The 144,179-nt window shown below is 45.8% G+C and overlaps 3 protein-coding genes across 3 annotated transcripts in view; 2 read left to right on the top strand and 1 right to left on the bottom strand.

The window, feature by feature from the left end:
* Positions 1 to 6,926, top strand: part of LOC119383174 (uncharacterized) — a 71,827-nt gene extending 64,901 nt beyond the window's left edge. The window contains exon 23 of the mRNA XM_037651204.2: positions 2,941 to 6,926. Coding sequence (XP_037507132.1) covers positions 2,941 to 2,969 — 29 coding nt within the window. The 3' untranslated portion in view covers positions 2,970 to 6,926. The remainder of the gene's footprint in view (positions 1 to 2,940) is intronic.
* Positions 6,918 to 9,274, bottom strand: LOC119383175 (piggyBac transposable element-derived protein 4-like). The gene is made up of 2 exons (XM_037651205.2): positions 9,018 to 9,274; positions 6,918 to 8,806 (listed from the first exon to the last, which is right to left on the bottom strand). The coding sequence occupies exons 1-2, from the start codon at positions 9,163 to 9,165 to the stop codon at positions 7,035 to 7,037; spliced, it is 1,920 nt and encodes a 639-aa protein (XP_037507133.1). The 5' UTR covers positions 9,166 to 9,274; the 3' UTR covers positions 6,918 to 7,034.
* A 56,382-nt stretch (positions 9,275 to 65,656) lies between these two features.
* Positions 65,657 to 137,183, top strand: LOC125757165 (uncharacterized). Its single transcript, XM_049412438.1, has 3 exons — positions 65,657 to 66,043; positions 133,642 to 133,804; positions 136,668 to 137,183. Exons 2-3 carry the CDS (start codon positions 133,644 to 133,646, stop codon positions 136,870 to 136,872), a joined length of 366 nt encoding a protein of 121 aa, XP_049268395.1. The 5' UTR covers positions 65,657 to 66,043; positions 133,642 to 133,643; the 3' UTR covers positions 136,873 to 137,183.
* The last annotated feature ends 6,996 nt before the right edge of the window (positions 137,184 to 144,179 follow it).

Raw genomic sequence — 144,179 nt, 5'->3', positions numbered from 1 at the left:
CTTTCACCACAAAGGATCGTAACTGATCCTTATTCCCACTTTTGTTTATAGGTGGTTTCATATTTTTAAAAATAATTTTTAAGCCGACTGTTGCTTACTGCTTTTGCCATGTGTCTTTTAAAATTCCTCACTTGCTTACGTCATGGGGCCTGGGATTGTAATTTCAATGAAGTAACTTATAACTTGTCACGTAGTCAAACTAAATTCTTGGATTCACCAGGGTATCCTGATGGCAAGATCTACATGTGCATATTACTTACGCTGTTTATGGATGCTTCTTGAGTTTGAGTAGAGGTTCTGTTTAGTAACACACATGCGAGTGGCAAGAAGTATTTTTTAAGAAAGGCAAGTAAAAATAAATATGAAAAAAAAGAGCAAGGCCTTTTCAATCTTTTGGTTCTTTGCCAGCGAGTTCAAAGTGCACTTACTGGCAAAATAGCTCGGTTATGAAGAAACGCTTCATAATCCTTGATGTCACACTGGCAGATCTTAGCATGAAGTTTTAAAAGCTATTTTAATTCATTTGTGATTCTGATTTTGAACCCGTCGCTGCAAAATTAACGAGCATATTGTTTATGTAAAATACATTATGAACTTAGTGTTCCTTTAAAGTCAAAAAGAGAATTACAAATGTAGGCACAACTCCTTCTTTTTGGAGACCTGAAAGATAGCCCTGTTGTGTTTTACTTTGTACAAAACTGGTGAATGAGTTGCAGAAGTTTGAAACAGCATGATTTTTTTTTTTGGCTTGTGCATGCTTGTGATGTGCGTATGCAATGCCGTTAACTCACGTCAGTTCATGCTGCCAAGGATACCTACAAGAAATTTACACCTAAGTTCCACTCAGTCTTCCAATAAATATGCAACACATTTTAACCATGATTATTTTTATTATTGCGCATTGTCCTGAACCAGTATTTTAGTGTGTGCCCCTGTATGTGCGGTAAATATTGTAAGTCTCAGAATGATATAAATGTGGCTGCGTCCACGTCGTTAAGCCATAGTTGTGCTCGTCTATTATGCAAGGTTGCTCAGACACCAGGCATGAGTGTGCTTAGGCCACTGATGCCTGCTCAATGTAGGACTTACAAATCGTGGCACGAAGGTTACCTGCAGGGAAAAAAAATATATATATGATTGCAATGGTACTGTGTTCAACTCAAGAGCTTATTATTAAAATCTCATGAATGATTGTAGTGTACACACAGTTCAACTATAGCTGAACAGGCATTTACTCTGTTTAGCTGCGCATTTTATTTTTGTGTCGTGTGTATCTTGTGCTGCAGTTCAAAATTGTGCTAAGCAAATTCTCAAATCTGTTCTGAGCTTCCTCTCAACGACAGCTTTTGGCCGCACTTCCCTCTATTAGAAGGTGAAAGAATTTTAGTTAGGCAAAGTTGTTAGTTGAAATAAGTGGCTTGGAAGTGAATTACAGTAGACCCTTGTTAAATGGAACCTGAAGGGACCAGGAAAATTTGTTCTGTTTAACAGGAGTTCCATTTACTGAGAGATCAACAGAGGTGCAGAATTGAAGTATGAAACCAATTCTATTAGAGGCAGTTGTTCCTTTGAAGCAGCAGTTCCATTTAAGAGATTTCTATTTATCGAGAGTCTACTGCAATATGTTCTGGACCAGAAAAAAATTTCATGGTTGCTTGAACTTGCAGGAACTTTGGATTATCCGAGTTTGAATTGCTGTGAGTTGGCTGTAGCATTTATGAGGGCTTGTATGCACGTCAAGCGTATGTCATAGCTTTAAGTGTTGCACTGGTTTGCATAAAAAGCATGAACTTCTCTTGTGGCTTTTTACCAGTCCCAACTCTGGAAATGATGCAAGGAGCTGGTTTATTTTTCGGAATGAACCTTGTTTTCATGAAGCAACAAATGTTTCCTTGCCAAATGAGCACTAGTTTATGCCTGCAAACTTTTCCCAGAGGTCGTGAGGTCATTGTGTCACAGATTTGGGTTTATTTTAATGAGGTTCAACTCAATCTACATAGTGCAGTCCAGGAAAGCCCCATTACAAGTTGCAGTTGAAATTCTGCGATGTACAGTGCACATGGAAGGAAACGCGACATCAAAAACTTTAGGACAGCTAGTATGCTATGTAGTAATTGCTCAAGACAATGACCTGTTTTTACATGTCTTGCCATCAAAGATGATGTTGGCACTGATGCAAGTGTAGATAGAGCCAATATTAAACCAATGTGACACAAACTAAAGATGGGAAGGCAAAAGAGTGTGCATTACTTAGCCCTAAATTGATACATCCAGGCTAATGGTTATATTGCTTCTTTTGTTCGAAGCAAAGCCGAAGCTACTGGTAATTAGTAAAGAATAATTTCGAAGCGACTTATGTAGTAGTAGGTTGCAAGTTTCAAGCAGTAGAATATGCTATGTTTTAAAACTTGTGATACTTAGCCCATATAAGCCGATATAACATGTTTTTAAACTCTTTAAAAAGATCAATTGTGGGGCAGGTAATCTGTCTACGTAACCTAAAATGTGGCATTACGACAGTGTGGATTTCTTTTTGATAAGGTGGTTTCACGGCATATTGGATGCATGCTGCAGTGAATTACCTTTTCAGGTGGGTTACATACGGTAAAATACGTCTGCTATTAATTCGTTTCGATTACTTCAAAGCTATGCAAATTTTTCAGTTCATGTTGAAGCCAATTCAAATACTACTGTAATATTCATTCGAGCATTTGAAGCACTCGAATATTCGCGCACGTCTAGACACATTTCATTCTGTGAGCACAGTATGCACATATGGATGAACAAAGCACGCCTATGCATGGAACTTATTTTTCAGTTCTCAACTAAATAGTTCCTTTTGTTTTTGTTTTTATATTATTCATTGTGTTTCAGTTTGTTTTGGCAAGACACAGGCAGCAACCTGCATGCCTGTCCTGCATTTTCTATTTGCTTTTTCAGCGCACGTGACCTACCAGGAAAACACATAGAAATGTGTTTCTTTGTGACTCCCTTTGCCTTGCCTTCCTGCATAAACACAGCACACGCACATATGCAGTCGCGGGAGTCGCACTCGATTTCCACGCCCGTCCACACGCCATCTCCGCATCTCTCATCGTATCAGCTTGCATTTAGCCAATGTGAGGGAGGGGGTTACGGCATTTCAGTATTGGGGGGCTTTTTTTTTGTCCATTATTGCTTCGGTTTGTTTTGTTCGCCCAATGTTATTTTGTGCTTGCCTGTTCCTCATTTACGTTGCATTCTGCGTGCAACAGATTCCCACCTCGAGAATGTATTAGCAAAAGGAGCATTCATCGCACACATGTGTTGCTACTGCACTACTTTTTCATTTGTGCATCATCCTGCCATAAATGTTTTCTTGCATTGCGTCCCTCCTATGACGTCGATCCACCTTGAAATGATACTGTCTGTAGTAGTGTGGTTACATTCCTTCCGGTATCACTCTCCTGCTGTCTCTGTTTTGTTTCGTTTGTTATTTTTCTCTGCAGCCTAAATGCCAGCCCGTCTTGTTCCTTTCTCGTGTCACATATCCGCATTGTGTGGTTTGGTTGCCTATTGCGGGTGCCTTTGTCAATGCATTTAGAGGGATCACAGCCTTACCCGATGAGCATTTTACATTCTTGGCACACAACCCCATTATTTTATTTTACTCGTTTAATGGCTGATGCAAGTTGATTATCACAGCCTTATGTTATCGTTATTATTTCTTTCTTTTATAGCGAATTTTAAATCCATGTCACCATTCAGGTCTAAGTGCACCTACAGGTGTGCACTCGATACGAGGTGAAACGCAGTTTAACTTTCAGTACTTTCTTTAATGCTCAAGAACTCGAAGGTCAGACCAGAGGTGACAGAATAAAGCCAATTTGCTCACTGCTCAGTGTACTTAAAATGCAGTTTCTTCCGTGTTGTTCTGTACGTTTCTTTTCATTTCTTTTTTTCGTGTTTTTGTTTATTGTGTTGCAGCAGCAACTTGTCATCTGTTATGCTTTCTTTTTTTGTTAATCATTACAGTTGTGCATTTCACATGGAGTCATATTTTTTTTTCATGGCTGGTCGCTGCCTTAGTACTTAACAGGCATTTTTAGCTACTTACTTTCCTGTACCCACAGCATTATACGGCATTTTAAAGCTAACGCTTTCTGCATGGAATATATTATGTACGCTGACGCTTTCATTATTGTATTCTGAATGGCCTGTGCCATTTGATGTGCAATTGCAGAGTAGAGGGTCGTAATTTCTTTTCCCTAGCGTACTGTGGGGCCTGTGCAAAGTTGCTATACGTACCAATACACTGCTCAGACAACAGCGTCACTTTTTATATAGATACATATGTCCACGTACTTCATGCATGTTTTTGCAAACGAGAACGGGTGAAAATCAGAGTGTGCTACTTAATAATTAAGTCCTTTGTTTTAATCGCATGTTTACACTTTTATGTTTGTAGTGTTTTTTTATGTTTGTACCAAGAGCAGCTAGGCCTTGTGCTTTTTTTTTTATTGTTGTTTTTGCATGTGTTCATGACTGCAGCAGTTCGTCAACAAATTTGGTGCATCTTTAAAATGTTTTGTTCCTATTTAGGTAAGCTTCTGTCCTACAGTAATAATAATCACCATTTAAACTTAAGAACAATTCTTTTTGTTTACCTTAGGCAGATTAACCATACTTCCGTAATAATGTGTGCCCCATGAGCTTTATAAGTAACATGTTGTATTCAATAAGACAATGACATTTTTTTTCTATATCAAATTAACACTATGTTAAATATAAGCTTAAAAGCTATTCATCAGCTATGAAGATTTCTGTTGTACCCCCTGTACACCCAGAAAGCAGCAAAAAGCAGCAAGATTAACGTATAGAACGAAAAGTCAAGTAATTGACGCAAGTGTATACAAACAAGTTGGCCGTTGCACTAATATTAAAATCGAGACATTCAAGAATTAAATCAGAATTAGTAATAATGTAGAGTTAAGTTACTGATTCATGAAACATAACATGGCTACTGTGATACAGAACATAAGTGCTTGTACATTGGCATAGGAGTACATTTTCTTATGGTGATAAACTTGGGCAATATGTATAAACAGTTCCAAGCAACAAAGATACATAATCTGAAACTGCAGTGCATAGCAACAGCTCAAGAGTAATACGTACAGTATGCACACCAATGCATTCATTTATATGAAAATGCATGTCAGCATTTTCAAATGTGGACCTTTTGGATTTGGTGGTTCTGTTTTAAAGAGGTGTGTAGGGTACGTTTTGGGTGCACTTTCAGGTACAGGCCGTTTCACACTTGGGGGAAAACTCCCATCGTATTGCAATGCACTCTGAGTTACCCTTAAATGTGAAACAGCCTGTACATGAAACTATTCCGAACGTCCCTTGCCCCCTTCTTTTGTTTTTATGGTGTCTTATAGCCTGTGGGTGGATTTGCAACATTTCAAACCCTATAATTCTATTTTTCTGTCTACCTTTGGGACTATGTATTACTAATGCAAGGAATATTTAATGTCTAGAAAATATGCATACGGTGGAAAATTCTTTCCTGCCGTTTCATCGCGGAATTCTTTGAGGCTCTTTCAGTAATGACTGAAACATGAAACTTTTTCTGGAGCTTGGGATTCCCAAATGTTATTTAGACTTTTTTATTTTTAATCTGACAGCCATTATTTGGTTGTAGACAGTTAATGTCAGGTTGTCTGTGTTGCTGTTGTGAGCAGCGATATTCTACAGGGGCAACTATTATTATTGTAGGACAGGATGCTTCCCAGAAGGTGCAAGTCATTTTTGAATGAGCAGCAGCTTTTTGACTGTTTTGACAGTAAGTATGGCAGGGAGAGCTAGGCAGCAGAACGTTTAATGCACCTAGGAGGAAGAAAAGGGATTAAAATGTTAATTGTTCTACTGATGATCCTCTTCACAGTATCATAAAACAGTATACAATATTATTCAGAAACTATGCTCAATGTATAAGGTGCTTTCATAGTTGTCCTTGGTGAATCAGGAGAATAAGCAACATGCTTGTGATGTACTGTGTACTTCTTAAAAGATGGCCTCACAGTGTTGCTATAGGACGCACTGCACCATGAACTCATGCAAGCGTGTCCCGCTAAAGTTTTGTTTTCCTGTAGCAGCACCTTCGCAAACCTTAGCTGTGTCTTCTGAGTTCTTGTTTTGTTGTCACTAAGTGTTTGCATTTGTTTTGTGCCTTCATTTCGCTTGTTTTAACGAGCTGTATATTATTATTTTTTTTGCTCAGGCTTGGTTGTGCTGGTTTACAATGGCATTTTGTAAGAATAGGGCAGTGACATACCAAGCAATCGTTTCACTTTTAATGTTATCATCGGTATAAGTGAAAAGGGACGGCATGGTACTTCTTGCGTTTGCTAATCGTTATTCATAATTTCTTGAATGCGACTTTTTAAATTGCATGCTTGCTGTCTTAGGTGAAGTACATTTTCAAAATCACCCTCACAAGTGCATTAGCATTGTAAGTATTGGGGTATTTATATCATTATTGTGAAATTTTAACCATGAGACCTGCCAGTAAGTATACAGTTATAGATTGCTGCCTAGATTTGTTACTGTAGTAATGCAAAATTATTGTGCCTCTCTTAGATTTACCAAATCCATCCAAACACACAGAACGTATCAGAATATATATGTGTATATATTTTCACTATGGTTACCTGTGATATCAGCATTGATTAGATGCTCATGTCAGTATGCATGTTCATTTTGACACGCAGCTAATGAAATTTGAGCTTTCAATTGCATATTAAGTTGCAGCACTTGTACTGGGTCCTTGTTACTTGGTTAACCCTTTGTTGGACACAACGAGGGAACAAAAGTTATCATGTTTAAAACATTTTTAGTGAGCTATTTATCACTTCTTGATCCCAAGAAAACAAATCTGAAAGTCGAGAAGTGTTTTATTGCAAAGAAAAAAGTGGGACCTATATGTCCCACTGTCCACTTAGGTCACTTCGATAAAGTGGGACTCATATGTCCCGCTGTCCACTTGAGGCAGTTCACACTTTCTTGTGAAATGGTGCGAAGCAAGTTGCACACAGCGGAACATTGCACACTTTGCACATATACCTCGTGCGGACTTCTCTTTTGCTGGTTGAGCGGCACCGCCGTCGCGTGCCTGTGAAGCTTGGGTGGTGAGTGTTTCCGGAGAACCGACTCTCATCCGGAACACCAGTCATCGCGCGACCGTTGCTCTTGCCTCGCTTATTCTTGAAGGCAGTGATGGTCCTCCGAGGCTTGCGGAAGCTCCTTTGTGCGATGAGTTGTCTGCCAAGCTTGAGGCGGAAGTGAAGGTATCCAACATTCTCGATGGAGTTGGCTTGTATAAATGCGTTGACAATCGCCGCATCAAGAATGAAGTAGAAAATTCTACTCCACCATCGCTTAGACCGCCGGTCTGCAGGGTAGGCATTCCTCTTTTGATCGAACTTGTCGACGCCACCCATCCATGCATTATAATCTTTGACCACCTGAGGGCACTCCACTGATATTTTTTTGCCATTCGGCAGCGTCCTTTGAACATCGACGCGACATTCTGGTTCGTGGTAATTGGACATCAGGTGGACATTCTTTGTGTCCCTCCACTGGTAGGCAATGACGTCCCGCTTTCTTCGCCACAAGTATGAACCCCTGTCCATCTTGTTGTCAGTTTTCACCTCAGGCGGAAGGTCTTTCTTGTTTGTACGGAAAGTTCCGCAGGCAAAAATGCCTATGTCCCGCAATTCTTGCAAAAGTTTTGTTGATGAAAAAAAATTATCGAAAAACAACTGAGAACCAGTGGGCACGACACCATCTGCTAGTGAGAGAACAATATGCTCACCTAATGTGCGGTCAAGTGGTTTTTGAGCGTTTTTCCCCTCGTAGAGTTGAAACTGGAGCAGGTAGCCCGTTTCGGAGTCTGCGAGGGACCATACCTTGTAGCCCCTCTTTATCTTGGGCTTCATAGGCATGTATTGCTTCAAGCTTGAGCGTCCTTTGAACAAAATCATGCTTTCATCAACTGCAACATGTGTCGATGGGCTGTACTCCGTCTGAAACTTTTTGTTCATCATGTTGATCAAAGGACGCACTTTATATGCGCGATCAAAATCTTTGTCACCATAGCCTGGCATTTTGTCGTTGTCGTTCAGATGAAGACAATTGCATATCATCTGAAACCGCTTGTATGTCATCACTTTGGCAATTTCATTCACGTAGAAAAAGCTATCGGAAGACCAGTACATTTGAAGTTGATGCATGCGGTTGACGCTCATAAGGATCAGCATCCCAATGTAAGCTTCAAGCTCATCGCGTGTCAGCGGCACCCATCCCTTTCGCTGTGTCTGTTCAGCATAGAGATTTGTCTGTTCTAGAATATGGTCCAACACCTCATTATCGAAATACAAGGAGAACGCGTCAAGGGCAGTGATTGTCGGACTGAGTCTTTGGGAGATCGTGAAGCTGTGATTCGTAGGCGTAGGCATACAAACAGTCGACGTATCCCACTGAGGTCCTTCTGAATCATTTTCAGTGTCGGCTTTCGAAACAGCACTTTTCCTTTTTTTCTTTCTTTTGCCTGCATATGGTGGACGCCGTCTTTTCTTCAGCATGCTCGACGAAGCGGGGGGAGCGTTTTCAACATCACTCTCGTTCTCGCTGGACTCATCGGGTGGTAGATCCCAAACTTCATCTTCACTGCTTTCGAACTCTTCATCATCACTGTTGTTAGAGTTCTCTGGCAAGCTCCAGAATAATTCAAGTGCTTCTTCAGCAGTGAGACGTTTCTTGTTATCTTAATAAAAAAAGAAAAGAAGCAATCAGTATGGACCGAGCTGCCCCCACGCTATTGCTGCGCAACGCTAAGCCTAACGTGGAACAGGTGATTCCCACTACTATTCGTAAAACAGGTTCCGTTTATCTATGCACTGCTAAACATCACAAAATATACCTGCTAGTTGTTTGTAAGTGGTTACTGAAGTGCAAGAAAGACAAGATTTACTCACCAGACATTTTTTTCTTGCTTGAAAGAACCTCACAAAAACACCGAAAAACTGCAACGCGCAAGTGAAAAAACAAAAACTGCTTCTTGCCTTGTTGCGTGCTTCCACCTAGTGGAAACGCCACGAAATTGCATACAGAATGTTCTAGCATACTCAATAGATGGCGCTAGTGGCTTGTATGTGATTGCATGAGCTCTCTCAAAGAGCTAGGGCGCCGAGAGCGTGGAATAATAAGTGGGACGTATATGTCCCGCTGTCCAACAAAGGGTTAAACGTCTTTTTTTTTTAATGTGGAGGTATCTTGTGCAAAATAACCAGGTCATGCAGGTCAAGAAACGGGCACAACAAAGCACTGACCAGGGTGTAGTACCAAGTCTAAGAGAACAGATTTCTAAATTTTAATCCTAACAGTAGCAGTAGATGAGACAGAAAAAAAGAAACTGGAAGAGTGTATCCCCCCCTCCCACCACCCTATCACAAGCACACGATCACGCACATCTTTCTTACGTATCTAGCACGTACTTGAAGCAAAGCCTGGAATTTAAAGCACCTTTTACATCCCCCATTACTGCAACATGCCACATTCTAAACTGGCCTACTTTTGATATTCTAGCTGTTCTACACAGGTTTAATAAACTAAAGCGGTTTTCACGCACTCGCATAATGGCTGAAAATATTTTGAAGCTCTAAATGTCTTACACAAAGAGCTGCTGTTGTGCTCTTAAAATTAATTTTGTTAAATGCAGCGATAGTGTCATTAGCTTCATCGTCAAAGACAGTGGTGCATGCAGGCATAAAATGTCTTCCTTTACGCATGGAAACAGCGTTACCCATGACTGTTGCCAGTATTCTTGTGATATGTTTGCTTGTGTATGTCTCTGCCCTCAACCTTCACGTCACTGCACCTTTTATATCTTTTAAGCGCCGAAGACCCGGTCACAATTTTGGATGTGTGGCTACTAACAAAGAGGTTACCTGTTTGTCTTTGCACTTTGTTTTACTTTCGAAATTGCGATGAGGACTTGTCATGACACATTTTGAAAAATGCCATCGAGTCTCTTGCCAAAGGAGGTTATGACATCCTAACATGCAACCTCGAGTTGTTATGGTTTTTAATCAACAACTAAAGCTAATGTTTCTGCAATATCTTGTGTGGCACAAGTAGGTGCTATGCCTCGCATAGTTTTCTCCTAAGATGCATTTAAATAAAAAGATGGCAGCTTTGGTTACTTGTGAGTGCAAAGGTATCTATTATTGGTTTCAGTGTAGTTCCACAGTGTGGTAACTATTGAGATGTAAGCCATAAAGGGACTTTCTAAAAAAAATTGATGGAAGTAATTGTTCGATGTTTTTAATAATTTGAGTGTAACAAAGTGCAGCTCCTGTAGCCAGAGTGAGAGTTTTCTGTTGGCTGTGACTGTGTGAGTGACTAATGTGATTAATAAAAATCCATCCATTTTTACATGTCTGTGTGAACATAATTATATTCAGCATTTGTGGGACTGATTTCCAGGGTTAGTTATCCTGTAATAAAGTCAACTAAAGCTTTATTACAGAATAGCTGGATTTACACCTTGGCTGGATCTAAGATTGAAGCATTGCTCCAATCCGTTTGCAGATAGTAAAAAGCTTTCAATCGTTCATTGAAATCTGGGGATAAAAGAGAAGCATGTAAAGCATGACTTAGTGTTCGCAAGGTCCATTGAACAGAGAAACCTTATCCATGATGCTGCAAGCATGCACACAATAATGCTGAAGTCCTAAAAATCTGTGTTCATCAATTGGACAGGATAGGTATTAACTGTAATCTCATGGTAAGTATTAGGGCCAGTTGTACTTTCGCTCCATAATTCAAGTGCTACACAACAGCTTGGCCTAGAAAAAAAAATAAAGAAAGAAGGCTACTTTACAGCGATAGCTCTTGAAGACTTAAACAGGCTTGTAAAGCCAAATTGCCATGGTGTAAAACTGTGCATGGACAATCACGCCTTTTTTTATGTATCATTTCATGTAATGTTTGGGTCTTGCCAGCTGCAACAGCTTTGCCTTGAAGAAGAGAAGATTCATACCACTTCTTACAACATATTGACCATGGTGAAAGACCTTTTATCATTAACAGCCACTCATATTTTTGTTGTATTACATTTTCATTTTATGTAATATTTCGGTCTTGCCAGTTACGATTTGATTATTTCATACATAAGGCCACAATTTCGCTTTCATAATGGCACTGGGAAATCGAAGCATCGTTCGATGACATCGTTGGCAAATAAAAACAAGTGGCGCCATCTTGTAGTGGACGACCTAGCAGATAGTACCGCAGTGAAAAGTTATGGATATCCTGCACATTTCATAAGTCGGTATCTTCACGATAAGTTTGGCGAGGAGTGAGCAAGAGTGACAGCTGAGGTATAACATGGTTTATGGAAGTACTAATGAAGCTCTTGCACAAAGATGTTGTGACAGGTTATCATTAGGTTATTGTTCACCTCCATCCGGGAACTTTCCAGAGATAATTGTCATAGATGTCATAGATCCCGTACAAAAATGTATGTAGTCTATAGAATGTCTAAAAATTGGTTTAGACTGTCTATAGACTGTCTAAATTTATTTTTGGAAGGGATGACACCACAAGTACGTAAACGGCGGATGGGCATATTTAATGCAACTTCTCACTCATCCAGACGTTTTCCTGTGGCCTCCGAAATGCCATCTAACCATCTTGTGTATGGGCAGCGCCTTGTTTTGTCTTCCACATTGGGTAACATTGATCTTGAAGCTCACATGACATGGCCATTAAAGTTTTAGTTTCGGGACATTAGCTTTGAAAGAAAATTCAGGATTTCTCTGATGACCTATACATGTATGTGTTTGGTGGTCCATAGGATTCTCAAAATTTTCGCCAGTAGCTAAGCTCGAAAAAATGTGGACTTTAACAGTGGAACTGTTCATGCTCAGCTTACCCTCGTATAGCGTTCATGATGACATCATGAACGCTCGTATAGCGTTCATGATGTCATCATCATCAACCGGCGCGCGATGTCTTCGTCCTCTTCTTCACCATCTGCTTCCCTGAACACGTGCGCCTGGCGCGCGCTCTCCCGCTGCGCCGATTTGTCCGGTGTAGGATGCAATAACTCGGATGGCGCAACAGGCGTCGCGCATATCGCACAATAAGGTACGAAGCGTGTCGTTTGCGAGATATATATAATTTATGAATGAAACTCGACCTCAAGCACTGTGTTGGTCGTAGAGTGTGAGAAAGAGAAAAAGGTCATTCTGGTCACAACTTCTCCTGGTGATCGCTTCCGCGATGCGATTGACAAAAAGCGAATCAGCGCGAAAATATGTAGCTAGTTTTTTTTTTTTTCTGTGCGTCGTCTGCAACGCGCTCAAGAAACAGGAAATTCAGTGAGTGACACGTATGTAACGACATAGGATAATGTGGTGCAAAGTACGCAGAAAGATCGAAACGATGCAGCGGAGAGAAATAAAACGATCGGTATGGAGGAGGCGCTCTAGGAGAATCTACAAGCCAGTTTTCCGTTCCACTTTCGAAAATGAAGGCTTGTGCCGACAGTTTATGCGTCCCGCCTACATACGTCAGAGTCAGTCACTCTTGCGATTTATGAATGGCGATGTAGGAGCACGTCGCGCACAACCCTATCGGAAATTCTCATATAACACCGGTCTCCTATCCAATAATCTCGTATGAACACATATGAATCATGTGTGCCCTCGTATGATCATACTAGATGACACGTGTCAAATGAGAAATGAAAATTAGAACCTCGCATTGATGCTGACACGGAGCGATGCCTTGTGTGGGAGGGTATCTGCGTAGGCGAGGGAACGTAATTGCATGTCTGTTGTTCGGAACCGCGAATTGGACTGCGATTAGAAGCAGCTATGCATTGTACTTGCATGGAGGAACAAATAGTTCTGTTGAAACCGTTGAAAATGGTAGCCAACTTAAGGGAATAGTCGAAGGCTTCGAGAAAGCGATTGTTTTTGCGCAATATGATTGATTCATCTGAAGGTGTACATTTCTTTCAAATTGGACGTTGCGATGGCGTTTGTTTGCTTGCGCTATTCCCGTAGAGAAATGAGCCTTTCGACCCGCGCATCGTGTTATAAGAGAGCTCTAACATTTGAAGATTGGCAATGAATACGACCCCTAACTTCCGTTGCGTGTACCCGTGGCGTTTTAATATTGCGTTTGTATCGTCGGTGTATGCTCAGGCTCCGGCCACCGGTATCGGACAATGAAAACTTACAAAAGAGTGAAAGAAGCCTATTCGCTTTTAACATTGGAGCCGTTAAGCTTTTCTTCAGGCCGTGCGAAGTCACCAGAAAACTATCATCATCAAGATCGTACTTCATCCTCTGCTCGATCCCCGAACACGTGCGCCCGTCTGCTATCTTCCTCTTCGTTCTCTTCTTCATCGTCTGCTTCGCTCCCAAAACACCTGCGCAGATTAGTCCGGCGTGGGATGCAATAACTATGATGCGCGAGAGAACGAGTAAGAGAGGGAGGAAGACAGACGTGGAAAGAAAGGAATAGACAGAGAAGTAAAGAGATATACATAAAGAGACAGAAAGGGAAAAAAGGAAAAGAAACACGAAAAAAGAGAAAAAAAAACAGAGATCAAGAGAGAAATAGATGGAGAGGCAGAAAGAAGTAGAGATAGAGAAAGAAAAAATGAAGAGAACGGGAACGTGAAGGAAGATCACGTAACACGAGTCACGTGACATGTTCCCGCCTAAAATCTCGTACCACTAGTCAAGTGACATGTTCCCGTCAAACCCATGTCGTTTAAAGGGACACTAAAAGAAACAATGAATCAGTTTAGATTGATAAATTGTAATCTGAGAACTCTAATGTCGTTAATCTAGCCATCATAGGTTTATTAATATAGGCGAAAATGAAGTTCAAATTTTCATTTTTAAATTTCGCGCCGAAATCCGCGCGTGACGTCACATATTTCAAAGTGTACTTATCGAATTTTGGCGCCATTGGCCGAACGAAATTTCCTCAAACTTGGTATGTTAAGTCTATGGCCCCCTCAGAGGACAATGTACTTCAATTTTTACCGATTAGGAACTACGTAGGCCCTAGTAGGCGCCGTCAAAATATCTAATGTCACGGCGATTGATGCGGAAACCTCAAGGTGGCGTCGCCACCCACATTTTCTTTTTTGCGCGTTTTCTCGCTTACTTAGCGTCTTCTCGCAGCAAGTGTGGTGTTTTTGGTATCGTGAAAAAGCAATTTACTAATACGAGAAAAATCGTTTTGCTCTTTAGTGTCCCTTTAAGCGGAGCAGGGACACGGGCTTGGGAGGGCAGCTTCTTCCTCGGGAGTCCGAGCACCAGCTCCGCGGTTGGTTCCAGCCTTGCACCAGTAGTGCAAGCTGCGCCAATTATTTTTTTAATACATTTTCGCAAGGTCTATCACCTGCACCCAAACAGTCATCGTAATAATCATCAGCCTGTCTTGTGTCCACTGCAGCTCGAAGGTCTCTCCCAATGATCTGAAGGCGAACCCGTCGAGCGATCTGATTCTATTTCATGCCTCCGGATTTCTTAATTTCGTCGCTCCACCTAACCCTTGGCCGTCCCCGTCGGCGCTTCCCATCTCGTGGTATCCATTCCAGTGTTCGGTTTGTTGTCTGTCCGTCTGGCCAGCACAGTAGTACTTTAAAGGCTCACACCTTTCGGCCTATTGCCGATCATGTGGGTGCAAACCGTTTTAAATGCGGAGCATTTCTTAGTCGCACCTACGGCGTCGGCCGCCGTCCACACCCCCAATGCGCATGCTCGGCTCGTCTCGTGCCGGCAGCAGGCCTCTCCCTTTCTCCCTCCCTCCTCTCCGTCCCTTCCTCCTCTCGATCGAAGCGGCGGAGCGCTCGTTCGGAACTCAGTCAAGGGCGTCTTTACTTGGCTTTCGCTTGACTTGACGCTTTGCTTGACTCGAGTAGATGCGATGGAAGCAACAGTACTTTCAATCAGCATCCCACCACTCGTTGAAGGAAACGTTACCCCACCCTCACCGTCGTCGGCGTCAACAACAGCAAGCAACGCAGAAGACAAGGCTGCGAAGACACGAGCATACGACGCTGAACGCCAGCGTTTCAAGCGAGCTGCGGACCCGGAACTTCGTACGAGAAGCTGCTGCGAGACGGCAACGACGGGCTGCGGATCCTTCACTCGGGGAACGAGAAGCAGCTGCGAAACGGCAACGACGGGCTGTGGATCTTGAACGTCGTGCTCGAGATGCAGCAACCGTTCGTGAACGTCGAGCAGCGGATCCATCACTCGGGCAGCGCGACGCTTCTGCGAAACCCAATTACGCAACATTCACTCGATACCCCCACGACGCATTTATTTTCACTAACACTGTTATTATGCTTAAATAAAAAGAAAAAAGGGTGCGCGAACTCGCTGAAGCGTTCTTTATGAGAATTGAGGGTAATGATTGTATATCTGAACCGTCTGTTTGTCTACTAGATTGCGAAGTACGCAAGCTCAACCATTTCTTTGGCGTCACCTAAATTTTCTGCGCACGCATGTGCTGGTTTTCGTCGTGTTCTCTCTTTTTTTTTTAATTGCGATAGCAATTATATGGACAGTCTCGGCTGATTTTTGCCGTCGCCGCCGTCATGCTGCGTATATGTATAAGTATGTATATATACATCGATATCCCAAAGAAAAATAAATCAGAAAAATGCTTTCGAAGCGCGGAATCGAACCAGCGACCTCTGAATTCGCAGCGCGGTGCGCTAAGCACTACTCCATAAAGCGTACATCCCTCAGGTAGCTAACGGCGAGCGTTATATACACACCCTTTACCGTTTGCAGTCCTCCGAGACGGAGGCGCTTATAAGCGTTTTTTTCATTACCAGCGAGATGGCGCTAGGAGCGCGACGGGCGCACTTAAAGGCGTCGGCCAGCTCTCTCGCTTCTTCTTATATTTGCGCAAGAAGAACCTTGCCCTTCCGCTGTCTGCTCGCGCGGGCGCTCGAACAAGCTACCGCAGTGTTCATTATTCTCAGCAGATGGAGCTACGTGGTAGCTCTCACCGCGCGTCGCGTACGTGTAGCTAAAAGCGTTTCAGATGTCGTGCACGTAACGTAGGTGTACTTTTTTTTCATTAAACTTCAGTTGTTAGACAGCGCTCGTACTGTGTCCTATTCCTGTGTTCCATATTGTTTGCGCTGACTTCTTTTACAATGTGTATCAATTCCAATTCGCCCACCTCTCTCCCTTACTGTCCTTCTCGTAGCATTACCTGCCTAGGTTCATTTTTTCCCTTTTAATATCTAATAGGATATCGCTACCCCTGTTATCCGATCCACTCCGCTGTCGCATCTCTTAGGGTTAGGCCTATCATTTTTTGTTCCACTGCACGCTGTGTAGTCCTTAGCTTCTTTTCGAGTCTCTTCGTTATTCTCCAGGTCTCTGCTCCATATGTTATAACCGGCAAAATGCAACGGCTTTATATTTTCCGCTTTAGCGACAGCGGTAAGTTATACCGGTCATGAGCTGAGAACGCCTACCGTATGCGCACGAACCCATACTTAATCTTCGGTGTATTTCCTTTAAGATGAGTACGCTCCACTGTTAGTATTTGGCCTAGATAGACATACTGTTCTACTGACTCATGGGTCCGGTTGTCGATTACAAATTGTCGCTCTTTCGCGGACCACCTACCGTTATCTTTGTCTTCTGCATATTTATCCTCAACCCTACTTTGATGCTTTCTCGGTTTAATTCTTCAGTCGTTCTCTTTTAACACGAAAGTGTTTTATGCAGGGGTCCACCACGGCTCCACTGACCTATTTCCGTCACGAATATGACGTTGTAAAATATAAAGACTAACAGTGGGCAAAGAAAAAAAAGCAGAAGAAAAAGTTCCGTCACCGGGAATCGAACTTACGACCCCTCGCTCCGCAGCGCGAAACGATTCGGCCACAAACGGCACGTTCTTCTCAATGCTAACGGCGAACTATTTATATACACCATTTGCCGGTGGCGGTACTCGGAGATCGGTGTTACAGCGTGTTTTCGTTATCGCTAGCGAGATGGTGCGAAGGGCTCGAAGAGCGCGCTTTAAAAGTCGCTGCCGTTGCGACAATATCTCGTGATCGCGGTGGTTCGTACGTCTTGCGTTGAGAGCACGAAGGTCACTTGGCGCACTGCAGCGGCCGCTTTTGCGAATGGAGTGCGGTGCTCACGCAGAAATAAGTTACAAATGTGACAGTTCGCTGTCATTCTATGTATGTTCGTTCCGTGCGTCCTTTCTGTTTGAGCAGCGCGTTGCAAGTTTCGAGCTGCTTTGCCGTTCTTCGCGTGACATTACAATTTGTTGCTGTAGCATTCATTCCTTCGCCCTTGGGGTGAAAGAATGCACAACAAACGCTCAACTACGTTTCACTATCGTGTTATATCGATTCCTATGACAAAGGGATCAGCCATGTTTTAACGCGATAGCGTTAAAGAGCTCATATCGCAGAAATTCCGCCGTCGGCGTCGGCGCCGTTGGTTGTGAGCGAAAAATCATCATCTTGTCCGTGACCGAAAAATCGAAAAAGCTGCAAATAAAATAAATAATAAAAATGTTGGGTCCGAGTGAGAATCGAACCCAGGCCGTCTGCGTGGCAATCAGGTGTTCTACCACAGTGTATGAAAATACTTTGTGAGGCAATAAAGAAAAAACACAGCCACGCCTCTGCTTGGAGCTGCACTGAAAGTAACTTTGATGCTTCCCAAAAATACGCGTCTTGTATACAGGTGTCACAGTACGAGACGTAATATCGCAGTAATATTGCGTGGTACAACGGTACATTGCCATCGGGCGTCACACCATGTCAATATCATAACGACTTTATGGTTTAAAGACAGCCACCCACTACAAAAGGTACACACATTACTGCGCGTATTCCCTTAAGACCACGTAGTGCGTGCATCGCAACTTCGAAACAGTTTCTCGCGCATAATTGCTCCTGGTTTAAAGCATGCTACCCATTACATAAGGCACACACCTTAGTGCGCGCATTCTGTTAAACACTCGTAGTGTTCGAAGTGCGCACTAGGGGCAGGATATCGCTATCGCGTTCAGCTCTTAAAGGCGAAGCTTAAGCGTCCCCCATTTTTTTTTTCTTTTTGCTATTCGTCGCCATCATTGCTTAAAGGGACAGACAACTGCCCAGAATATGAAATGAGTTGACTCCACTGATGTAAAGATTCTCCGTTGCATTTACTCAAACCAACCCTGTTTTTTTCGTGAGAGATGGATTTATATTTTTATTTCTTAATTGAAAGTCGCGAAAAATGACCTGTGGCGCCTCTAGCGGCAAAAACATGAATCATCCGATGAAGACGGCCACGTGACCGTTGATTGCTGTACGCAGTCGAAGATTTTTTTGTTAGTATTGAAATATTGTTCGTTTCTTTATATTAAAAAGTATTACTCCATAATAATGTACTTATAGGCCTGCGTTAGTAGTATGCATTAAAGTGGCGCTGCCTTCGCGTGACGTAATGATCCCATTCTCGTCAGCGCGTCTTGAGCAACTTCTCAGCCTGCTCATGCAACCGTGCACGCAGTTTCCAGGTCGCTAAGATTTTGGAGCGACATAGTTTTGCTACCTACACTTCGACTCAGAAATGACGCGCGCTGCTACTCAGTGCGGCCGTTTATATGCACAGTTACGTTTTCGATTACTTGGCTTGGCTCGTGTATCGGGAGAGTAACGACGCCGGGACAAGCCATCCATGACACAGGCGCAGGCAACCTTGGGCGCAGGCGCACACAACGCTGTACAAATACCGGGAAGGTGTATAAAGCCACACATCTCATTGTAACAGCTTGCTATTTTCAAAATGGTTGGAAAGCTCAAAATAAAGGTGGTTAAGCATAGTTACAGTAACTCCTGCGAAAGGAGAACAACGCAGCTTTCCCAAGGGCTAGCGGCATCGCTATCAATTCTCAGCGTTGTGAGCAAGCCTCCATGCGCGTTTGGAGCCTTTCAGATTGAAAAATACTGCTTATAAAACAACTACGTGGTTTTCGGATAAACCACTGCAGCTACAAACGCTACGAAGGATGAGCTTCCTGTCGCGCCGTAAAAAACTGGGTCGAGAAAAATCAGTTGTCGGTCCCTTTAAGAGTACGATGTCGTCTGTAAACGATACATTGCCAGGATATTCTCCGTTAATCTTTGTTTCTTCCCAGTCTAGTCGTTTGAATACTTCTATACAAGTATTGAATAGCAGCTAGCGGAGAGATTGTATCTCCTTGACGGGCCCCTATCTCGATCGAGATTTTCCTGCTCTTCTTAAGGACGAGCAGAGTAGCTGTGGAATCTCTGTATATATTGGCTGCGGTATTCAAATATGTTTCAAGCACTCCTTGTCGATGCAATGACTCCAGAACCGCTGGCATCTCTATCGAGTCGAATGCCTTTCCGTAACCTATGGATGCTTAATTCTTGTCTTGGGGCTTTGCCTCCAATTTCAAGTGCTGCTTCATAAGTGACCTTACTTCCGGTTTCATCCATACTCTCAATATCACCATTTTCTTCTCGTGGAAAAACTAAGGTGTTAACCAGGCATATTTTAATTTTCAGGTTGACATCTTTTGGCTTTCGTGATCTTTGAAAGTCAGTCTTTTCTAATACTATTGCTTTCGTTGCATTTCTTCTGTAGAGCTACCAACTGGGCCTGGTGCTAGAACAACGAGGAAGAAATGCTCTAATGTTGTACTCGGAAAAGTGGCATTGGGGCTGGGAGTCTTGCGTTCAGAACTCTGCTGTTGCCCTTTCATATGGAAAAAAATAATTAGAGACGGTTTGGCTTCGCGAAGCAACGTAGCATTGTGCGAAGGCACGTTTAGAAGCTGTGAGCAGCGTCTAACACTGTTGAAATCTTCAAGAAAGTACCAGCGTCAGATCGCTTGCGTGTGACGTTTCTATTGACGGTTTCTGAAACTTCGCGAGAAACGCTGTTTGCTGCAGATGTGTCCGCTTTCGAGTAATGTGAAAGTGGTAATCCGAGAATGCCGTTCCTGTAAACTCAGCTCTAGTGAGTTCCTTATTTTGCAGTTAACCGAATAATGCGGGATGACCCTCGTAGCGATGCGTCCTCGACAACAACTCGACAACAACGCGCGCACTGCGAATACGCTCCGCGTTACGGCAGGACTGTTTGGGTAAGTTAACGGGGTTTACTAAACGTACGTTTTACCAAGACCCAAAAAAGTTAAGAGGCGTATGATGGGAAGCGTACACACACGAAGCGCTTCCTGTGTGGGTCACTCCTGTTCCGTTCTGTTTTAACTGGCTTTTTGTGGAGAGGAGAGTAAGAAATGAACAACTAAAAAAAAACATATAGCACACTGAAACAAGTTGAAATAACATGGTAATGTGCAGTTCGCTTGCAGGAGTCCACATTGCAATAAAGCCTCCTCACGCACACATTTCTAGTTCTGCCCACAGTATATGGACTAACACATCACTCCGTATATATCAATGCATAGCTGTTCATCACAAGCGCCTATCTAGTCCGGTGTCCACTAAGAAGTCTTTCAGGAAGATATTCGCCTTTTTCTAAAGGTGCATTTTAGACCACGGTCCAAGTAATTTCTGTAATGTGAGTGGGCGTCTGTCCAAGCTTGCTATTTTTTCTTCTCTAATTTTTCTCTTTCGTTTGCGTACTGCTGTATGTATCTCTTCTTGTATACGCCCAAAAAGTACGTTTAGTGGTACGCTCCATGTAGTAGCGCAGAGTTATCTTTGCGATACAGCGCTGGTCTAAGTCCGCTTGATATAAGCTCCATGTTGCAGCATAACCAGTAGAACACCCTGGGCAAGTTAACAAAGTTCACTAAGCCAACTTTTTTGGACCAAACATTCAGATACATACGATGAGAAGGGTGCACACTCGAAGCGCTTCATTTATGGGTCATCCTTGTTGTATGTCCCTCCTTGCGCCCAAAAAGCATGTTTAATACCTTCCATGTTGTTTTATAGCGTCTATAGAAGTAGTTAAAGCTGACAGGAAATAAGCATGGCCAGCAGGGATACGGAATTAAAGAAGCTGTCTTGTTTGGATGTCAGCACATCGTGCTTTTACTCGTCTGCGTTTTTCGTACGACGGTGAACGAGCCCATTTTTAAGCGTTATCAATATAAGTCGGCCGGCCGTCTACTTTGTCATCAGGCGGCATGAAGAAGTCAAAGAGTGAAACACTGGGTAAAGAAACGAACGCGGTGTAAAACACGCCAAAGGTGCGAAAACATATCTCGAGTGTACTACGGAAACAATGACATTCTTACTTAAAGAAGATGATGCTTGCAATATATGTGGCCGAAAAGGAATGAAACAATAATAAATTCAACATTGCTTGCGCTGCTGGGGAAAATGACGGCGTTTTCCTTTCTCTCTCTCCCTCTCTTTTTCGCCTGTAAAGGAGGAGTGTGCACCAGTGGCGCACTGGCAAGCTGGCTTCGCCACAGTAAGCGTTTCACTAGGGAGAAGCTCGCCTGTGCGGTACTCTTACTGCGAAGCACTTTATGGGAAGTAAACTGTCGTTTCGGAAGTAGTATTTAGATTGGCATGAAACAAAGATAAAACAGTTTCCTAATTAAAATAAAAAAGGGACTCTTGGGATGTGAAGTATGAAATAAACACTGTAATATAACAGTAAATATAGGCGAAATGTACTACACTACGACAATAATTACCTTCGTACGCAGTTCGATCAGGATAATTACCTTTTAAAAATGGTGTAGTTTGTATTTAGCCTAGCCTGTTTGTAGCCTAACCCGCATAATAATAGCATTAGATAATGTTAGCTAACTTGTCGAATGTTGGCTATCGACTCTTGGAACACTGCGATAAAATAATATAGTTTTACAACTGTGCCTATGCCTCACATTATTAATGTATCGCGCCCTGTAACAGTTTCCTTATGGATATCGGCCGCATTTTCTTTCTGCGTACGCATGTAGGCGCATGCAGAAAGAGGGCGGCTCGCTTTGCTCTAAGTGTGCGTACGTCCGCACTTCCACTCCCCTTCTTTCTGCCCTCCTTCTTCTGTCTTTCTGGTCCCGTTCCTCATCTTCCATGGCGGGGCGGTTCACCTGGTGGCGTGCAGTGATGGCGACCCTGGAGCGACTGGACCCCGAAGTGCTTCGCCAGGAGGCGCTACAGCGGGAGCGCGAGGAACAGGACTCCAGCCCCGAGCAGCCGCTGCCGCTGTACCAGCAGCGGGAGAACTACCTCACGTGATCTGCTCTACGTTGAAAACAATCTTCGAACAGGGGAGTCGCTGCGGCGACGCCCATTTTCAAGGATTTTCTATATTTTCGGGGCACCATCTTCTCCTGAACCTCTGCACTGCTGTACTCTGTGACGCGTATAGGGAACCAAGTGAACCAGTCTACACAACACGAACGAGGGTCCAAATGTGACGCGTCGTGTTGAGTTTACGCTGGTTGGCGTCAGTTTATCGAAGCCATGAGAGCCGCCGCATGCCTGGTCCGTCCGTGACAAAGTGTCCACGCGGGAATCAGTATAGTGAATTGTTCGCGTTTAATGAGACAGCGTCCATAGCAAGGCACTCCCCACACCTTTAGCGCCTCGCACTTTCTTCTCCTCTCTTTGTTTGCTTGTTGAAGGAGGAGTACTGTTGAATTTTTTGCAGATACCAGTCCACGTCGCAGTGAATTTAGTTTGCGGGAGTGCAAACGTTTTTGTTGAAGACAAGCAGTGAAGAAACACAGAAAAAAGTAAAGTATAGTCTGGATAACGAGAAGAAGATCTTGGTGGGGTGCTGGGGCCCGCAATTGTAACTGTAACTCGAATGGTCCGCCCTCATTATCTATTTGCGTGAAATGTGGGTTTCTAGCCCGGGTACCTGAATGTGATTGCCACGCGCAAAGGTGTAATATATACGGTAAACGCAGGCAAAGTGCGCTCATGCGGCTCTTACTCCTACTATTGTTTCGTCTTGCCTGCTGCAGCGCTTTCAAAGTTTCAGTGTCATTTCTACAGAACAGCAGAGGCCGTTCGCGTATGAACAATCAGCGACGAATGTTTGCGGCACTTGATCCGGAGTCGCGATCGAGCGAATTCTTGATTTCATTGCGGCGTACAGTACTTAACTTGGAGCACCAAATGCACTCTGGGTGGTCATGCAAGTTCGGTGCTCTAGTACAAGAATGTACCTGTGATGGAGCGGGCACGCGATGCGCGGTACCTGTGCCGTCAGGAAAACAGAAAAAAAATAAGAGGTTTCGTTTTTCGCGTTCCTCGTGTTTGTATACTCTACAGATGCATTTATCGTTTTTAGGCTTGACAAACACTTCGCTTGTTTCTAGCGTCGGTGACTTCTTCCGAAAGTTTGCTTCCGAGGAAGCATGGCGTTTGTTCCGCTTGTCCGTTATATGACTGTGTACGGGTTTCTTGTACACCTACCGAAAAACGGGTCGTGGTTAGGTCAGGGGCCGCCAGTGGGGGCCAAGGGGGGGGGGGGGACGTCCCCAAAGTTTTCGCCGCCTGCCCCTCTTTGCCCTCCCTAGTAAAAAAAAATTCTGGCCCTGGGGTAGGTCACAACGTTTTACAGCTCATTCATTTATTTATGATCGATTTAAGAAAGTTGGCAACAAGCACGATATGTCTCCGGCTTCTCCACTACTGCACGCGTCGTTAAATGAAAGAAAAATGAATGGTTGGGTATACGTATGCATGGGGGCCCCCACGATTCCATCTCAGTATTCACTGAACGTCGTGCCATCTGCCGAGAAGCAGTAACCACGGGAGGTATTAAACTGCAACCTTGTATTATTTGCGTTTTACTGCGCATGCCCGCGCGCGCGTGTGTGTGCGGAGGGGGGGGGGGGTGTATTCTTTTCAAAGGAACGCGAAAAATTACGCGCTTTGTGAAATTGTGTTCGCGTTTACGTTAGCTCAAAGTACTGTACGTTTGACGATATCGCTTGCATAGGACAACGAACACCAGCGGTGAGCGCCGAGTAGGATGTGTTTACTGCTCGCAGACGCTGATAAAAATATGGTTTGCATTGGTTCTGGAGCTCTCTAAGTGTATATCACGCTGTAAGGCGCTCGTGATGCAACCACGGGTTAGTTTAATGTCGTTAAAACATCGCAAGGAAGCGCTCGCGGGAATGCGGCGTGTGCATATTTGTTGACGTTTCTAGTTGCCGCACGAGTACTGCAGAAATCATCTTAGAAATGTTAGTTTGAAACGGCAGATCTACAGTGACGTACCCGCTGCAGTTATTCCTGCAGTAGTAGCCATAGGACATCGGTCGCGGGTTCACGCCTGGCTGCTGCATACCCGTTTCTAATAGAGTGAAATACATTAAAAAGTGTACTTAAATACATGTGCACGCAAAAGAAAAAAATCGACAGGTGGCCAAACTGGTCGACGTCAAGTGCAGGCCTGGAGAAGTACGGCAGGTATTTGCGCGTTAAGTGATAATCAAGAAAAGAACTTTATGCGACCTTAATGGTCCATTTAAGTCTCTGTAATGGCGCTAGCCACTAGTGTTTGGTGAACTTTTGATTCACTTGGGTGGGCTTTAGAGTAAAAGAAGTCTGTTCTGTAGTGGATATGTGCCATCTTGATGGCACATACTCTCAAGAAAACAGCCTGAACTTTCAATGAACTCATTCAGTTAATTTAAGCGCACTCGACCCGTTGAGCGGCGCTTAACTCTGCGTGGCCTTTGCAATCAACCCGGCAGAGTGCCGTCGTGCTGCCGAAGCTGATCGCGGAGGCCACGTAGAAAGTAGCGCGTGTTTAGGATCTGCTCCGCCAGGTGTCGCAACGATCCCACCTGTTTACAAGAAAACCGCCTGCTCTTGTAATGAACTCATTCACATAATTTTCATTTATGATCCATACAGGTATTTGTTCCCTATATTGAATGAACTTATTCTCCGATATCTCACGTATCCTATAGAACTCTTAACTTGAACTCTTACCTGCGTTTTACACATGTTTTGATATTTTACTGGGTTTCGACCCATTCGAGCCAATGCTGAACTTCAAGTTGGCTGGGTGCGAATTCCGGTGTGCTCTATCCTTGCAAAAGATAATGTCGCTAGGTGTTAGCGCCATAAAAAAAGAATGACATTTTTCGCCGTGGAGAGACACCGCGAGGAGCAGTCACGTATACGTACCTATGACGTTAATTCCAGAACTATGTGTGTGTACGTCGATGCGATTGCGGAGGCGGCATGCGGTTTGCGGTGACACATACCAAAGAACTTTCAAGAAGTCCGCAGCGTCGCTGAAGTGCTTTTCTAACGCCCTTTCACGAAAGTTGAAAAGGAAAGGTGTTAAGCAACATTGTACGTAAAGAACTAAATAGGTGAAAGCAGGCTAACGTTCCAAGCCCGCTCTTTGTGTATGGGTCCTGAATTCTCGCATGTTGATCGTTCGTTATTCACGGTTTTGCATCGTTCTCTTATTACGAAACTACCTGATGCGTGGTGCCATTAAAATGGAAGCTTTAGACGGCATGTTGAGCAGCGCTTTCGTCTTGCCTGTATATATACGTATGTTCGTCCCACCTGCGTACGTATTCCTTTCTTAGTGAAAAAGAAAATAAATACTAGTGGAGATGTCGGAGATGCTGGGGTGGTTCCCGTTTTTTATAACTGGGCTTTGTATGTGAATGCGCTGGGTGGCAGCGGCTGAGTTTTCCAGGCAGTCTTCGGCGCACAAACCGTGGAATCACTGGTGGATACGCGCGGATTCAGGTATTCTCGCGTTGCACGCCAACGGGGCAAACAACTGAACGCCGTATGGCCGGCGTCGGAATTAAATTCTTTAATCCGCCGGTAGGAAAGCACGCCGCACAGTCTACCAGTACTTCGTACTAACACGTGAGATCTGCGTAACACGTGAGGTGGGCGTATTACGTTGAGAGACGCGAATACGGCGCTAGGGATTAGCGAGAAAACAGCGTGAAACATAATTCTAGTTGGGATTAGCTAGATTACGAAGTGAAGCTTTGCGGATCCATGGAATGTGGAGAAGTATAAGTAACCGTTGCACTGTCACAGGTACAGTAGCGATAAGAGACGTAAAAAGCGGTCGAGAACGGCAGAGGAGTGGGTGGTGTGGTGGGATTAAGAGAACTATCCGGCGTAGGATAAAGCGTACGTGACGCAAGGGTATCTGGAGGTCACAGTTACACGCACTTGTTTTGCCGTGGATATCACACTTAGCTGGTAGTGTTGATGAGTGCCGATATGTGTCCCTATCGCGCACCGGCCATTTTGATAAGGCAGAATATCCCTCACGACGAACTAATTACACGTGACAAACACGACGGTCTGTGGTCTGATTGCTTCCACTTGGTGCATTGGGCCTGTCGAATTTAGACCACGCTTCTCCTGTTGCTGCCCTGCTTAAGAGCAGCGCTCCCCGTTGCACTTATTTGAACCGGCGATAGTTGTGGAGCTCGCAGTGCAGCGTTGCATATATATGGCGGGTCATCATCGGCTAGAAGCGCGGCGACTACCATGTTTAGTGAAAGAAGGGATGATGATGATGAAATAAACATTTAATTTGCCGAAACAGTGTTCCCGAGCTCGTAAGCTCGAGGTCACCCTAGGTGGGAGGGTCCCTCAGTCCAGGGATCCTCTGACCGCGATCGCCTCACGGGCCCTGGCGACGAGTAAAAAAAAAAAAACGTTACTTATCAAAGACGCGATGCTATCAACATACGCGTTCACCCATTCTAGCAAATGTAGACGCTGTTGTAGCACGGCGCAATGGGAAAACGGCTTTGCTTCACACGCTTGTGTACTGTATACAGAGAGGGGCCGAACGCTTCGTACCGTTGGTGCAGGAAAAGATCTTCAAATATATATAAACAGCGTTCCGTCTTATGTGTATGGATCAGTGCCTATATGTGAGCGATATGTTTGTCGTCGTTGGTATAGAAACACGAGTGCCTGGCGTGGCAAAACCACCACCATTGCCACCGTGGCGATATGTACTCCAGCGATGGAATGTTGCTTGCCGTCTCATTGATGATGGTTGTCTAATCGCTTGTTATCCTGAGGACTGCTTGGACGGCAGTTTTGCTAGTCAAGCGTCTGTTAACCTGAATATGAATCACAATGTAATTAGCAAACACGTCATTTTCCTCTCACAGCACCCGCCCGTCAGGATCGGTTAAAGGCAGCAAATAATCAGTCATAATATACGGCAGCCATAGTTAAAAAAAAAAGGTCACACTGTCCCTTATACATTCACCTAAGACGACTCGAAGGCGAAAAGCCGCATTTTTCTTCTCAGTAGATTGTATTGATCCTCTACACCCCCCCCCCCTCCGGGATCGGAGGCGTTGCATGCTTTCTGCACCTCACGTGGTGTTGCAGTGCCTCTGGGATCGGCCCACCTTTGACCAAGCGACGATGTCATGTCATGACGTCATGGTGAAGTGACAAATTTAGGCGATTTATGACGCCACGTTCACATGATGACGTCATCACATGATTATTCTTTTGTGTATCGGTTCATGTTGACGCCGACGCCGACGGTCACCTTTTCGCTTCTGATGAGGCATCTAAGGCCTTCTCCTGAATAATAAGAAGCTGCCAGCAAGTATATACATCTCCTATTGTGCGTGCTATGTGCATGTTAACATTCAGCATTGCAGTGGGGTTTCGCCTCACTGCATGGTTGCTTGTTGTCGCTTTGTCGTGGCACGCAGATTCAGTAAAAGAGAGAAAAAGAGGAAGAGAAAGAATAAAAGGGAGGTGTACAGTCTTTTGCAAAGGGAAACAACAAAGCGTACAAGAAAGTGCAGGGCATTTCTTTCCCATGTCACAATATCGCCTTCTTCCAAATCTGCCCTCTTGACGTTGTACACGTACGCGTATTCTTTCCGTTGAGCTTCCATTTCATCGTAGGAGGGTTAGTTTCCTTTCATATGTAGGAGGTGTATATATTCCGGCGATGTGCTGCATTTACTGGGAACAGGAGCCCTGTGATGCGTACGTGACGACGCGACAGCGCTATCTTCGCCCTCATCGGAATTCCACTGCCTTTAGAAGACACCAGCACTGTGGTTGTACATATGGTTTAGTATTTATATATCTACAGGCTGGTTTTAGTTTTCGAAGCGTTGTTTGGGAAACCATGTTGAACCTTATATGATCGTTTTTTCGCCGATGTTATCCGTCGTAACTCTTTTTGCCGTCTTAGAAGCGCGCATGTGTCCTTCGGGCAGAAGCTATACAGTAATTTATGTTGAGTGTAAGTTGTCTTTGCTGTTTTTATTCTGACAGGATTTCGATTTAAATTATGGGTGTGTTGTTTCGAGATGGGTGTGTTGTTTCGCAGCGAATGCGAGAAGTATGTAGTGTAGAATATTTTATGTATGGGTTTCGGTGTCGCCATATTGGACTGTTGACTTTGCCGTTTCGTATCTTTAACTAAATAAACAGTGCTGCGGTATACACATACGCATGAAAGCGGTTGAGTTGGTGTATTCGGCGTTTCATGACTGACGCCGTGATATACAAAAATACGAAAACATTGGCGGTAAAACAGCGCCTGGCGAAAACAACAGACCAGACGAGGAGAAGGACACGTAACACACAGCGCCTTGTGTTACGTGTCCTTCTCCTCGTCTGGTCTGTTGTTTTCGCCGGCGCTGTTTTAATGCGAATATGAACCAACTAGCACAAAAGTACATCTTGACGAAAACATTCGTTTAACAGCCCGAAGGTGGCGGCGCCCAGTGTGTCGAATGTAAAACCGGCTATAGACGCCGGAGACAGGGAATGAATACAAAATGGGGCAGCTATATAGGTTACAAATCGACGAAACAAATTTAGGTAGAGATTATTGCCTCCACGTGTTTCAATCGTGTCAAGCAGCATCGAGTCACCAGAATCCTTAGGGCTTCTAAACGTTCACATTCAATCTCCCATGAAAAACATGGCTTCTAATTACACGTGCGCGTAGTACGACCGCATTGAAAAAAAAAATGAGGACAAGCACAACAAAATGATTTATTGCTGGAATTAAAGGAAGTTTCGTTTCCCATTTCTAGATGGTTTTGTAAGCGTCATTTTTAACGACCAGCTGTAACGACAATAACTATATATATGCAGCCTATATGAATGACATACGGTTTCCTTAAAGTGTAGACGCCTCATTTATATAAGTTCCACAAAAAAGATTTTTGTCTCAAAAATTGTGTGTCACCTGTTTACCGTCATGGTAGTCGTAAGACAAAGGCAGCGATATATCATGTGGTATAGGTTAGCGTACGAAGCCTGGGCTGTTGTCATAGAAATCATGAATATTTTTGCTCGTCTGTCGGCCCACTCACTGTCGCTAGTCATCTTCTCATTGGTTGCATAAGAAGGCAAAAACTGTGTACTCAATAAAGCGTACACATGAGCTACAGCATTTAACTCTCGCCGTATACTCGTGCTTGAATGTCTTTTTAATTTTTATGCTTGATTTGATAGAAGGACGTCTCGGCCATAAATACCGTGCCGTCTACTCCTGTTCTCTTAAGCAGGTGGAATGTTATCAAAACAGGTGTTATTAAACCGGTGACCTGTTATCAAAGCCAGCACGATAGTTTTCGAGCGTTCACTTGCTATCTCGCGCTGTTGTGATGTCAAATGCGCGGTTGCCTCAAATCCGCACGGTGATACTCGGTTGTTATAGAAAAATAAATTGTTGTAAGTTGCACTATGCTGTAATTTGTGTACGGCTCATTTTATCAGCACCTCTTTGTGTCTAGTACTTGTCGCGTGATATCCAAATGTTCTTGTTTGTCGTGTTCGTGCACTTACATTTTAATGTCCTTTTTGTCTCCTTCTTTCTCGTTTGACACTGAATAGGAAGCAGGTCTAGCTAAACTGGTAGATTATACTCATGCCTAAACTCTCTTAACATTGCACCGGCGCAGGATGTCGATTTCCACCGCGGAAATCTATATAAACTTGCGCATGCGCGGGTCCAGGGAGGATGTCCGGAGGACGTCCCTAGCACAAATGATGTCCCGGTCGGCATCTGTCTTGTGTGCTGAGATACGTGAATGGGAGTGTATTGAAACGCAGGATCATTAGGGAGAACGATTCCGGTTTCCCTCGTTAGCAAAACAAGGACTCGAGACGAACAACGAGGATCTTTTATCGGCGCCCGCGTATTCACACTATTTCCGCCGCCACGCGTCGAAGACTGCTGGTCACCGCGTTCGTTATCTGCGCGTTACGTCAGTGTTCTTCTAAAGCGGGGATGTGTAGGTCAGGTATTTCAGATACATTCGAGAAAAGGAAGTAACGACAGAGCTGAGAAGACATGGTCTTCGAGCCCAAAGCCACAGAAACGTTTTTCTGACAGCAACCCACTCAATCCAGATCTTCGGCAGTCGTTCTTTGTCGTAACGAGATGTAGTTGTAGATATGCGTGGTGGCACTAGCCTTCCGCAACGTCTTCAGACAGGCGTGAAGTAAGTCATATTCATAGGGACTCAACAATAACTATGGGACCCCGTGACGTTTCGAAAAAAAAAAAAGCCGGTAGTTTTTGGAAATCATTCACAAACTTCAAAAACGTGCAAGGACGCGCACACGTCAAGCCTTTTTATTCATTGTGCGAAGCTAATACAAAGTAGCTATAACTTATATGCTTGTTTTCGTACAATGCGACAAGTGAATTCACAAAATCAACTATGCAAACACGCCCTGTGTGAACACGCCTTTCAGTCGCGAAACAGAGCTGACACTAAACGATACAATATAGTGTTCCTAAAATACTTTGTCCTATGGTATTGAACAAGGGCCGCAAAACGACTCGTGTGTTTGGGGCTCGAAATGAGTACGTCGTGAATTTCAGCAAAGTAACGGTCACAGGTCAACACCAAGCTTGAAATAGGGCATTGCACCTGGTGTCCTAAACACAAATATGTACGCCAAGAACTCAAAATTATTTTTATATTTGTTATCAAAAACTATGAATCTCATCGATTAGTGTGTTTCTTGCTCTTCGCGTTGAATTGCATCACCACAAATCGGTTTTAGTTATAACATGAAATGTAACTTACGCTTTTCTTTCCAGCAGTCCAGTATTCTATACTGAAGCTCACCTGCTGAAAGTTAGAAACCAATTTATGACTTGCGATAGCCTGAAAGCGTGGGCAGAAATCGTTTCGACAGTCTCTTTCGTGATCTACTTGAATTTGGGAGGTATTGCTATACGAAATCGTTGAAGAAAATTTCGAAACCATGAGCAGACAAACTTACATAATGAAAATTAATGAAATCGTGGTTTTGGGATGTTAAACCCCAGCAATTATTATTATATAATGACAATCTTTCGAAAGTGACATTTCGTCGAAGTTGTCTACTGGCACTCTTTTGTTTGAAGCCTGTTAGTCTATAGTTTCAAGGAGGGCTTTCACCATCCGTGTTTCGCTATCGTTAATCTTGCTGGTGATGTACTCTGGTTTCATCCCTTCTAGGAGAATGTATGTCTTGCCAGATCAATACTCCGTCCTACGTAAGTGTTTACATTGTACTAATAAAAAGTGTAATCTACCACTTCAGCTTGACTTAATCGTCTTCTTCAGTGTCTCTTTTAAAGAAGACTTAAGTTATGCTTCGAAATTTTGATTTTAATGCGTTTATTGTAGTGTTTCTCAGATCTACCAAGTTACTTGCTCATTTCTCTCTGCACACTCACCGATGGAATTAGTCTAAATGTGAAGGGGCAGTAAAGCTTGACATTTTAATTCTGGTTTCGTACCTAGTTTTGCAAAGTGTAAGCATGGGACGAGGGGCCGACGTTGGCCCTCCAGGCTCGACAGTATAACAAACAAAAGTCATACCCTGCGCAGAAGTTTCTTGATGAAACTGTCATGACACCTTAGCATGTATCTATCTGCTATCAAAACCAGCAACGTCACGCGCAGAACTTTATAAATTCTGTTTTTGGTGGTATCAAGGATTCTAATGCCTATTCTCCATTAAACTTTCACCTGCGCTGACATTTTAGTTAGATACATTGAAGTTTCTTCTGTAGCCGGGTCACCAAAACTTCATGAAAACGATCATGAACTTTATTTACTGTGCCATACGTCACTTGTATTGTTTATCGACGATGTTATCCTACCTTCTATATGACCGATAGCTGTGTGTGCGGTTGTGTATAAAGAAGTACATAGATTGTTCACGCTGCATTGTTGTGTGCATTGCTGTGATCTCATTACAATATGTTCCTCTTGTTTTTTTTTTTGTACTGTTTTAAAATTTCTGGCATTAAACTTGTACTGATACAACTGAGTGGTGTTTCTTTATGCGTGGCCACTTGTCATCCTTTCATTGCTCATATTATTGCTGTTTCTTTCACTGGCACTTAGCTTGTGAGGTAAGAGCGTTGGCCGTCATATAGTCTAGGTTCTCTGTGACAACGCTTCAGTGAAAATATCGGGATAGTCGGTAAAAAGTGATGATGTAGAACAGAAAAAAAAAAAATCCCACTGAAAGCGCATGAAGGGCACACGTCAATTGTAATGGCGTCATCATGTGACGTCACTTTATATGACCTCATGGTGACGTCTCAGTGCTTTCACATATTTTGGCGATATGTGACGTCATGATGACGTCAACACGTGGTGCGCTTTTTGCACCACTTCGTGTTGACGCCCACGCCGACGGTCACCCTTTGTGGTCAAAAATGTGAAATCTACGCATGGTCACAGCAGCAGTGTACAGCACGCTTAAACCAGATTGAAGCTGGTGACTGAGGCTGCTACGGTTCGTTTAGGAGTAAAGGATTAACTACACCCCTTCCCGCCCTCCCCATGGACAAGTTCAGAGGGGCCGAGTGAACCTTTGCTTTACCTTATCCGACGGTAAGATTGTATACAGGACCCACTCACACGAAGGGTTCGATACAAAGAAAGTTTTTGTGGATACACGCCTTCAATTGTGCCACATCGGGTGAGTCAGCTATGTACGCTACAAATATGCATACATCGCTGTATACGCTAGACACTATGTGCTATAGATGCATGTTGTCTGTAACGGCTGCAAGGCTAAAGCTCTCAACGCAATAACTAGGTATGTGCTCGGTCAGACACCGAAGGTTAGCGCGCTACGCTGTGGCGGAATATCGCCTTACCCAGTAACGTTGTATAAAAATTTAGCTATATGGCACCACGTGACGAGAAATTCGAACGAATCCCAGGGATACGAGAGATGGTGTGCCATTTACCGATTACTTTATAGCCCCCTTATATATATTGCCTATAAGCGATAGGAGCCTTTCGACTAATTCCAGTAACGCCTCCGCTGTTTCGTAAAGGGCAGAGGTTTATTCGCTGGCCAATCAAGCACTATCAGCAATAAACAGTCCAATAAAAGAGCTGTGGAGTGTCGTCCTCCTTGGGAGGTCTCCAGGCGTATTTCCGTCAGTCCAAGAGGGGGCCTGTTTTTGTGGTTTTATTTTATTTTTGCTATTCGCTATATATATGTGTTGTTGTTGTTGTTGTTTTTTTTTACTACAAGGATGAGCAAGAGGGTTAAAGGAGAATCGAAATATATGACGTCACGACGAGTTGATGTGGGAACTTAGAGGCGACGTCGCCAAGATTATTTCGTTTTTACATGGTGTCTCGTCTACCAGGCGTCTCGTCGCGGCAAGAGTGGTTCTTTTAGTATTGTGACCGGAGAACTTGCTAATACGAGAAAAAGTCGATTTTCCTTTTTAGTGGCCCTTTATACGAAGAAACGCAAATTCGTTCTTTACGTTCAGAATCAGGTGTTGCCGATGAAGCAGGCAGTGGAATGTTTCAAGACCTTCATTAATTCAAATAAAAACAAATGTCTGCCGCGACCACGCAAATCCAAAGGTGTACCTTGTTTGACTCTTAACAAAGCGCATCGTGTTGTTTCGTGCTGAGCGCAAGGAAATAACGAAATTGACATTTTAACAAGGCCCTCGTTAATACGAGATCAGTTAATCCTTAATGGCTACACAGAAGAAGCTTGTTCCTCTTCATCTTGAGGCGTTGCAGCCAAGGTTCGGATGCCACCGCGTTGATTTGATTTGATGGGGAAGTCCATCCACATCTCTTCTTGAATGTCCACACAGAAAGTACGCGGCTGCGCCAATTTGTAATAATACACGGTAAGGGCTAGGTTATGGTGTCAGCCATCGGCTTTATTCCGAACACTCTCATCTTCATCGTCGTCCCTCAGACCTTCTCTAACCTCTTCACAGCATCCACATACATTTGGGTAGATGCATACACGGATGTCTTGTACAAGCCTGGTTGCCCTCCAAAGTTTGTCATCTCGTCATTGTTGTTCTTGCGTGGTGTGTTCATCCGCTAGGAGAGCCCAGGAGGAAGCAAGACGCGCGGATAGGCTTCGAACCACTGAACAGAGCCATATGGACGCATCGCTTTCGATAGTATTCGTTTGTCACCGGCTGTGTAATGGAAGAACCGTGTCCGGTAGCGCACGGAGTCAGGTATTCATGCTGCGGAGCTCACCGCCGGCTCACGGTGGGTCCCTGTTCGCAGCCGCTGCTGCTCGGCGTTATGAAACGAGCCAATCGTGTCGAGCAAGCGACCGTGAACTGCTTACGGCATTCGTTGAATGCCACGCCGTGCGCGGTGTCCTCGCCGAATGCTCATACAAACCTGGTGCTTTAGACATGGCTGCGTTGTGAACGTCGGCTCCTCGTGCTAAGTGCCCTTGATCGACTTTCTCTAAATGTTTTGCTGCGCCGTGCTGGGCCTATTGAGCGAAAAGCGCCAATTGAAGGCCGCTAAGCGAAATCTGAGCCTTCCTGGAGTCCGCTTTTCCCACGTTCGGATATGTGTTAGGCGTCGTGTCTTGGTAAGTAACGCACGCGCCCTTTGCTAAATGGCTGGAATTACAACTTCGCATTTGTGTGGGGTATCCGTAATTGTCGGTGATTTGTTCCTCTCGTCCTTCTTGCGATAAAATGACGCGGTTGTTCGCCAATGAGGTCGCAGCTACTCTCTGTCTCACAGTTTCTCACATATATTTCATACACATAACATACGGCGTACAGCACATAATTACACGCACATCTACGTATGCGGTATACTATACGTACGTGTACTTGCATATACCATGCACCTTTGTTCCCAATGTAGCGTGAGAGGACTCTCTGAATACGGACTCATATTTGTTACCCTATATTACGTAAAGGAATGAGGAGTGAAATCCAAGACGTTAAAAGGCAGATATTATATCCACAAGCTCGAGGCTACCACTTACAAAAATTATGTTGCGCTAATGTTTGTAAGAACAGGATTTATAGCAATCATAATGCTGAGCTTATTAGAGAAGGCGGGTGGTCGTTAACAAAAATCGCTTACGAACAAAAAGCTTTTTTAATTGGGCTGAAGCTTTTGAAGCTTCGAGATTTAGCTCCTAGCTCCCACTATTTTGGGTTCATCCATCGCCATGCTCTTTTCTTTCTCGGCATAATTTCAGCATCTTTCGTCCCTCAGTCGCGTCATGCGGGCACACTCAATGCTGTAAATAGTTAATCAAAAGTCTGCAACCAATGACAAACGTAGAAACATAAACAACACTAAAGGTTCCGAAGGGACGCTATAGTTAAGCTCTTACGTGGACCGCACTTCGCAATAAATAAAAGTACAAAACACAAGGCGTCAGCACACTTTGTTGTCGCGCCTATGTAATCCTCTTAAATTCGAGCACTAATCGGCAGTGACACGAACAGCTGCACTAGTGCAATCGATTACATTGCTTCGACATCGCGTTGTGTATCGTTCTAACTTTCCGCGACTATTGTTAGATTCTGTCGGATAAATTGCGAGAATAGCATCCCATGCTTTAAGATAATCTAAAAGTAAAGCACAGCACTCCTCGAAACTTGCAATCTTCGAGGACTCTACGCACTAACAACGAAGCATCGCGAACTCTACAACGTTTACAAGTGGACAAGTCATTGAGTGCATAAGGCACAGTAAACAATGAGCCTCCATTTGTGCTTTAAGAGCGGTGGCAACCTCTTTTGTTTGAGAGGGTCATCTGTGACTCAATTCCCTAAAGCTATTGATATCGGCTCTGACCTGTTCTGCTCTAACTGGCTTGTCGTGGAGAGTCTGGTTTATATTATCTCGGCCACTCCATTTCTGCAAGTTCCGTAGGGCAAAAAAAGAGCAAAAAAAAAAAAAACACACACCACACAGCAAGGCTATAGAGTGACTGCTCTCTGTTGGTAAGTATACGAGAACTCTTCTAGCATGAAATAAACGTTAAACACCCATCTGCTGTTGAAAATTGAGATTCTTTTTCTCTCATTTTTACTCTAAAATGTCCAGAGTCTACTGCCATTGGCTGATATGAGCACTGTGAGCTGCGTAGCCACCGCAGCCGCCACGGGATGCCGCTACGTTCCCGCGCGCCTGCTCGCAATAACACTGAATGTAAGCCGCGCTTTCGAAGAAAAAAAAAAAGAAAGTGCTCGAGGTCATGAGGCGCGCTGACGAACGGGCGTGCCTTTTCTTGCCCCCTTGTCATTCCCCCCCCCCCCCTTTCCCCTCTTCTTTAGCTTTCAGCGTGCTCGGTGGTGGTAGGAAAGGAGAGAGAAGGCGCTTGAAGCATGCGCCAAATCTCTCTAACTCCGCTCGTACTTCAGATTCTAAACATTTTTGCGGCAGTCGATTCGCGACGCAATAAGTCCTTTAATAATGAAGCCATTCGATGATTACTTCGAAAATTGTTGCAGGGCCCCTTTAAGGCGAGAGATAGCATCTCCATCTTTCTATTCAGGCGTTGACCAATGCCAGCCGGAAAACAACATTTTAAACTGTTTATGTATCAGAGAAGACGAGCACAGAAATAAATAAGCTGGCATAAGTTAACTGAACTTATTTTACATTACCTTTTTTTTTTTTAATTTCGCCTTTGAAACAGCTTTGCGCTACTTCACGCAGAAGCGCACCTTGACTGCTAGCTCGGGGCCCCCCAAGATCGACGCCTTTGTTTTTTTTTGTGTGTGTGTCAATGGACGGTTGAGGTTAATCCCCTGCACCCGTTTAGTCACAGACGAATGCCTGCCGGAAATTTAGGTCAGACTGATTTGCATAGCCAGCGTCGTGTGAAAATAAACCTCTGTTTCTTTTCATGTCCTAGAAAGGTTACCCGTACCATATTCCTTTACTTTTTTCTTTATTCACGGCTACATTCCTGGATTTGCACGTCGGCCTAACCGGTCATGAAAACAGGCGCGAGGAAAAACAGCCACGCTAAAATGTCGAGCTCGAATTACAGGCCTGGAAGGTGACTACGTAATGAACGAGGTAGCACATAAAGGGGCATGAGAACCAATAAAAAAGCAATCTTGTTTGGAAGTTGAACGCAGTTGAAGAACGTAACAGACCTGAACTACGCGCTTGCCATGTAAAAAAAAAAACTGCTGTAATCGACCACTAACGTTATCTTTGACATAAAAACAAGAAAATAGATGTCAAATGATCATCATTTCTGCGTGAGATCAATGGGCATTTTTTTTTTCGCTCAGTGGCTGGGACATACCCATACGTTAATTAACGAACAAATATCTGAGTGGCAGACTTCGTTAACATTGTGTTGAAATCTGGGTTCCCTCGCTATGCTTTAGTTATAATTGAAGAATCTGTTTATTGCCGGCAACACGCAGTGGCTTGTACTTTTGTTCGTAGTGGAAGTGTGGTTCAATGAACGAAATTGTTTTGAATTAGTTACCCCTACGCGATCCCCTTGCAAATCCATATCTGCGGTTAACTGAAACATGAGCGACGGCGACACGTACTGAAGTACTGAAAATGTCAGGAAAAATATATTTGTAGAAAGTCTTCGCTGCCTACTATAGCGGACATATACCAACTAGCCCTATCAAATTGCCTGTTATGCTAACAACCTTTACTGTCGCACCTCCACCATATCCTTCGTGAAACACAAACACACACACACACAAACGCACGCCCCCATCTTCTCCGGACCCCCCTTCCCCCAACCCCCCCCCCCCCGCGCGCGCGCGCGCGCACACACACACACACACACACACACACACACACACACACACACACACACACACACACACACACACACACGCACGCACGCACGCACACGCGCACGCACGCACGCACGCACGCACACACACACACACACGCACACACACACACACACACACACACACACACACACACACACATACACACACACAATCCTACTATAATACACACATGCAATAGGGAAGTATTAACGTGATGTCGCGCGTCCAGACAGCGCTGAGGCGCTTCCATTTCATAAAGTATACAGTCTTAACGTGACAATTTTGTTTTGTTCTTAACTATGTTGGTAACCTAGGACTAAGGCTCAGACAGGAATATATACAAAAAGAGGACATGGTGGTTAAAATAACGTTCGCTGGAAGGACTACCACAGTGGCGAAGCGAAAATACCTAAATATCAATGCATCAAGACGCGTGAGGACATTCTTGTACCGCCATCTGAAGAACTGCAGTTTACTTAATTTAATCAGGCCGCGACAGTAATGCTGCACCTCACATATACGTGTATACATTCGCACAGTGTGAAAAAGGCGGCTGTAAATATGCTCGTGAAGTAAAGGCGAGAAGAAATGTGCCAGTAATTAGGCAGGTTTGAATGGCAAGAAGGAATGTGCCAGCAATTAAGCAGTTTTGAGTGCGAAGCGCGCAGCCGGAAGCAGAAGACCCTGGAGCAATTTAGGAACAGCGCAATGGAATTTGTCGCCTGCGAGTGAATCCGTAGGGTGGAGCGAGCAATCAAGCAAAAATATTAATGAGACGAGGAAGCGGCGATCTCTTGGGTGCTTGTCCCGTGAGCGTTTTGCGAGCCCCCCTCCCTCTACCTCTGTCCTTCGTTTGCTGCTACAAGCGGTGCCGTTTTCCCACCCCCCAAAAATTGTTCGAAAACAGCAACGGCAGCAACAGAACACTGCTCGTTACACAGCACAATATGTATACACAACGGTGGCCCAAAACCGACCCTGGAACAAACAGCTCGCGCTTCACTGTGGTACGCAGCACGTGGAAAACGCCTATGAACGTATAAGCGCCACAAGCTTCTGCGTGTAATGCATACAATTTGAGCGCTTTTACGCTGCAGTTTCCTCTGAACGGGCACACAAAAGGGGGGAAAGTGGGGGGGGGGGTACTCGTCTCACTGCCAGAGTGGCGTGCCCCCTGAGATAAAGGGCCATGCGTTGCCCAATAGACCTGGCAATTAATTAACACCATTAACGAGTAGTACGCGCCCCCGTGTTGATTGTTCCTGTGCCGTTTTCTATTTTCCGACCCTGGGTGCTTTTCTCTTTTTCCTTTACTTTGGCCTTCGCAGCGGCACTTGCACCAGCATTCGAAGCAGCAACGCTCGGCTCGCAACAACCCGCTTCGTTCGAAGCCTGCGAGAGGCCGTCCCGCTGCTGGTAACGCTATGACCCAGTCCCTCTCTCTCAGCGAGCTCGTTGAACAACAGTCGGTTCAGCCGGCAGCGCTGACGGTTCTTTCGCTTTCCTTTCCGTTCCCTAAAGCGCGTCTTCCCGTGGGAACAGATGACAGCCCCCGCCTCCCCTTTGTCCGCTTTCCCAAAACCTGCCTGGTACGACCCGCAGTGCTGACACCACTGCTACTGACTCCTTTTGATGTATTATGCATGACAGTTAGCATCGAAACGAGGCATCCCGACGTTTCCACAGACCTTTTTTCTTCGCCTTGCGATCATTTTCAAACGCAAGTCTCGCCACTGTTTCCCTCTCTGTCGTGACAACACTCCCACTCGACCCCTTGCGTCCTCTCCTGGTCCCCACAGGACTAAACATTCGCAACTTTTCGCCCTGGACGCGCGGTTTGTGAACCCGTGAAGGTACGCTTTCACTTTTGTTATTCGGAACGAGTCGGTACGTCAGCATGGTCATCATTGCTCGAAAGCGACGCATGAACACGAGGGTGGGCAGGCCCACTGAACCGTAAAGTCTGAAAGGGAGAGATGTAGATTGGGTAGGTTTGCCTGATGGTACGCCTAGCATGCTACTCCAGATGAGTGGGATGAATAATGAAGTGATATGCATAGTGGGCGACATACAGTGGTTGGTGTGAAAGAGCAGGTTGAATTGGAGGTGACCTCTTGCGGCGTGAACGTGCCAGCTTGAATGCTTACATTGTCCTTTTGTTCTATGCGAAGAATTCTGGGAGATGTAAACCGAGACTTCAGACGCTGGTTTTGGGACAGCGTCAAAGCAAGTACTTTTGAACAAACATTGGAGAAACATCTGATGATGTGAAGTGGCGTACGTATTTTGAAGCAAGAAGGCGAAGGAGGAGCCGGCAGATCATATGCTCATTTTGCGGTTCTTGTAATATTACTGCTTGTGACTGATCATCATACCTTATAGGGGAAGTAGCGCACTTTTGACGAAGAGAAAGGGGACAAGAAAAACACGAAACTGCCATGTTCCTTAACGCAATAGCGTTAGAGAGCTTAAAAGGCGTGTAAGTTGGCTTTGCCACAATTAGACAGGGCTTGTGGTGAAGCCTTTCTTCTCTCAACTCCGTTTCAAAAGTGTGAATCCTAACAGCGTTATCATCCGTGTGTGCACCCGTACGTCCGTTCAAGTGAAGCTCACGTGCCAAGGTGAAGCACTAAGCGCCCACTGCTGAGTACCAACATAACGTGCGTATGCTCTTTGTGAGTTTTCAGCCACAGGTTCTTCAACGTGGTGCTCCTGTACTTCAGCACGTTTATTTGAATGAATAACAATTCTATGGATGCCTATCTTAACATGCGCTTTGTCTATCCAACTGCATCTTTTCAGGGCAAAAGATATTGTGTTTACTTACTCTGCAATGTCCTAGTTTAATTTGTATGTTGTCAAAGTGCGGAGTTGGCGCACTCATCACAAGAAGAACATCGTCGCCTAAGAAACTCCTTAAGTGCTTGCGAGCAGTGGGTTAACGGTAATGTAGGGAGAAACAGTTGTGTTGATCGCGATCGACTCTCCGTCTGGTACCAGTTTCTTTTTTGTTTTCCTGAGATCATTGATTCTGTGATCGCCGCAGTGTTTGCCATTGCTTTAAAATAGCGTTGTACGGGACGATCACGAGCCACGTTGTATAGTTACTCGAAACAGTGGCGTGCAACTTTGTTGTTACGTATCGCTAAACTCATTTTGCAAACTTCGATAAATTTTAAAGTTACACACACGTGTACGTTTTGTTAACGTATAACAAAAACTAGGCACGTATGTTGTGGGTATTCTGTCGTTTTTTAGCACCACACGATAAAGCCGACATCACCACTCACCCCTCACTGATTGGTAAACCGCAGTAGGGGAAATTTAAATCGCACGGATTAACTAGAGAACGTAACCAAGGAACATTACTTTAAGTGACAAATTCAAAAACGCTTAAATCCTAAGCGATGACTATGAGAGCCATCAGGCGTGCCAGTGTTTTGAATAGCCTCGATTTTTTACTTGGTTCGCTCGCCCTAATGTGCAAGATAGTAGCGGCGTCAGAATAAAAGGAATAAATATGAGCCACTAATTCCTGTAATAAGAATGTGAAGGTGTTTTTTTTCTGCTCGTTTTTTCTGCTCGTTGAACTACAGGTGAATGTGCTTGCTCATATCGCGATATAAGTCATGTATCGCCAACATCGTATTGGGAGGGGGGATACTACGCAAGTATATTCTAAGCATAGATTACATGAAATAATATCATTACTGCGATATTGAATGTGCAGACATCTTAAACAAAACATGCACTCGCAGAATCGATACTACATTTCGCGCACTAAGTGTCTTCCTCTTTCTAGCAAGGTGATTGCTTTACGTTACAGACATCAGCACCAAGAAAAGATCAGAACGTCAGAGACCTATTTTTGATGAACGTCCGTTGGGAGACCTGCTTGATACGAACATTACCTAATTAAGTATCGGCAGTCCGTCTTCTTTCTAGCGTTCGTCACCATCTAAGCGGCGCCTTAAAGAGCGCATGGCGAAATGCATGTTTAGCACGAAATTTTCACAAATCCAGAATTTTACTGATGTGTGCGATTCTCCGTGTTGGTTTACGTGTGGTCAATGGTCATATGGTTTACGTATGGTCAACGGTGCCTTTGTCACACACGACAACCAGTGATATGGAAATGGTTACGAGTAATTGCTGACCGGCGCGTTGAATACATTTACCGGCACGGCTCTCATAAAAGCTTGGAGCATACTGAGAGGTTCTTCAACCCTAAAGAAGGCTCTTATATTCCAGATTTCTGAGTAAGAGCGCGCGCGCGTTTGTGTGTGTGTGTGTGTGTGTGTGTGTGTGTGTGTGTGTGTGTGTGTGTGTGTGTGTGTGTGTGTGTGTGTGTGTGTGTGTGTGTGTGTGTGTGTGTGTGTGTGTGTGTGTGTGTGTTTGTGTGTATGTGTGTGTGTGTGTGTGCCTCAGGACATTCGTGCAGGTTTTCGCACTTAGGCTAAGGTTAAGTTGGTCTGACGTGAAGAAATAGCTTTAGGGAGATGGATGGAGTATACGCATTTATTTATCACAGACCTTCCTCTCTCCCCTCCTGCTTCTCCCCTTTCTTAAAAAGGAAAATAAAGTTGGTTCATTCACTCATCCTGCAAAAACGAACTATTCAGTCTCGGCGCACGCGTACTGCCGTGGTTCGATGTCCCAAGCATTGCGACATGCGAAAAAGAATGCGCACTTTGTTCACGAAGACGAGGTCCTCTAACGGTCATTCCTGTGATCGAAGATATCTTAATGTAGGTAATAGAAAAGCAAAACGAAACATACAAAGGAAAAAATAGGATTATCGCAATGCCTGCTTTTGCTTGTTTCGGTCGGTGACGGTACGAATATAAAATCCCAGTATGTACCCCGTCGCCACCGCACACGTAAGGTTATGCAACAGTTAGGCATCAACCCTTAACAGAAGAAACGCATTGCCACTCGAGCTTTTAACCGAGAAACGTGACTTATGACGGGACTGCATTGCTACGTGCAATGCCGAACGTACCAAATTTGTGCTGAACTGCAAGCGTTTCTTCCTACGCAGTTCCGTCACAGAGTGCTACATGAACTAAGGAATGCACTTGCAAAGAAGACCACACACACACGTGCTCGCGAGAATGGGCGAATGCGTACACGACACTCAATTCCACAGGTGTTCGCTTCAGTGAACCAGAGTCAAAACAGTATAAGTAGGAGAACGCCGAGACATCTTTGCCTTCCAAGTCACAACAGCCTATGTATTCTTCTCCTTGCAATTACGAAGGCGTGACAGTCGCGCCCACGCATACCCTTTCAGTTTTTATTTCTTGGTCAAGTGCAGTTCTTTAGGGAGCTCGCAGTCCAGCCTCGCTCACTGATCTTGGTAACTCTGCAAACTTCATACGCAGTGACGCAGCGCTTGAGTTCCCACAGAGGCCAACTCAAGGGCAGACTACTGCGGAACAGGCGCAAAGGCCGCGGTCTGATCTCGCCTTCATGGCTGGTTGGCCTCGCAGTGGGCTCCATGTGACGAGAGCCAGGCTCTTCAAACACGCACGCGGAGTCGAGAACCCTCGCTGGATTTCTTCCTCCTCTTCCACTCTCTCTCTCGCCACTTTCCCCCGACTTATCGTTATTGTTATCTTATTTCTTTGTACATGCGCGCCCGCGCTGGCACGCTGCGAAATGCACAAGCGAGCTCGCGCCACCACTGATCTAGTTAAGACTCCGCAGGCATAATTGCTACGGCTCGCAGACGGCTACGCGAGAGCGCCATGGGTTGCCAGCACGCCGCCCTTTTCATTCCCGAAGGAGCCGGGACTCCCGCGGAACAACTTTTCAACTTCGCGTCGAGTTTATGCGGCCATTCTTCAATCAAATGTCGACAGTCTGCGTTCCTGATCATTTAACGTTGATATCTTTACCGACCGATACCACGGGGCAACGGCGTGGTCTATCTCGGCTGTTTCGTGTTTCTCAGCACTCAACACTGGGAAACTTGGGACTCATGATTTCTACAAGCAAACTTAAACCCTATATAAATTTCATCATTAATAATTTGTGTACGTCTCAGTTCTTTTACTCTGTGAAAAAAGTGGTAGGTCTGCGCATAAATATCGTAGTAATTTAGCCATAGAAGCCACTGAGTGGTCTTAGCAACTTCGCATTTAGTTGTGTGTGGCAAATATCTCAAAACAGAGGGGGGGGGGGGATACAGGAAGCAGCACCGCGAAAGTCAGACGTGAAATACTCCTTTACAGAAGGGGAAGCTGACACTACAGCAAGCAAAAGGAACAAAAAAAAAGAAAGGAAACAAGAACTAACATCTGCTGCATCAAGCAGTGAGGCTGTAAGTCAGGAAACATAAATTAAAAAAAATTAAAATAAGGAAATTGGTTAGGCAAGTCAGGTTATGTAGTTGTTTCGAAATATAGAAATCTGGGGAACCTCCAATGAAAAGCCATCGCGCTTTCTGCACCGCTGTAGCGTGCTTGTTTCGACTGAGATATTATACCCTCACTAAGGTTTTGCGTACCTCGGAAATCAACCCATGTAAGGTAAATTAAAAAACAAATGAGGCGGCCGCGAAACACTTATTACCACTTTGAAGTGTTGCAACGTTTAGCAACCTTTCGCCGTTTCCATAGCGTAAGTATCGGATTTGCTATGGCTCTGAACATTCAAATGAGTCTGTACATACTTAACACCACCTTCGCAAGTGGGTTCAATCAATTCATCCGTATATTACTGAAGTGTGGAAGTCGATGATGAGAAATTCATGGACATTCAGCAAGCATTCTAGTAAGCGTTTTAACCACACACACGCACACGCACACACACACACGCACACACACACGCACTCACACACACACACACACACACACACACACACACACACACACACACACACACACACACACACACACACACACACACACACACACACACACACGCGCGCGCGCGCGCGCGCGCACGCACGCACGCGCACGCACACATACACGCACGTACACACACACACGCACACACACGCACACACACACGCACACACACACACACATACACATATTCACGCAGGCACGCACGCGCGCATGCAAAGACGAACGGCAGTTCTACCGTAAAGCAAGCTCCTCCGCAATGTGGGTTTTATTGTGGCGAAGCCAACGTTAAAAAATGTTTCATGGGCGCTTGTTAATCTGGCAAGCGGGAGCGTTGTTGAGAAAGGAAAACTATTCGAAACAACTATCAGTCTTTCGCGCCCCCAAACCGCAATCCAATGATGCCGCACGACCTGAGGTTCCTTGAGTGTTATTAGAATCTGCGTAGACAACCGTGTTCGCAGTCTCCCCCATTAAAACGAGGCCGCCGCGGCTGGAAGTGAAGACGCGCCTCGTGCACAGCAGCTTAATTGGGCACGAGCAACACCAAGCACTGGTGTTCAGCGGCGAGTATTGGAAAATTGAGCGTTCATTCATCGTTCAAACGAGCATTCTTGCAATCGCATGACTCGGAACCCCACAGTGACACCTTTTGTTTATTTATTTTTTGTTTCATTTTAGGAACAAGACCAATTACTTAATCGAAAGGACAACTTGGTTCTTAGTTGCGTATTGGCACTCTATTTACATAATGAAGAGCTTTCCTAGCGTTAGTATGCGCACTTGTATACAATATACTGCTTTTAGGACAGATATATGTTCATGATAAAGGAATAATGAAACGGGCTCTCGGTTTTCTGTGCACTGAATAGTTCCCATTAGCTCGCGGATGTGCGCAGGGCAAGTGCTGTAATTTTCGTCAGCTGTGAGCGTGGTTGAAGTCATGCGTTGGACTGTCTGCAGCAGCAGTTCTGAAGAGCAGGGACAAGGAAAACGAGAGCGACGTTTGAACAATGCAGTAGTACAAATAGCACTCTTTTTTTAACGTGAAAAATATTTTATTGATCCTGAGATGTGCTTCAAGGTCCGAGCTCTGGGCTGTCCATCGGGCCCGCGACGCGGCGGAGGGGCAAGGCCTCTCTGTCCCGACGTGGGCGCGGCCCGCTGCGCGCTAATCGCGCGTACCGAAGGACTAAAACAAAGTTGTTCATCCATCCATCCATCCTGAGATCCGTCGACCTCGGCTTGATGCTGCACCGGTGAAGACCTCTTCACAGCGGCGAAACGTCACGCGCAAACCCGAAAAAAATGCAGGCAAAACGCACTGTGACAATACGGAATGCGCGAAGCTATCACGCCTGTTCTGCCGCCGCGGCTTGTCATGAAGGTGTTGCCCGGAGTAGTGCGACGCCGAAGCTATCATGTTCAGCGAACCGAACACCTTGCTTTCCGCTCTTCTTGATGAACGCGTAACGTCGATAACCATCGCACGCAAAAAAGAGAGAAAGAAAACAATAAAAAAAGAGCTGCAGTTTAAAATCGCATAAAAGCAAGGCGACAACCTAAATCGCTCAACCATATTACAAGCGGCCCCAGCAGAGCTTTCAATTTATCGCCTCGGTCTTTCTCTGCGGCAGCACTGAAACTTTGTTTGATTGAAATCGCGGATAAACACGCTTCGCTATATTGAGGTTCAAAATACATGGTGTTCTATGTACATGAAGTTGCGAAAATTGAAGTATTTCGTTATATCCGAATTATATCTGAACCATCCCCTGATAATACAGTGGATACCAGGGGTCCACAGAGCCCCAGGAAAGTAAACACGCGTTTACAGCGTAGGCGTAGAAGGATAACGGGGGGGGGGGGGGGGGGGGGTTACCGACGCGGTGGTTTGCTGGCACACGATTCATACATGTTTCAAACGAAGGGCGCCTGCCGCTTTCTAAAATTGTCACTGATCTGGTGTATCTTTCTGTAAACTGGTGCTGACTGATGATTCGCCATGATTGTTAACATTGACAACGCACCATACATCCAATATTGTCATGAGTGCAATTGCTTCGATCCTCACAGCGTAAGCCCAGTGCAGCGACAAAGAAGTGAATGGTGGCTGCACACACGCCTGGAACGTAGATGACCCCTCGTAATTTCATCTCGACCAACGGACAGACAAACAGACAGACAAACAAATAAACAAACAAACAATGAATGACTGAAGCAACTAAGCAAGCAAGGAAACATGCACATGGATTCGTTCTTGACAATACCACTGTACCACTTTGTATCAGCTCGGAGTGTAATGTATAAGGGTAGAATTAAGGAAAAGAAAGGGGGGGGGGGGGGGGGGGCAGCAGTCGCACTGTATTAAAAATCGGGATCCCGTTAAGTACTGTGCACCATACACATGGGCCTATCTCTTGTCTGACATGACTCCGCCCTATTTATTGCGGTAGAGGTACACTTGCGGATAACTGTAGGTTTGCTTAGATTTTATTATTATTGCATATTTTCTTACAATAAAACTAATTACGGAATTCACAAATGCTCCTAGATGTTTCGCATAATCGCATTCACTGCTAGGTTGTTCGGGTCCCGAAGACACACATAATGGCTAGCAAAAAAAAAAAGCACACATACACGCCGGATACGTGCATTTAATGCAACGCTGGCAGCAATCAATATCGGAGAGTTATGCTGGATATAAATAGAACGCATATGACCTGCATGACCATTCAGTTTAGCTAATTACGCAACCAGACACCCGAAACCCGCCGGCAGGACCTCGTGGAGATATTAGAAATAGGCGGCACAGCGTAACGCGACCGAAGCTTTGAATTCTTGTTTAGCTCTTTCGACAAATAAGCTATTATGCGGGCACACGAAATTGGGATGCTACAGCTCTCGCCGGCATCAATACGTATTTCTCTATCCGATGCCATGTCGGCTTACGGTTTCCAGCTTACGTAACGTCCTAATTAGTAAATTCGGCCACAGAAACTTTATTTATTTGTTTAAAAATGCGTTGCAAAGTTCATGAGGAGAAAGGGTGGACATATGTGAAAGGTAGTACGGTAACCGTAGACGAAAATTGTCGCGTGTAGACCACATGAATGAAATAGGCTTAGAATTATCTGTTCGAGGAAAAAAAAAACAGAAAAAAAACACACACACAAAAACGCGGTAATGAAAATGTAACAACTATCACAATGTGGCTACAGTTGCACATAGAACAAGCGTAACATTTACGCATATCTACGGGGGAAAAAATGACCTGACAGTACACTTTAGGCGTTACGGATCAGCATGGCTAGAACTAAAACACTGTTATAATTAAGTAAATTACCGCTCTAAAATTTAGAAAAAGTTAATGATGCGTTCAGCCAATGCTCTTGGTCCTCTTCTTTATTAAAAGTTAGCTATTGGTGTCTTATGCGAAATAGTTTAGCATAGCTAACATATTTAACATTACGTTTTCTTGAAGTATCATCCTTTAATAAACGAATAATAAATTAAATATTGCCACGCCCACTTCTTGTCTTGTTTTGATGTATTCGGGTTTGACCGGCAGGGACGGTTATCAACGCTCGACGCTGTCCGCGAAGTAGTGTTCTAGAAGCGTCGCGATTGTAGTAGATCGGTTTGTTAAGATTGCACCCCGCACGCGAATGTCCTAGCTTTGTCTAGAGATTACGCCGCCACCAGCGATATTCCTGGAAAGTTCGATAGCGCCTGTATAAAAGCCGACGCGCGTGACCACTTGTCAGTTGATCGACGGTCGACGCTCTGTTCGACGCTATCAGTGTATTGCTGTAGTTTGACTTTCATTTTCCCGGCCACAAGTTCGGCCAAATAAACAGTTTCATCTCGGACGTGCTGACTGCTGTCTTCGTCGACGTCACGACCACGTGACAATATAATATTTGCCTCTATTAAATGACATTCGAAAGGACGCTTTGTAAATAAAGTGGCATTAGGGAGTGGCAAAGGTATTTTGTGGTTGATATCATATTAACCGCATAAGAAAATCATTACAGTCTTGAAGAAGTAGGTTCAGTGCGGGCGCTCAACAGCCAGAGGCCCCATAGAATGTATTGGTCTAGGTGAGACTGAGATGGGACAACACGACAGAAAGCAACATTGTTTCAAGAAATTTGATACAAGGCAACTTTGATCCACGCCTTGAGGAAATCTCGCGAAGCACATTTTAAAGGAGTACTGACACGATTTTGAGGCATCGCAAGAGGGACACCTTTCGTTTCCTTGGTATGCACACATCGGAGCCGGACAACACGGGTAAAATATTTCATTTTGATTTTAAAGCTGCCGTCACCCAGCGTCTGCAAGGCCACCCCACTGCAATGGACATTATAACAACGTGTCGACACAGTTCACTGGGCTTGCGAACTGTGCGTCCTGCATTCAGCTTAAACCTCGTGCAACTGACAGGAGATGACAAAGTTGCTGCTATAGTACGCCATGAATTGCTGTCTCCCCGTGACGTCAGACTGTGTTTACATGTCACTGTGAAACCGCCCTCTCAATATTGAAGCCGAGAGCGTTCTTGTTTTTTTGTTTTTGTTTTTAAGGTAGCGGTATTAAAAATATATTCAATGCATTCCGAGGTACCAAGATACTCTTTTTGGGGTTCCCGACACCAGTACATTTATTTAGAGCAATAATCCAAAAATAATGCCACGCCCACTTCTTGTTTTATTTTGAATTATTCGGGTTTGACCAGCAAGGACGTTTATCAACGATCGACGCTGTCCGCAAAGCAGTGTTCGAGAAGCTTCTCGATTGTAGTAGATCCTTTTGTTAAGATTGCGCGCCGCCCGTGAATGTTCTAGCTTTGTCGAGAGATAATGCCGGCACCAGAAAGTTCGATAGCGCCTGTATAAAAGCCGACGCGCTTGACCGCTTGTCAGTTGATCAACGGACGACGCACTGTTCGCCGTTATCATTGTAGAGCGTGCATTGCTTTAGTTCTAGTTCTCATTTTCCGGCCACAAGTTCGGCCAAATAAATAGTTTCATCCTGCAAACGCCGACTGCTGTCTTCGTCGACGTCACGACCACGTGACAATATTTAAAGTTCATCTCTGAAGTGAAAGTCGGAAAAAGTAAAAAAAGTGCAAATAAAGCGCCGCTCACCCCTCCCTTTCAGTTTTAACGCTTTAGTATTTAAGGCTCTGAAAATAAAAAATAGCAGCAAATCTGCAAAAAGAAGGTTTTACACACGCATGCAAGAAATGTGGCCAAGATCCTTGCTAGTGTCGTTGCCCGGGCTTCACGTGGTATTTTTCTGCTTTACCAAGTTGTGAAAAAGTGGAGAGTTTGATATTTAACTTCTTTTTGCATACCTAATAACTCCGTCTGTCTTTTCTTATGTAGAAGTAAAAAAATGGTCGGGTACGTTGACGTCACGTGACAGCTCTTAGCGCGTAGCAACCTTCTCACACTTTGGAGGTCGAGGTAAAAGAAGGATCAATCTCTGGTTTGGCGCCTTGGAATAGCAGTCAGTAAAATATAGACACGCGTACTCTAAGACTGAAAAAGAAAAAAGTAATTCTCAAGTGGCAGTTGCTCTACGCGTGTCTGTCAACACACCTTTTACTTTTTACGCGAATTTACTTTTTTCCCTCTAAAAGTTATCGCATTTTAATGAGAGCGAGAAAGGGTGCGTAAAGAAGCTTTTTCCAAGTATTCAAAATGCAGGCCTCACATTGCTGTGAAGGAGCTTGGTTTTGTTTTGACGAAGACTGATAGAACGGCAGTCGAAAATGTGCCATTTAGTAAACAAAAGAAAGAAAGAAAGAAAATGGAATGAAATATGGCATTTAGTTGCCATAATGGATGCTTCGTGTCAGGACAAGTTCTATGGCCTTCCGATGTTGTATACGACGTTAGTTTTTGCATAAATAAAAAAGGACCACGGTCAGAGGCTGTTGACTTGACGCCTTTGAGCAGAGAGGACGGTGACTGTTGTGAGCCTCAATACCGTGGCGTAACATCTCTTGACGTGGTACCACTTTATAACAGTGCTAATGAAGCAGTGAAGAAACTTTCTTTTTCACCTACCACCCGAGAACACGAGGGGGTTTACGGCAATTGGACGGGCGTGCAAGTTTAGTTAAAGGCATTAGATGCTTAAAAAAGTATGTGATGTTACCATTTCGACATTATAAAATCGCTAGTTTCTTTGCACTCAGGTTACGTAGTGTGCATTAACTTACGATTCAATAAGCTCTGCAGTGCTTGATGTTCGCCTTACGCCGAGGACCTCACGAAGAACTAGTAAGGTAAAAAAGTTGGGCGAGTTGGTGTTGGTTCATGATAAGCGCGTCGTCCCGTGTCCATTCTTTTCCTTTTGTGTACCTTTGTATCGCGCCCCTCTGCTTATCATGAACAACTAATGTTTGAAATTAGAGAGCTGCTCCATCACCTCTTCGTGCAAGGACATGACATCAGGTTTCAGTGGCTCCCAAGTCACGGCGGCATATTGGGCAACGATCGTGCCGACGCAGCTTCTCGAACTGCACACGAAGACGGCGTACAAGAATCCATCCCGTTGTCAAGAACGGATGCTGCGATGAAAATTTGAGAGATTGCCAATGAAGACATAAAATCCTTGTGGAACACACCAAGTTTACAGCACACACGACTGCATAGACTGGACCCGTGTCGTCGACTTCGGCCTCCGTCCTGACTCTCTCAACTCGAGACAACGGCGCTTTGTCGACTGTGGCTTGGTGTTGCGTTCACTAAATCGTTTGCCTTCCGAAGCGGCATGGCAGAGAGTGCTGCTTGCAGCCAGTGTGACAGCGAAGAAACGATAGAGCACGTTCTTTGTCGCTGCCCTTGCTACAGCTCGCACAGAGTGTCGCTAGCTGCTGTGTTGGCCCGCCTTGACGACAGAACCATGTCGCAACAGTCAGTGCTAGAATGCCGACCTGAACTGTCATCACACCAGAAATCAATGAAGGCCTTACTGAACTTTTTGCGTAGCAGTGGCCTATTGAATAGGCTTTAGTACTCCCGCTCTACACCTTCCTTTTGTTTATTTTTTTATCGCGCCATCTGTGTTTCTCCCCGCTTTCCTTTCCATCTCCCCCTCCCCTTAGTCTAGGGTAGCAAACCGGATAATAGAATTGTGGTTGACCTCCCTGCCTTTCTCTAATTTTATTATCTCGCTCTCTCTCTCTCAACAAGCTAAACTGAGCTTATTACGTTTGACTGATTAATCTAGATCTCGCGAACAACTGTCACAGTATGGTTTATTTTTCCCTACAGCACAAGCAAGCGTCACCACCAAGGCTTAGCACTGGAGTGTCACTCGTTGTTCGTGCCACTAAAATGAAATAACTATAGACTCCCGCATTTTTCCTAGATGCTGTTTATAGGATATATTAATGCATTTGTGGGCGCCAGCAATTTCTCTTCAGATAACGCACCTAAATAAACATAACGAAAAGCACAGAAAAAAAGATGAAAAATATCTTCCGTCAACATCTCAGTTAGTAGAGTGAAGGACTGTGGACATTTGCCTTACAGCATTAAATAACGCGAGTACACATTATACGCTTTAGACACGAGCTGTATTTTTTCTTATTTCTTTTCTTTCGTGTTTTCTTTTTTTCGCATCGCTCAGCACTCCAAACGTTTTTGGAGAAAGCGTTGTATTCAGCCTGTAGTTTTTATCAGTTGCGTTGTACGCCCTACATGAAGTGGAAAAAGGAGAAAGTTGTTGGCAATAGTTATCACAAAAACATACACGCTTTAAGCCGACTTCAGGCTCTATCGGCGTCGTTCCAAGCCTATAGACTCGCGGTTTGTTTGAACACTAACTGACGGCGGTGACGCCTACGGACAGCCGCCAGCGTAATCGCGTAGCGGCAGGGCAAGAAAACAATGGAGCGAGTAAAAAGTGCTCCACTGATTATGGCGAGCCTTATAGCGGCGACAGGAAGACACGCTTTCGCGACGGCAAGGGAACCAGAGTGAGCGCAGCCGCTTTTGAAGTACGTCCGGGGGCAAAGAACAAAATTTTACAACGATAATATAGCGCGTTTCAGGCCACCCTCACAACGCATAGGCAATGAGGCGAAGCCTTGACGGGAAGCGCGATAGAAAAGGGCGATACAGTATGTCGGTCTAAGAAAATGCAGTGTACCCGTTCCTACCGCAAAAGTAAATGGGAAAAAAACACGGGAAATAAAAGAATGGGTGGAGAGAGGAGAATGGATTGTGAAAGGGAGAATTATAAACGCTTACAGTATATTGAAAGGCGGGGGTTAGAGAAGAATCGAGACATGTTTTGAGGGAGAGATGGAAACAGCAAAGGATTAGGGATAAAGAAAAGTCAACAAAATTACAGAAAGAAAGTTTTCAGGCCATCTGTAGTCAGTGATAGCATCATTGATGGAAGGAGCTGTGTATTGTGTGAAAAAAGGGCGGTTACCACAGTGGCAACTCTCTGCATGGAAGGCAAAAGAGCTTGGCAGGTTTGTGCGTACGTATTCGAGGAAAGGCAGGGAGAGTCGGGGAAAAGCAGGGAGTGGGCGCGTCATGCTCTATGTTCTGGTGTGACGTCGATGATTCTTCGCTAACAGTCGAGAGTGAAACAAGAACAAGAAACTTAAGGACAGTGTCTCAAATTTGTATAGCCCTAACGTTTACTAAACATTCGTAAGAGCGGCTTTATGTATGTTACACTATACGCTTACCGCGTGGGTGGCCTTTATTTTTTGTGGCGCGAACCCGAAGTGACCTTCCTTTTTTCCCTTCCAAGCCCTTCTAGTCGAGCATTTACTTTCAGTTTTCCGAATGTTCAGAAAATGTCGTCTGAAAAATCCGGCAGATCCGACGCATCGTGGGAATCAGTTTCATGCGAAGCAGACGGCGCAACCGATGCCGGGTTTTAAATGCGGAGCATTTCTTAGTCGCACCTGAGGCGTCGGCGGCGCCATCCACACCCCCACTGCGCATGTTCGGCTCGTCTCGTGCCGGCAGCAAGCCTCTCCTCTCCCTCCCTCGCATGCTCGGCTCCTCTCGTGCCGGCAGCAGGCCTCTCCTCTCTCTCCCTCCTCTCCCGCCCTCTCCTCCTCCCCTCTTCCCCTCCCCCCTTTGCAGAGGCATATAGGAATGCATATTAAACGTTTAATACGTAACAGCGGAAAGCCAACACTGCAACCGCAACGAGCGTTGTCCCGATAAGACGCTCGTGTAGGATCTTTTTCCGAAGCGGTCTGAAGCACTCCAGTGGTTCCATGGTAGAATTATTGACTGTCATGCAGAATTCCTGAGTTCGATTCGGGCTCGAGCCGTGATTTTCGAGGCGAAAGCCATAGATGCCTCATCAAGCGCTAAAATTGACCGGCTGTCCGCGTTGGCGTCTCTCGTCGGCGGCGTCAACACGAGTGATGCATACGACCATATGTATACGACCATATGACGTCGTCGTGACGTAACGTCAGATGATGACGTCATCACATGACATCGTAACTTGGTCAAAGGTGGGCCGATCAACGAGGCAGTGCAAAACCAGTTGAAATGCCTCCGATCTTGGAGACAGTGGAAAACCACGTTAGGTGAAGAAAGCTTTCGGAGGGTGGTGGGGCGGGATCAATGCACTCGACTGAGAAGAAAAAGATTGCTTTCGCCTTCCAGTCGTCTTAGGTGAGTGCATAAGGGACCCTGTGAGTTGGGTTGATATAGACCAGGCAAGGACGCGAACTCGTCGCGTCCTCACCGGACCTTCGATAAAGCTATTTCACTCACTCACTCACTCACTCACTCACTCACTCACTCACTCACTCACTCACTCACTCACTCACTCACTCACTCACTCACTCACTCACTCACTCACTCACTCACTCACTCACTCACTCACTCACTCACTCACTCACTCACTCACTCACTCACTCACTCACTCACTCGCCTGTGGCGCTATCTATCTATGTGTGCCAGGCGTGAATGGTGGAAAGGGTTTCATGATGTGCGCGACAGGCAGGTCAAAATACACATGACGTGACCTGTGAATCGTGTTCGTCATGCACTCATGCTCTCCTATGCCAATGTTTGTGTATGCGAAGTTAAAAAGACGACCAGGAGAGCACCCATACGTTGGCGACTAGATAGATAGATAGATAGATTGATAGATAGATAGATAGATAGATAGATAGATAGATAGATAGATAGATAGATAGATAGATAGATAGATAGATAGATAGATAGATAGATAGATAGATAGATAGATAGATAGATAGATAGATAGATAGATAGATAGATAGATAGATAGATAGATAGATAGATAGATAGATAGATAGATAGATAGATAGATTCAAAGGGCATTTGATTCGCTAAGAAATGCTTCGCATTTAAAAGTAAAACTGGTACAAAATCCATGGTTCTGGTTCAAATTAAGATTTGGATTCATATAATAACGGAGAGTAAGTTTATTTAAGATAAGGGCGGAAAGATTGATGGAAAGAGTTCATGGAAAGAGCAGACTATTTCCTTGCGAGCAGCTGGGATCGTTTCGGCACCTGGTGGAGCAGGTCTCAACCACCCGCTTATTTCTATGTGGCTTCTGAGATCCGCTTCGGCAGCGTGACGGCACACAAGGTGTCAAAAACGAACGCGTCCGTAAAGCGCGTGCGTGGCCACTTTCAAACGGCAGCGGGATAGCACGGCGCCAACCGCTAGCCCAAGAAGCGCGAATAACGGAAAAACAAGTATCAAAGGACGCCGACGCGCCGCATCCCCCTCGCCACAAGCAGTCTCAGTTCAAACGCCCGGCAAAGCCTGGAACTTTCTAGAGGAAAAGCATGACGCGACGCCGAATGACGCCACCGCGAGTAGAACGGGCCAGAGAAATCTCGATCTTTCCCTAGCCTTGGCTGTACTGCTCGCCGAAGAACCCTCCCGACGCTTCTGGAACCTTAGGGAGTGGAGATAAAAGCGTGCATCGACGACCAGTCGGGGAGTCCGTCGGTCCGGAGATGGTGAAGTTATGCTGAGTGTGGCTCCGTCAGCCAAAGAAGACGTGTTTATGATGTTGTGTGGTCAGTCGATTGTCGATCTGGAAGAATCGGATGACGACGCCGTGTGAGCCGTGACAAGTTACGACGACGGAAGAACAACTACAATCAGCGCTGGCGTTAGCGTGAGTGTTTCCTGGAAGATAAGCATTCAAGTACCGTCCAAGAATTGTGGACTATGCTGTTGAACATTCAGGACTTTATTCGTTCTTGAATAAGTTGTAATGCATGAGATTGCATTTGTAGCGCATGATCTGTTCGTTTAGTTCCCGTTGTGTTAACACCATCTGAGTTATATTGTGAACTTGTAACTGGTACCAGCCGAGTGTGCGTGTGTTTGTGATGTTTGTACTGCCTTAACTGAGAATATATTTCGTTTGTGTTATCGACTCTCGGCTCTGACTCGGTCTTTGGACCACAACCGGCGTTCGCTGGCGCACTAAAAGGACCAACTCTAAATTGTCCACGCTTTCGAGGTGCGTTTCGGAGGGCCAGTACGTCCGCCCTTGGAATCCGCCCGGCGCTTGCCATCCCCATTAACGGGATCAGTGACACAAGGTTAACCCGAGGAGCGAGTTAATGTAGCATACTGATATTGCGCTTGTCTGTTCTAAGTATTCCTCATGGTCCTCGTGTTTTTTGCGCACCGTTTTTTTTTTTTTTTTCATTCAATAACCCAAGGAATACAGGAGGCAAGCGAACGCCAACGTGCGAGCGCCACTACCGGACACTACCAGACACCAGGATTAGGGTGGCCTCCAATTTTTTTATTTCTCCGGGAGGCAAGCGTAATCTATACGAAGTGCTTCATTTTTGTCTAATCCAATAAAGACGTAGGTAAATATAGGCTGGATCAAGTTAGAAGTCATAATATCATAACATATGCGTAATAAAGCTTAAATGTACATATTGAAAGGGCCCCTAAACTAGAGCTGTGCACGGGCCGTATTTCCGAGCCCGAGCCCGGCCCGGGCCCGCTGACTTTGTCGAAGGCCCGCCCGAGCCCGACGGCAAAGGGCTGCGAGCCCGCCCGGCCCGGCCCGACGTACGAAAACACAATCCCGGGCCCGGCCCGGCCCGGCCCGGCTTTTTGAAGGTTCGCTGCGAAAACAATCAGCGACGTCCTAAGCACATCAGCTGTACACCAACAAATAACGTAATAATTATGCACGTGCATATAAAAAATACAGCGAGACAACCGTAAACGTTTTACGTACCAACACGCAACAAATATTTTATTTGCATTGGATACCTGCGGCCTCATGCCAGCAACAATGAAGTTCGCTCGCCAAAGCCGTCACGTGTATGGGGTATGTCCATGCAAGCGTCAGCTTGCACGAAGGCGATCTACGTCGGGTCCCTCTTCGCTGTCGCGTGCATTTTCACTCATTGGATTTGGCCTTAAATCTAACGCGAACAGTCGCGTGGCGCCGTCGCTAGCTCAGGTGGTGTTACTTCTCTGTTTGTCGGAGTGCAACAGAGGCATTGCTTTACCTGCTCCCCTTTTGCCTAAAGTAGCGAATGGAAAAGAAAAGCGGTAAAGGGCGGCCGCGGAAAAGGCGCTGTATGCGTGCTGGAAAACAATTCCCGCTCATTCTCTGTATTTCGGGCTTGAGTCGGGCTTTGCGCCGGGCCCGAGCCCGGCCCGATAAAACTCCAAGTAGCCCGAGCCCGGCCCGGGCCCGAAGTGAAAATACGTCGGCCCGCCCGAGCCCGGCCCGCGGGCCGGGTCGGGCTCGGGCTTTCGGGCTATCCGGAGCCCGTGCACACCTCTACCCTAAACCACCCAGAGGTTGAAATTTAGTTGTGGTGTTGCAGCTGTGCACGAGTCCACAATGAACACGTAGCCATGAGAAATTTCCGAAACGGTGCCGTAATAGCGGAGTTACGTGCATTTGATGATACAAAAGACACCCTCGTTCGTTTCGCTCATTCCTTCGCCATACTCCGTTCGTCAGCTCGTCTCTCCTCCTGACTGAGCGCTCCTCCTCATCGTGCAAGGAGGAAAAGCGGCGAGCGCACGTACCTGCGAACGGACAAACAGGTATGGTGGATGACGAGCAGACGAGAATGTTGACGTCACGGCGAACGCTGAGGATTGCCGAAAGGCCCGGAGAGGAGAGGGGTAGTTTCTTGGAATTTGTGGGGCGCCCACGACTCATAGTGCTGCCGCGTTTGGCACTGTTTATCGTGACGGCCTTCTGAACTAGACGCGCGGGTTTACTTGAAATGTTAAAAAATTGTCGGAGGTGGTTAGGGGCCCTTTAAAAAGAACGTGCGGTGAGGATGTTTACCTTTACACTTCCGGTGTGAGGAGGAGAGATGTAAGAATGAGGGGGAGGGTAAAGCATAGCGTAGCCGTGTATGGTATACGAGGAGATAGCGAGGGAGTGTAAAAGGAAAGTGAGGGTGAAGAGGAGAATTATAAGAGTGAGGAGGAGTGAAGGGACGAGGGGCAGGGGTAAAAGGGCGGCAAAGCATAGCCGCCCTTGCTATGCTATACGGCTATGCTTTGGGTGGTATATATTTGGCGGTAAAAGGAAAGTGAGGGTGAGCAGGAATGATGTGAGGGAGAGAAGAAGGGAAGGCAGCACGGGAGAGGGTGCCACTGGATCACAAATGAAGGTTTCCTTTCCCTCCATGAAGGCCAAGCAGCCTGCACGTTTGGAACGTCAGCGTCGCTGAAAGAACACAGATCCTTCAGCGAAGCTCACAGGCAGCGTTCATCCTGTCCACTTCTACTCTGGTGTCTCGTCCCAAGCGCAGCTTGAGTTCGCATAATAACGTCTTAACAACAAGCCCCGAAACACACGCTCCTTGAGTTCGTCGCTGAAGGACAAGCGAATCACTGTTCCGTACTGCCTACAGATTTCACGTTGAGTGCAACCGCATACGTTTTTTTTTTCTCTTTCGTAGTCCTCGAGAGGCTGAATATTCGGTGCGAATTATGGATAGTTCATATTACGCAGAGAGACGAAAAAACCGGCAGGCAGGCAGACACGTCAGACAGCCATAGATAGATAGATAGATAGATAGATAGATAGATAGATAGATAGATAGATAGATAGATAGATAGATAGATAGATAGATAGATAGATAGATAGATAGATAGATAGATAGATAGATAGATAGATAGATAGATAGATAGATAGATAGATAGATAGATAGATAGATAGATAGATAGATAGATAGATAGATAGATAGATAGATAGATAGATAGATAGATAGATAGATAGATAGATAGATAAAGAATAATAAGCCAAAAATAAAGAAAAAGGCACAAAGTTTAACCAGAACTTCATGTGGTTTGCTACCCTATGTTGGAAGAAGGGTACAAGTCTCGCTTTGGCACCGCCTCACGTTTATTTTAAACCTTTATTTTTTTTTCTCCTGAGTAGCCAATTTATCTGCAGGTCATTTGACATACAAAATCGCCACCTACTTTGTTCCGACTCCGTCTCCTGTCTGGCGTGTCTTGCCGTCATCGTCCTGCTGGCGACGAAGTTATTACTCCGTCTCCAGAAACAGGCAATTCGTTAAATATTTCCACGTCAGACGCCCAGATCAAATGGAGGGTTGGCTTCCTTGACAATGAAAATCAGCGTACCCATAAGCTTCACGTGACGGCCACGCGCATGATGATTTGTTTCGATTCGCGGAATCACGGCTCCCGCTTATTGATAATATATTGGAGAGCAGCGAGTGGGTGGCTAACTATTGCCGCCGTGCAAGAATCGGGATAGCCGCGGAGTATGGACAAGAAAGGGTGCTCAGAGACCTTTCGGTGGATAACGATGTCGAGGTATAAAATTGATCGCACTGCGACACAAGAAAGGTGTCGTCGAGTTTAGCAGGGTACACGTATCAGTTCAAAACCCGTAGTTATCGATTCTGAGTATCTCCTAGATGGGAATAGAAAGTTTCCATATTTCCGGGAAGAAGGCGACCTCGACCTCATTCTTAGCAAGACACCCTTATTTTACTCATTTTGAAACGCTTGTCATTAAGGAGGAGAAAGGGAATACGACAACGTGTCGCCAAGATTGACGTGAAAATGATATAATTGCTGGCCTCTGAGTCGAAGCTGAAAAGAGGGTGCTGGTAGAAAAAGCAGAGAAACAAACATTTTAAGTTACTTTACATAGAAAAATTACGTGTTTTTTCCCCCTGTGTTCGCTTCTAACGGCCAGTTTTGCAAATTTCATTTCTTGCTTCTTGCTTGTCCAGCACACTCCACGGATTTTGAATCGACTGGTCTAAGTCGTCGCTTTATTCTTCAGGTGTCGACGATCTTCTGCGCCGCTTCTTTCGTCTCCTCGAAATGCGCCAGCGCGCTGCAAGGATTTATGCCTGTGTAGACTGTATTTCTTTGCTGTAAGACAACAACAGCTAGATAGCAAACACGCATACAAAAACAAGAAAACGCTTTCAAGACAAATTGGATAGTATGTTGACAGCTATTGGTCACTTTTTCAAGTTTGATGCGATACTCTCTTTGATTTCCATTGTCATAGCAAGAAAACATTTTCATTCCAGTTAGCATTTTCCGTAACGAGAATTTCAACTTAAGAAATATTCTGGTCCATGTTCTCCTATTCGGGACGCGGTGAAAAGGATTTGCACAGGATTTTATTAAACCGCGGACTCATACGTTATACCACTTCACGTTCGTGCTCCTGGCTATAAGAAGTATCATTATTATTGTCTCAAGAATTGCGTGAACAAACCGTGGTATATTTGCGCAACTTAACTATACATAACGTGTTCGCGATGGATTTCGCACCAATTCTGCTGCCGACTATTTAAATTATGAAACGTTGTGCATATTACGTTAGCTTGCAAGACACACAGAATGTATGAAGTATTCCAACGTATTAAAAATCCGAACATTCCTACGCTGGGCTATTGTCTATAAAGAACTTTGTCATCACACGGTTAATTGAAGGTAACGAACATGCCTGTTGCGCACCCATTTCGGGTAAAGAAAACGAGTTCAGGTCAAAAAATCCCGACCAGAAACTTTACGTATGAACGACTGTTGAAGACAAACGTCGTGTGGCAAAGAACGTGCCTGTCGAAGCTGGAACTTATCAATTTCAAGCGTGAGACGTGTCCGAAAAATTTTCACGCCCCCGCTTCATTATCTCACACCTGACGTCGTCGTCACGCTGTCACGCTCGAGAATTTCTCAAGTCTGGGACGTCGTCTTCAGGTCGAACGATAACGCGGAGGTGACATTAACGGTATTCACCAATTCTCGCTGTATATGTATATCTAACGCCAACCTACACAATAACGTTTATTGGTGTAGTTGCTGCTACAGAGAGGGTAATGTGTCATTTTGTCGTGAAGGCCTTTTTTAAACGCTGCTCTAATATCTTGCTGTTATCACTCAGCACATCGCGAAGCGAATCGTCAGCAACCCACGCATTTAATATCTGTGTACCGTCTCTCATCACAGTCAAAATGACGACTTGGATTTTGTTTAGAAGTTGTTTATGACTAGGCGAAACCGAAATTTCGTCCGTCGTATGTGCGCAAAAATTCCTAGCGCGTGCGTGCCACCAAATCGGGCAAGCCTCACTACTAAATCCTGGTCCACTAAACATTTATGAAGTCGTCCGCGTGCAAAAAAAAAAAACGTATGTGCAACGTATTGGGCAAATCCCACTTATTACCACTGATCCACTAAAAATGAAGGAGGTAACACACGGGCGGTAAACACCAGTGAAAATTTCTGCCCAGACGTAACGAGTAATCGAGAACTCCTTTAATGAATCATCGGAATTAACCCAGTGATCAACACCGGGGCCTCACGCTTCAGCGTCCCTGGTTAATCCTCTGCACGGATGCGCTTGGGCGGTGATTTTTACGCGAATCTTTATTGACTGCGTCACCCGGATTAAGTGCTACGCTGGACTTGGTCGTTCCACCAAAATGGCTTCTTCTCACGGTGACACGAGGGATAGAGAGTGCTTAAATATATTTACATATACGTGATACCTGTGCGTGCAACTGTTCTCAACAATCCTCCCTCTGTAAGAATGGCGCCGTGAAGGTCTCACTGAGCACCTGGCTAAACCACCATCCTTATTTCGGCATTATAGCTTGTCAATGGTATGACGTATAAACATGAACAGTGCGTAAACCTACTCATCGTGCGCGACGTAAATAAATAGGGTTCAACGCATTGCATTCTCTTGTATAGCGTTTTCAGTAAAGAACTCCACGTAAGCTTCTGTTATTAACATGTACATTGTATCTGAATATTCTGCTTGGCTTCTGTCTCCTTCTAATAAGAGCGACGGCCATACCACACGCTCTCATCATTTGCTATCGCTCTCTAGCGTGCAGACTAGTTTTTCGGGCTGCGTAAACTGTACACCCTACAAAAAAAAAAATTTTTAATGGCAATGCTTGCAGTAAACCGCTCAGGCTTTGAACCAGCGAAACTGGACGATACTGAAGACTAATCTGGTTGCTTCTAGGTTGTTGCTAGGCTTTAGCTAGGTGATGCTAGCTTGTTTATACGTTGATTCTCAGCGCAGAGAGGTTCGAGTTAAACCACAGAGAGTCACATGCACGACACGGATGTCCGAACTCTAGAGACAGAAACTCGCGCTGAAAGCAAGCGTTCGCACCTCTCGTAGATCTACGGCCACGTCGTCGTTGGCCTAAGCCTTCCATCGCTTCGGGCTATTCACGCAGCCGCCATTTCCTTTCCCGGTATTACCTAGTATTCTCTCGTTGTACGTACTTGTGGTCTTCGGCTACCCGCCGTTGCTTCGCAGCCATTTGTTTCTGGGCTAACTGTTGCCTTCTTCATTTTAGTGGACCGGTGGTGAGTAGTGAGATTCACTCAATTTGTGTGGCACATACCCGTTTATGATGATGATAGTTTTTGGTTCGTCGCACAAGGAACGACTTGCTAAACAGCTTCGCTGTTAAATGAAAAGAGTCCTTTGAATCTTTTTTTTTTCGCCACCTATGTAACTCTCGCATAAACAACTCTCTTAACGGAGACACGTTCTCTTTCGGAGAGACGTGGGACGCACAACTCATTAAAAGAGAGTTAACGCGTTTCCTTAAAGCGAGTTATATATGTGAGAGTTATATACTTAGTAAAAAAAATTCAAAGAACACCCTTTTTTTTAGAGTGTACGTACAGCATTTTTACTCCATTTCTACAGTGCTCAAAACACTTCTAGGCGTTTGTTCTGATGCCCCAAAATGCTGTCTATAGCGTTCGGTCTACCGCAAGCAAGAGAAAGAGAGAGAGGGAGGGACTATATTAAGTAGAGCGTAAGACGCTCATGGCTAGCTCAAGCTGCACGGGAGATACACTGGGCTCACCGCACCGCGCCACGCGTATGCGCATGGCGTCGTTTGATATGTTGTGCAGGAACAGGAACAGTGTGAACAGCTCGGATAAAGGCTTTACTTATTCAACAAGCGATTTTGATGTGGCTCACACAGGCGGTGCAGTACAGCGCAAACAAATGTATGCTCGTCTGTGCGCGACTAAATATGAACGGAGCATTGCTAGACGAATCGCTGGTGCACATGTGGGAAATGGCTTCTTGCCTGACGCAGACCGCCAGATATAGAAAGTGTTGAGACGTTTCCTTTATAGCGCGCAAAAAAAAAGAAAAAGAAAAACAGGCCGCTCTGTTTCATTGCCTTGCAAAAAAGAAGGGTTGTAATACGACGTCGAAGAAATTGCTCGTAGCATGAGAATGGCTTTTTTCTTACGTTGACTCGAACGGAATATCTTACTGCATGGCGGTGGCGTAAGAAAAACGTGAGTTCATTTTTCTTAGGCGTACTCATAGGTGTGCGCACTGGGGGAAGCGGGGGCAGGGGGGGGGGCGCCCCCCCCCCCTATTCACCTAAGAGGGGGGAGGGCGCAAAGTCAGCCCCAAACATTGACATAATAGGGAGGGGGGCGCTGCGAATCGGGGGGAGGGGGACGGTATGTCAGCGCCATGCATTGACATAATGGGGGAGGGGGGCGCTGCGACGAACCTTCGGCCCCCCTCAAGGGGAACTCTGTGCACGCCTATGGGCGTACTCCTCAAATATTTGAAGTCTACCGCTAGACATAGCGTAACTTGCTTATGCAGTCTGAAGAGCCGATGCGTATACTGGCTGATTCAAGCCCGAAGCTGAATCGTACGCGATTCACGCAAGCTACTGACAACTTATCTACGCGATACTTCGCGAAAGATTCCGGAACAGTGAAATATGCAGATTGACAGGCTAACAGCCATCCAAATGAAAACGCCTAAACCAATCAACCAACCAACCTGACACCCACTTGCTGTCCAGAGATGTGTGTATCTACGGGACTCATGAGCAACGAACAAACGCAGACGTACCGCAAGCGACCATGGTAAGAATACGCCAAACTAAGACTAATTCTGGCAGACAGAACGCGCTGTCGGGTATCAGATATTTATACGAAAAGTATGCAATTCTTTTCCGATAGATCTGGCAGGTACATTTAACTAGCTCTTTCTTCTTTGGCCCCAAGATTTCCGTGAGTGATTCAGACGATACAAGAGAATATATGTGGCGGAAAATGATTCGCCACTGAAGGTTTTGCTTTTTTATTTCTTGACATGATTAGATAAGACACTGGCACCATAAAACGTGATGCAGGCTAGCTCTTGTCAAAGAAAGAAAGCAAACAGAAAATAAATTTTAAAAGTCCGAATAGAAGCTGACGATCCCGTAACACTGCTTTGTTCTCCATACGCGACGTATTTCTAGTGCTGTGTTTAACCACAGTGCTGTGCTAAAGGGTAAAAAAAAAACGTTTACATAGAAAACGTTTTCAAAAAAGACAGTCAAGTAGCTTTAGCAAAAACGATTCTCGAGACGTAAGTTTAGAAACTTTTTACGCGAATTATGTCTGATTATTGCACAAAATTTCTGCGTCAGACCAGAATAACGACATTTACCCCGTATTCATGGACAGCTATTTTAGTTTGATCTATTATCAAAACTAAACAAAATCGTTGACCAAGCAAAGAAGAGAGGACAGCTTCTTCGGCGAATATTCCAATATCCCTAAACGCTCGAACGCGTCATCGTCCAACGTTACACGCTAATCCAGCGTGTAACGGCTTTTCTGAGAATCGAAGGGCGTCACACCGTCATCGTAAGAGCATCGCCCCATCACTTCTCTGCCTCTCCCGAACGGTTGGCCTTCCTCCTTCCGATTAGGAACATCGGGAAGCGTCAAAACACCGGAATCAGGCACGGGCTCGTCGTTTCCCCCTTTGAGTCCTCTTCACCCTTAGCGTGAAACCCGCCGAAATCTCCCTCACTCCCACGCATTTACCCTCGCTCCTCCGTACACCGCGGCGGCTCGGTTTTTCCCGACCCCACCTCCTCAGGGAAGACCGTATTCCGCGCACTCCTCCGATTGGCTGGTAGCGCAGAGAGTCGCGCGCAGATGGAAAGGAGAAAGAAGTAAAAATGCGGGAGAGAGAAAGGAGAGGCAACAACAAAATAGGGAGAGCCGATGGGGAGCGCGGGAAAGAACCGAAAAGGGAACACTGGTGAGGGAAGAAAAAAAGGGGGGAATGGGGAGCTCCTTCACTCAGTCGCGTAGGTATCCGGCCGCGAAGTTCGTTTATTATATCCGCCGGGTCCGTCCCGAAGAGTAGTGAGTCGCGTTGCGTTTTGTTGTCCAGCGGCAGCGACGGCTCACTCGCCCTAAGTGACGTCACAGCCGGCTCCCAGCCTGTAGCGCGCTCTTCTGCACGAGCTCGTGACGTGACGTCAGGATCGGCGGTCCAGCGAAGAGGGGGGTTGGCCGAGGCTAAGCGTGTTCGCTCAAAAAGCCCGACGGCCGCCGAAGCGAGTGGTGAGAGCGCATTCAGCGCGGAACTGTGATCCGAGCGAGCGAAAGTTAGTGGGACTGCTGGGGTTTCTCCGAAGGTCTGCTGACTCCCCCGAGGATTTGCAACGCGTCCCAACAGCGTCTGACAAAGAAGTCGACATATCTTGCACAGGTAATCTGTGCTCTGCTTTTTTCAGATATATCATTCTCGCTTTTATTTTAGGTTTTCCATAAATTAAATGAGTTAAGCAGGCGAACTTTCACTGCTTTTTCATTAATTCATTTTATTATCTCCAGCGTCTCTTGTTGACGCATTGCACGAGGGAGTTCATTATGAAAGGCAAGCAATGTAATATAAGTTATGACAGGGTGGTTTCGATGAGCCGCTTGAACGCTTGTGGGTCGATGATAGAGTGGCAACTTCGGTGGGAAGATTATTCCAGTTTCGTGCTATGCGCTGGCAAAGCGATTGATGAAAGGCAACGGTATGGGCTTGAGGGGATATACGAAGTTAGAGTGACTGTTGCGGGCAATGCGGTGGCCTCTTCTGGTGTATGGGCTATCTAAAGGCAAACAATGGTAAAATTTATGTAAGACGTTAAGACGTGCGATTCTACGGCGTGTGACTAGAACATCGTGAGAAAACGGCCCGTAGATTTTCGAAGACTGCGCAAAAATTCAACTTTGATAGCCAGTGGTTGTGCGACGTGTGGAACTGTTTTTTCGGGATTTTTCTTCGAGATCTAAGCGTTGGGATTCGTCGGGCTGCCAAATCTGCTTAATTCTAAATAACGACTTCCTCTGTTGCATAAATGTCCACGGAGTCGTAAACGGACTGGTTTGCAAACAAATTATGGCGCACCGAGCTACACGATGAAGTAACTTTGCCAATTTCTCCAGAGGATTGTCTAGGATTCCTTAAGATGTATGTGATCATTGTATATACCATAGTCATCGCCCGACACCTGGAGTAACAAGCCAAACCATGAACCAGGCTAGCACCTCCAGGGTAATCATTAAAAATTGTTATCTATCTATCCTAAGATATAAATAACATACAGCACCCCGCTATTTGGCGAGGAAGGGTACCGCAGGACTGTATCGTCAGCTATGAGTGCAGCGAACTGTTACTTTTGAGGGTCCAGATTCTCAGTGTACCCGAAGGCAAGAACCGCCTTCACAGAATTGCTGTGCTCTGAATCACATGCTTCATATACGTTGTTTGTTGCCATAGTTACGCTCCGATATTATCAACTCTAGTAGCCAAAGAACGAAAAAAGAAAAGGAACTCTTGTCATCGCTTCCTGAATTGTAACACGACATTAAAATAATAAATTGGGGGTTTAACTTGCCAACACCATGGCATGATTATGAGATTATCCGGATTAATTTTGACCACCCTGAAGTTCTTGAACAAGCCCGTAAGTCTCGTGCCGTGTTTTCTATTTAGCTCCGGTGTAAATACTATCGCAGAGGCCAGGAATTAAGGAGGAAGAGAGGGACGTTGTTGGTGGCAGGTTGATCTAGCCTTGGCCGGGAATCAAACCCGTGCCCTTTTGCTCAGCATTGGAATGCGTACAATGGCCGCTAAAGCATCACCGTGGGCAACACGAAATTGCAGTCATTCCTATAGGTGCATAAGCAAAGGGAAATGAGAAAAATGACGAAATAAAAAAAAAACGTGTATCGTCTCTTTCTCTATTTTCTTAGATTAGCCTTTGTTCACCTTATCCATATTTTAAATTCGAAGCATTTCTCAGCGAACCAAATTTACTTTGACAGTATCTATCTATCTATCTATCTATCTATCTATCTATCTATCTATCTATCTATCTATCTATCTATCTATCTATCTATCTATCTATCTATCTATCTATCTATCTATCTATCTATCTATCTATCTATCTATCTATCTATCTATCTATCTATCTATCTATCTATCTATCTATCTATCTATCTATCTATCTATCTATCTATCTATCTATCACGCCGCCTACGTATTGGCGCTCTCCTGGTCGTCTCTTGGTATGTGGAGAGCATGAGCGTATGACGAACACGGTCACGACAAGTATATTGTCACTTGCCTGTCGCGTACGTCATGAACCCTTTCCACCAGTCGAGGTTTTATTTTTTTTTAATACCTCACAATAAAGAAAGTCACGCCTGGTACATACCCAAGTACCAGGACCTAATGAAGTTGTGTTCAATTCAATCCACGCTTTGGAAATCTTAACGTGACAGCGTGAAAGAGTTCCGTGTCCGAGAAAATCTGGTGCCGGCGTCGGCGGCGTTGTCGATCAGCGAGAAATCACGATGGAAGCAAAGAATAAAAACGAAACGGCCAGGAGAGCACAAAGTCGTAGGCGGCTAGATAGATAGATAGATAGATAGATAGATAGATAGATAGATAGATAGATAGATAGATAGATAGATAGATAGATAGATAGATAGATAGATAGATAGATAGATAGATAGATAGATAGATAGATAGATAGATAGATAGATAGATAGATAGATAGATAGATAGATAGATAGATAGATAGATAGATAGATAGATAGATAGATAGATAGATAGATAGATAGATAGATAGATAGATAGATAGATAGATAGATAGATAGATAGATAGATAGATAGATAGATAGATAGATAGATAGATAGATAGATACCCATAAAGATAAATTTTTCACACTGCCTCATACGCTCTCCGGGTCAGGATAATTCAGTCGTAACAACAATAATTATCAAACTACAACCAATGTGTAATGACGGCTTAAACAGGCGGCTGTTAAACTATGAATGATGTAACAACCGTATGCAGTCACGTTACCCTTTGTAACAGTGCATTTTCCTTGTTAAATCTTATATGTACAGAAATAAGAAACGGTTAGCATTTGCTGACTGCAGAGCTCGCCTATTACAGCGAAACTATATGGCTAGGCGAAACAGAAATTCGTCCTATGTGCGCGAGAGAGAGAGAGAGAAAAACTTTTATTAGAAGTATTGAGAACTGTCGGGTGGGGCTCTCAGTCCAGAGCTCCAACAGCCGAAAACTCCTAGCGCGAATGTGCCGTAGAAGTTTGGCAAACCCCACTACTCAAGACTGGTCGACTGAAACAAAGGAGGGAACATACGGGCGACAAACACCGAGCAGGATTCCTGGATAGACGTAACCAATAATTGAGACAGGCTTTAATTACTCAGAAATACTTTAATGAACCATCGGGATTAACCCAGTGATTAACACCGAGACCGCACGTTTCAGCTATGCTGATTAACCATTTGTACGGAGATCTTGGGCGGCGTTTGAAACTGTCGACAGTCAGTTGGTTAGGTCCAAGTTACAAAAAAATAACAAAAAAACGTGACCTTCGCGTCCAAGCGCTTTAAGCTAATCGGTGCTTACAATTAAAGGCCTGTGCACGAGGGAACGGGCTTGCGAATTTCACGCGAAAGTGGTCCTCGCATGTGGCTATGCGCGTACTACTGGATGCTTTCTAACTGAACGTCAACGTCTTTCAATTACTACAGTATAGTTGTGCTAACTCTGTAAATTTTCTTGGCCAGGCTTTTTCGAAAATTTGTCTTCATATAGTGGAGTTGTGGACTGGGCGGGTTGGTTAAACATGTTTACATTTAGCGTCAGCGCAAGAACACCAGAGGGTACAGAAGAGGAAGGAAGGAATGAATGAGAGAACTTTATTTAAAACAATCTATATAAGTGTGGTTGGACCCCTGTACGTCCAGGAGATCCCTGGCAGACATCTCTTTTCTGGCCCGGATGACCAGACATAGCTGGTCATCCGAGCCAGAGGTTATCCGGTCCAGAAAAGAGATGTATGTCAGGCGCAGGTGGTCATCCGAAGCCAAGTGGCCTGACGGAACAGAGAACGGGGCGCCGTAATGCAGAGATATATTTCGAAAGTAACATTGTTGTACATAACTGCAAAATAAATCGGCGAGATTAATAATGAAAGTTCGATGACGAAATTACCTATGAGCCCAGCATGGTGCTCTAGATGAACAAAATAACGCTCTATTCTTTCTTCTGTTCCCTCCGGCGTTCTTGCGCTGTCACTAAATCTCCAGTTTACCTTCACATCATATCTCTTTTTGTACATTGACGTTGGTTATAGGGTATACAGAACGGGAAAAGACAACAGGCGAATTAGCTCTGAGCATACTGGGCCAAATTCCCAAAACTTCTCTTTTGTAAGGGTATTCCTATTCTCCCACTGGTCAGCCTCCTTCGCTAATGATATGTCCCGCATCGTGATTGGCTGAAATATTCTCTCACGAAAATTTTTAGCGTAAGACGTTTTTGAGAATAATGGCCACTTTTTCTTGAAATCCTTGTTATGTGTATGTAGGAATGCCGAATTTTCTCGGCTGATTCTATGCTTGTAATGCTAAATTCTTCCAAGGCTCCTGTAACCAACGGGGCTGAGGCGTGGCGGAGAGGCTAGACCTACGTATTTGTCCCTACGTGGGAGCGGCCCTCTACGTACAAGTTCACGCCCCGAAGGACCTAAATAAAGTTTTCCCATTTCATACCTGCAACCTACGCAGCTTTCAAAGCCGGTGACCTGGAACTGTTGACACGAGACGCGTTATTACTGTAAATGGCGTAAAGTTAACTAGGTCAACAAAGTGTTGACGGCAGTGTTTTGCTGCATTTTAACGCGTACTCATAAGAGAATTAAAATGCTGACCACATGCATTCTCAACGTCATTCCAGAACGCTTCGAAGGTGTCGATTTGGTCAGTGACGAATAAGTTTGACACGTTCTAGTTCAGGCTCTCACATTGATAAGTTCGTGACGTGGGTGCTGTAAAAATTGTTCACGGGGCGAAATTATAGTCCTTATTGCCACATTAAACAAAAAATACGTTTAATGTGCCTTGCAGTTCCTGTGGCTTAGCACATTCATGTTATAAAAAACAGGCTAGAGATCTCCTTTTGTGACCTTCCGACAAGACGAAAGACAGCCCATAGACTGCCATTTTTATGCCCAGGGTCTGGCGAGCAAGTTAGGGTAATTATGAGGATGACAACGACGTGTAGTCATTGATTCATTAACTGATCGTTACATATTTAGCCTTTTTATCGAAAAAAGCCAGATTCATGAACACCATGGCAAAAAATTATTTAGTATGTTTTATGGTCTTTGGAGACTAGTTCAGGCGTAATATATACTTTGTTAAACCACTTAAAATTTAAGGAAGAATCAGGGACCTAATATAAAACCAGAACGTCCACAAAATTCTACTTGAACTCTTTAGAACGAAGCAAACATCGTCCCATTTCCGCTGTCAAGGACAGACGCTGCAAGGCAAATTTGACAACTGGCCCGCAGTCTGACACTGACGGAGTAGAACGCACCAAGCATAAGACATACCAGACTACATCAACTGAACCCTTCACTGCAACGCCAACCTCCATCCGGCCTTCATCGACGCGAAGCTTCGCTTCTCTATCGCCTTTGGTTGGGAGTTGCTTTTACGAAGGCATATACAACGTTAACCGGAATGACTGACAGCGCGGCATGCCATGTTTGCGGCACCGAAGAAAACATCGAACACGTGCTGTGCCACTGCCCTCGTTTTGCCTCGGAGAGACAAGTACTGTCCAACGCACTGCGGCGACTGGATGATCGGCCAATCTCCGTGCAGGTGCTACTACAGCATCGTCCACATCTCTCGACGGCCCACAAGGCAGTGAAAGCACTCCTGTGTATTTTGAGAACGACGGGCCTCTGTGAATGCCTCTGACTTGTGGTGCAATCCCGCACGCTGCAGTGAATTCACTGCATCTCGTCTCTCTCTTCCCTCCTCTCTATTTCTCGTCTTTCTATTCCCCTTCTCCGATCCCCCACTGTAGGGTAGCCAACCGGAAGTGTTTCTGGTTAACCTCCCTGCCTTCTCCTTTTTCTCTTTTTTTTCCCTTTAGAATGTCTTCCATTCTGCTGCTAAAGACACCTACTAAATACTTAATACACATTACGAACAGAGACGTACATGAATGCCTTCAATTCTTAATGCTTATTAACAAATTTCACAACTTGGATCGTGAAGAACTGTCTGCTAAAGCGTTTTTTTTTTTCATGATTATGATAAAAGAACGCACAAAGATATTGAGGTTGCGCGATTGTTGCACATAACCGCAAAATAAATCAACGAGAGTAATCACGAAGTTTCTATGAGGAATTATCTGGAACAAGCCCCGCATAGTGCCCTAGATTAAGGGAAATATATTGGATAAAGCAAGAGTACGCGCAAGTAACAATATGATGCGAACATACAGAACTGAAGCTTAAGATCAATTGCCGCTCGGTGGAAGTAAATTACAAAAAGAAACCTTCATCGCTTTTTTTTTTTGCTTTCTTTAAGTATCAAATATTGAGTGTATTGCAGTGTCGAATTTCTTATTTTCTGTCAGCCACCAATGTACTGCCGTTGTCGTCACATAGAAGTATTTGTCTTTGCGTCCTGGCCATTGTTTCCCTGCAAATCCTGGGAGCTGCCACTCCATCCTTGCGGCAATGCTTCAAGACACACCTGAGGATCTGCCTGGCGCGCAACCGTCACGTCGGGCCACGTCCAGGAAACGTGGAAACGCGTCAAGCGACACGGACAGCGAGGCAACCGATTTGTACTCGGAGGGCTTCGAGTCATCGGACGATGGCTTCAAGGTCGTCATGAGTCGAACGGCAAAAAGAAGACTCCTGCGGACGACATCGTCGGCAAGTGTTTCTACCGTGAAGACTGCAGCACAACGTTGGCCACACACCATGCTCTTCGTGCCCGAAGACCCTACGTCCAACTTACGACTCCTCAATAGGCAAGTTCTCTCTTTGCTTCTCGAGGAAACCGCGCCGAATCAGGTCAAAGACGTGAGGATAAATGCACGGAAGAATGTCCTTGCCGTATACGTTCTGCACCGTAGTGCGCTGCAAAGCCTGCGGAACATAACGGTCGACAAAGTGAAAGTTCGATCAATGATCTCTACAAGTTGTAACGGCACTGTACTGTTGGCGTGATTTATGACGTCGATCTTTCCATCCCACCTGATGACCTGCCAATACTAATAAAGCCAACTACAGAAGGCACTCTCATCACACACATCACAAGACTTGGCAACTCACGTTGCTTGAGGCTTGTGTTTGAGGGAGACAGCCTTTTCTCACACGTCAAAGTTGGCCACGTTCGCCACTCAGTCCGTCCATACGTGCCGAAGCCACTGCAATGCTACAAGTGCTTCAAGATAGGACACGTCAAAGGTGTCTGTGGAAACAATGTTTTGTGCCCGCGGTGCGCTGAATCTCATTCAAAAGATGCCTGCGGTGCAACTGTGTTAAGGTGTCCCAACTGCCATGGCGCTCATGAAGCCTCATCTAAAGATTGCCCGCGCTTGAGCAACGAGCACGCGGTACTCAAGCGTATGGTGCGGCACAATTCAACGCACAGAGAAGCAGCCGCTACACTTCGGAGACGACGGCGTCGACACCGAAGAACATCACGAAAAGACTGCTCTGCCGATAGCGAGATGGCATCCTTCATCAAAGCGGCTGCCTTACGAACACCGAACTCCTCGAAGACGGACACTGCGAAATCAAAGGCAGAGACAGCAATCGCACCTTCCGCAGAGTGGCCCTCGCTTCCACAAGCTCAACCTGCTATGGCGTCACATCGAATCCCACCGCCCTCAACGACCTCACGAACCACTGATACGACGACTGAAGATCGACAGGTCGCAACCTTGCTGCAGTCGCTGATGAGCACCATGCGCGTTCTACTGAGCAGCATGAAGACCCCGTCTGCGCAGAGCGCACTGCAGGTGCTGGACACCCTGAGTCCGGTGCTTGCAGCTTTAGGGTAAAACCACGGCACGCGAGGTACCATCGTTTCGAGAGGAAGTCAAGAATGCATCTGTCTTTCAGTGGAACGCCAGAGGTCTTAAGTCGCGCATGTCCGACTTTAGACAGTTTGTATTTACGAACCAATTCCCCATCATTGTGATTTGCGAGCCCAATCTGTCTGCTTCTGTCAGATTTGTCAGGCTACGAGTGTTTTATGTCCACCAACCACGGAGAGTGCAGCAAGGTTGTTGTGTTCATGCGCCGTGACCTGACTTATATTCATCACCCTGTCCCGCCTGACGAAGCGAATCAATATGTTTGCCTTACTGTGAAGAAGAATAAGGTCACTTTCACAATTCTCGCAGTTACCGTATCCCCATCAAGCCGCCTAGATTGCGAGCGCTTACGCGGTATTTTGACATCGACTCCACACCCGTGGGTGATCACTGGTGATTTTAATGCCCACCATTTTCTATGGGGAAGCTCAAAGGTCAACTCTAGAGGAAGAAAGTTGGTGTCATTTGCGTCGGAACACGTACTCTGCGTTTCTAATGATGGAAGCCCTACATATCTACGTGGATCACTCTACATCAGCTGCCTTGACCTCACTCTTGTTTCACGCTCATTCACGAGAAAAGTGCACTGGTTTTCAGATTTGGAAACGCGGGGTAGTGACCACATTCCAACTTATCTGAGGATAGAAGGTTTGACCAGCTCCAAGTCCTCCAGAACCCTCCAATGCACCGACTGGCCGAAATTCAAGATGATAATGGAAGACTGTTGTAGTGACGGCTCATCCTATAACCTAGATGCCGCGATAAAGGATGCCCTGCAGAAGACCACGCATTCGCTTTAGACGAGTTACACGAGCCACACACGCACCGATTTCGACATCGAACTTGAGAAGCTTCGTGCAATGCGCCGTCGCGCGGAACGAAGATATAGACGCACAAAGTGCAAGGATGATTTGAGACTGGCTAGACGCACTCAGTAGAAAATACAGCGTCACATGGATAAACTGGCTTCGCGACGATGGGCATCCTTCTGCGAGTCGTTGGATCCGCGAAAGCCTTTATCGCTTATATGGAGAACTGTCCGTGGCCTTCGTACAACCTTTGGTCAGCGACACCCGTTTAAATCTCTGGCACTTCACTTGCGATGTAACGAGATTGACGTAGCAGAATCCTTCTGTAGAAGTATTGCCGGCGACTCAAATTTCACAGATACATGGACGGTGGAGCTCGACCACCCATTTCTTTCACGTGATCACCGCATGGAGTGCCAATTTTCTATGGATGAGCTAGAAGCTGCACTGGCATTGTGCAGACGTTCTTCGGCGCCAGGACCTGACGGCATCATATATCGTGCTCTTTGTAGCCTTGGAGACGAAGCTCGGAAGGCACTCCTGCACCTATACAACGACTCCTGGCAGACTGGTACAGTTCCCCAAGCATGGAAATCAAGTCGCCTCATTCCGCTTCTCAAAGCTGGCAAGTCGCCGCTGGACATTTCCTCATACCGTCCTATCGCGCTTGCCAGTTGCGTGGGAAAAACAATGGAAAGAATGATTCTAACACGACTGGAATGGTACTTGGAGCACTATGACATCTATGACACTATGACAACAACAGACAACGTTGTTGATCTGGTGACATATGTCGAACACCATAAGGCCTGTAAGAGACTGTGTGCTGCTCTGTTTCTAGACGTCAAGGGGGCCTATGATAATGTATCCCATGAAGCCATCCTGAGTGCATTAGAAACAGTAGGTCTTGGTGGCAAGATATATATGTGGGTGCGCAGCCAGTTACAGAGAAGGTCGTTCTACGTGACCACGGGGAATGGCCCGACAACTGAGTATTACAGTAGCCGAGGAGTCCCTCAAGGAGGAGTTCTAAGACCTACGCTTTTCAATCTAACCCTCATTGTACTGGTCGAAAACCTACCAAGCACCGTAAAGCTTTCTATCTACGCTGACGACATCTGTATTTGCACTTCAGGTGTGACACGGCTTCAGCTTCGCGCCCGCCTTCAAAAGGCAGCCACAATGACGTCCTGCTACCTTCGTAAACAAGGCCTGGAAGTGTCTTGCGGGAAATGTGCAGTGGTAGCATTCACGGGGAAGCCAATGTCTGCCTATGGTATATCAATTAACGGAGACCTTATATCATTCAGCAGAAGCCACAGGTTCTTGGGAGTCATAATTGACAGAAACCTGACTTGGACTCCACACGTGAACTACTTGAAGAAGCGGCTGACTGCTATATGTCACATGTTCAGATTCCTTGCAGGAAAAAAATGGGGAGTGCCGATACCATCTATGTTACAACTGTACAGGGTTCTGTTTATTGGATTCCTACGGTACAGTTTGCCTGCAATATCGAACACCGGCAAGACTAACCTGCGCGCGATTCAGAGCATTCAAGCCCAAGCTCTTAAGATATGCCTTGGGTTACCCCGCCGCGCGTTAACGGCTGAAACAATTGCCATCGCGCAGGACTACTCAATCACGACACACATTATCACCGAGACAATGCGTACGCACCTCAGGCATTATGCCAGGACCCCTTCCCACCATCTGGCGAGCCTCGTTGCTGAAAGGCCCCGCACGACATATAGTGCCACTGTCGGCAAACATCGCTCATCATTTACTTCGGGGTACGCACCTGCGTCAAAACCACTGTTCCCTCCGTGGTGCTTGAGCCGCCCACGAGTTCACCTAACGGTTCCGGGAGTGCGGAAGAAGTCAGACTTACCGACACATGCACTGAAACAATTGAGCCTACTCCTACTCTACGAAAACTACAGTAACCACGTCCACATCTATACGGATGGCTCGACTACGTCGTCCAGTTCTGGTGGTGCGGTGGTTATACCATCACAAGGAATAACTCTGCGACTTAAAACTTCACACGCGACGACGTCTACGGCGGCAGAACTCGCGGCTCTGCGCAGCGCATTAGAATTTATTGATACTGAAAGACCAAGTAAATGGGCTGTGTTTTCTGATTCAAAACCAGCGTTACAGTGCCTGCGGTCAGTTCTCCGACGAGGATGCCACGAACAGCTGACGTATGAAACCGTGAAACTTCACCACCACGTAATTCAAAAAGGCCACGATATTGACTTCCAGTGGTTACCTGGCCACTGTGGCATCAGTGGAAATGATTCCGCCGATCACGCTGCTCGCGCATCACATCAGGAAGCAAACATCGTCCCGATTCCGCTTTCGAGGACAGACGCTGCAAGGCAAATTCGACAACTGGCCCGCAGTCTCACACTGACGGAGTGGAACGCACCAAGCATCAGACATACCAGACTACATCAACTGAACCCTTCACTGCAACTCCAACCTCCATCCGGCCTTCATCGATGCGACGGTTCGCTTCTCTATCGCCTTTGGTTGGGAGTTGCTTTTACGAAGGCATATACAACGTTAATCGGAAGGACTGACAGCGCGGCATGCGATGTTTCCGGCACCGAAGAAGACATCGAACATTTGCTGTGCTACTGCCCTCGTTTTGCCTCGGAGAGACAAGTACTGTCCAACGCACTGCGGCGACTGGATGATCGGCCAATCTCCGTGCAGGTGCTACTACAGCACCGTCCACATCTCTCGACGGCCCACAAAGCAGTGGAAGCACTCTTGTGCTTTTTGAGAACGACGGGCTTATGCGACCGCCTCTGACTTGTGGTGCAATCCCGCACGCTGTAGTGAATGCACTGCATCTCTTCTCTCTCTCTTTTTTTTTCTCTTTCCTCCTCTATATTTCTCGTCTTTCTATTCCCCTTCCCCGACCCCCCAGTGTAGGGTAGCCAACCGGAAGTGTTTCTGATTAACCTCCCTGCCTTCTCCTTTTTCTGCTTCCTTCCTTCCTTCCTTCATTCAATGCGTGAGTTTGTGCCAGGGCTGGGCAGAGATACTCGGAAAAGTATTCCGGAATACAGATATCGAAATACATGGACCGGAAGCCTAAAATACAGATACTGAGATACATTTGCCTTTAGCGTAACGGGATATTTCGGAGATACTTTTGCAATATGACGAAAAAAGTATTCCGGAATACAGATACTGCAATACAGATACTAGAATACTTCTTTTTTATTTCAAAGGTACTCGTATTCCGCAGACATTTATAAGTGCAGCCTAATGGTGTAAATAAAGTTGCAGTGCGTTGAAACATTTAGTTTATTTGTTTATTACTGTACCCTCAGCGCCATTAAGACATCACAAAAGGGGGGGGGGCAGCTTACAAAGTACATAATTAGTAATAATGACATAATTACACTTATCAATCGCAATAAAAAGTACACTATTTCACAGCAACCGTAACAAGCATTGGGCAGCGAAATCAACATGCTTGGTGACAAATAAATGAGCTATGCTAAAAATAGCATAGTTTCAGCAAATCACTCGAATCACTAATGAACACCAGTGAATTGAGAAAAAGTATACATTTACTTTGCACATAAGATCGGCTTTGCTGAGTAGGTCGCTGTGTGAGCTTCTGAAGCAGGCTGTCTTCTAGACAGTGTCGATTCGGCCTCAGCACAAGACTCGCGAAAGAAAGGAAATCTATCTAGGGATGCAGACGGGCACAAATTCGTGTTATAGTGAATAAATACCTCCTTTATAGCCCTGGAGTGCGGCGACATCTCTTCTCGGGCCACCTAGGTACTGAAACGCTTCCTCCCTCACGTGGGTTGTTCTGACCGCTCAGAAGCCCAAGTCGGTCCCCTTCTTCGAAATCCCCGGCCGTCTGGCCCGGTCGGCGCCGGGTCACACGACAGAGGATTCCGCTGCCCATATAGGCCGGTCATAATTACATACGCGCAATGGAGCCCAATATGTCGAAACTGCACAATCCAAAAACTGGCTTCCTAAAATCATGTTCTTTGGGGGTGAGAAGGTGTAAGCCCTCCAAAGTCGCTCCTGAAAGCTCTCTAAACAGACGTGGAATCAGGGACAGCTGCTCAGAGCGCCCCATCAGAAACTACAGCAAGCACTCGTCGCCTGGGCCGAAAGGGTCACTCTTCATTAAAGGTGTCACCATCACCGACGCTACCAGCACCCATTTCAGCAAGCCGCAACAGGCGCAGTCGCCTCCGGCGGTATGGGAGCCTGGTACCACAAAAGACCGTATCAAGCTTGTGATCAATTAGGAACGCACCCTGACACGCTGGAGAGGTGGCTGAAAGTGCGACAAAGATAGCCATCTTCTAGTCACTTCCGCCGCAACTATGGGCACTGCTTTTAGAAGTGCCGCCGCTTTGAGAACTGAACGCACGCGAAGCACTGCAAAGCCTCTGTTCCAAGGCGGTATCCGCGCGGGGTGTCACGAAGTAATGGTGTTTCACCCGAAAAAACTAGGCGAGCTGCACTGGCCTTGAGAGACATTGACTTTCGTCGGCAGAGGCCGACAATACTGCTCCTCGATGCTGCCGTCTGCGGCGTCGCGCGATTTACCACATTGGCCATTCTGTGCTTGAGGGGAAACCATCACCGCCCTTTCTGCCGGCGACCGGCGGCGCGCCTTTGCTTGTCGTGGTACAAAAAAAATATGAAAAAGAAACCGTCATACCCCCTTGGAAACACGCGTCAACTCATTTCCGACAAAAAGAAAATGTAACGAGATACCCGTATCCTGCATTGTATCGCGATACAAGCGATACATCCTAAAAGTATTTCACTACTGAGATACAAATACATTTTTCAAATGTATCTCGATACAGAAATACAGATACTCAAAAGTATCTCTGAAATACTATCGCGATACTCTTGTATCGCGATACCGCCCAGCCCTGGTTTGTGCAAAGGTTGACGCAGTGGAGAAAAAGCAATTTCTGCGAAAAGCGAACTAAGTAAGGAAATGGCTGAGATGTGAAGCTGTCCTTCAGAAACCAATAGACGATGCAGCACCAGCAACGACTGAATCACCCAAATGGACAAGTGGATATGGGATTCGGGTATGCTGTATTTCATAGCAAACCCCCCTCTCACCCATGAAAGGTTGCGTAGATGTTTTAGCAGGATTAACAAATCTCCCTCATATATTGGTAATCTTATTCAACACATTTTTACTTTAATGGCTTTCAAATAACGCTTCCACAGCAAGTCAGTTATAACGGAATAGAACTTCTTGTACCGACTTGGTGAAGCTGTAGTTAGATTAATAAAAAAATATAAATATACACTCATCGTAACCAAACAGTTTTTGGCGGTTGGTTCTCATTCTCAGGTTATAATCACTCATGTCAACTCATAATGAGGAAAAAAAGGGACTTTTTGAACTCGTACGTTAAGCAGAACAGAGCAGTGTGTGCTTTTCTTTTTCTAGCTGCTTCAGGCTCTGTAAATTGCTAGTTAGCCGCGGTGTATGAAGGAAAGAAGGTGACTTTTAAGGGCTCGTTTTCGTTTGTTAGACGCAATATTAATGAGAACTAACAGACAATAATGCCAAGGAAAGTATAGGGGATGTTATTTGTAGTAATTAGAATATAAATGTGAAGAAAGTAAAGTGGACGAAAAGATAACTTGCCGCCTGCAGGGACCGAACCTGCGACCTTCGAATAACGCGTCCGATGCTCTACCACTGATCTACGGCGGCGGTCATCCTCCCGTCAACACTCCTAGGTTTAAGTCCACATATATACCCCATAAAGTGGACGGGAGGATGACCGCCGCCGTAGCTCAGTGGTAGAGCATCGGACGCGTTATTCGAAGGTCGCAGGTTCGGTCCCTGCCTGCAGCAAGTTATCTTTTCGTCCACTTTACTTTCTGCACATTTATATTCTAATTACTACAAATAACACCCCCTATACTTTCCTTGGTATTATTGTCTGTTAGTTCTCAGTAGTTAGCCGCGGTGCACCGTATCTAAAGCTGCAGGCTGCGTTGTCATACCATCTACGCTTGATCACTTTCAGAATCCTGCCTGACCCCGTTTTCGCCTTCCCGTTATTTCTGTTTCTTGGGCAAGTCTTCGGTTGTCCGGTTCTTCTATGTTCATAGGTCATTGTACATAGTCCAGTAGACAGTACTTCGACAGTTAGCAGTCCACGCCCGTCGGCATCGACAGACCTTTATTATTCTGCCTACAAAGCGAGCCATGTTGTAGTGAGACCTATTGTGGGAAAAAAGCCAATATTAGGGAGTGCAGACAACTTGTTGGCGACGGGCTCGTTTCTCAAACACGGGATAAGTGAAAGATGGTGCGCGTAAGAGGAAAATAAAGAAAACCATACAAAAGCACAACGGCTGCGCCAATGGCGACGCCAGAATTTGCGCCTCGTGCATCGGATCTGTATCTTTAATATACCTATAAAACTGTGAGAGTTAGTTCTTAACGTGCAACCTCACATATCTAAGAAACAGGTATCCCGCGTATGGCGCACTGAAGTACGAAACGTGTAGTATGCGAGAGATATATATAATTTATGAATGGAACTCAACCGCAATCAATGTGCTGGTAGTAGAGTGTAAGAAGGACAAACACATCATTCTGGTCACAAATTCTCCTGGTGATCGCTTCCTGTGATGCGGTTGAAAAAAAGCGGGATCAGCGAGAGAAAATTGTACTTTTTTTTGTAATGTTCGGCGTCTGCAACGCGCTCTAGAAACGGGAGATTCAATGAATGACACGTGTGTAACAACGTACGATAATGGAGCGCCATGTACGCGAAGGATGAAACTGTGTAGATGAGCGAAATTGAGCGTTCGGTATAAAGGAAGTGCTCCAGGAGAATCTACAAGGCGGTTTTCCGTTCCACATTCGAAAATGTATGTTGGTGTCGTGTTTGTGCGTTGTGCCTACATACTGTGACGGGATAGCAACACACAGTCACTGTTGTGACTCATGAGTGGCAATGCAGGAGCACGTTGCGGACAGACTTAAATCGCATTGATGCTGAGATGGAGCGATGCCTTGTGTGGGAGGGCGTTTGCATAGGCGAGAGAACGTAATCGCGTCGCTATTGTTCGGAACCACAATATGGCCTGCGATTAGAAGCACCAATGCATTTTATATGCGCGACGGAACAAAAAATTGTGATAAAACCGTCGGAGATAATTGCCAACGTAAGCGAACAGCCGAACGCTTCGAGAAAGCAATTGCTTTCGCGCAAAACGAATGATGCCTTTGAAGGTGTACATTTCTTTCAGATTGGACGTTGCAATGGCGTTTGTTTGCTTGCGCAGTTCCCGCAGAGAAATGGCCTTTCGACCAGCTCATCGCGTTATAAAAGAGCTCTAACGTTTCAAGATTGGCAATTAATACGACTCCCAACTTCGGTTGCCTGAACGCATGTACCCGTGGCGTTTTAATATTGCGTTGGTATCGTCGGTGTATGCTCAGCCTCCGGCCACCGGTGTCGGACAACTAAAACTTACAAAAGAGTAAAAAAAGCCTATTTCGTTGAAAGAACCCTATTTCGCTTTTTCGTTGAAAAGAAGAAAAAAAAACACTCAACGGCCCGTTCTTTAGGCCATGTAAGCTCCAAGCTTTCGATATTGTTTTCTTATTTTTCTTTTACATTCACGTTAATTTCCAACTTTTCACTGCTGGGTGAGCTATGGTGCTGTGATATTTCAGTATTTTATACCATGTTGTGTTTCTTTCAAATCCACACGCGCCCTTGCCTTGCGCGATGAGTGTCCTAAATGTTATTTTTCGGAGTGCGAGTATCAAGTACTATTGTGTGAACTAGTTTTGATAGTCATCAGCTACCACGCAGATGAATACCGCGACCATATGCGCGTCAGTAAGTGCTGCCGCGTGTCCTTTCATCGCCGCCGTAACTATGCAGTGCCTTCTTACTACCTTAACAACAACACCTTAACTCAGCGCAAGACATTTAAATACCTAGGAGTACATATATCCAGTGATCTGTCCGGGACACGTCAAATTAACCAATTAACTATTTCCTGCAATCGCTTACTAGGTTATCTACGCCTTAACTTATCATCAACATCTCCTGCAGACAAACTACTTTCATATAAAACGTTAATACGATCTGAACTAGAATATGCCTGTACTATTTATGACAACCCTCAAGATAATATCACTAATTCCCTTGGATCGGTCCAGAACCGCGCTGTCAGGTTAATTCTTCCCGAGTACTCCTTTAAGACAAGTGTATCTGCACTAAAATCCCAGTTCTGCCTTCCCTCACTCACTTCTCGCCGCAGATGTGCTCGTCTGTTATTATTTTTTAGGTTTTTCCATTTGTTGCCTCCAGGAAAGCAAGTCATCATTGCTGCGCATCGTTCTTCTCGCCACTTGCATCGAAGTGCTGTGTATCTGCCACGTGCCCATTCCGCTTCCAATCAACTTTTGTTTTTTCTGCATACTGCCGGAGAATGGATTGCCCTATCTTCTGAAATCGCCCTCACCCCCGACATTAATCACTTCAAAGCTGCCATTGAAGACCATCTTGCAAGTCACGAAGTCTAACCTGACCCACCATTTTTCTCCTGTTTGCCCACCCCTCATGTAATGTCACGAGTCGGGGCCCTTGAGATATGATGAATAAATAAATTAATAAATAAATTTTTCTCCTCCCACATTCGCCCTCCCCTTTTCCTGCGTGAGCGTGCTGGGCGTTACTTCTACGCCTCCCCCCCCCCCCCCCCCCGCGCGGGATGACGCCACGCTATGTCGCATGCTTTGTCTCGATTCCGCAACGTACCGCACTCGGGGTTCTATAGCATGTTAATGCACTTGTACCTTATAAGGACTACCACGGCGACACCGACGCCGACGGCACATTCTCGCTTGAAATGTCTGGAAGATTGCCATAGCAAGAAAAAAAAAACTTCGAAAGTGCACTCTCAGGTGGCGGGAGCTTACGTCCTTAAATGTTCAATCACGCTAATTTGGAGTCAAGTAAATAAGATAGTGTGAGTGCATTTTATTACTGTGCTGTACATATTGCAATTGACGGATTGTAGACAGTGAGCTGGCAAGGGGTATACATACAGGATGAAATCTGAGAGTTCCCCTCTCCCCATCTCTTCCCCCGTGTAGTGTAGCAAACCGCACCAAGACGAGTAAGCCTTACTACGTTTTCTTAATTTTCTCTCTGTCTGTACTTCTGTCTACGGGTGGCGCGTAGTTTGAGGAATGCGACGTCAAACCAGGGGCAAGATGTTGTGCCTTGGTTACTTCTGTAAGAAAAACGAATTTTGTGTATTGATGCAAGAAAGTGACCACAATGCCCGTGCACTTCGTAGCAGACTTCGTTAACGAGTATCTTGAAGCTGGTGTCACATCTTCATGGTTTTTAGAAACAAAACAAAAAATAAATGTATTAGTCATTCTTTTCTGATCACATCGTTTTTTTCGCTCAATGCATGTTTATTTCATTTTCGTTTAGATTACGTCTTTTTTTATCCAAGCCCAGTTCGCGCCTGATCGTAACGCGTTTGGTTCCATTTGAATCTGAATACAACATTCAGCTGTTAAGGTTTTTTTTTTTTTGTTAATGTCTGGACTTCGTCAGACGTATTTCATTTCCTAAATTGAGGGCGTTCTTCGGAAGCCTTGCTAAGCTTTGAAGCCCTGAGCACCGTTTCACCGGCTTCGAATCAACTCTAAAGAAAATTTGTTGCAAATGAGATAATGCGATAGAGAATTCAATGACTGCATTAAAATTAAATTCATATTAAGTGAGGGCAATGTTATGTTGTGACAGCGAATAGGCGATATTAGAAAGCGGTAGCTAGTACTGATAGTATGCGAGTAAAAGTGGTACTTAAGTTCGTTCGGAAACCGCCATCACGGCCCGTTAAATATTTCCAGTACTTCAACAGTTTTCAACACTTTCCGACTTAAACTGCCTCTAGAATTACTTCCGGGAGGTTGGTTTACCAGGTTAACCCTAATAACTCCTGTATTTCAATGCGCACTGTCCCTCTTTGGGCGCGTCTGCAAGGTTACATGTGCCTGAAAGAATAGAACGCGCGCTTACCTACTAGATACATCAGAAGCAAGTTTGTCTCGTAATAGTAATAGCACCCGTTAATCACAAGGACGAGTCAGACGGTATCGAATGTTCTAGTCAACAGAAAAAAAAATGAGAACGTTCTTAGAGAGTGGTAAGAATGAAAAAAAAAAGGGGGGGGGGGGGTATCAGAATGGGCCCATACGTGGTGTGCCATTGTGAGACATTGTAGGAAAAAATATGAAATAGACAGAGGTGTACGATAGCAAGAAAAAAACAAAATGCGTGGGCATTGCGCCCACCTTTATATGCGAGGTTGAGTTTTAAGGTAGGATGTTTGCGCAGTGAAAAACAGCTTCTAGGATCTTTTATAACGGCGAAGATAATTGCGAGCATAAATATGAGCGTACACTCACGCACACACACGCACACAGACGGACAGACAGAAGAAGAAGAATAAGCAAGCGCGTTTCTTGCAATCGTCGCGTTTCAGAGCTCGCGTGTTTGTTGATATGCGCCCGTGTTGCTACTGTGATTTGCGTTCTTAGAAGAAACAGGCGCGCTTCAGAGCCGATTTCGAAGCAGCCGCACTGTCTCAACAAATTGCTGTACGCTTTCGCGTTTTATAACCCGCAATCATTCCGTTCGTCTTGATTGCTCGCGTGCTATGCCCGAAACTGGCACGACGCGGAGAATCGAACGAAATTTCGCGAAAGGAAAGAAACACGGCTCGCTTGTCGAGTTTTCGTGGTCTAGGCATTGCGGGGAGCTCTACTACTGCTCCTAAGCACGCCGTTGAATTGGCGTCTAATTTCGCTGCGAATTATTTTTGATAACTTTTTTTTTCCATGAAAGGGTTTCTATTTCCTCTCGCTGGGAAAGCTTATATCAGCACAAAAAAATATATGTAGCCTAATACTAAATAAGGCTGCGCAGGAGCCGAAGCGTAGTTTTTATTCTATGAACATGGGTATCATCGCCCAGGTTCTGTGGGCGGAAATCAAGGAACACGTAAAAAACGCCATATTTAAATTATCCTGTACGTTTTTAATGCTGCAGGGTTGCGCTTTTATTAAAGAGTATGTCGAGCTTGAAACTAATATGAAATTTCAATGATCGCATAATTGCCTTTTCAAACACACACACACACACACACACACACACACACACACACACACACACACACACACACACACACACACACACACACACACACACACACACACACACACACAAACACGCGCGCGCGCGGTGGGGCGGGTTCGCTTCCACAAAAACTCAGTGTCATTTATTGCACGTTTAAAAAGCGCAGGTAGTCCCAATAAATTCGTACTCTTCCACATACGGCATACATCACGATTATATATTGTGGTTTTGGCAAGTATATAAATGCGGAATCTTTGGCGCCCGGTGTTAAGTGGGGCGTAAACCTCGGACGACTCTTTCGGGAGCCTTCGGGAAAAGCGGCGAGCGCGTTGCACATCTTCAAAAAAGCGATCTGAGCTGAAATCCCTGCATGCTTGTGCCGCCTTCTGCGTGTTGCTTCCTTTCTTCTCCATTTCCGAATTACACGGCATTTTATCATTAAAAAACTAACGGTCACTGTCGTATAACTATAGCGAAACCTCCCCCTAATATATAATCAGCTGTCAGAGTGACATACACTTTTTCTTTCTATGCATTTCTTGCGTTCCAACGACATCCCACGCACGGTCGCCGTGAACGGGACAATCGACGGCGTGTCTTGCATCCACCTGCAGGTAGTCCCAACAATACGCTTCTCCCCTCGACTATCTCGAGTCATCATCGTTCTCGTCATCATCAACATCATCATCATCATCGTCAACCTGACTCCGCCCACTGCAGGGCAAAGGGCTCTCCCATGTTCAGCCAATCAACCCGGTCCCGTGCTTGCTGCGGCCACGTTTTCCCCACAAACTTCTTAATCTCATCTGCCCACCCAACTTTCTGCCTCCCCCTCGCGCGCTTGCCTTCTCTTGGAATCTCGAGGACGTTCCAACATGTAGACCCCACAGTCTGCAGAAAAATCAGTTTACTACCAGTGCCAGGTCACCGCTGTTCATGTTTATGAATGAAGTAGGGAATTCATTAGTCTGAGCGTCTCTATAAGTGCATCTGATATCGCTGTTTTACGAGGTAGAGCCATTGGCGTGATTGCATCGAGGCATGTAAAATTTCGCTTACGAAATATTTTAAGGAAATCGCAACTCGCACCATCTTCAGTTTTCTAGCCTCTAACTCTGTGGTGGAATGAACAGAGGCACCGTACGCAGTTCGCAGTTACATATATCAGATAGCGCTGCCCTATCTGACAAATATACACTTTTGCTTGCATAGAGCTGGTTCTACGATTGCTTATAAGGTGGTACCTGTAACCAAATTTATTTGATATAACACGTCATTTTGCGCTACCGACAGCGCGTAACACCGGAAAAGAAGCTCTTTGAATCTACACTTTGCCTGATTGCTCCAGGATTAACCATTCCTTTAGTGCCATGATTCGGGGCCACGACACTGGGCTAGATTCACGGCGATATACATAGCAAACCGTAATTTATTTTCTTTTAGTCAAACAAAACGGTTACCCGGCAAAGTTTTTGAATCGTTGTTCTTGTTTGTTAAGTCTTCATTTCACTGAATTGTGTTATCCATACTGATTCCTTGTCCCTATCGGGGTCGCCGTTCACTTTTGCGCATAGTCCGATGAGCTTTCTCGGCGCAGTGAAGACCGTCCTCACGTCGTGCCTTGCCGCAGTGAAGACGGTCTTCACTGCGCCGAGAAAGCTCATCGGACTATGCGCAAAAGTGAACGGCGACCCCGATAGGGACAAGGAATCAGTGTGTTTGACCAAACATGCAAATAGGTTCGTCGAGTGCGCGAAAAACGTGGTATACAAAATTCCACTGTCCTGCGGAGCTCATTACGTGGGGCAGACGGGAAGGTGTGTCAACTAGAGGCTGAAGGAACATAGACACAATTGTGGCCTCCTGCAAGCTCCGGGGCATCTGGCGACACACTGCAGCAGGTGTCATCCTGTGTTTGAAGAAACGGACATTTTGCACACGTCGAGCAAGCGCACGAAAAGGGAGGTCGTCGAAGCCTTCATTATCAGAACGGCAGCAGAGGGCGAGTGTGTAAGCGCGCCTTCTATTGCGCTTACCGACATGGAAATCAAGATGATAAAGGAGAGCAGGGGACGTCGTAGCTAGGGCAGCGCTGCGCATGCGTGGGTTACCGTATATATTTCATTGCATAGTTCTAATAAACAGTTGTTAGTTTGCGCTCATATGTGCCGTTTGTGTGCTCTTACCCTGTTCCCAGTCACTTTTTGTAAAGTTTGCGCAAAAATCATCGATAATGTTTAACCAACTAGCCCACTGCCAAGTTTTTCTTAAGTGCATTTCTATTTGGTATGCTAAGACGTTGTTAATGCGTAATAACCTCGACGCTTACATTCACAGATGAAAAAGCTAGCGAAACGGCCGCCAGCGCCCCATGAGCGTGGCATGTAAGTCATGCTGTACAGGACATGCGGGTCATGATTTTCATGTTAACTCGTGTTATTTATGTGCGCTACACAGTCACGTCGCAAGAAAGCAATTTCGGTGTATATCATGCTAGCGAAACGGCCGCGAGCGCACCATGAGCGTGGCACGTAAGTCATGCTGTACATGACATGCGTGTCATGATCTTCATGTTTACTCGTGTTATTTATGTTCGTCACACAGTCACGTCGCAAGATACCAATTTTGGTGTATATCAAGCTAGCGAAACGGCCGCCAGCGCCCCATGAGCGTGGCACGTAAGTCATGCTGGACAGGACATGCGGGTCATGATTTTCATGTTAACTCGTGTTTTTATGTTCGTCATACAGTCACGTCGCGCAATACCAATTTCGGGGTAGATCAAGCTAGCGATACGGCCGCCAGGGCCCCATGAGCGTGGCACGTAAGTCATGCTGTACATGACATGCGTGTCACGATGTTCATGTTAACTCGTGTTATTTATGTACGCTACACAGTCACGTCGCAAGATACCAATTTTGGTGTATATAAAGCTAGCGAAACGCCGCCAGCGCACCATGAGCGTGGCATGTAAATCATGCTGTACATGACATGCGTGTCATGATTTTCATGTTATGACTTGTCATTTATGTTCGTCCTACAGTCATGTTACGCCATACCAATTTTGGCGTACATCCGAATAACAAAGCGACCAGGAGAGCACAAAGTCGTAAGCGGCTAGATAGATAGATAGATAGATAGATAGATAGATAGATAGATAGATAGATAGATAGATAGATAGATAGATAGATAGATAGATAGATAGATAGATAGATAGATAGATAGATAGATAGATAGATAGATAGATAGATAGATAGATAGATAGATAGATAGATAGATAGATAGATAGATACGCTCAAAGTCGCAGAAGTTCGCTAAGAAATGCTTCGCATTTAATAGTCCCGCACATTTTCGCAAGATAGAGGCATGTTTTTTTTTTAAAGGAAAAGTTGTCACCGCCTCGAAAAGAAAAACGCAAATATGGTTACGAAAATTAGTGCAAGTTTTCAGCGGAGATATAAATCTTGGCAGCGAAATGTAACAGTCTCATTGTAATTAGCCAGAGGTGTAGCCAAGGGGGGGGGGGGGTTGGGTGGGTTCAAACACCCCCCGAAATTTTTCGGTTTTGCTTGCGTATATAGGCGCGTACACATACAAACGCACGCACGAACATACATAAAGTATGGTTGAACCCCCCCCCCCCCCGAAAAACATTTCTGGCTACGCCCCTGTAATTAGCATCGTCTGACGTGGAGCTAGCTCGTGCCTCAATAAAAGGGACTTTGAGTCGCAACACGAGACGAGGACTAAAAATAGACGCAAACTCGCACCCTCGTTTTTTAAATTAAATTCATCGGGCGCGTTCAAGAGCACACGTTCAGACACGTTCAGAGGTCAGACAAACTGTTATGCGACCGTCCAGCAATTATAGCCTATGGCCATTAAAAGTGCAATATCGCAAAAAAAAAAGAAAAGAATGCTGTTCAAGACATTTCTCAAGACTATAGAAATTCATACGAATCGATTGTGTCGTGTTTCTATACTGCGCTTGTGAGCCGTAGATACTCACGGACTTTACGATAGTGACTCTTACCCGTCTAGCGCGAGGAATTGACCTCCCTTCGTATTTTTTTTTTATTTCTGACATTAGCAGAGTTAAAACGGGTAGACACCTCTACAAGATGGCGCCAACAACTCGTCGATTTATTTTGATCTGAAAAAAGAAAAGTGGCACAGCGGACAACGCTTACTAGCTTTAACTCCACGGTAGGCCGACTGCACATTTTAAAGAAACGGAAATTGGTTTAGCGTTGGCCCACTCTGAGGTTAGAATATCGCTGTAATACTATGCGTTTTTTTGTTTTTTTCTGACGAATAATTGCGATTCGCAATGTCGCTAGTCCTGGTTTAACTCAGTGACTTTGGACATCGCGGAGCAGCCATAAGGGGCCCATTCATAAATAATGCAGCATGGGGTGGCTTTTCAAAAGCATGTCCACCGTACACGTCTTTGTACGCGTTCTTAATGACCCCATCGCTTCATTTGGCGACGTTTACCAGGCCACCCGTGAGAGATGTGCTCGCTCACGTGGAAGTCGTTGCACAGATGTGAAAATCGATACAGGCTGCCATAACATCGCTCAAGGAAAACTTTTGTCATGCCAGTGGTGGCGGAAGCGCGACTCAACAACAAAGCGCATTGACCCTCCACTATTGGCACTTTATACAAACACTGCGTCATTGAAAATGGAAGAGCACAGGAAATAAATCATTAATATCTGGGGTTTAACGTCCCAAAACCACGATATGATTATGAGGGACGCCGCAGTGGAGGGCTCAGGAAATTTCGACTACCTGGGGTTCTTTAACGTGCACTTAAATCTAAGTACACGGGACTCAAACATTTTCGCCTCCAGGAAATAAAAAAGGTGTGTGTGTGTGTGTGTGTGTGTGTGTGTGTGTGTGTGTGTGTGTGTGTGTGTGTGTGTGTGTGTGTGTGTGTGTGTGTGTGTGTGTGTGTGTGTGTGTGTGTGTGTGTGTGTGTGTGTGCGTGCGCGTCCGTCCGTCCGTGCATGCGTCCGCGCGCGCGTGTGTGTGTGTGTGTGTGTGTGTGTGTTGTGTGTGTGTGTGTGTGTGTGTGTGTGTGTGTGTGTGTGTGTGTGTGTGTGGTGTGTGTGTGTGTGTGTGTGTGTGTGTGTGTGTGTGCGTGTGTGCGTGTTTGTGTGTGTGTGTGTGTGTGTGTGCGTGCGTGCGTGCGTGCGTACAGCCATTCTCGGAATTCTAAAATTGCCGAAGCTCCTACTTCCCCCTCGCTGTAGCATTCATATTGTTACAGTTTTAGAAATTTAGAGTTCGAGACAGTGAATTAGTATATCATGCACATAACATATGTAATCTGCAAAGGGTGCAACAGCTCGTCACTGGGCTCATGTCCGCGGAAGGCGTAGTTCTACTAGCATACGATGCGAAATATTCGCACACACTGGTTTATGTACATGTCACAGCGAAACAACGTGTCTCGATTTCATTTTAGGGGCAGAAAAATGTGGAATCATCATTTTTGTTGAAGGGATGGGTAATGACATGGTATCGATTTCACAGCAAGGCATGGCCATATAGCGCAGCAATATAACTACCTTGGTGTACACATAAATAAAGGAATAACTTTTATCAAATATAACCTAAGGGTGATGATGAAACGGAAGGCAGCAGTAATGAAACATACAGCCACTTTGGTGTTACTATACATGTCAAGTGGCGCGAAATTTTTTTAAAGGAGCAACGTAGTCAGCGTTAATGTTTGCAAATGCTATTTCAGGCTTAAAATCAGAGATGTAGCCCGCGGTGGAAGTTAGCCAAAGAATGATGGGGTGATCGGCGCAACAGGTCTGCGGTAAAGTTGCAGATGAAGCACTAGGATAATGCTGGCAGAAGAATGCGTAAAAAGAAACTCAGGTCTCATGACAGTGTTCTAGGCGACGAAGGCAGAATGGTGTGATGAGAATATCTCAGGTATAGAATGAATCACTTGTGTTTAATTGCTGACAGGATCATGATTACCCAAGAAGAGGACTCGGCTAAGACTTCAAGAGAATCTTCCTACACTAAATCATCTCCTGTAGGTAAAAAATACGCATAAGAGTTTAAGGTATACGTATAAAATCAGCTATAAAACGGTTTAAGAGATCGTATATCGAACTGGCGTTCTGGCGCTTTGATAAAGATTGGCAGCGGCGGCAGTAAGCGGGTGATCGCGCCGCAAACAAAGTGTGTGGGAGGACCCATAGCTTACGCCATAACTTCTGATAACGAGAAATAAAAAATTAACGAAGAAGGAAAAGCAAAATACGGCGGAGAGTTGTGGTGAGGAGCGACAACGAACGAGTCCCAAGCACCGCAATTTAAGTTTTACGTTTCAACGTTTCACTGTTGTGTGGACTTTGGTGGTGAGCACCGTTTGATTTATCCGTGAAAAAGGGTGGTACATTATGCTTGTGATGTAAACGAATGGACTTCATAAAAGGTTGCCGCGGCGTCCTTGTTGGCGGAAACAGTGAAAAAAGAAAAGAAAATCGACGAAGCTTGGTGTACATATATATTTGAACTTATGGTTCCGGAAGGCTCGTTCATGCTTTTTATGACAATATATACTTTTTTTGTTCGTAATTCAGCCTAAATTTTGTAAGACGTCAATTTTGTAAGCGCGAATGCGACAAAGAGCAAGAAAAAGTCTGTGCGGCTGCTGTCGAAATTTAAAATATGCGCTGAAAAAAAAAAGAAATCTCGCGTCAGAAGACGCGCGGATATGTCAATAATTGCTAGCTTTGGTTAAACATAATATCTTGAGACAATGAAAAAAATAGTAATAGCTTATGTGAAATGCTAATGTGCATAGAACACGTAACAAGTTGTTCTTCGATGGCACTTTTGTCTTTTTAGCCTAGTTACTGTCCTGTATTATTCTTTTTGTGAAATTCCTTTTTGTGTTCAAAATTTGTTGTACTTCGGTCGGAAAACTAGAGACCATTGCGCTCAGAGAGCTGAAATGTCGCGGAAATCAAGCAGAAGGCTTTCTTTTTGACCCCGTGTATTGCGTCACGGAAAGAGACTTGCTGAAGTGGGGTTCTGAGATATCTCAGCTCGTACCTAAAAGTTGTTGCACCCCGGCTAGCCCTGCACATGTGCTAACTTGAGCCATGATGTCACAAAATAGAAGCCAGATGTCGATGTAATAACCGATAACGGTCTGGGGCGGAAATAATAATGAGGCCTTATTTTTCAGATTACTCTGCCGCATTGAAGTAGCAAAATACGGAAGTAAGTGGTGTAGGATTGCCGCGGTAACTTGGCTTGAATTGAAAACTTTTCCTTGCGTAGTATACAAGACTTTCACAAATGCTCGCAGGGTCCCTTATGCATTCACCTAAGACGACTCGAAGGCGCAAATCTTCTTTTTCTTCTCAGCCCATATATTGATACTCACCCGCCCCCTTCCGAAAGCTATCTGCGCCTAACGAGGTTTTGCACTGCCTCCAGGATCGGAGGCATTGCAAGCTTTCTGCACCTCACCTGGTTTTGAATAGCCTCCGTTATCGGCCCACCTTTGACCAAGCGACGGTGTCCCGTGATGACGTCATCATACGACGTCACGTTATGTGACGTCGTGGTGACACCACAAATTTTGGTGATCTGTGACATCGTGATGACGTCACATGGTGACGTCATCACGTGAATTTTTGCATTACTCGTGTCGACGCCGACGCCGCAGGACGCCGACGGTCAATCTTCTCGCTTCATGAGGCATTTAAGGCTTTTGCCTTAGTAACAAGGGTAACGAAAGTTCACGGCGAAAGCAGTGTCAAAAATGTCACATATGTCTGCTAAAACGAATGCACTAAACATGACTTGCTCACCACGTTTTCTGTAAAGGTTTAGTTTTATCCGTTCAGCAAAAAAGCATGGCTGATCCTTCCGTCATAGGAATCGGTATAACACGAAAGTGAAACGTGTCTTCACAGAAGTAGTGCTTATTGTGTAGTGATATATGAGACCTTGTACAATGTCTATTCGTGTTTGGCAGCTATAGCACCGTTTGACGTGGATGCACCCATGTTGACAGCATGTCTCTATCGCGACGACTAACGCCCATGATTATGATTAAACCGTTGTGGTAGCTGACAGTGTGAACATATATTTGGACACAGCGAATTGGTACCCGGTATGCACTTCCTCAAAGCGTCGTCAATTAAGGAGAGAAACGGCAGGGTGTGCGCTTTCTAGTAATGGGTAGCCGCCGCCTGTGCTCGTGCATACACTAACACACACTGCGCTTCAGCAACACGGGAGGTAGTAGGGAGGTTTCACCGATCATGTTGGAGCTCTGAACTCATTTAGTGCGCAATCTCCCTCGGTTGTCACCAGAATCTGAATTTTATTCAACACCTCTGCAATATGGTGCATGGTGTATACTCTGCCACAACGCAACTGCGGTACGACTACGCGACATTGAGACGATGCCTGCGGTTAAGGATTTAACGTTGACTGACATTCGAGAAAGCAAATAAAGACAAAATGAGAGGGCGAGAACGAAATGCGAGTGAGCGAGGAGATCCATTCGAGATTTGGCAGTGAGAAGAAAATTAAGGAACGAAAGAAGGGAAGTTGTGGACGCTCACAGGCTGCCTGTCACTTTACAAAATGCACATTCTTTTCTTCGAAAGCTTTCCCTTAGGCGTAGTGATTCGCAGTATGAAAAATACACATGCAGATTGGCTTCATGTGTGCTCCAGTGTTAATACAGGTAGAGTAACTTGGCGTGCGAGTGGTATTTTTCAGTACACTTGTGGCGTCTGTTCTGGATATGTACATTCCAACTGTCTCCGCAGTTTCATGGGCAATAGACAGAGAGAGAGAGATACACATTTTAATGATAATGCTTGCAACAGGATACAAGAGCGTTGCTGCACTTGTTGACCCGTACCAAGCTGCACGAACGCTTGTGACGTAATGAATGCTTACTTGCGTGCGTGTGTTAGTGCAAAGCACGAACTTCCCTCTCCTCCTCCTCAACTTTAAGCCCTCTATTCCAGTGCAGGGTATTTAATCTCATTGCCTTTCCTCTATGCCTCCCTCCCTTTCCCTCTCTCCCAAACACATTGCACAGAGCCACGCTTCTTTGCATTCTACCCCACCATCTGCTCCCGTGCAAAAGACAATGCCAGAAGGCACAACCTTTTCACTGCTGCCTCCAGAAGCAACAGGAGGCGACCCATGCCCCCCGCACGCGTGGGACGGCTAGGTCCGCGAAAAAGGGCGTGTTCCTCTGGGAAGATAAATGAAAGAAAGAGATCAATTTTGCGAAGTCGCCAAAGACAAGCCGCGCCGTGTACAGAGACACGCGCATGCATAGCTCCGTAGATTATATGGCTTCCTCCTCCGCCAAAAAAAGCACGGCGGCCGCCAGGTAATGGACAACTACTCGTCGTTGTAGCCTGCGTGATGGTGCCGGACGGGAGGGCTGCCGGCCTCTGCTGGACAATGACTCGCCTGACGGCTCCGTTGAATTATGCACCGACGGCGCGACGTCATAGACTCGATGGGGGGCGTTGCGGAGTCCCTTATTAATTGCGAATTATTCACGCGACTTTTGGTCCGAGTTTCACGTCTCTTCGTGTGTTTTGCGATGCTGGTTGCCCCGTCGGTCACTAGAGGGGACGCACTCTGCCATGCACTACATCGCGGTGGGCCGGGGTTGTGCCGTCCCGCCGACTAGACCGCCTGTTGCGCCTACCTGCAGTGTGTAAACAGGACTGCTGAAAGTTCTTGCCTCTTGTGCGATGTTCGTGCTACCAGTGTCAGGGACACGAACGCACATTGTTGTTTCGGTTGCAACGTGACTTTTTCAATAGTTATGAGCTATAGTCTGTCATTCCGATTTTCAGCTCTAAAGAAGAAGGAAAAAGCAAGCTAGCATACTGCACGCGCTCACCTCGACGCAACTTACGAAATCTGGTAATGTCCATTATTGCACATGAACGTCGTGAGTACTTTTTCAACGCCTGATAAAAGCAAGGTCCTTTGTTGCAATATAGTTCCACAGTGTCACGCAGTAGCGCTGCCAGAAGCTTTCTTTCCGGGAGACGGGGAGGGAGGGGGGGGGGGTTCAACCATACTTTATGTGTTTTAGTGCGTGCGTTTCTTTGTTTATGTGTATATATACACATGCAAAATTGAGAAATTTCCAAGAGAGTGGGGGTGTTTGAACCCCCCCCCCCCCCGCCCCGCCTGGCGGCGCCTAGTAGTGTCATGCCACAGGTGTCATACCTTATGTTTGAAGCGCCTGTCGAAGCAACCTTGCAACATCTCCCGATTATGGAGCTGCGCATTGCATTGATTTCCTTTGCTGATCGAATGTTGCCACACCCAAAACCTTAACGCAGTTAGGCGGGGCCTTATACATGTATACGTGTGTGTGTGTGTGTGTGCGTGTGTGTGTGTGTGTGTGTGTGTGTGTGTGTGTGTGTGTGTGTGTGTGTGTGTGTGTGTGTGTGTGTGTGTGTGTGTGTGTGTGTGTGTGCGTGCAGAATAGACAATCATTCCTCCCCCCCCCCCCCTATTTCTTCCGCCCAAGAAGCGGAAGAAATACAACTCTTATACAATCTCCTCCTCGCAAGCAGTAGGAAATTATCAGAGTAACGCAAGTTGCATTCATCGGGCGTTACAAAACCACCACGAAGCGTTCACTCAATGTAATATTTCAGTGTGGAAAGTAGATTCTGGGAACAATATATTATTATATAAAAATATCCGGTTAGCTAATTGAGTTTGTCTTTACCCTTTGTAGATTCGTCTATATTTTTCACATGATAATAATAAACATGCCTGCGGAATATCCAAATAACATACTTAGAAATAGTATGAAACAATTTTCATTAAAATACGACCATTAGCTTACGCGAAAAAAGTGGGACTTATGTGTCCCATTGACCCATGACGGGTATTTGAAAAAGTAGGCCAACACCTCTCCCATTGCCTCATGAGCGCACCAAGCTCGCACGAAAAGGCTCGAAGTATTCATAAACTGTGCAAAAAAAAAATATCTGGCGCGACTCATGGTATATCCGCCTCATGGTACTTCCGGCTGTGGTACATAACGTGCACTTGCGCCTGTTGTGCTGGGCCAGTGGCTCTGTCGGACCTCTTCGCATACACCAACCATTCTAGCTCCTTTCTGTCTCTTCTGTCGGTGTAGAGAAGGACGCCTAAATCTCCACTCATATATATATAATTGCGGCCATGAGTCAAGACAAACAGCACCAATCTGGTGTCACCGAATGCACTGAATCCTGTAAATGTGCTCTCACACTCATGAACACCATCCATGTCTGAGGTATTAGCTTTTCTCTTATACGAAAAAATGCTAACACCTCAGACATGGATCTTGTATATATTCGTGTTCTCTTTCACTTCCTGACTGTTTAGAGCATCGATCTCGTCGTTATTTTCTTTTGCCTCTCAATTTCAGGAACAACGTCCTAGCCACAGCTTTTGGTCTCATTGCCACTCGTACCATAGTCGTAAAAAAAGGACAAAAAAGAATTTCAGCGCCTTCTCTGGCAGAAAACGTGTCTTGCGACGGAATAGTGCACAAAAAACTTGAAAAAGCATTTTTGGGGGCCTGTTTTGTAGTTAGGCTTAGCAAGAAACTCTGGCAAGAGGTAAGAGCTGCGAACATTGATCAAACGGGCGCGGTCCGCGCTATTCTGACGGTCGTCAGCAGATAGCTCCTACCAGCATGAAGGTCGCTTTGCGCGCTGCAGCAGCCGTGTTCCCTTACGCCAGAGTTCTGTAGAGTTACGGCAGATCGGACCCTAAAGAAGTCAGATGCTAGGCTTACTTATTAGAACGTTTCAGTTTGTCGCTATCGCATTAACTGCTTCGCTCTTGCGGCGAAACTATCACGATTTTTTAAATAATGCTAATCATTGTTTGGTAACATCTGAGCAGGGTCTCGCGAAATCTCGCCAGGTCTGGCGATGTCCCGGCAAGCCTCGTCTAAGACTCGTCGGATTTTTGTTTCGTCGTAAAAAAAAAGAGAGAGAGATACTTTTTATTAGAAAAACATACATTTTTACCGGCGTCTATACACCACTGGCATGCTACTCTGTATAGGAATGGGGAATGGGAATAAAAGATTCCAGAAGAGGGAGAAGTAAATAATAATGAAAAAAGAGGATATAAACAAATATGAAATGCGCAAGCGAACCTGGTTGGATTGGATTGGATAAACATTTATTTGGTCTTCCAAAACACAGATCAATGTGTCGCGGGCCGGTCCCACGTGGGGACCGAGAGGCCGAGCCCCTCAGCCGCCTCGCGGGCTTGATAGAAATATTTACAACTAGGCTGTGAGGTAAGTAAACGCTTTCTATGTGAAAGAGTCAATCATTAAAGCGTTTCGACTTCGTCGTAGAAAGAAACAAATAAAAGCCTATTAAATGTAGCGGTCCGTTCAGTGTGTATGCAGCCCCATCGAAACAACTTGCAAGTGTGCGCTGTTAGTTGACTCTGTTTTCTGCTAAACTTCGTACTAAACACCGCAACGTATCTGAATTCTCTGCAACAAGAAATATGCGCGACAAAGAACGCAATACGTTTAATGAAGCACCTCCCTCTATATGCTTGCTTTATCGAGAATTCTATAGTGTGATGAGTCCTCTCGATTCGTCTCTCCCCACTAAAGTGCAGCTTGGTGTTGCACCGTGGCCTCCGAGATAAGCTCCGGCAGAGAACGGCATGCCGCCGGAGCTAATCACGGAGGGCACGGTTGCACTATCCCAAGGACCTGCCCACTTTTGTGGTGACCTCAAAACATCCCGCCTGCCATCCAATGAGGACCTGTCCACATGTCCGAAAACTTGCGCATTAATGTATACAGGTAACGCCAGAACATTTACACCGTCTATCCGGCGAACGGTTTCGCCATGTACGCACATACCCCACCAGAGAGGCACATGAGACTTTCTCATGCTACGGTGATCCGCTCAATGCTTCGCAGAACAATAATTCTCCCAAAGTTCGGCCTCATTCTCTAGCGAATCAGAACTTTACCTTTTTCTCCATCACCACACACCAAACTAGTCTTTGGTCAAGGGTCGTTGGTCCTTGGCGGCTTCCTCGGCTTGCTGGACGGCCCCAGAGTTGGTGCTCCAGGTCCGAGCTGAGCAACGCAGCTGGCTCCTGCAGCGTTCTCGGATATGGCTGTTTGAGACTGCATCACTGCTATTGAGTATTGTATACTTGGACATTCCCATAGTATTCCCTAGTATAGGATGGCTCTAGAGTCGTAATGTCTGCACTTGTCTGTCATGTATAAATCTGGGTGTATCAGCTGCATGAGACCTGGACTCAGGTGACGCCATTCGACGGACTGTTTTATTGTCTCGAAAATGTATTTTATACCTTCGATAAAAGCACCCGTGGCAGAGACTTCCACCTCCTGCCGTTGATTTACCAACACTTGACTTAAGTGAACCTTGTGCAGAGCTCTGTATTCTATATGTGTGCAGAAGTCCACATTTCCCCTCTCTGCCTCGCTCCCTCTCCCCCGTTCTTTCATGTTTTTTTTCTCCTTTTTATCCCTTTTCTAATTTAATTTACACCTAATCGCTTTACAACGGTGTCAGCGGCAGCTCGCGTACACGATGGCGCGTGCTGAAAAGTGATCTTGTGATAACCGCACTAAACCCAAACGTTTACGATAAAAAGAAAAGGAAATACAGAGTAGTCAAGGAGTTCGGTTACATTATTGTAGTCTAACAAAAAACAAAGACATTATTGCTTTCGCAGGAGCTCGAAACATACAATAAAAACATTTATTCGGTACTTCCGTCTGTTCCTTTCACCTTCCATGCGCGTATACATACGTTCTTTAGCTTTCATGCGAGCCAACAGTTTATTTCGTTCTCATAAAGCGGGATGTCAAACTACATTCACGGTCACCACCGCCTACGACCGTCACAATAGCGAGCCACCCGAGGGAAAATGGTCGTCAATCGCACTTACTCCCGACCCCATGGTCGTCTGCGCATGCGCGTTTTGCACGAAGCGTCCGAATGCCCCGCAGGGACTCCAGCACTACCTAAACACGCACCGTGGACGATGCTGACGAGAAAACAATTCCGAACCGAGGCTTTTACTTTTTTATCTGACGGCCACCCTTTTCGAATCGCTCTACAGGTGCTCGCCACTCTCGGCTTGCTTGCGCCGCGTGGCAAAACGTTCGCTCTCTCACATTTAATGAAGGCCCCGTGCAAAGTGTGGTTTACACGGGGGCAACGCAGTCCGCAAAAATACTGTCCTACCTGCCCCCGTCTGTGGTAGGTAAACACACTGTCAGCAGCTGGACGATCGGAAATAATATGCGTCAGACGGGCGCCGACACCAGATGCGGAGTCTCCAAAGCGCTGGCACATATACGCACCCCTGAATGGATGCCGTTAAATGTTTGCTTAGGTAAAGGTAACCTGGTCAGTATTAAATTGTGCGTTTTCAAAATATTCTTTTACCCTTTCGCAATGTTCCTTGGAGAGTAATGATTGAAAGGTAACACAGGACAGTCGGACGACTTGATCATCCTTCCAAAGTAGAAAGGTTTGTTAGCAACTTAAAATCAATTGGCATCATATATACATGCAGGGTATACGTAGTAGTAAACGTTACCAATTCTAGTTTACGACACCATAAAATCGCGCTGTTTGTGAGTGCGGTATCGTAACTGAACGGCCTTGCTTTTAGTTAAAGGGGTGGTGCCACCAAATTTGTGGTTTGCGCATTCTTTGCTGTAAGCGTTTCCTATAGCTCCAGGAAGCATGATTCACGCACCAAGATTCATGTATTCTCGCTAAATAACTTAATATCGCCTTTTGATTTGGACATCTTTCGGTTTCGGTTTCTGGGCGCCGAGGTTGGGCAGTGACGTAGAAGTGCAGGAGGCGTGGTCACGTGACCACACAAGGCTGTGACGCACATAGCCAGGAAGCGATCGAAACTCGAGGAGTGATGTAGCAACCGATGCTTCGCCGGTACTACAGTGAACTAGAATGTATTCTAGTTCATTACAGCCGGTACGTACGTTGCGGAAGTGGCGGAGGTCCGGAGGTCACTCACGTTACTACATCAGATTTGGTGTGACGTCACTACAACTTTCGTTGCCCATCCTACAGATCTACGTCACTGTTGGCGCGCGAGCGATGGGTTTCGATCGGGAGAATGAGCATTTAGGTACACTTTGGAAGTGAATTAAAATATATTCTAAACGTTTGCTGTGTCCGACCCTTCGTGTGGAATGTCCTTGCATACAGAGGAAACCAACAACAGGCTTGTTATAGCCTCGAAATTTGATGGCACCACCCCTTTAAGCAACGTAGTTGTTGCTTCCTCAGTAAGAAAGCAAGCAAGCAAGCATACAGCGCGCGTTGGGAGCAAGCATAGGCAATTGCGAAAGGACGGAGCATTAGCTCGCCGTTGTTTTTAACGACGAAGAGTGGGCTTGAGCAGAAAATTTAGGAGGATGGCACAGAGTTCGGAGCGTTTTCTTGTTGCTGTGTATGAGGAATGCGCGAATAAAATTAAGAAAGAGAAAGAAAACGTAAGGGGCGCTCGTGTTACGGTATGGAATTTAATTGCACACACAATTCTTGGGTGATGACCATTTGGAGTTATGGGGAAGGGGAGGGGGGATTCTGGAAAGTGTGCCGTAGACTGGCCGGCGTTACTTAGGGGCAGAGAAACAACGTTACATGGGCATATAAATAACGGCGCTAAAGGCGGGTGTCTGCGGCAAAAACGGGCGGGGGTGGGTCACTGGATGGAAAGCATTCGCGCAATGCTGTGCGCTCGACGGAGTGGGAACGGTGCATCTGACTAATATGGGCGCTAGGTGCGCCGTTAGCCGCAGCGTTGGCCCGCCTTGGCAACAGACCCCTGTGGGAACAGATATTATTAGAATGCCGACCTAAACTGTCGTCGCACCACAAGTCTATTAAGGCTTTCCTGAATTGTTCTGCGTTGCAGTGGCCTACGGGACAGACTACAATACTCCGGCTCCTCGTTTGTACCTTTTTTTCGTTTTTATTTTTGCGCTCCTTTTTCTCTCCGCTCTTCTTTCCAACTTTCTTTCCCTTTCCCTTTAGTTTAGGGCAGCAAACCAGATGTATCCATTCTGCTTAATCTCTCTGTCTCTTTCGCAGCTCTCTCTCTCTCTCTTTCAGTGAATAGAAGTTTCAAGACGAGTTCTTCTTCGATTTTGGCGCGGAGGCTAGCCAAATTGCGATTAAAAGTGACCATGCAGCAGCACCTCAGACTATGTCGGTATCAGCACTGCGATTAAATGTGCCCTTGTCAGCCTGTCGGCGCTGTCTTGTCCATGCTCCGCAAAGTGTTGTCCCTACCCGCGCGAGAAAACGAAAAAAGAGAGAAAGAAACGATAACTTCAAAAAGCACGCAGCCGCTCCGCGGGAAAGAAAAGAAAAAAAAGAAACGAAAATGACGCCAGGAAACAAACAACAACAAAAAAATCACAGCATATCCACGGAGTGAATGATGATGAGTGGGCGAAGCTGCGGAGGTTCATCGGTAAACCGTGAATCTTCCGTGAACTCTGCCCAGGACATCATCACCGACGTGAGATCGGGCGCGTTTATACTAAAGGTTCGATGAGTTATGACGACTTGCAGCTCACTTTTGTTTTACATGTACGCTGTGAATTTCCATTGTTTAGAAAACCATTGCTTTAGAAAACATCTCGCGTCTTTCGTTAAGTAGCTGGCGTCTTTTCGTTTTGCTTTAGAAACATCTGGCGTTCTTTCGTTTTGCTTTTACAAAACATCTGGCGTCTTTCGTTGGTTTATTTCATCAATCAACGGCGTTTTGAACAAAATTTTTATTGTTTAATCGCGCACAGGAGAAATCTCACCAGGCACTATCTTGGAGGTAAACAATGGCTGCTAATGGGAATGAGAGACAGAAGAAGTCGGCTTTTAGCTAACACTTACACTTCTACTTCTACTAACGTTTCGTACTGGAACATGCCAATGGCTGCTAATGGGGAATGAGAGACAGAAGAATTCGGCTTTTAGTTAACGCGCACGCTGCGAACTTTTTATTGTTCAACAACGCATAGGAAAAATCTCCCACCGGCACCACCTTGGAGGTCAAAGCGTAAGACTGGTTACGCACTACGACTACCACTACGACTACGAGGGACGAACGGGTGCCGCCTTAAGGAGCTTCGCCCCTAAAAGCAACGTGGCTCCGCCCCCGTCCCTGAGTGCACCTCCGGAAAGGGCGACCCTATATATGCTGGCTGAAGCGCCATGCGTTGCAGGTCCCATAAACACTAGCGCCAGTTTTCCCTCTAGTGTATTATTGGGAAACTCTGTGTCATGAGCAGACGCTGCAAACTTGCGCGTGCCACTACTTTGTATTCGTCTTCTTAGCCTCCGATCAGCTCACAGACAGCAATTTCAGACGGCGTATCCAACAAACAGTGTGTCCGTGCGCACTATACGTGCGCATTGCCAATGTCCAACAGAGGCATGCAATGTACAGGGTCGTCCACATCTAAGGGGAACACATCATTAGTACTCAAGACCTCATAGAAGCTGATGTTTGATACATTAATACATAATTACAAAAATTATTATTCTGTTTATAGACACCATGTTTTACGTCATATAAGGGACATTTCCCTCGTGAAGAAGAACAAACGCTCTAGTTTTACCACCTTGAATACTAACGGGGTGTTCACTTTAGAAGTTGTCGACCCTGTACAAGTGCGCCGTAAGAGTTCGTTGCATAATTCGATATCTTGTAGATGACGCAGCAGCACCCTTAGAGCCGCTCGCACTGATTTCCTTTTAGATAGTGTCCGAAAATGTTGCGTCCTTGCAATTTGGCTCTTCTATGGCGGATCTAGTCTAGATGAGAGCGATGCCCATTGCTGTTTGAAACTAAGGCACTCCAAAAAGAAAGAAAAAAGCGTGCGTGATCGTTTGACTGCAACTGCTGTCACAGTGTTGCTGTTTGACCATTAAAACTGTAACAGAGTAGGCATTCTAAATGATATATCTGTGACAGAGACGGGCTGTGCATAGAAGAGTGCAGTCACATCATGAGAGGCCAGACGCAATAAAAAAGCCGTAAATTAGTTTACTGTTGTGTTCACCAATCTGCGTACTTTGCGTGATCATTTCTGCGCTTCTTGTAGTAAGGTACAGCGGAGGCTGAAACTGGAATCGATCCTTCAGTTTTTTTCAAATAGGGTTTTCCATCAAGGGCGGGTCGATGTTGAAATGGAATAAAAGAAGCTGTGTGGGAGGTATATTAACAAAATTCTTTTTTTATTTGAAAGGCTCATGTATGCCATTATGTATAAATGCCCGGCGTGGCTTCTCACTTTGGCACGGATCCGAGCGGTACAATTTTCAATGAGTCTGCCACATCGATCCGGCTTAATTTGAGCGATGGCATGGGTTATGCTGACTTTCAGGGCATCGGTCAATTGCGGCTTATTGGTGTAGACCTGCGACTTCAGGAAACCCCACAAGAAAAAAATCACAGCATATCCACAGAGTGAATGATGATGAGTGGGCGAAGCTGCGGAGGTTCATCGGTAAACCGTGAATCTTCCGTGAATTCTGCCCAGTACATCATCACCGACATGAGATCGGGCGCGTTTATACTAAAGGTTTGATGAGTTATGACGACTTGCAGCTCACTTTAATTTTACATGTACGCTGTGAATTTTCATTGTTTAGAAAACCATTGCTTTAGAAAAATTTGGCGTCTTTCGTTAAGCAGCTGGCGTCTTTTCGTTTTGCTTTAGAAACATCTGGCGTTCTTTCGTTCTGCTTTTACAAAACATCTGGCGTCTTTCGTTGGTTTATTTCATCAATCAACGGCGTTTTGAACAAAATTTTTATTGTTTAATCACGCACAGGAGAAATCTCACCAGGCACTACCTTGGAGGTAAACAATGGCTGCTAATGGGAATGAGAGACAGAAGAAGTCGGCTTTTAGCTAACACTTACACTTCTACTTCTACTAACGTTTCCTACTGGAACATGCCAATGGCTGCTAATGGGAAATGAGAGACAGAAGAATTCGGCTTTTAGTTAACGCGCACGCTGCGAATTTTTTATTGTTCAACAACGCACAGGAAAAATCTCCCACCGGCACCACCTTGGAGGTCAAAACGTAAGACTTGTTACGGACTACGACTACTACTACGAGGGACGAACGGGTGCCGCCTTAAGGAGCTTCGCCCCTAAAAAGTGTAGCGGAGTCAAATCGCACGATCTTGGTGGGCAGTTCAGGCCACCTCTGCGAGAGATACACATACCCTCAAATCGTTCATGCAGAAGGTTCATCCTTACGTCCGCTGTGTGGCACATAGCGCCATCCTGCATGAACCACCTGCCGTATACGTCCATATCGTTCAATTTCGGTAAAAAAAAAATCGGTTGTCATCTTTCCGTAGCGCTCGCCTCTGATGGTGATGGGCTCACCAACGCCGCTCTCAGAAAAGTATCGGCCAATGGCGCCGCCGGCCCGAAATCCGCACCAGTATTTTGTGGATGGACTGCTGCCTGGTGAACCTCTGTGGGCTGGCGTATGTACGGCAATCGTGCTTGTTATCATAGCCATTCGTCAAAGAATGCACCTCGTCGGTAAACATCATTTTTCGACGCAGCGTTTGCACGATCGAACAGTCATTTTGATATTAAAATTTCATCATTTATTTGGACGCGCTGCTTAACCGTGTAACTTGCCATGGTGATTTGGCATCAGTGACTGAATTATAAACAACAGATTAGACAGACGCCACCAAAACAACATGGCCTCCACAGATTGCCAGCATCGACCCGCCCTTAATGAAAAACCCTGTAGATAGGCAAATCATTTAGCGAAATGCATCCGTGCGATACTGCTTGAATCTCATGTGCGCATAATGACGTAGATATTGCGAATGCTGAAGCAGTCATTCTGAAAATAACAGATTCATATTAGGGCGTGGCTCTTAGGCGCCCGGTTCATGGGTTTCACGTCATTCTCGTCCGTTGTAGCGGAGATAAGTATTGGCACAGGAGCGTATGAAAAAGAGCGGATGGAGAGCGCAGCGGAGATTGAATGAAAGTGATAGCGAAGTCAGTGAGAGAAGGAAAACGTTGGCGTCGTCTTCAGACCACCCGCGCATGCGCATACCCCCCCCCCCCCCCCCCCCACTCTACACGAGTCACGCGTTACGTGTTCACGCTTTATTTCTGAACAACATGCGGCGCAACCGGTGGGAGTTCGTTTGGCGCTGCTGCTAAACGAACTGCTCGAGGCTCAGTGCCACCGACGCCAGAATCCTGCTGCCCACTAATTTCGTACTTCGAATGCAGGAGTATCCTAATCGTCGGTGAATAATTAAATACGTTTTTATATACATTTCGTTATTTTTTATCATTCTTATCCCAGCATAATAATAAGCAAACGCCTTTTATGTTCCTATGAACGCTTTCGATAACGCTGCTCAGAAATAGTCGGCAGGTCTTTTACTGGTGCCCACTTAGCATGATTTTTCTTTCAGATAATCTGGGCTCGCAGGTTCTTAAGAAGCAGTATTATGTTGTACAATTGGATGATATAAAGTGCCCTTGCCGGGCGACGAATTGTTGGCGCAGCCAGGGCAGTGTGCTCGAGCTCAATTCGTCCTTCAACGTGGTTCCCAGTGCAAAAGATTGGCTTAGTTCGCGGCTGCTCGTATCTGGGCCCAATCGCTCGCTGTTCCGCCAATAATTTTGGCTTCGCAGGCGAGAAATGTTCTTCGGCAAGGCGTCGTTGTGGGTACGCTTAAGAAATGCGTTTTAAGAGGGTACGGCATGCTTACAACCGTCAGCTTAGAAAAGGCGTCGGCCGTGTGAACTGACCATGCAGCTGCGCCCGTCAGTATCGATCGCGTTGTCAGTGAGAGCGGATCTAAGCGTCTTGGCTGTAGACAGAACCACCTTTCACATGAGCAGAAAACATTTATTTTCCTAAATGCCACATCAAACCGCGCTATAGCTGGGAGTTCGGCATAAAGCCTCCGAACTGACACGTACACACCATTAAAAAAAGTCACAGTTTCACCGCAAGCTTGAAGCAATGAATGCGAGAGCAACAAGTTGGAACGTTATACGAAGCGAGGCCAAAGCGAACTCTTCTAGCATGCAACCTGCCGTAACTTAACAAAAAAAAACCCGGCTTAAAGGGGCACTGCGACACTTTTCCAAGTAATCGCCTGATGGCATCATTAAAATAGCTTATTGCCTCACGAATAGACTGCCGCAAACATTTTTAGAATGCGTCAAGTACGAGCGTAGTTACAGGTGTTTGTCGCCCTCTTCAAGCGCTTTCTCTCTCCTTTCGTACTAGCAACCGCGCTGAAAGCTACGCAGGGAGGGGGAGGACAAGGGGGCAAGAAGATGCGCCCCTTCGTCAGCGTGCCTCATGACCTTGAGCACTTCTTTTTCATTTTTTCTTCGAACGCGCAGCTTACTTTCAGTGTGATTGCAAGCGCGGGCACGTGGCGGCATCCCGCGGCGGCCACAGTAAATGTGCAGCACACGATGCTCGAATCAGCCAATGTCCGGGGACTTTGGGCTTATAACGTGACCATTTCGGGTATATGGCATCATTTGTCGAGAGAAGATGGGGCGATTTCTAGCTGACTTTGGGAATTATTTGTAAATTCCAGGCCGCGTGCAGCGCTATAATGTTTGGCTCGCGTGTTCTCGGGAGCCTTGACTACCGATCGGCAGCGTTTTCTAACAATGCTGAAAAAGTGTTGCAGGGCCCCTTTAAGAAAATGAGGCCGCTGCAGCGAGCGAAGCGACCTGCGTGCTTTCTGTCATTTCATCGAACACCAAGCGGTGGGAACAGCACGGTCAAACCTGTTAGACGCTTGCTGTTCTCTGCCAAGATAAAACGGGCGCGACCGCGCCCGGCCGCACGAAATGTGGAGTGCCTGCCGTAGCCTGACGTGTACGATTCTCCACATCGGCTTTGTATGTTATCCTGCAGAGGTCTTTTATTCCGCCGCCATGAAAGTCCACGAAGCATTCAGAGAAAATGTTCTCTTTTTACATTTGTTTTGCACCGCGGGTATCACACATTCATACGCTTTGGATGTATTGACTGTGTGCATGCATAGCTGTATCGCCGAGTGGTTAAGGCACTCGCTTTCGGAGCGTAGGGTCCCTGTTTCGCGTCTACCCCAGCCAAGAAAGCTTTTTGTCTCGTTTTGTTTCTTAATTCCTGGGCGTTTTAGGAGCTGGCTCGCCGGGTTCTTAAGCTGGGGCAAAGTCCCGCGCCGTAAGCGTAACCTTAGTTCCAGAGGCGACCGCTACAGGCGCAGCTCGCGCGAAAGAGAAGTCTTCTTCCTTTTGTTCTTCGAGCGCCTTGATGGTGACGTTAACGCAGGCAAAACCACATATAGCATAGCCAAGTGCAGCATGCGGCGCTCGCTCCACTCCGACAGTGCGCTTCGATACTAATAACATGAACGAAGAAGACAAGGCGGCGGAGCGGAGGGCTCGCAAGGCAGCAGCAACGCGGGCTCGCCGCCAAGACCCTGCAGTGTGAGCTCGCGAGGCTGCAGAGAGACGTCAGCGTCGTGCGGACCCCGAGATACAAACCCGCGAGGCCGAAGCAGCGCGGAAGAGGCGGCAAGAGAACCTCGAGAGGTACGGACGCGAGATGCAGCGGCCAACCGCCGAAAGCGGTCGCTACCTGGAGTTGGTGGCGGCGACGCGCGCTTCAAGCGCGATTTCCTCGACCACATGTTCTGCCACAGCTGCAAGGTCTGCGACCGCTTGCGGATCGACAACAACATGACCACAATCGCTACTATAACAACGTGTGACGTCTTTATATGACAGTAGTGAAATTGTACGGAGCATTCACGGTTTACCCGATTATCTCCGAGCCAGCTCCTCAATCATCATTCACTTCGTGGATATGGCGTGATGATTTTTTTTCTCGTGCATTAGTTTCTACCGCCACTCCACAGAGGGCACCAAGGGTTACACTTTAATTCTTCAAAATACACCGCTATTTCCTAGTTTCCTAGATGGCGCTAAAGGTTTCTCGTAGAACGGGCGGACGACGCAAAATCATTCAGGTGTGTCATTTACGGCTCCTCTGTAAAAATCCAAGCAGAAAAATCTTCTTGGGAGGTCGTCTAAGCGATGCGTAGTTTTACCGCAGAAAAGTCTATGGACCCTTGGAACATTGTTTTCGAGCGGGATTAGCACGGCGCCTTTCTATTCTTGTTTGTAACGTTCTTCAGCATCTGGAACGGCCCAACGAAATGCCCCTAAGTGATCACTGAAGCACGTGTTTGGCATTTAAACTTTTCTGATGTTTACAGTACTCCATGACGGTCTAGGGGACATCTGACAAAAAACGAGGACGCAGGCGCAGAAGAGGCGCAGAACAAGCATACGTAGCGCTAGTTTTCTTTTTTTTTTTAAGCTATCCCTTAGTTTAAGATACTCAACCAACTAGCCGACAAGTTCACCTTATCAGCGCTTGTCTTCGTGTGTCTATTCTTCGTCCGTGTGCCAGAGTGCGCTGTAAGCTATAATGGATCTTCACCAACTAACCCGGTCGAAAACCTCACCTTATCAGACCACATGTCGGATTTACATGTTGTCCGACAGAGCGCCTTTATCCCGCCGTCATGAAATATTTCTAAATGCATTCATAGATCATGTTCTCCTCCTCCATTTTTTTGTTGAGGGAGCGAGATGGCGGGGGGGGGGGGGGGGGGACGAGCACCGAGTGACACTGTTGTTTCTCTTCCAAGCATATCCGGTCGAGCGCTTACTTCCGGTTTTCCTAATATTCCTAAGAAATCTTCTAAAAATATTAATCGATGGTTCTGGATCACGTTAAGAGTTAAATTGGACACATATGATATCGGAGCACAACTTGATTTAAGGGCCGACTGACTGTCAGGAAAAGTAATGAAAACTGATCGACTGACTTCATTGAAAAATTGTGAGCAGCTGGGATCGTTGCGGCCCCTGGCGGAGCAGGTATCAGCAACGCACTTCTTCCTGCGTGGCCTCTGAGATCCGCTTCGGCAGCGCGCGCAACACAGTTAACCCAAGCCTACACACACGAACGCCGACGTGTGAGTGCCACCACCGGACTAGGTCAAAGATTAGGGCCGCCTCCTGAATTTTTAAAGACGATAGTCTTTCGTAGGGAACCTAAACGCATAAATTTTGGTCTGTCTGTCTGTCTGTCACACAATTCAGCCACCCGGCCAAAGTTTAAGCACTTGCTGAACGCCCAGCCATCTTGAACTTTTAGCTGCGTTCATACTTGTGAACACTGTCGATCAAAAAGCGAATATTACGCATACCTGAGGCGCTACATCAATACGTAAGTATTAGGTGGTGTGTTCCTTTACTAGAAAATACATAGATACGTAGTTCTTAAGACCCTAGTGCTTCTTAGGCTGCGCTGAAACGGCGCAGACACGGCCGGCAGAAAAAAAAAAAAACGGCCGGCAGAAGACTATCGTCTTTCGAAGACATTTGCAGCGTAGCACGCAAATACGCAGCTTTTTTTATTTTTTTTTGTAACTCCAGCACTGTGCATTCATATGGTTCATATATATTGTTACCCTCCAAGCATGCGTTTGTAGCCCAGCCCTTAAGGCGCTCGAATCACACTGTTGAATCCTGGGTTCGAAACCCTGCAACGCTTTTACGTTTTTTGTTTTTTTTTACAGCGATTCGTCTTTCATCACAGACGTACGGACGAACACCGTTTTCTCGTTGAATGCGCATAGAAATATAGATTTCAAACTGCACGCAGAATTTCCTTTGCGTGTTCTCTAAATGATCCGCAAGCGCGCAGTTTGCAGGAAACACTGCGGTTGCTGCCTTCCCTGTTACCATGACCGGCGGCATCAACGAGGAGTCTTTCATCTTTCTGGCGTTCGCCACCGCCGGGAGCGGCGAAACGAAAGACCCATTCCAAGATCACAGAAACGCGTGTTTCGCATTAAAGTTTCGCGAAGTCGGAATTTCCTAGATACTTGCAATGCTCTACGTAGAATTTACGCGTTTTTCTACAGAGGTATCTTATTCCACTGCCACAAAATATTTCAACAGGGCCTTCACAGCATGTGTTTCTTTCCAAATTTCTTTGATCGCCATTCTAACGCAGTCACGCCGTTCCGATACATTCACATCTGCAAGTGTGTGAGTGTAGCGCCACTTTTTGTTTCGTGTTTCTGGAGCGGCCGCGGTGTAACAGTGGTTAAGACACTCGCATGCGGAGCGTGGGGGCTTGGGTTCGAACGCCAGCACTGCCATGAAAATTTATTTTCTTGACGTTCAGAAATTTCCTGGTGTGTTGATAGGTCTATGTCGGCTTGACATGTTTTCCTAAGGAAAGCTTTTATTGTACCATCACGAAATTTTTCAACGGCCATGATGTCTCGTCATACCTTTTTTTTTTTCTATCGCCGATGCAGCGCATTCACATGGTTCGGACACATTCGTTCTCTGCAAGCGTAGATGTTTAGTCCAGTGGGTAATACACTCGCCTACGTAGCGAGAGGTCCTCGGTTCGAAACCTAACGCCGCCAAGGAAGTTGATTTTTTTATTTGCAGGAATCCGTCTTGTGAGACAGAGGGACGGAATTATAGATACTGTTTTCTCGTTGAGACAACATAAAAATGCTTACGCATTTCAAAGACGGCATAGTACTCTATTCTATTTTTATGTGGCTGCAACGAAACAATCTAAAAAGTTGAGGCCCTCATCACCCATGATAAGGCTCAGATTTTGTCTGACGTCACACTTTTAAACTATGTGCTTTCTTGGGCGTATATAAGAGCCTTCTGAGGTGAAGGTTCCCCTTATGCGTTTGCTTCCCCGCAATACATGTCGAAAAGTAGTCGAAAAAGTTGAGGCCCTTATCACCTATGATAAGGCTCAACTTTTGTCTGACGTCACACTTTTAAACTATGTGCTTTCTTGGGCGTATATAAGAGCCTTCTGAGGTGAAGGTTCCCCTTATGCGTTTGCTTCCCCGCAATACATGTCGAAATGCAGTCGAAAAAGTTGAGGCCCTTATCACCTATGATAAGGCTCAACTTTTGTCTGACGTCACACGTTTAAACTACCGGCTTTCTTTGCTTATATAAGGGCCTTCTGAGGTGAAGGTTCCCCTTATGCGTTTGCTTCCCCGCAATACATGTCGAAATGCAGTCGAAAAAGTTGAGGCCCTTATCACCCAGATAAGGCTCAACTTTTGTCTGACGTCACACTTTTAAACTATGTGCTTTCTTGGGCGTATATAACAGCCTTCTGAGATGAAGGTTCCCCTTATGCGTTTGCTTCCCCGCAATACATGTCGAAAAGTAGTCAAAAAGTTGAGGCCCTTATCACCCATGATAAGGCTCAACTTTTGTCTGACGTCACACCTTTGAACTATCGGCTTTCTTTGCTTATATAAGAGCCTTGTGAGGTGAAGGTTCCCCTTATGCGTTTGGTTCCCCGCAATACATGTCGAAAAGTAGTCAAAAAGTTGAGGCCCTTATCACCTATGATAAGGCTCAACTTTTGTCTGACGTCACACTTTTAAACTATGTGCTTTCTTGGGCGTATATAAGAGCCTTCTGAGGTGAAGGTTCCCCTTATGCGTTTGCTTCCCCGCAATACATGTCGAAATGCAGTCGAAAAAGTTGAGGCCCTTATCACCTATGATAAGGCTCAACTTTTGTCTGACGTCACACGTTTAAACTACCGGCTTTCTTTGCTTATATAAGGGCCTTCTGAGGTGAAGGTTCCCCTTATGCGTTTGCTTCCCCGCAATACATGTCGAAAAGTAGTCAAAAAGTTGAGGCCCTTATCACCCATGATAAGGCTCAACTTTTGTCTGACGTCACACCTTTGAACTATCGGCTTTCTTTGCTTATATAAGAGCCTTGTGAGGTGAAGGTTCCCCTTATGCGTTTGGTTCCCCGCAATACATGTCGAAAAGTAGTCATAAAGTTGAGGCCCTTATCACCTATGATAAGGCTCAACTTTTGTCTGACGTCACACTTTTAAACTATGTGCTTTCTTGGGCGTATATAAGAGCCTTCTGAGGTGAAGGTTCCCCTTATGCGTTTGCTTCCCCGCAATACATGTCGAAATGCAGTCGGAAAAGTTGAGGCCCTTATCACCTATGATAAGGCTCAACTTTTGTCTGACGTCACACGTTTAAACTACCTGCTTTCTTTGCTTATATAAGGGCCTTCTGAGGTGAAGGTTCCCCTTATGCGTTTGCTTCCCCGCAATACATGTCGAACAGCAGTCGAAAAAGTTGAGGCCCTTATCACCCATGATAAGGCTCAACTTTTGTCTGACGTCACACCTTTGAACTATCGGCTTTCTTTGCTTATATAAGATCCTTGTGAGGTGAAGGTTCCCCTTATGCGTTTGGTTCCCCGCAATACATGTCGAAAAGTAGTCAAAAAGTTGAGGCCCTTATCACCTATGATAAGGCTCAACTTTTGTCTGACGTCACACTTTTAAACTATGTGCTTTCTTGGGCGTATATAAGAGCCTTCTGAGGTGAAGGTTCCCCCTATGCGTTTGCTTCCCCGCAATACATGTCGAAATGCAGTCGAAAAAGTTGAGGCCCTTATCACCTATGATAAGGCTCAACTTTTGTCTGACGTCACACGTTTAAACTACCGGCTTTCTTTGCTTATATAAGGGCCTTCTGAGGTGAAGGTTCCCCTTATGCGTTTGCTTCCCCGCAATACATGTCGAACAGCAGTCGAAAAAGTTGAGGCCCTTATCACCCATGATAAGGCTCAACTTTTGTCTGACGTCACACCTTTGAACTATCGGCTTTCTTTGCTTATATAAGAGCCTTGTGAGGTGAAGGTTCCCCTTATGCGTTTGGTTCCCCGCAATACATGTCGAAAAGTAGTCAAAAAGTTGAGGCCCTTATCACCTATGATAAGGCTCAACTTTTGTCTGACGTCACACTTTTAAACTATGTGCTTTCTTGGGCGTATGTAAGAGCCTTCTGAGGTGAAGGTTCCCCTTATGCGTTTGCTTCCCCGCAATATATGTCGAAATGCAGTCGAAAAAGTTGAGGCCCTTATCACCTATGATAAGGCTCAACTTTTGTCTGACGTCACACCTTTGAACTATCGGCTTTCTTTGCTTATATAAGAGCCTTGTGAGGTGAAGGTTCCCCTTATGCGTTTGGTTCCCCGCAATACATGTCGAAAAGTAGTCAAAAAGTTGAGGCCCTTATCACCTATGATAAGGCTCAACTTTTCTCTGACGTCACACTTTTAAACTATGTGCTTTCTTGGGCGTATATAAGAGCCTTCTGAGGTGAAGGTTCCCCTTATGCGTTTGCTTCCCCGCAGTACATGTCGAAATGCAGTCGAAAAAGTTGAGGCCCTTATCACCTATGATAAGGCTCAACTTTTGTCTGACGTCACACGTTTAAACTACCGGCTTTCTTTGCTTATATAAGGGCCTTCTGAGGTGAAGGTTCCCCTTATGCGTTTGCTTCCCCGCAATACATGTCGAACAGCAGTCGAAAAAGTTGAGGCCCTTATCACCCATGATAAGGCTCAACTTTTGTCTGACGTCACACCTTTGAACTATCGGCTTTCTTTGCTTATATAAGAGCCTTGTGAGGTGAAGGTTCCCCTTATGCGTTTGGTTCCCCGCAATACATGTCGAAAAGTAGTCAAAAGGTTGAGGCCCTTATCACCTATGATAAGGCTCAACTTTTGTCTGACGTCACACTTTTAAACTATGTGCTTTCTTGGGCGTATATAAGAGCCTTCAGAGGTGAAGGTTCCCCTAATGCGTTTGCTTCCCCGCAATACATGTCGAAATGCAGTCGAAAAAGTTGAGGCCCTTATCACCTATGATAAGGCTCAACTTTTGTCTGACGTCACACGTTTAAACTACCGGCTTTCTTTGCTTATATAAGGGCCTTCTGAGGTGAAGGTTCCCCTTATGCGTTTGGTTCCCCGCAATACATGTCGAAAAGTAGTCAAAAAGTTGAGGCCCTTATCACCTATGATAAGGCTCAACTTTTGTCTGACGTCACACTTTTAAACTATGTGCTTTCTTGGGCGTATATAAGAGCCTTCTGAGGTGAAGGTTCCCCTTATGCGTTTGCTTCCCCGCAATACATGTCGAACAGCAGTCGAAAAAGTTGAGGCCCTTATCACCCATGATAAGGCTCAACTTTTGAGTGACGTCACACCAAATATCCTGCTCTGTATGAGCTGCAAAATGTGAGCCTTATCATGGATGATAGGAGCCTCAACTTTTAACACGGAGCGGTTTAAGCCGGGTGTAAGGTGTAATCCGTGGACTGATAGAATCTCGCCTAGAAATGACATCACTACGCGTCGCCATGGCAACCGAACAGGTGTGCGCATCTAAAAAAAAACTTTTCGGTTGGAGCGGCAATCGAACCCAGGCCGTCCGCGTGGCAAGCAGCTGCTCTACCAGAGAGCTACGCGAGCGCTTGACACTGCTTGCGAAGAAAAAGCCCCCATACATGGTAGCTATGTGCCACAAAAAAAAAAAAGAAAACGTGAGTTGGAGCGGCAATCGAACCCAGGAATTGACCCAGGCCGTCCGCGTGGCAGGCAGGTGTTCTAACACAGAGCCACGTCAGCGCTTGACCATGCTACGCGAAAAAAAAAAGCCTCTATACATGGTGGGTATGTGCAACGGAAAAAAAAAAAACATTGGTTGGAGCAGCAATCGAACCCAGACTATCCGCGAGGCAGGCAGGCATTCTACCACAGATCTACGTGAGCACTTGACGCCGTTTCGGGAAAAAGTCCCCATACGTGGTCCGTATGTGCCACACACAAAGTAAAAAAACTTGGGTTGAAGTGGCAATCGAACCCAAGCCGTCCGCGTGGCAGGCAGGCGTTGTACCACAGAGCCACGCCACTGCTTGATCCTGTTACGGAAAAAAAGCCTCTATACATGGTGCGTATGTGTCACAGAAAAAAGAAACGTGCGTTGGAGCGGCAATCGAACCCAGGCCGTCCGCGTGGCAGGCAGGTGTTCTACCACAGAACTACGCCATTACTACACGCGGCTTCGAAAAAAAAGCCCCTATGCATGGTGGTTATGTGCCAGAGAAAAAAAAATCTTTGGTTGATGAGGTGGTCGCACCCAGACCATCAGCATGGTACGCAGGTCTTCTACCACAGAGACACGCCGGTGCTTCGCACTGCTCCAGAAAAAAATAAACTCCTATACATGCGTCATGCAGTGCGAGGAGTGCGGTTATAACGCGTATATTATTTCGTGGCAGAATACTTTCTAGGAAGTGGGTGAGAAAGGGTTGTGAGGGTAAGAGGGAAATTGAAGAGAGGGTGAGGAGGAGTGACGTGAGGGTAAGAAGGAAAATGAGGATGGGCGAGGGTAAAGTGTAGCATATCCATGTATAGTATGGTATAGCAAGAGGGTGGGAAGGGGAAGTGAGGTAAAGGAGGAGGGAAAGGAGAAGGGGAAGGCCATCAGCTCCGCTGCCTCCTCAGTATTCACATCCCTTGTGCGTAGCTGCTTCAATTTTTTTTTTTCGATTGCTTTTCGACCCATGGAGGCACAGTCGCCTCTGATGCTCACGATGCTGGGAGGCCGTCCTCACCCAATGTAACCTAAAGAACCAAAGGGTCTTTTTCTGCCAGGCGAGCAGCGCCAGACGAGCAGCGGCGGCCACTGATGTCCTGGAATGGCGAACCCACATTTGACATTTCCCACTCAACCTATCTTTTTTTCCTCAATAAACCTTTTATCCTCCTCGCGAACCAAGACGCCGCCACCATCGAGCTTGGCTTAAAAACTGTGTGTCTGCTCCTCTGTCACTAAGACGCATTGGTATAAGAAATAAAAAAAGCCACAGCTTCGCCGCAAGGGTGCAGCAACGAATGCGATAGAAACAAATTGTAATGTCACATGAAGAACGGCAAGCAGCTCGAAACTTGCAGCGCACTGCTCAAGCACAAAGGACGCACGAAAAGAACACACACAAGACGAGCGTCAACTTACAACTGTCACAGCCTATACTGTGTTTGAGCAGCGCGCTGCACGTGTCGACTATGCACAACCAACTCGCCCCTGCTTTGGCTCTTCTGGATAGCAGCTAGCTCACTCATTTCGCAAACGCGGCCGCTGCAGCGAGCGAAGTGGCCTTCGAGCGGTCTATAGCTTCAACGCAAACTTTGCGGTGAAAGCACAACACGTAGACTTTCTCTCTTACGTGATAAGCGCGCGAGCACGGGCAACCACTCCCTGTAGGACAAAGTAGAAGTCGGACGCGCGCTTCCCAACTCCTGCGAAACACGAGCGGGGCGACGACCTTTAGACCGCACCCTTCGCGCCATCTCACGGGTGATAGTGAACACGCTGAAGCACCCCCGAGCTCTGTGTACTGCCAGTGGCATAGAGTTTCATATACATCCGTAGAGGAAAATCAGTCTGGTGCTGCGATCATTCAACCACCATGGAAATGATGGGAAGTACAGGCTTCGGACTGGATTGCGCTGGATCTTTTCTTTTTTTAGTTTCAGTTTTGTTTCGCGCGAAGCAGTTTTATCGTGCCGCGAGCGTGGGTAGTAAGGTGAGGCGCAAAGCACCCAAGTGGTGCCTTTGTTGTTGAAAGTGGCTGAAGACCACTAGCTCCCTTGCTTTCGGCGACGTTGCGGCTTTACAGGTTGTGCTTGACAGTCATAACTAAGCGTCATTAGCGTTGTTCATGCACCGCTCCGCACACACGTAGCGTCCTATGCCAGGGCCAGAACATGTATAGAACTCACGCTTTTTTGATTAGCCCGTCTTGCTAAGACGTGGTCAACTCGGCTGCAAAACGACGGCGAAGCGAAGTAGGCGCACCGCCACGCCCCTATATGACTCGGGTTTAAAGAGGAACGAGAAATGCATTGGGGCAGGCGCGCCTTTCGTCCCAGCAGATGATACGTGAAGGTTTCTCACTCGATGCAGTATTTTTATTTCCATAAATAGATGATGCGTAATTTCGAGGGTAAAACATGCGTGTTTGTTTTCAAGTGTCGTTAACAAAATAATTCATGATTTGGCAGTGCTAAATCTGGAATACAGTTGCAGAGCAACGAATATCCTGGTGGTTGAATTTGTCCAGTCTTCATTTCAATCTCATGGCCAAGCAAAATTTCTGCAGTAAGTTTAACATAGGGAAGGATTAGGTCAATTTTAATCGAAGATAAATTCGTATCATTCTGTTTAAAGCTCGGTAAACAAGTGTCGCGAATCTCAAGAACGAAATCCCTCCAAAGCAAATTCGAAGCCTGTACTTCCCATCATTCTTATGGTGGTTGAAGCGCCACTCAAGGAGCCCCGCATAGAAAGTAGCGCCAGATTCCCCTCTAGATTTTATAGTATGAAACTATACGGCCAGCGGTACACTCTAAGAAAAAAAGGACTAAAAAGGGTAGGGAGGTTAGTCCTTTTGGGGATCAACTGATTTGCCACAACCAATAGTCCTTTTGGGGATGAACTGCAAGGGGATAAACAGTTAGTCTTTGAAGGATTAACTGCAAAGGACTAACGGTTGCTCCTGTAAGGAGTAACAGTTGATTTTCGGATATGGTCCCTGAAGAAGCAAATGTTACTCCTGTAAGGACTAACAGTTGGTTTTTGAAAATGGTCCCTGAAGGAGCAAATGTTCCTCCTTGAAGGAGCATTGGTTGATCCTCAGAAATGATCCTTGGGAGAGCAAATCACGCTTCGCAATTGTAAAAAATGGTGGCGAAGTTCCTGCGCTCTTAGGAACGGACATTTCATGGAAACATGCCACTTAAATAGTGCTTTAGAAGTGGTACCCAACTTACATGTATTAACTGCTATTAATGCATTCAGTGAGCGCTTGCAAGCAATAATGCTGATCATTCGAATTTACTTTGCCGAACTTGAGAGAAATTGTGTATACCGACTTCAAGACTTGCCCTAGCGAGAATATTTAGTTGCGTGCCCTGATCTTTCAATCCTTTAAAACACTTTGAATCCTATGAACAAGGTAAAAACTTGGCGAGAAGTGGCAAACCACGACACGGGAACACAGGTCACATGAATGACACCAAACACGCACACATACACAGTGATTCAGGTTACCAACGGTTTTGATTTCTTGATTGTGTAAGTTGCAGATAACCTACGGTGTTCTATAAAGTATTCAAGGAAGAAAGAGAAACACGATTCTATTAACATCAATCTTTATTTTTACGAAAACACCAAAAAGGAACGAATGCCATCATTTAGTTGGTGTAGGGCCTGTTCCCGAATTACTAGGGCGAGCCCTACCTGGAAGAAATACAAAAAAAAATTTTGTTACAAAATAAAGTAGCTAGAAGAGAACGACTTATTCACGTAAGCCCCAATAATTGCGCAGTCGCATGCTCAAAAACATGCGACGCACAATGCTTTTTTAGTCTTCATATTATTTATAATACAATGTACCAAGGCAATGAAAATAATAAACTTACCTTCAAAATTAGCAGAGGGACGTTGTTTGCAGAGCAAGTAAATCCAGAAATTGTTGATCACACCTCGATGTGACGGCGTCCATCTCTGAAGCTTTGCAGAAAAGAAGCTGCGATGGAGTCTTGCATGTAAGCTGAGGTGTCCATTTTGCCGCAGGCAAGTTACGATGTTGGATCCAATGAACAGCCGGTACACAGAAACAAACGTGCATGCGCGTCCACAATTGCAGCACACGCAGCGAGGTATGTTCTTCACAGCTGCGTTCATAGTCTGCGTAAATAGCGGCGCTCGCTGACCCCGAAACAAGAGCAAGATAGATCACAAGTGACGAACAAGGCCCTCGACACTCCGGCGAGCGATACTGAAGAAGAAAGAGTGCGGTGCGGAAGGATACCCAACATAAGCGCTGAAATGTCCGTCAGATTTACACGATTGTCACCGCCAGTGAATATTGGGAAGCTTATTGGTGAACTAAGTTTCAAGTCCTCATAATTTATGACACAATATTAACACACTACAAATTAAATTAAACTTTTCTCGCGTTATTTTCTTGATCGCAGCAGTAAGCGGGCCGACGCGCCCATGCCTTCTTGTCATCTGTGCAGTGGACATTTTGAACATGCGTTCGCCGAATTCCTTACCCCTCAGGTCGTCGCCGCCTGCAACCCGCACCGCGACAGAGTAGAAAGGAGGGCTTCGGAACAATAGGGCGCACCTGGCCGAGAGCTAAGCTCATGACCTTTGAAAGAGGCATTCGTGGGTCTACGATCACTGCTTCGCGTTCGTTCGATGCTGAGCCTTGCTGCAAACAAAGCCCACAGAAAAAGCGTCTTCCCTTCAACCTCTACCCGCAGGAGTAAATGCAACCGTTCGTCCCCCCATTAGTCTTTTCCGAGGTATGTCTAGTCCTCCGAATTTGCACACGACACGCACTTCGCGGCAGTTGGGACTAACGACACGATTTGAGGACTAAAGCTGACTTTACTCCCCCTTCGTCCGGTTTTTTTCTTAGAGTGTAAATGGTGTATATAAATAGCTCGACGTCAGTATGCTGCAGGGCGCAGTTCAAATTAGGGATGTTTTTAGAGCCCATCCTGAACCACCAGACCGGGTCACTATCCTTGATGTAATATACATATACGGAACATGACGGCGTCGGCGAAAACCCGCCGAGAGCGTCTATATAATTGGTATCGCAATAAAAAATTCACGCAGAATATCCTTTGGGAGTTTTCTAAGTGAAGCGCAAGCGCTGCGTTTTATTGTAGGTAGCGGCCGTCCCTGGAACGCCGTTTTCGGGCGTCATTGCCGTGGCGTCTTTCGTTTTCTTTCTGGCACACGTCAGCGCCTCGAACTCTGTTTCATGGCACACGCATGCCGTGGCCAGCAAAACGCAAGTTCGGCATCAAAACTGGCATCGTCCTCTGACCATGGCTTGTATCCAATGCAGGGGGTTACCGTGTAGTAGGTGGATTTTACCATTAGGTTCCTAGGTGCTATAGGTAAGCAAAAAATTAAGGCCGCTTCGCGCTAGTGGTGCCGAGCCTGAAGGAAGTGCGGAGCTGGGTAGCCTTCTTTGTTTCTTTTCCGTTCTCCCTTTCTTTCCTCCTCTCTTTCTTTTTCTCTTTTCCAGTTCTTTCTGTCTTTTTTCTCTCTCTTTATTTCTATTTATTTATATTCTTCTTCCATGTTTTCTTTTCTTTCTTCCTCTCTTTTTCTATTTCTCTCTTGCTTCCTCTTTACGTGGTTTTGCCTGCTTTACGTCAAGCGACGACAGAATACGACAGCCCGGGCCCCTAAAGTGATCCGCACTTAACATATTAATTTGAATTGCCGATTTTCAGTAATGAAGTGTCTAAAGCCGGCAGGATTTAGCAAGATAATTTTGTAGCCTCAATGATAAATTCCTCAATGGCAAAGAAAACATTCCTCTGGCTGTATCCCAAAATAGGGGCCCCAAACGAAAGAATAACTGGTTCCGTTAACTCCAGGCCCAGCTTTCGACGAGGTGGCGCTAGCATTCTTCGGGTCGTAGCCCCTCCTTCGTCTTCTTCCCACTTTCATCTATAGCAAAGAGATAAAAACAAAAGCAAAATACTGCGCCTTCACACAATGGTGCATTCCTTTCTTTCTACCGGCACGAGCGCAATGGTCCACCACCGTCCCTCGCCCTCTGCTTTTCCACTGCAAACACGGAGTACCGTTGTGAGACTTCGCAGGGTTGTCCGGAGGCCTGAAGAGCGCCGGCTGTCATACCAGTCAGACTTCTCGCTTGTCGCTCTCCCCCTGCAAACGCGAGCGAACGACCCGCCGTCGACCACCCCGTCGTAGCGGGATGCCGTAAAATCCGCTAGCGGGCTCTCTTCTTCCGTAATTAAAGCCGACGCTACGTAAGAGCAGGCCACAACCCCAAGACTGCGGTCCGCACTCCCGCCGTTCCATCCTCGTTCGTATCTATCACCCACATACTCACCTCCTCAAGCTAAATCCCTCTCTTTTCCCCTCACTTGCTTGCCCCCTTTCTCAACCACGCACTCTCGGACAAACACTGGTGCCAGCTTCGGGAGTAGTCATCCTACTACTGCTGCTGCTGCTGGCAGCCGCGTCCTCGCAGTTCTACTTTTGATGCAAGAGGTCGTGGTGGCGGTGAGTGCCATTCTCGGTGCCTTTCTTGGGAGAGGGGGGGGGGGGGAGGGTGTCCCTTTCCGCTTGTCATCCGGGCACAACGAAAAAGGACGCCTGACGTGAGCGAAGCAGATCAGTGGACCCCCTCTTTATGCGAGCGCGTCCCTTGTCCCCCTTTCCATTCATTACCGGTCATCCGGTCATCGCAAAACAGGGACCTGGAGCTGTTATGAGAATTGGCAGAGAGGACCTCTGCTTCGTACTCTTCTTATTCGGCGGTGCGCAAGCCTCAGTGAATAACATTGGTTGTCGCGTCCTTCACCTTAGTGTATTGAAGTGGTTGTTGAGAAAGAGGAAAATGGCGATGTCTCCTGCGGCCCTTGCGGGAGCTCGACTCAGCGCCAAAGTGTCTTCGTCACTCCGGAGTCCCTGTTCCTGTTCGCATCTGTGGGATTAGCGGGTGTTAGCACAGAGATATGAACGGCAGTGGTTGTACATTCTGAATCACACTTGTCTAGAGCGGCAGTCGGCCGCATCAGCCACCGTCTTTCGCAAACATATGTAGAGACCGACGCCGTAATGATACCAGACATAGTCGTACAGCATGCTAGGGCCTTATGCTATAATTTAAGCATCAACGGGAGCTTGCACTCAACGCGAGGTCGCAGCTGTGGACGGCGCCAGCGTCCACAGCCATGGACGCGCTCGACCGCTCTAGACTAGTGTGATTCAGACTACACAAGCTTCGACAAAATGTCTTAAATGTGTTACCAGCAGGAAACTATCGAAAGTTTGCAGAATATTTGATATATTCGCACTGCATCCGAAAAGTACGTCCTTTACTATTAGCCGTTCGATAATCTGAGCAAAGGCTCTGCAAGATTAGCGCAAGCTACGGCAACAAAGCATATGTTTGTTTTCCTCTACTCGGATACTGCTTTTCACGTCTCAGCGAAATTATAAAACCGCGGTATTGATAAATTATATCATTAACACCAACTTTCCACTACCTGTGACTGTGAGTACGTTTTCCACACCGACCCGTAACACAAGGCATGCAGGCAACGGCAACTTTAACTTTCCTACTTGTAGCAGGGGCGTAGCCAGACATTTTTTTTTTCGAGGGGGGGGGGGGTTCAACCATACTTTATGTAATTTAGTGCGTGCGTTTGTATGTGTGCGGGTATATATAAGCAAGCAAAATTGAAAATTTTCGGAAGGGGGGGGGGGGTTGACCCCCCCAAACACCCCTTGGCTACCGCCCTGACTTGTAGGAATGTGTATGGCGAACGGTTAATACATGCAGTTCACTGGTGCTAGAATTTGGAACACAATTCCACTTGAAATTAAACTTGCACGCAACTTTAATTTGAGTTGTAAAATGCATTTTGTGATTCATTCATGTTCTTAACCAAAGTTAAGTTCACTTCCATACTTTCTTACGACTCACCTGGCATATTTTTCTTTCTTTTTTTTTTTGAGTTCTGAAGTAAGTTCGATTGCTTTGATTCTTCAACGCAGTTAATTTTGCGCACAAATTCTGCTAATTCTTTTCTAGTATCCCTATTTTCTGTATTTTTGCGATGTACGCCATTAGTTGTGCTTTACTGCTTGTGTACTTAGAATATTCCAGCAATTTTGTATTTTTTGTCATGTGTATTTAATTAGATAAAATATACCTTTGAAGCTACCCTGTCATTGAATTCGTATATAGGTTCATAATCGTATTAACTGCACCTCTGTTCCTGACATGTAGTGAAATCCTCATGTAATAGATTAGACCACTAACTAGCCGCACAGGCTAATGGTCCAAATACTTTTGTAACCATTTTTTGTATTAAGCTGATTGAATGAACACTGACTTATTGATTGAAATGTGGCAACCACAACTGTCCGTCAAGCCTCGCAGCCTTTAGCGCCAGCTACCATCTTCGTGACAAATATAAATAAATGTTCACTTCACAACTGTATCGTAGTCACTGGGGCGGTGACACAAAAGTTACTAGCGCACTGGTTTATGGTAGTGGTGTTAGCACTTCCACTGGCCACACTGTGCTACGCGTACATTTAGTGGGAGGTCGATATTTCTCCAGCTAAGGTTTTGTAAGTTCGAGCACGCGTGCACGCTGTGGCGCAGTACGGGGAGAGAGGAGGTAAGTGAGAGGAATAACGTGCACGTCACGCACCAGGCACACAACATTTCAGACATAACGTTCAGGCGAGGTGACCCGCTGTCTCTGTGGGCTGAAGACAGGGCCTGCTTTCTATGCAGAGCTTGTCCCTTGCATTGTACATATGCCATAACCTATTGTGCGTCTGGTGCAGCAACATTGAAACAGGGACTATCTTTCAGAACATGCATGAATCTCGAAGTGGTCAATGCTCACCACACGTGACTCTTACGATAGCGAAACAGTGAGAGATCTTTTTGTTTGTTTGTTTGTTTGTTTGTTTGTTTGTTTGTTTGTTTGTTTGTTTGTTTGTTTGTTTGTTTGTTTGTTTGTTTGTTTGTTTGTTTGTTTGTTTGTTTGTTTGTTTGTTGCTCTGACAAGCCTGTGTGTAGTCACGCTCTTCATCAAGAATGTTGAGCACTTTGCACAGAACGCAACTTTCCCCGAAGTTCTAACTTGAGAGTGCTATTTGTTTTTTTTTTTTTGTTGTTGTTTTTAACACGAGCTTCCGTTTGTCACGCTGTCTTATTTCTACATTTACTGTGTCACTCCACAAGCTTGCGCTACCCGGCTTACAAGATACACCGTACATTGGCATAGCCAGGCGAGACGGGGTTCAACCCCCGCCCCCTCCCCCTCCCCCAAAAAAATATTTTCAAGTTTGCATGTGTATATATTCGCGCACAATACAAACGCACACGTGAACATACAAAAAGGGTGGTTGAAGTCTCTCCGAAAAATATATTCGAGCCCCGCCTCTGACACCGTGGCTACCCAAAGGTTTATGAAGCACTGTCACCTAATATATGTTGTCTGGCCTTGTCACTTTGGTTCGGCTTTTTCGTGCATCTCACTTGCAATTTATGCATTGCAACGTCCTCGCAGTGACGCTTGTATCGTGTATTAGCGTTCAGTTGGTTGTCAAGTGCGAAGGACCTGTTTATTTTATCTTACAAAGCATTTCTTAACCTTTTCCGAGCCTGAAACGTCGTTTCATGAGGCCAAGAATTATTTAAAATATGTGCGGAGTCGCCTACTTCATCAAGGAAACGACTAGTTGCTTCAGATTTGTTGATGAGCTTGAACTTAACGTGAAAGCTGCATAGTATATTCCTCTTGTTAGACGCGTGTATGCTCCGGGTCACCTTTCGTGTGTGCCGAACTATGCGAATTTACTTCAACTTCAAATTCCGTCCGGACTATCCCGATCCAATACAACAGTCCTCTGCCGCCTGTGGCTTGGAGTGTCTTTCACGAACAGCTTTGCTTACCGAATAGGAATGGCAGACAGTGCTGCCTGTGCTCACTGTGGCAGCGAGGAAACCATTGCGCACGTCCTGTGTCATTGTCCTCACTATTGCTCCCAAAGACAACAGCTCTCAGCAACGCTAGCACGCGTCGACGACCAGCCGCTTTCTGAACAATCAATTTTGGAGGGCCGGAACGTTCTAGCTTCCAACCAGAAAGCGACGAAGGCACTGTTGAAAATTTCCCCGCTCAACCGACCTCGCTAAACGACTATGATGCTCCCGTGCTTGAGTGTGTGTGCGTTTTTCTTTTTTGTTACTCTTTTTTCCTTCCTTACCTTTCTATCCCCCCTTACCCCTTCCCCAGTGCAGGGTAGCAAACCGAAAAACTTCTGGTTAACCTCCCTGCCTTTCACTTAACCTTTCTCTCTCTCTCTCTCTCTCTCTCTCTCTCTCTCCATGCGAATTTATTAGGTGAGATATGCAGCGTGTTTCCAGAACCAAGCGAAGCTTAGAGTGCGTAGTGCCTCTACCACTTTAGAAATGACAGAGAAGCACTGCGGTTGGGAATTCCATTAAAAACAAGAGAGTAAGTAAGTTAATAGAGACACGTGGGCATACATATATAAGCTCCGATTGAGAAATGAGCCGTTTGTTTCGAAAACGTGCGTAATACACTGAACCACAAGTGAGCGAAGGAACTTAGCTGGTGGGGCAAAAAGAAAGAAAGAAAATAAATATATAGAAAGTGAGGAACCCTTCCTCCATGCCGGGAATTCGACCTTCACCCATGTGCTTAGTAGCACAGCACTTCTGTGCCTACTCATAGCAAACCTCGCATGAAAAAAAAAAAAAAAAGAGAGAGAGACTCGCAATGCGGGAGTCGGGTTGCGTTGCAATTTCTTTCGAAGGCTTATTTCCGCATCTATTGGACTCGTAGCTGAGCTGTTATGAGTTCCTATCTAGTCTTCGAAACAAATAAACCTCGCAAACAAGCAGCAGCAAAAAAAAAAAAAGGGAACGCTTCTATTATTTCACCTTGAATTCTTTATAGCTTACTCTGCTTACCCACGTCTTTGTGACGCAATACTCAGCTGTAACTTAAAACTTCGCTCTGTCGGCCCCCATTGTTTTAGCTTTTGTTTTCGCGCGTTTCGGATTTCTTCAAATGGATTAACTTCGCATTTTGGCTCTGCACTGCGGCGGCGACATTTACGAGATACTCGAGACAATTTACTTACTCCGAGCACGGCGCAACCAAATGGACCATGTGACGCCATTCACGCTTATCGTCCCATTCACGCTTAGACGGCCCCTGAGGGAAGCTCAAGAGCACGCATGGTGATGACGTGCACCTTTTATATTTTATTCGCAGCAGGGCGTCGGATGTTTCAGCAATGATCCCGCTCAGACTTTACGGGCTCGTACGCATCCTAAGGGCACCTCAGCACCCTCACGCACACTCATGACTATTCTTAGAGTAGGACTACTATGTTTCTGGTCTTACTGCGCGGTAAACGAAAAAAAGAATCGTAATGAAGTTCTTCCTCGGCGAAAATGACACAGTTTTGCTAGTGCAAAAACTTCAAACGACAGTGAATTGGTGTCGTTACAGCCTGTCTCGGCTAAATCTGTTCTTGCGCATAGCCGGTTACTACAAGTGTTCCCGTAGATCTCCTAGCGCCGTATCTCAAACGCATGATCCTTTGCGACCACAGTGTAACACATCGCGATAGCGGACAAGCCGTTTTGCTTCAGTGAGATTGCGCAGCGCAACGTAAATCGTAGAACGCGCCCATGACAAACTGCGAAAGCTCCCTAATCTATTCCCTCGCGAAGGCTGCGGAGGCTCCCTCAACTGCGAAGGCTTTCTCACGTGCTATTATTACATAACATATTACACAAGAGCACGCGTCTCGCCCAGGTTACGACCACTCACTAAACGAACGACGGGGTGTTGTCCTAAAGCTTTAGGATACATTCTCTTAAGGCTGCCCGAGGTGACGCTCCTTTCTGACAGATATCTGGCGCATACCTCTATAGGCATGCAAGTGATGGACATTGCGAGAACAATACATGGATGGAAGGAGGGATGCTATGAGCGTCCCCTTGTTAGTGGGGGCGCTCATAGCAAACATCAGCTCGTAACGAGAGCTCCTGCGTGGTTGGCGTCGTTATTCTGTGCAATGGGCGTTTGTGTGTTTCTGCAGGAAACCGTGTTGCCTTTCAAAAGGTTATGTTTCGGGAGACAGATGGTAACATTTTCCTACCTCGCTTGCTTCGATGTAAGACGCAGCCGTCGCCGCTGAAATCTGACAGTTGATGCACCTATGAAGACAAACGTATCGTACTCCTCTAGACCCTCATACTCCGTAGTATCAGAAAGTTTGCCACTAATGACAGTGTTGAACCATTACTTTCTGTGCTAGAGAAATATAAAGATAGAAGGATGTACATCAATATGAAGTGACGATGTCAGCTCTGCTATACAGATGTAAGGCTCGCTTCTTCAGGGATGAGATGTTCGAGATGTAGAGAAAGAGCACCCTGCGTTGCATTTAGTTTCTATGCCATTTTCATGCCAGATTTTATTGAAGGAGCTTTCTAAATCACGCAAGATGCTGCAAGTTCACAAAAGATAATTTGTGTGTACCGTAGGATGTGGTCTTCGTGGGGAAATTAATTCCTTCGTGCTCGCTTCGCATCGCAGGCAGTGCCTCCTCACCTTTGTATTAGCTCGATTTTTGGTCGATGATCTTGGTGTAGCACGAAAAAAAAGAGGGAATGAAATGGGGGGGGGGGGGGGGAGGGAGGTATGGAGGTTTCTACGTTTCAGCTATAGTGCGCCCATTATTGAACGAGACACCACGATTTCTATCCTTCCGCTAAGACATTAGACTCGGATAGATTATGCATAATGGTCAAGGAGCGGATAATAGCATGACGAAAAAGCGCCATGTGTATCATCATCAGAAATTAATACTTGCCGACCATTTGATACCTGTTAGGCAATAAGCACGCGCAAGGTGCAGTTTGCAGCCGCCGCCACCTCAACAAAGACCGCCGTCGATTTCACTTGGCTGCAAAAGAAAAGGGATCGATAGAGGGAGCGTGCTGAGCTCGTGTGGTATGAAGCGGCGCAGCTCTTGCAATCGTAGGCAGAGGCTTTGTGCATAGCTTACTTTGTGTGACTACCGGTGATATTCACACGCAAAACCAATGACACCCTATGCCGTATCTAACAACGGACAGAATTTATTGAGCCAAGGCACACAGGTTTCTTGGTATAACCATCGATAGGGACCTCTTGTGGAGCCTGAAGATAAACTACTTGAAACCGCACCTCGAAGCAACTTCCCAGCTGTTCAAGTTTCGTGAAGGAAAACGCTGGGAGATATTCGTACCTGCAATGTTGCAGATGTACAAAGCACTTTGTCTAGCCTTTTTGAAATAAAGTACCCATGCTGGCAAACACATGCAAGAAAAACCTTTATGCTCTGCACAGTTCAGACAACGTTTGACTTGGTTACCCAGTATGTCCGTAGGCAGTGTCAACCATCGCGATCGCCCGGGACAAACAAGGACAACCGTACAATCAATCGCAATTTAGACATCTTGCCACCCGTTTTCACCATATTGCTGCACTGCCTCCGGAAAGGCCACAGACATCAGAGAGTTTTAGTGCCGGGGACCCAAGTGGCTTGCGTACGCCTGCTATTGCACTCCTTTCTACTCCCAGACGCACCCAAAGGGAATACAAAAGAACGCAAGGCCTTACGCACCCAAGCTGCTTTGGTGCCACAGCACTAAAACTCTCTATCATTTTGTGCTAAAGGCTATAATTGTCAGACCAGCCTTCCAACTGGCTTCACCGCCGCGAATAGGTTATGCCAGATTACTCCTTGGTATTTTTATTCTACGTGCAATGCGCCTCACTGTACCAGTAATTAGGGGGAAAAAAAGATTACGGCAGCACTCATCTCAAGATGATTGACACCGTTAATGGGAGAGCATTCACACAAGCCCCGTTGAACTTACAGACCCAGACATATTTTTTGTCACATTATTTTAAAGTTCCTTGTATCTTTTGTCGGGGCCACGAACGGAAGTCGGGCGGTATGGCATACTATATATATATACAATCTACACAGTACATATTTAAACGTTCTTGAATGTTGCATAACTCTACCAAAGACAAAATATATGACACTTTATGTACCGGCAGCATGGAGAGTCTGTTACGGAAGGCTCTAATCCGAAAGACACCATCATAAATCCTTCAAACCATGCGTTTGTAGTATGCGATGTGTGGATATCCAGTGTCCTACCGCTATCACCGATTTCTCTATGGTGTTATCTTTGTGCGAAGGCACTGTGCAGAACACGGTGTGCCGCTTTATTTATAGCTACACGCGACTGACGTCACGATCACATCGAGCCTATCGGACCATCTGCCCGGTGGGCATGGGGTGCGGGGATGCTAAGCACGCGCGGTCGGGTCAACTGCACGTCGCTTACTTATAATCGCACGTATTCGCAGCACTCTTCAGGCCGTGGTACCCGTGGAAGGCTTGTCCCGGAAACATTTGTCGCCGAGTGCACTTTCGCTCTTTACCTTTTGTAACCCCCTCCCTCCCCCCTCCCTAGTCTTTCTCCTTCACCAGTGTAGGGCACCAAACTGGATATTGTTATTTCATTAAGTTCCCCGCCTTTTCCTACATTCATCTGACTCTGTCGCGTTAATCAACGTGATTAAAATTTTAACAGCATAAGCATGGTCCATCTTGATAGTCATTTAATGAAAGGCCTCAGGTCATGACACTGCCTATGCTTATCAGCACTGCTAGCTATGCTAGTCTATATGCGCCTGGTCAGTTTCTTTCCTGACGCTGCCGGTAAGGTTGCCCTTCTCACGCGAAAATAGGTGTTTCTCTTCGCGTTACCAAAATCAATCGAGTGGTTTTTCTTTTTATTTATTGAGCCTCCACTTTATCTGTCCTGATCATCGCCATTATTCTCATTCTTATTCAGCAGGATGTAAAAACGACTAGGCAGATAAGATGTGTGAGCCTTCACGCTACCATACTTCCCTCCAGGGGCGTAGTCAGGGGGGGGGGGGTGGAACCCCCCCCCGCAATTTTTCGATTTTGCATGTGCATATATACCCGCACACATACAAACGCACGCACAAATATACAAAAAGGATGGTTGAACTCTCCCCCCCCCCCCTGAAAAAAATTTCTGGCTGCGCTTCTGCTTCCCTCTGACCTGCTTTACGTCGCAAAATAGGCAACGCTTCTGCGCAATGGAAGACAGATCGGCATCCTTCGTTTCCGTACTCTTTCGTTAGCCATCAGAATAAATAAATCTCGCGGAAAGTGTACGAACTCAACACTGCGCGATCGCTCGCCTTTACCGATCAATCTTCGATAAGAGAAAACAATGTTTGACAGTGCGTGCGATTGAGGAGCCGGTGCTGACATAATTGACGCCGTTGTAATCTGTGCAGAATACTATTTTGGGTCATTAAAATATGAGGCGACACAAAAGAAAGCTAGGCTTCATCAAATATCCGTGTTTTGGGAACAGTAGTTCTCGAAATAGATTTGTAGCAACAGCATTTTTTTTTAAGGAGAAGGCTATTTTTAAACAAAAGTGGATATTCACTTATCTAGATTTACAGAGGCAGATTATAGGAAAATGGGCGCTGAAGAAGCAGTCATTTGGGGATTTGCGCATACCAGTGTTTTAGAAATAAAAAAAGGAGTTCCTATTTTGAACAGCTACAATACTGCAGCAGCATCAGAGAGAGAGAGAGAAACATTTTAATGAAAAGCTGGAGTTGTTTGCCTGGCTATTCGCCTGACATGCTACTCCTGGTGCTGGGTGACGATTATGATATACTATACACTGATAAACGCATAACAGATACAGCCACACAGGTTGACAAAGTTTCGTTCAGGCTCGTGGCCCGCAAGAAAGTCAACAGCGCTTTCGCGGCTCGTAGCGCACAGCTGCAGCTTTGCCATGGGCCCAGAAGATGTCGCAACTCTAAGCACGAACCCCGTTGAAAATGAAAGGCCGCCTTCAGAGACTGTCTCTCTGATGCATATCGCTTGCAGTCACAAAGAACATAATTCAGATCTTCTGGGACGTTACATTGGACTCACATTGGTGAGTCCGACAGCTTAATCTTGCTCCTGAAGTAGTTGGTGTATGCGACGTTTAGTCTGATGCGGTGCAAGCATGTTTCCTCTTGTCTTTTTAGGTCTAGCGGCATATCGAAGTTATACGATGGGTCGATCTTGTAAAGAGGTCCATACTGGCGACTAGCGTCTGTCCAGAGTTATCGCTGGAGGCGCCAAGAGTGTGCCGATACGAGTGTCGCAGCATCTTTTCTCGAGAAAGGTATCTCGATGATTTCTCTCGAGGCGTCATGTCCAGCTTTGGCGGCGTCATCAGCCTGGACGTTACCTTGTATTCCACAGTGGGCAGGTATCCACTGCAGAGCAATGCGGTGATGGAGGTCGCAGGCTTTGTTGCATAGATATTTGATGTCCATGACGAGTTGGTCCTGCGTGCATGGAGACTTCAGAGACTGCAGCGCCGCTCTTGAGTCGGTGAAGATGACCCAAGGCTAAGATGTCTGGTCTACGATGTAATCAAAAGCAGCCCGTAGTGCAGCCAGTTCAGTGGCTGTAGATGAAGTACGGTGTTAGTACTAAGAGTGGCAGAGATGGTGACATTGGCAGATGGAATCCAGACACCAATTGCAAATGATGTAGGTGCCAGCAGCATCAGTATCACGTCGAGCGACTGCAGGTGAAATTCGATTGTACGAGCTGTGGAAAGGGGAAGGTGGCAAAAAGATAAGCTAACAGCCGATTGCTGTCCTACAGAGAAAGAGGGAAAGAGAGAAGTAAGGGAAAGACAGGGACGTTAACAAGAGCAAATCTCCGCACGGTTAGCTACCCTGTACTTGAGAAAGGGAAATGGGCTGTGAAAGCACAAGAAAAGTTTACAGCAAGGCTGTGTCAATGTCACCTCTCTTCGTCGGTTCGCTTTCTTGTTTTGTTTTGTTTTTTTCCCCTTGCTGTAAGTCCTTCTTGTGCAATGAAGTACAGACTCGCCCAAACGTTCACGTTAACTATTGCGAATGTGGTGTCAACATGGTAAATGATCCAGCACGGGGGCGTAGGCAGAATATTTTTTTCTGGGGAGGCACCTCCTTGATCTGAAGTGGGGGCCGGGCAGGCAGATGTGGTCGAGTGTCATTTTGTGCTCTGTATGCCATAGCAAATAAAAATTTCGTAGGGAGCAGGAGGGGGGGGGGGCACGGGCCCGGTGTGCCACCCCCTGGCTACGCCACTGATCCAGCAATTATAAATAAAATATACTGAGCTTTTCACGTTTTCGAGGAGGAAATGCTTCATACCGTGTTGCGCTTACCTTTAAGATGACCTCTTGTCATGACGGATTTTTTGGAAATACGAGCGTGTGACTGAACAAGGACTGCGAGAAGACAAGGACAAGTGCATGTTCTTCTCTTTACGCGCATGTTCTTGTCCGTCACGCGCTTGTATTGCCAAGTAACATGAATCACCAACTCGTGCAGTCAGTCATTCTTTCGCGTGATGGATTTACAATAAACAGGTAAATGAGCTAATGTTGGAGAATACAGAACCAAAACGTACCATCGCACGTGTATGTATGAGTTTGTATCGTGTCCAGACAAAAGTGTTGCCCACTATAGCCATCTTGTCAAATTCTGGATTTTGATAAGAAATCAGTATAATCATTAACATAGATCGATGTAGCAACGATCGTCTACGCGAGCACACGTACTCCCATAAAAGCGCTGTTGGCGGTCTCTTAACTGAACACTATAAAAAATGTGCTCTTGAACCCATTCTTTTAAAGAACTGCGCGTTTTTATCGGAAGCTCAAGAGAGAAACGTACCCGTGATCTCCGAACGATCATTTTTGCAAATCTCGAGATGGGTATTTTTGTATTAAGGTGCCATCTGTGTCACTACAGAGTAGTCAAGTCAGCTACTTAGCGAACTCGTGATAGCCCGCTGATTATACGTTATGGTAGATAATGAAATGTTGCTTTTTGCAGTGAAGCGTCTATGGTAATATAGGTTCTGGCGGATCGCGTGCGCGGACAAAAAGGACTCGTAGAAACACAATTTTCCATTCTGCACATTCATTATGCGCAGTGATGTTGCCTCCACGCTGGCTGTGCCTCCTGGTCGTGTTCCTGGTGCAGTGCCGAGCCCAACAGCACCAGAGGGGGGGATCGCCCGAGCGGTCGGCCTTCTTCGGCCCCATCAAGCAGGACGCCGCCGTGCCCGCAGAACAGAGGAACTACGCCTTCTTCAGGTATATATATACACACACATCTCCTACGGGCGCAGCGGCGGTTTCTCGAGTGTACGAGCTATACTTATCAGGTGCGACAAAACCACTTTCTTTCTTTCTTTCTTTCTTTCTTTCTTTCTTTCTTTCTTTCTTTCTTTCTTTCTTTCTTTCTTTCTTTCTTTCTTTCTTTCTTTCTTTCTTTCTTTCTTGCTTGCTTGCTTCCTTCCTTTCTTTCTTTCTTTCTTTCTTTCTTTCTTTCTTTTTCTGTGAGTTTTAGGCCGGTTTTCAGAAGCCTTTAGTAAAAGCGGCGGCATTGCAGGTCACAATGCTGTAACCTTTATGTTAATATCGCTGCGCGAAACATAAAGTTCCCGTTTCACGCTCGCACCGCCGAACGCTCGCATCTAATTTGCACAGTGTGTGTGTGTGTGGGGGGGGGGGGGGGGGGGGAATCCGAAATGCCGGAACGTTGCCGTTGTGACGTACACTCCGCGAACGGGCGAACTGCGCGAAAAGTTTTCCGTGACGCTGGCGATGGCGCGATGTGAGCAAATATTATTCCTGCTCAGTTATACGTTGACAGTGAGGAGCCAGACGGGTCTCATCGTAATTAGGTTTGTCCCGGAGGGCCAACTTATGAAAGAAGATTAAAACAAGAGGTGACCTCAATTTTATGTTACTTCTTTTTTTTTTGGGGGGGGGGGGGCAGTGGCGTCGTGTAGGGGAAATACGTTGTATCGTACAATCCGTTTATGTCTTTCTTGCCTCTTTTTTTTTTTCTGAACATCAGGTGTAATTTGGAAAGCGACGGTGGTTGATGCTTGTGCCTTTGTCGACATAATTTGAACATACTTGACAACCATGTTTCAACGCCGCTCCATATTTCACGGCTGTGGTGTACTGGACCAAAAATGACGTGACGCTTATGAGAACACATTTACAAGCGAACACATCCGCACTGCCTTACGCTTTAGTAGCACTGACATTAAAATAGCAACTACTCCTGTGTGATCTTATGAACATCTTGACTTACACCGACGTAATACGATAGAGATATCACTTATTCTGTTGTTACACTGTCGTCATGCATTGTCATGCATAATTTTTCGTTATGATCATGTGCTAGAGAAACGGTTTTTTTTTTTTTTAGAGATTCGCGGCAGTAAAAGTGAGGAGGTCGGTCGCGTGGAGTTTCTAGTGATGTTCCCGCCTTACGCTAACGTATTCACTACTGTCATAAATATGTAAAACATACGACACCGCTTCCTGCTCAGCGAGCGTGACTTGTAGCGCGAAACGTACGGAAAAGTTTTTCACCAGCGTTTCTTCGGTGACATGATGGAACAGAATTAGCTTTCGTGGCCTACAATGACTTTCAGGATGTTAAGTGCACACGTAATGAGACTCACTATCCATTGCTTTGTAAGCTCCGAGTGACTTCGTGAAATATCACACGTGCCTCCGAATATAGGAACAAACGCCGGCGAAACTTTCCAATGATATCCGTCAGCCGTAATATGCTTGGGGACTCGGTGGTCAACTGAGATACAAAAAAGTGTGCGCACTCTTTTATTCACACGTGCACATTTTTAAGCATGGAAGAAAATCGTATGCAAATAGCGCGACAAAGCTGGTTGAGGCAGGTTCAGCTTCATACTCGAAAAACGGTATTGTTAGGGCCTTACAAACGAAGCAATCATGCGATGAGCCAGATACCTTTACTCCGTTGTTTTAAGCAAAGCAAGAACATTTCTTCGTGGATGTCTCTTTCATCTTTTCCACGTAATTAATTCTTTTATTTTCTCGTACTTTATTTAGTGTCAATTCAATTCAGTCCCACCACCATAGAAGCCCCTTGAACTTTACAACCTGACGAAAATCATGACGCTCATATTTTGACTTCTTGCACGCTCTCCTGGCGTACGATGTGTCAGCGACGCTCTGATGTATCCAGCTAAACGTTTCTTTCTGGATTTATTTATATGATGTGTGGAGACGTTGGCCCACCTATAAGGCACCGGTTACACCTTAGCTATTGAAGGGATCGAACCGGGGGTGTAGCCAGGGGGAGGGGGGGGGAATCCCCCGCCCCCGGAAAGTTTCAGTTTTGCTTGCGTATATATATACACGCAACACATACAAACGCACGCATGAACATACACAAAGTATAGTAGAACACCCACCCCCCCCCCCGAAAAAACTTTCCGGCTACACCCCTGGATCAAACATACGAGGCTAATATTTCTCACAGCCACATAAGGAGCAACAGAGCAGTGTGATTAAAATTGTCAGTGCTCTCTCTCTCTCTCTCTCTCTCTCTCTCTCTCTCACAAACACACACACACGCACGCACGCACGCGCGCACACACACACACACACACACACACACACACACACACACACACTCAGGCACATGTCAAACAACGTTGTCACAGTAACGTCAGAACAGAATGCGTTGCACATAGAATATACAAATTAAGTAGCACCATGGTAATGTAAACATGATGTCCGGAATGCAATTAATAACGTGCTTAATAATGTCTCTAGTTTCTTAACTGAATGCAAGCCTAACAAGCTGATCTTAGATTTAGGCGCACGTTAAAGAACCCCAGGTGGTCGAAATTTCCGGAGCCTTCCACTACGGCGTCCCTTATAATCATATCGTGGTTTTGGGACGTAAAACGCCAAGAATTATTAACAATATGATCTCTTTTTTTCTTTCCTTCCCTCTCTGAATTCCTCCCTTCTACCTCAACGTACCCTCCTCCCCCCTGATACCCCCTCCAATTTCCTGTCCCGAACGCACGTCTTCGACCTCGAACAACATCGTCCGATCCATCCCATCCTGCTCCCGGCGGCACCTCTGCAATGATGGACGAACAAGGAACGCTCTGCTAAGCGGCCGGGTACCGTACCGGAGTTCGGCGCTGTTCTACAGTGAGCCGGAGCGGCGCGGGGGCCGGTCGGGCCGACACAGGATGTCCTTCTACGACATGGGTCTGGAAAAGCGGTTCCCCGAGGTTGACCAGAGGGGTTTCCACGAAGACATCTTCGAGGAGAGTTTCGGAGACTTCAGCCCCGTCAAATAGGGCCCGGGCAGGGAACCCAACCTGCGCGAAAGCCAACCTGCTCCTCGCCCACCAGCCAGCCACCGAGTCGGCGATGCCGTACATTCAGTGTCGATTGTTCGTTCATAAACCAAAACTATTCGCGCTTTGTCAGCGATGCGGGGACCTTGCGTTGGCAGCACCAGATGTGTAAATGGAACATATGCCTCGCTTTCGTTTTATTACCGGCACACCGCGCCACTCAGGCAGTCGGAGGCATATGATCTAATTGTGTGTCGGTCTGCTGCTGAATTACATTGCTCGGAGTAAAGCTATGAGCGAGGTAATACTTTCGCATGCCTTCAAGGGATGAACACGCGTGCCTTCAAGGGATGGGCACTTCGAAAAATTACCAAAATTACCAAAATCACTGTACATGGCGGCGCTACAGGCCGCAGGCGTGACTGAGTGCCTCAGGCCTATTTCTCTTTCCAAACTCAGCCTGGTTAACCTCCCCGCCTTTCCATTATGTCTATATCCTTCTATCTAGATGCGTAAGCGAGGTAGGTCATTTTAAAAGCTTGGTACAAGGCAAAAGCTTCACTAGGACTATGTATGATGAGTAGGCCTATGTGTGGCTAAATAGCGCGAAAATCCAGGACGATGAAACGGGCATTTGATAGGGCACTCTTTTCAATCCCGTTCGATTTTATCTTTCACTCTACAAATAGGTACAACAAAAAGTACACGGGTTGTGTTTTAAGGACGTCATAAGCTTTTACCATCTAATGTTTATGCGTATATTAAAAGAATAAATAGTTCAACGCCTTACGTACCTGAATACGTCTCCTGTCGAAGGCCACTCAGAACGTGGACGACAGTAGCGTGGGCAGCCTACCTTTGTTGTCGCAAGTGAAGCCTTCGTCCCTGTGTTTTATTGCAAAAGGGACGACACCAGCGGTGGAACTACTTATCTGTTGACGATCGCAGTAGCATCGCAATCGTTGCATTTATGGCAAAGTGTTATTTTACCCAGATTGTTATGAATCCCGTTCCGAGTCATCAGCAGTCGCGATCAGTGCGGGATAATGCCACGAGATCTTCACAGAGACATAGAGGTCACTCTCTTATGTTCCCTCATTGTTTACGGGAGCTATCGTTTTTTAAAACGATCTAATAAAGACTGTAATGTGCAAGCCCAAGTTATCATATGCTTCTCAATTTCAGTTAACTTTAGATATGCCATCATTATGCGGCGTTTTTTGAGGTTGTGTGTCAGAGACATTCGACTACTCTTTTAAGCGCCAGAAGTAAAAAAAAAAGTATAAAACGTACCGGTTGCCTTCACTCCTGGCTACGCCGAACGTCCACTGCAGTCAATGTCTATGCTCCAAAATATTGCATCCGACGCTTCCACTGTTTGACTGTACCAGACCGGTGTATTCACGTCACACCTCATTTACTTCACTATGCGTAAAATGAGCACCCCTGGTCATGTCATCAGCCCGCAGATGACGCAAGCATCTCGTGGTTGTTGCGGCGACTTCAAGCGAACAGGACAGCAATTCACAAGGCAAGGTATGGGGACAGGCATGCGTAGGGTTCTCTGTCGGGGGGGAGGAGGGGGGGGGCAGAGAGTAACTGCAGCATTCACCCCCACCCCCCATTGGTCAAGTTCAAAGAAGAAAAAGCAAGCTTCGAAGCTTGTTTGCATCTAATAATGGATGCAAAAAAAAAGTTAAGAGTAGACGTGCTGCTCCGACACGGGCTGCCTTTGGTTCCCAGCTTTCCGGTGGTGAAGGTGGGCAGTACACAGTTCTTGGTATGCAACATCAAAGGTCCTCGACAACCCTTACTGCGAAAAACCTACGCGGCCGTAACAACGCGCATTAAGCAATGACGGACCAGGTCCAACTGAGGAAATGTATGGGCCAGAGTTGACGCCTCCCTCCCCCTACACCCTTCCGTGCGCACGCCTTTGTATGTGGATAGAAACACACGAAAGCATCCAAAAGCTGCTGTTAGCTTTTCGCTTATAGGTGCAAAGTGAGCATACGAGAGTCTCCTATCAGGCGTCGTGCAGCGACCCCTTTACGCCAAAGTGCTGTTGCGCGAGCACCACGGCTAGAAGGTCCGTCAGTGTTCATAACCTTCGACTTTTGTGTGATCCACCATACATTTAATATGTGTTATCCTAAAGAGGAACGACTTCTTCCGAAAAAAAAAATGAATTTAACACAAACGCTGCTGTAAGCCTGGGCATATTTTTTTGACGCAGTCTGGTGGTTCCATACGCAAGGTTTCCGCATTATCGCATTCGTAGTGTCGTTAAAAAAACGTGTTCAAAAGCATTTTCCGGAGAGAGGGCAAGGGCAGTGAACAAGAAGGAACGAGCATAAAGCTGGGAATTACCCACAAGGAATGTGACAACAAACTCGATCTCCGTGTGCATTAAGTGTAAATAGCTTGTTGCCGTAAACTTCGTGCTTTGCTGTGTTCGAGCTATTCCTTAGTTGTTAGACGAGACTTCAACTGCTATTCCCTTCTCGTCAGCTGCAAACGTTATTTTTTCATTCCCAACTTTCTATACAGAAAGCATTGTCTCTGATAACCGGTATTCTTCGTTCCACGCGAATAAATGTGCTGCACTTACAGCGCGATGAGACAACACTAAAAGTGGTTCTCGCCTGTGCACCAGTGATTGTTGAATGCGCCGTGTCTCATTGCGTAAAAATAGGTAGGCTTTGTAAGTTTTACGTATTTTCTTATTACAACAATGACTCCATAGGCACCAAGATTATCGTTGCTTTCAAACAGCTAAGTTCTTCTTGCTCTTCATTACTTTACAAATGAACGTAGGATGATATTCCAACAGTAAAAATACACTCGCTTGACGCATGCGCATATTTGTCTGGTTCACCCATGTTGTCGCGCACTCCTTCGTTTTGATGACACCGTCGAAGTACGTCTGTCTATTAACTTCGCAATGAACGCAGCATATCCAGCACAGCACACGCAGTTGAAATGCCAAAAATTGTGGAGTATTTATATTATACAAAAGGCACAAGAAAGAAAGGATATGGAGGGTTTTCAGTACGTCCGAGTGTTAGACTGACTAGAATTGTGAAAAAAATATGGTTATCAAACATTTGTTGGCACCTTTGTTAGTGATTCTCTTTTCTCGTGTGATTTTGTACAACGCAACACAAACGTAGCCAAAACTTACCTGTATTACCGCGCCTTCGTTACTGTGTGCTTTTATCAGGGCTAGAAAAAAAGCTAACATTCTAATTGCGTTTTTCCAACCCGAAGCCACAGTCGTTTACGCCATTATGCATTTGACTAAACAGCCCGATTATTTACTTCGTGGCCGGTGAACAATCGTCGTATATCCGACACATTGTCGAAGTTTATTTTCTAAACTGGTGACTGCGTGCGGTCCGTGCATATCATATTCTTCAGGATGACTGCTGCGCAGTGTGAAGAATCAGCGTACCCTTGTTCCAGAATATGTGCTGACCGTTGAACAATAAAAGCTGATGGACGTATTGTTCTTCTGGAAATGCATTAGCTCCAGGCATACAAGCTTGGGCTGACTGCCGGTGTGTTCAACAGACCAAATCGATCGATTCATGCTCAATAGAAAGTTTTCGTTTGTCCGCAAACTTATCACCGTTTGCAGTTTGCCGGGTTGCCGAAAGCGTATAAACGCGAGCAGCCGGATTGGTGGCGACACCTGGCGGTACAAAGATCAACTGGGCAAACATCGAACTACTATTGCGGTAACCTGCACCGCTGGCGTAAATTTCCGGCACTGGCGTAATCGCAGATGAGTTATATTTTTCAAAGATTTTTAAGGCAAGAACGCTTGTCGAACACTCACACGCACGCACATACACACACGCACGCACATACACACACGCACGCATACGCACACGCACACACACACGGTTATAGGTTTGTGATTGTGATTCGACAAAGGTTCATAAAATGTCGCTACCATCGCCAATTCACCCCGTATTTATGAACGCCCTTGCGCATACCGGAATAGCGGACTAGCAAAACCTATATATTATTAAACTCCGCTAACTCTACTAGTCGTAATACCAGACAAAAAATATGGAGAACATACGAAAGGACATGTTTTCCGCATCGAGTCCTGCTGCCTACACGATACGTGCTTGAGGAAGAAGAGCACGCTCTGTTGGTGACATGGAAAAAATGAATCCTTATGAAAGAGCTCTGAACTCAGACAGGCGCAATTAGTCCGAATCTTTCAGTAAGGTTGAGTGCTGTTTCATGCAGCAGCTATAAATTGTTCACTAGAAATATTGCTACTTGAGCATTAATTTAGCCTTAATGGATTATGAACATTAGGCTTGCAACTCGGCTCTGAAATACACAAAGTGATTAGAAAACACGCTGCGCAAATGACAATATCTAAAAGTTCCCTCGTGCTCATACACGCAGAAATATCAGAGCCCCAGCATATAAGGCAGGCGATGCTCTCGCGATAAATAGCTGGACCAAGACATTAAACAACTTTTTTTTTAAACTATAACGCTTGAATTTTTCACGCCGCCAAAGTGGGTCCACTTTGTGTACAATGGTAATACATATTTTGCAGCCTTTTTATGTTCTGCTGATAACAACGTAATTTTGCAGACATACACATGCACACAAAGAGTGGACAAAAAACCGGGCCGCTGCATGTTGTGACTGGCGTCTTGAGAAATGCGAGCAAGAAGGACTGCCGTGCTATAGTTAATTGCTTCGTTCCAGATCTCATGCAGCTTTGACTGCTCCCACTCGACTCGGTACACATTTTGCGACACTCTTTGAAACTTCACAGCCACGGCGTATACGTCTTTTCCGTCGTGAAATAAACGAGAAAATTAAGTTATACGTACGACATTGCCCGAAACGACAAAACGTAAGTTAAAAAAAAAGCCCCTCGCATGGGCGTTTCAACAATTTAGGTGCAGCGTGAAGCCGGAAAGATGAACAGCAACGAAAAAGATTACAAAGTAAGCAATGTTTTGAATATATGAATGACCGCTACAAGCATGGCGTCGCTTTCTTGTTTCTCAGCCACACTGGCATCTGTTCGCGAAAACAGAGCAGCCGTTTCGGGCGTCGCTAAAACGGATTACCCGGTCTTCAACGAGCTCAAGTACCCGTCTCGGCTTTTGAGAGTGAGAAACTTGAACGCTTGTGTGTTGGCAGAGTAATGCAAATTCATTCGGTACTCGTTGGCCGAGCCATCGCGAGAAGCCCGGCCAAGAATACAATTCCTCCTTAACAATGCTGCGCTACAAACACCTCTGGTGACAAACAGTAGACTTGTTTCAAGCCGAAAGACCCGCTCTCTTTGCTTTATTCGAAATGTATATCGCTACTACGGCTGAACACGTCGAGTGAGCTGAAGTAGTTTTTACTTGCGCTGCCATTTAGTGGGTAAATGGTGCACCAGAATGTGTCGCTATGTCCTCTGCATTAGAAAACGGCGCGAAGCTCGGCTAAATAAGTCGAGTAAACAAAACAAGCAATATTCTACTCATTAAAACAAGTAGAAACGTGACTTTTCCAGCTGTTGATAGACTCTGAAACTCTCTTTCGGAGATACACGTTAAGAGATCCACGTTAACGCTCTATGCGAGATACATGCGCCCCACGACTCTCCGAAACAGAGCGTGTGCCTTTAAAGAGAGTTATATAGGTGAGAGGGCTGTGGTGCCTTGTGTGCACCGCAATGGAGACGTTCGTTTGTGAAGGGCTAGGTGTTATTTTGTAAAATGCTGAAACTTTGCCGTAAGCAAGATAGCATCACCATGCAGCACTGTTCAGACCTGCGCAGATAATCTGTTCATCAAGAGCGATGAAACGATAGAAGGAAGAGCCAAGACAAAGCTTGCGTTTTAACAATGACGATTATCTTCGTTGTCTCCGCGTCTTCCCCGACAAAGACAAGCCTCTTGGTTTAAACATTGGCTCCAGTCTTAAGGTTCTTCTTAGTTGTTGGCTAATGACCGAGTTCTGAAGTGCCTCTACCTTCATATGATATCTTTGAACTTTGCATATGATACCTTCATGATACCTTCATGAACTTTGCATATGATACCTTCATATGATACCTATGAACTTTGCATTGCATATAGGTGGTTTTTAAAGAGGAGGAGGAGGAATAAACTTTGTTCAGTATGGTCAGCCGACAGCAGAGTCATCCAAGGTGGGCGGAGCCCGTTTAAACTTTAGAGAGTTTAAATTTGACAAAAGCACACTATGAAAAATCAATTTCTTGCCAGCCGCGAAGTGCCCTCCGTCCTTTTCGTTATGAACACACATCTCCTGATTCATTCCTCGACTGCTTAAAAAAATCGCAATTAACAATCTCGCAAGATTTCGGTGATTAGAATAAGAATAAAAATATTGCTTTGCGTGGGAATATTGTCTCGAAATGTCAAGAAAACAAAGGATGATTAAAAATTTGCAGTGGCTTAGCTCGGCTACGCCAGGATATACGTAGCGTTAGCAAAGGTTCAGTTGATTATTCTTAGCTTTCCAGATTGTCTAGGATTATTAGCCTTCTTCTCTTCGTACGCTGAACCGCTAATTGTCAGGCAACTACTTCGGGATCCCATGAGATAAGCTTCTCGGCTCTTTTGCGCCATTGAGCAGCATTTGCGCTCTCCTTCTCCATGGCGTTAGCAACCTGCAAACGCCAGTCAGAGGCGCTATCAAGGGGCTCCAGCGCAGTGTCAGACGGCGACTGCACAGCGAAGGCGAATAGCTACGCTCGCGCCGGCGCCAGTGTGTCTGCCATGGCTACGACGTCACTCCTCTCGAATGCGCAGACCAGCAGCGACGAGTCGCGCGCGGCGGTCGCTGAGTCTGCGCGCGAGCCGGCGCCCGTGTGTCTGCCGCGGCTACGACGCCACTCCTCCCGAACGCGCAGACCAGCAGCGGCGAGTCACGCGCGGCGGTGGCGGAGAGCGCGTGAGATGCCGGCTCCGGTGACCCAGCTGTGTGACATCACTGAACCTCGCGCATGCGCAGCATGGCTCATGAGGATCCACGCGAAATCGGCTCCGGCTAGGCAAGTGTAGCTAACGCTACAAAACTTTCTAAGGATGTGAAGGCGAAAGCCTGGTTGGAGCGTCTGGTGATCTGCTGCTGAACTCTCTGTAGAACTTTCTGTTGAAAATTTTGTTGAACTTTCAGTTAATGTGCTCTTGCGGCAGCAGGTTCTCTGTCAACCAATTCTGACATGAACACGCAGACCTATGTCGACGATGTTCATTTCAACGCCGTATATGTTCCACTTGAGTGAAATGCGGCGGGAAACTAGA

This window comes from Rhipicephalus sanguineus, chromosome 2, assembly GCF_013339695.2.
Source record: "Rhipicephalus sanguineus isolate Rsan-2018 chromosome 2, BIME_Rsan_1.4, whole genome shotgun sequence".
In the NCBI taxonomy this organism is placed as follows: Eukaryota; Metazoa; Arthropoda; class Arachnida; order Ixodida; family Ixodidae; genus Rhipicephalus; species Rhipicephalus sanguineus.
Note: the sequence above shows the minus strand (reverse complement) of the source record. Positions and strands in the feature narration are given on the sequence as shown.

Excerpts from the sequence above, each read along its gene's own strand:
- LOC125757165 (XM_049412438.1), top strand. The coding sequence starts at position 133,644 with ATGTTGCCTCCACGCTGGCTGTGCCTCCTGGTCGTGTTCCTGGTGCAG. Across the intron at positions 133,805-136,667 it reads AGGAACTACGCCTTCTTCAG|GAACGCTCTGCTAAGCGGCC; the intron begins GTATATATATAC and ends TGGACGAACAAG.
- LOC119383175 (XM_037651205.2), bottom strand. The coding sequence starts at position 9,165 with ATGCTAGAACATTCTGTATGCAATTTCGTGGCGTTTCCACTAGGTGGA. Across the intron at positions 8,807-9,017 it reads AAGCAAGAAAAAAATGTCTG|ATAACAAGAAACGTCTCACT; the intron begins GTGAGTAAATCT and ends TTTTTTATTAAG.